Source organism: Takifugu flavidus, chromosome 9 (genome assembly GCF_003711565.1).
Source record: "Takifugu flavidus isolate HTHZ2018 chromosome 9, ASM371156v2, whole genome shotgun sequence".
Classification (NCBI taxonomy): Eukaryota; Metazoa; Chordata; class Actinopteri; order Tetraodontiformes; family Tetraodontidae; genus Takifugu; species Takifugu flavidus.
Window position 1 is genome coordinate 4455534 of NC_079528.1, and position 121896 is coordinate 4577429.

At 47.1% G+C, this 121896-nt stretch overlaps 1 protein-coding gene across 3 annotated transcripts; it reads right to left on the minus strand.

Annotated features, from left to right (window-relative positions):
• Window positions 1–43590: 43590 nt before the first annotated feature.
• On the minus strand, window positions 43591–118541 carry LOC130530796 (protein diaphanous homolog 2-like). Of its 3 annotated transcripts, none has more exons than XM_057042270.1 (7): window positions 118532–118541; window positions 115502–115626; window positions 92402–92566; window positions 85473–85608; window positions 73024–73116; window positions 72716–72766; window positions 43591–45070 (listed from the first exon to the last, which is right to left on the minus strand). In XM_057042270.1, exons 2-7 carry the CDS (start codon window positions 115589–115591, stop codon window positions 45006–45008), a joined length of 600 nt encoding a protein of 199 aa, XP_056898250.1. In that variant the 5' UTR covers window positions 115592–115626; window positions 118532–118541; the 3' UTR covers window positions 43591–45005. The 3 variants fall into 3 exon arrangements, with proteins under 3 accessions (XP_056898250.1, XP_056898249.1, XP_056898251.1); XM_057042269.1 differs by having other exon boundaries at window positions 72701–72766; XM_057042271.1 differs by lacking the exon at window positions 72716–72766.
• Window positions 118542–121896: the final 3355 nt, after the last annotated feature.

Sequence of the window (121896 nt, forward strand, 5' to 3'; positions counted from 1 at the left end):
CAATGAATTAGTGTATTTCACACCTCAAAAGTCAGGTGGCTTTACAGCTACTCTTTTATTTCATGGCTGCTTATGTTCCCAGTTTCCCATCAATTAGGGCCACAGCATATCCTTGTTTCCCTTTGATTTGACAGGCTCACAGATATGAAAACGCAGTGACAGATGTAGATGGAAACAAGGGGGAAAACCAGATAAGACGGAACATTGAAATCAAGGGAAAAACTGGAGAAGTGTGGAAAAGAAGTAGATATTGACGGAGTGACATGAGTTGTTTTTGTGAGTGTCAGCACTAAAGGCGTCTTCAGGAGCTCAGGGATGCTTCTACATTCTACCAAACAATGATAATTGCTTAGTTTGAGTAATTTTCTTTTGGAACAAAGCTCAGCTGCTTCAGCTCAACCTTAAGTAAACAACACACCTTGGGAATAGCTGCTCAACCGTCTCTGGAATCTCATCTGTTAACATCTTTTTCTCTGCCTGATGTAAACAATTGGCCTGATAGTGTCATTTTGGCTTAATCTCACACATCTGAACAAGTACAAAAGCATAAAAATAGTCGGCCAATCTTTGTGTCCTACAAAGATCAGTTTTTACACAACTGCTGGCCACCAGATCACACGTCCGCTGATTTCCATATGGTGCAGTTTGCGTGGGAATCATGCGTGCTGGGAGGTCAGTGGCTGCGATGTAGCAACAACACATGATGTAGCATCAATTAGGGAGAATAATGGATGCCTTGAGACTGGCCACACTGGTTTGACTGGATATCTGAAGATAGGACCTTGTGGATTCCCATCTCTGGACAGTGGACGTGCTAAAAGGTTACAGTTAATAACAACTAGATAAATGAAACACAGGTTTCTCTAAACTAGCCTATAAATATCTGTATCGGTAACCAGAACCTCACATCCATCACGTATATCCATCCTTGTAACAAGGTTTTGAACTTATTTTTAGCATTTCATCCTCCTTCCCAGGTAATTCTCTGGAGTTTGACGGGCTTTTTATAGGCACGGAGCCTAAATTTGCACAAAACTCAGAAAGATTGAGAGCGCCGTTGCGTTCCCGACGCCTCTGACGGAGGAGCACGAGCATTAATCTTAGCAGATCACTAACAGCGATCGTTGAGTGGGAAAAGACTGTGCAAACTTAGTCGTCCTTCCAGCGATTATCCTAAAATCCAGTCAGACTCCATCTGGTGTCTCCATACTCTATCCTCCCCCATTCATGACAAACAGAATTCCACATCTGTTAGCACATCTGCTTTCATTATGTGGATCTTTGAATAACCCCCAGTAGGTCTGAAGGGACGGCCTTTCCTGAACAATGTGCCCCCCCCACCACCACCACCACCAAAAAAACCCAAAAACAACATTGTCACAGATAATAATTCACTGACTTTCATTAAATTTGTTAGTTATATTTTTACATCTTTATTAAGACTCTGTGCAACTCCTTCTTGTTTTAGTATTCTAATAAAAACATCAACACAGATAATAATTCACTGACTTTCTTTAAAATTAAAAACTGAAGTCCATCCAACAGTTTGACAAATATTGTATATTTTATCATGTAATTGGTAGAAGTTCAGGAGAATTTCCTCAAAGGGCAGGACTCCACTTTTATTTCAGCTTCTTTAGCATGTAATTAAATCAGGAGAATCTCAATGAGATGCAAAAAAACACAAAAAACAGCTTAAAAAAAAGCCATATTTGAATACCAGATCTTGTTATTGAAAATACAGAATAAAGTCTTTAGCACATCAGAAAATGTGGAGGCTTTCCATTCAAATCTGCTCCCAACATCTAACTGACTTTCCTCATATTCGCTCCATCATCCTTTAAGACGTCTCCCTGTCAGGGGGACAGTGTCATTTCATGGCTGAGTATTTGGCTGTTATTTAGCAATAAAGGTGCATATTTTTTTAAATATTGGTTCAAACCAGAGCCATGAGATTGTGGAGGTGGTGTTTGATTTCATTTAACCTTACATTTATTGAGATTTAAAGGGACACCAGGCCTGTAAGTGAGTGGGTTGATCTTACAGTTTTAGCACCGACCCCCCCCCCAGAACCTGTCTGGTACCGTAAAAACCAGGGAAATGGAGCGGAGGAGCTGGAGGACGCGCTGCGGCTCTGGGATTTGATGGCCTCCCTTTTCCCGTCGCACTGTTGGGATATTAAAAACCTTCAGCTGTTATATATAAAGATGAGCTGCCGCCACTACCTCTGCCACCCGTCCTATTCCCATTCTGTCCCTTCTGATTAGCTAAAATACATGATTGAATCCTCCAGTGGGGTCACATCAATCATTCAGCAACGTGGCCGTTTACACGTCTCTCCCAATTTCTGCAAATTCGCTGAATGATTTTCTTCATTTAATATGAATGTATTCATATGAGGATAACTAGGATGATATTGAATTGACCACATGCCCACAAGCTGGGAGAAGTCATTTTTTAGGGTCCAATCACCTGCAGGCCTGTGATTGGCCAGTGCTCGTAGGTTGGCGTGCACGACTACATGATTAAGTGGCAGCAACGTGATTCGAATGATTTCGTGCAGGATTCCACTCAATGCTTGGATTTTATTCCTGTGCTGCTTTGAGCCTGTTTGTACGTTCGCTGATGGAAGAACACAAACCCTGTTTAAACAAGGGCGGTCAAAATGAACACGCTAATCCAGATGGCTTCATTTGTGTGATACACTGGACAAAAATATTTGATGTGGTTGATGCACACTTCAAACACAAATGTCTGTGTGTATCAACTTTTTTTTTTTTAACACAGCTGATAATGAATGTGAATTACTGTAATGGTGAATAACTGAAATGAATCCACATGAATCGGCCCCGTGATGACTCCGATTAAACATTTGAATGTTTTGCTAACCCTAGTTTACACATAGCCAGCAAAATAAGTGGGTGTTAATGGGTTTTCCCACAGACTGAACTTGTATAAAACATCTGCTCAGTTACATTTAACTGTCAGTAGTGGAACTGCGGAGTTCTGAAAACTATATTTATCATTAAAAGATTAAATTGAATGAGTAACGGAAGCCATTATCTAACGCAGGGCCACAGGATGCACTTACCCAGGACACTGCAAAGATTACAGCCCATAATATACTCTGACTCACCCAAAATATCCCAAATCAGGAAGTTGCCGTTGCCACAGCAACAACACTGTTGATGTCAGAATTTACCATTATTATTTAAATGAGTCAACGTGTTGCTTCTACAGATTTCCTGTTATGTTTTATTATTTTACACATTTATGTTTAATACATGAATGGAGATTTTAGATCGGACCCACTTGTTCTGACGACAAAATAACCAAATTGGACACATTCAGCGTTTATACAGTAAATCTGCCACAAAGATGCATTCAGTTTTTCATGGAAAATGGCCACAATTGAGCATTTCCAGCCCATATTAAGGACAACGATGTTGGAGCAAATGGAGGCAGATCACCTCTGCTTAAATGGCATCATATGAAACAAACAAGTCAAACGTCTGACCCTCCGGCGGCGCCTGCTTTAAATTACCGTTGGCATTCAGAACACAGGTATTTAGGTCATGCCCTCCCCAGTGTTTAAGTGCTTTAAGGTACGACTAATTACTGGAGCGACTTCTGTCGCTGGGCCACGACCAGGCATCCGTCTCATCTAATGAATTTTATGTCCTCACCCTTTCTGCCTCCTCCATTTCTATCTAGGAGAGACGGCGATTACCCGCGAGGGCCGTGTCCTTAAAAGAGACGCTAAAGTAAAACATTGGCGGAGGATCCTGGACTCCACCGTTCCCAGTCGCCTCCGTTATCCCCCCGTGGAGGGAAGCATCTTTTCCAGGATCGCTCTCGGCCATATTTGACAGCTAATTAAGAGCGTGATGTGTGCTGCTCGCCTCTGTTGTTATGGCGGAAAAAATTAAAGTTGAAAGCTGAGATTATGTTTCTATTAGTGCGGTTTCAGCGCCGCCGCCGCCGCCGCCGTCCTGCTTTGTTCCCCGAAAGGAAGAAAGATTACGTGACAAACATTTGTCACGGCGTTCCCGCCACCCGGTCGGCGTCTCGATGACGCGCGGCGCACTTTCACGTTATTGTGCTTTTCAAAGCGAGGACGGCGGTGAAATATTAAGACAATATTCACAGACGCCTCCACTCTGGAGAATATTAACGTGGAAGCAGAATCACATACAAAAGAAAGCAGGTTACAAATGAAACCCCACCTGGCTTCATTCGCAATACTCTGCTTTTCCATTAAAAGAAGCTGGATTTCGGTTTTTGGGCTTTTTTTTCCTGGCGTGCGGCGCTTTGTTGTATATTCGTTATTCACAACACATCAGTGAAACACTATATTGCAGAGATGCGGCTCCTCCTTCCTGGTGTCATTTTTATCTGCGTATTGTTTTTTCATCACATTAGAGAATAAAAAAAAGCAGCGTTGATCCAGGTTCATGAGACGGTGGTCGTGAGGCGATTACAAATAGACTGCGGGGAATTTTCGAATCCTTCTTCCACTACATATATGACTGACGGCGTCATAAAAATAGAAGTCTCATCGACCTCCAGAGCCTCTCGAGCTAAAGGGAATGATGAAACTTAATCAAAGCGTCAATGAGCTGATGTTGATTGATGGTTTTCTCCTCCGTTCCCAGTGAACTCACAACCATCCCCGGTTTCCTTTTAAACAGCGCTTTCAAAGGCCTGCTGCCACGTACAGCAACACGCTTTACGTTATAAAATACATATTTAAATAGATTTCTATTTTTGTGGTCATTAATCAGAAGTCACGGTTCCACTGACCTCTCAGACCGTCTGTGTTCATGAACGTTGTAACTCAGGAGTTATTAGAGAGAGTTCCTTTAAATTTAGCACAACGTTCCACTCGGAGTCAAGGATGAGCTGGTTAGATGGTGCTAATTGACCAAAGGTGAAGGTCACCATGATGGATTTAATAAGTTTTTAATCATGACTCAAATAGCTCGTTAGTCTTATGCTAATTCTGGCCAGATAACGCAACAGTCTACGGGGACGAAAGTAATGAATTTTTTTTTAGATTTTAAAAAAGTCAAAGGTGAGCCTCGCTGCCATTATCATGTTCTGTTCACTCTTATTACTTTCCAATGCTCTTATTTCATGATCATCACATTTCTGGATGAAATCCCCGGAGGCCTGAATCAAAGCTGTTGTTGGGATCCTTTTCCAGAACCCTCTGGGTTCGGCTTTCTCTAAGATGAAACATTTGAAAGTCACTTTCACTCCAAATGTTGTCTGAGAGTTGGCAGCGCTCCGGCTCGACAGGTTGTTCCCCCGCTGTCCCGGTGGCCGCTCGGCACCGCTCCGGCCCGGCCTGGCCTGGCCTGGCCTGGCGGGGAGAGTTTGTGGGGTTTGTGTGTGTTCATAGACATGTTTCCTCATGGGGGCCTGCCAGGCTGGGAGATGCTTCCGGTCTACCGCTGGAGGTGCTGTCCCATTGTCGACCCTGGCCTCGGTGGTTAGGGGGCTCTGTGCTTTGGTGTGGAGCCTCCGGTCTGTCCGGGTCGGGGTGGTCTTTGTGGCGGTACCACCTGTGGTCACGGACCGTGACCTCCCTCGGCCTGGTGGGCCTCCAAAGGTGGCGTCTCCTTCGCCTCAGGTCTCGGTGCCCAGCCATGTCTCAGCTTGCCTCAGCTTGTTTATGTGTGTGGGTGTGTGTGTAAGTGTGTTGTATGCATGTGTGTGTCTCTGTCCTTTTCTTGATTCTGTTGTTCTCTTTGCTGTTTTTATCCTTTGTGAGGTACTTTGTGCTACCTAGCGTATGAAAAGTGCCATATAAATAGAATAAGAAGAAATAAGAAGAAGAAATAATAATGGCTCAAAAGATCAATATATTGTCTCTATTGACGGGTGAGCGTTGTTTCACTGTAATATGAGAGTCGGCACCAACATTAGAAACCAAACCCAACGGTGAAACTGGAACCACGTCATTTATGACTGGAGGAAGTGGAAACAACAGAGTTCATAGATAAGACACGGCTGCTCTCCTCAGCACTGCAGCACCTTCCCACCCAAAATGGGGGTAAAATAAAATGGTTCTCACCACTTGACGTCGTCTCCCTGACACTTGGCGTGCTCGTGCCAGATGGCGTGCTCGTCACGCGTGAGCGACTGTTGACACACCGTCATGGATGTAAACAGGAGCATCATGTTTTATCAGGTTCAACGCTGGAGCTGAGGCCGGCGAGTTGAAGGTAACGGCCAAATAAAAGGATTTGCTCTTCATTCTAAAGTCCTGTTTTTATAAAATGCTCTTATTCTGTAACATGGAGTCACGACCCCCTGCTGGGAAGGTCCAGAGATCAGGACTTGCCCCCGTCAAGAGTCTTCAGAAGATTAATTTTCCCCTCTAAAAATTGAGATGAGAGTAAATCTGAAGATGATTAATTCCAGAGGGATTAAGGAAGTCAGCACTTTTCTCATTTCCTTCATTTCTCCTTTGTCTCAAGCAAATATTTCTTAGAAAAACTGTCTGTTAACCTTGTCCAGGTTGTGGAAAATGAAGCTCCATAGACTCCCTGCGACCTCTCCGATAATTTACCCTCAGAAGTCATTTCGGTGTTTATGGGATTCACCTTCAAAATTCAATGTGGCATGCAGGTAAAAAAAAAAAAAATCCACTCTGCTGCAGGTAGACGTGGAACGGAGGAGAAAAACAGATATATAACAGAGCTTCTCTTCACGGTGCTGCCGTGCACACAGGTGTGACCTCCACCGACCTCCACCACGTCCTTCACATGCGTCAAAGTTGGATTCGGCGGGTGGAAGAGAGCATCTGGCGAATGACTGAATGGTAAAGTGTGCTGCATACAGCAGGCTAGCAGGCAGCTAAATGAGCATTGTCTTATTTACATTTCGGCAGGTAGCCGCGTGGCTCCGACTGCCAGCAGGTTTTGATAGTGTGCAGGCCTAATGGTGGTTGACCAGGGCAGATGTACGATGTTCCACTCATCTAAGCAGTTTTCTGTACAATCCCAACAGTCACGTTGTTCAACAAGTGTACATCAATATCTTAAAACTAGCATTGTATGGTATATTATGCTAAGAACCTCCCAGCTAGCTGGAGTGTTTTGTCCTGATAGTGTTTCTTGTTTGTTTTTGTATCATTTAACGGCCATTCAGAAGGCAGAAATAAAACATATGCATAAGTTTTGCTTTGAGAACACAATGGAAGTAACTCGACACATCGACTAAGCAAGTTTGAAATCAGATGAGTCGTGACAAGTGGAAGTAGATGAGCAGCAGGTTGCTTTAGAGATGTAAAAATATCTATACGAGATCATCAAAGCGCACATCGGAGTGCAGAAACGATTATAGCAGCATCGTGGCTGCTGAAAATACCCGTTACAGCCCTGAACATTTAAGACCAGGATGAAAAGCTCGTGGATGCTGGTCTGATTAGCTGGACCTGATCACAGCAAATAAGATTTTATCAAAGACATCAAATTAACACAATGGCGAGTTTCTTATTTATTTACTCCGCTATTTAATAAAAATCTGAAAAATTTCCTTTGCTTTGATTGTTTAAGACATTAATTGCACTACCTGCTTCTAAGATCGCTTCATTTATCTCTGTGGTTGTTTCGATGGTTTTTGGATCAATATGTGAATTTTGCCCTGAGTGTATGCGTATTTTTAAAGACTTATCACATTGAATTACAGCACAGTTTTAGAAACATTTATTTCCTTCTTGAGGAATTACAATTATAAAAAGCTCGCCACAGGAAATGTGTTTTCCAACGTCGTTACAGATCTGACAGCTGGATTGGACTGTCGGTAACTATCTCTCGCCGTATTTTAAAAAACATCCTAAATAAATCATGATAATCATGTAAAAGACGGAAAAACGACCCTGGATTGTGTGTTGAAACTGGTCCAGCACAGTTTTCTCACAGCTGATGGTGATTCTTGCCTTGCTTGGCTCTTTCTTCAAACCTTCTATTTACAGCTCACACCCCCTCTGAGCTATTGTACCAGTGCCACTGTGCTAATCAATCACACACCACGCTGTGCGCAACATAGTGGATTTGTGTGTGCGTGCGCTCACGTCGGTGAAGGCATGTGCAGCTGAAACTGCTGCGATGATTATAAGTCCTTACACATCAACTTTATTTCAAAATTGTCCTTGACAAGAAAATCTGTTGTTAGCGACGATAACGCGCTGGCCATTATTTTAGGCTAGAGCGATCTGCCAGAATGCGGGATTATTCCAAGCTCGGGGGGAGCAGCAGCGTGCAGACGCATACAGTAGCTGAGTGTTATTATGTTGCCAGACATGTTTCCAAGGAAGAAAATAGCACGTTATAGCTACAGGATAAGAGAAATTCTCTTTTGCAGTCGGCGTTTAGAAGGAATTTTCATTAAAATACTAACGACGGGTTCCTCAGATTCATCGTGGAATTCTTCAGGTCGTTTTAAATAGGACTGTATTTTCTATGTCTTTATTCTTAATTGTCTTTGGTTTTAAATCAAAAGCAGCGAGGTCAGATATGCAGCTAATTAATTCCATCGCTAGAGCTAATTTTATGCTAGCATTTGGCCTTCATCGTGCAAAAACAGGTTTTTCGCTGTATGAGATATTGCGGTTGTACACTTTATATTTCCGTCCGTATTTTCCACCCTCGGCAAACATTTGTTCCCAGAAACGTATTGTAATTGAAGTCCTTCCCGCTCCGCAATGGCTTTGGAAGCACATATGATCAAAAGAATTCTTTCTGGTAAAACATTACTGTAAACACAGACGTGATGGACAAAGATCGCTGCCGATTCATCTGCACCTAAACAGACACCTACATCAGACACCTTCAAAGGACACGGCCAAGGCAGCCGGAACAGCCGTGAAGTTGGGAATGTGGGAATTGTGAGGAAATAGGAGTGAAATGTTTCCTAAGAAGCTTAAATATCGAGTTGAAAGTTCGCGTTTTACGAGACGCTCAGTGAATTAGTTGTTCCAGATTATTCCTGTAGTTGATTAATGCCACAACTCTTCCTCCGGACTCTCTTGTTGAACTCTCAATGAGGAATGGCAGGTGACCTCCTCACCATTGCAGCCTTGATCTTCTTCTCTTCTGACATGCACGAGATGATAAATGACGCGTGTGCAGCCCTGACCCCGGAGGTCACTTCCATTCACTCTGCTGTCAGGTTGTGTTTAAGTTCCAAAACTACCACAAACTACCACATACAGGTAGAGAAAAACGGAGCTCTTCATCTCCCCCTTGATGGTTGGAGGAGGGAGGAAACTAAGAGCTGCAGGTTCTTTCATGTTTTACTGGCAACCTAATTGACGGTTGACCCGTCTTTTCACAAATGAAGTTATGAGGTCAAAACGAGGGCTTATTTAATTACTTTTACCTATTGGGAGACTCCTCCATCCTTCACCGCAGCACAAACCTGCTCATAGTTCACCATGAAACCAATCGGAGAAGAAAACTCCGTAGTTAAACGCTCCGAAGGAATCCACGCTGACGGACAGTTTCACAAACAAATGAAAATTATAAATATTATAAATCATCTTTGGTCACTCAGTTACACAGAAGAAAGATAAGTTTGAAGATGTTTAGACCTGTTTAGACATCTGACCCTGTAGATCATCAGGTTTTTAGGTGTTGGTCCTCAGAAGGCCTCAAGGATGCTGCATTTAAGGGATCTATTGATTACCAGATCACCACAGGGCCCGTGAGCGTTTGGGGGTTTGGTACCATCCTCAAAGACACCTTTGCAGCGCTCCCCTCACTGCCAGATTCAAGAACTTCTCACCCCGTGTTCCTAAAGTTACTGTTGTCCTCTGTCACGAATACTTGGCTCAAGGTAGCCATGACATACAAATGGGGAGACCAACGATGAGGATTTTCAACCCAACATAACATTTATTAAAGAACCCAGTGGAATATAAAACAGAAAAGTCCAAATAGTCACAAAGAGGGAAACTCCAAACTCCTGCGGCCGTGACAAGCTCCGGGCTCATCTGACGAACTCCACTGCAGCACACCAGATAGGACGAGAGGGGGGGCCCTCCTCGACGCTCTCCAGACAGGTTTTATACCTGGTCCCGTCAGGCAGCCAGTCGCAGCAGATGGGCCACAGGTGAGCAGGTGAACATGCTGGGTCGACTGGAAACGCTTGGCACTCCCCCTGCAGGTCAGCCAGGGAATTGCTCTTCCAGCCAGCCCCGACAACAGTGAGGCACGACAGAGCCGTCACACCTCCCCCCAAAAGACAGAGGCCCACATCCATGGGACTCTGGGAAAACAGGAAAACTCAAAACAGTAGACTGCACAGGACCAAAAATCCATAATAGAGAGATGAAGGCCGCACAGCCATAACACACGCACTACCAGACAGCACATCCACACACATCAAAACATTCATACGTTCAAACGTAGCACGCACGCGTCAAACAGTACCGTGACCCTGGAGATGTTGTACCCCAGAACAGACCAGACCCAACCCAAGTCACCACAGACTGCCATCCAGCAATTCCGGCGCCTGGAAAGCAATTTAAGGAGAGACAGACTGACAGACAGGGAGGGGAGAGATCACATTAAGGGTCACACGGAGCCCGGGACAAGGCATCCGCCATAACATTATCGACACCCCGTACGTGCTTAATTTCAATATTATACGGCTGCAAAAACAGAGCCCAACGCATCAGGCGTTGGTTGGCATTCTGAAGTGAGCTCAAAAAAGTAAGAGGGTTGTGGTCCGAATAAACAACTACCGGAGCACCTCCACCCACATAAACATCGAAATGCTTTAAAGCCCAAATGAGCGCAATAGCCTCTTTTTCAATAACCGAATAATTGATCTGGTGCTTGTTGAATTTGCGCGAAAAGAAACAAACCGGACGTTCAATCGTTTGCTCATCCTTTTGCATGAGCACTGCACCCGCCCCCACCTGGCTCGCGTCTACCTGCAGTTGGAAAGGCTCACCAAGTCTAGGCGCAGCCAGAACAGGTGCAGAGCTCAATAGCAGTTTCGCGTTGTCGAAAGCACGCTGGCAACCCTCAGACCAGTGAAATTTACTATTGCCTTTAAGCAAATCCGTAAGAGGAGAGACGACAGTGGAAAAATTTACGCAAAAATTCCTGTAGTACCCCACCATACCCAGAAAACGCATCAACTCTCTTCTCTTGCCACATCAACATGCGTTTGTTTCTCCGTTTTTTTCCATGTTCGAAATCTCTGACGGTAATGCTCTGGTATCAGCTCATACGCCTTTAGTACCGCTGCTTTTACGCACTGGTAGGACAGCTTCTCAGATGGAGACAACGCCACGAATGCCTCCTGCCCTTTACCTACCAGGACCTTTTGGAGCAGCAGCACTTGATCAGTATCAGTCCAGCCTCGATCAGCGAGAACATGTTCGAAAAGAGAAAAAAAACACATCAGGGTCACGCTCGTTGAAATTAGGAAGGAACTTGACCATCTGAAACAGGCTATGCCGCTCCCTGCTTCTTTCCTGACATTTTAAACGTTCGTACTCTAGTAATCTTTCGCTTTCTCTTGCTTGTAACTCCAATTTCTGTTTTCGCATTTGCTGTTCGTGTTCCAAAATCATCTGCTCTCTCTGCAGTAACATCAGCTCTTTGCGTTGCTCAAATGTTAAATCGGAGCCATCCCACAGAGTCATCTTAGGAGCTACAGCCTCCTGTTGGGTTGTCTCCTGCAAAATTTGTCTCTCCATTAAAGCTTGTAAAATAAATTCACACAGCTCCTCCTTCTTAGAACTTTTGGGAATAGACAAATCAATACCATAATGGTTTACTACGTCAAACATTTGGTTTCTCGTAAGCGCTCTCAATAACCTTTCTGATGGAGCAGAAATAAAAGTATCATAGTCATTCATTGTTTAGCCTATGTATACGTTCACAAAACTACTGAAACAAAGAATTCAACCACAGGCTATCAATAAGAGATTACAGATGCGCTACGGAGAGATCCCCGTATCTAACCCGTCCCCCTCTAAACTCAACCCTAGTCTTCGCACTCAGCCCCAGAGCAGAAATTTTTAAACACGCGCACCAATGGAATCAGGCCTCCTAGACTGCGGGAAACCTTAAACCACGATTGTGTCTTCCACCCAGGCCGCAGTGCAAAAACAACAAACTAAAATAACAAACAGCGCAAAAGCGCACTACAGCCTACCACAGGGAACTCTCCAGTGAGATCGCTACTTTTTAAACCACTCGCAATCTCAACCTAGTCAGCTTTCAAATCAAGAGCTTTCACTTGCTTTTTATACCCCCTCAACTAAGGATTTTTGCCAATAATCTCAAAATCGGTCTTCCCCAAAACAAAGCAGCTGATAACTTATCAGCTACCCAAGCGTATTACGCACGCTGTACTCAATGATCGGGTACTCCCCACTTTACCTTCAAAGCGTACCCACCAACATGCACGAACCACGATCCAACTTCACAGCTTCGGACGAGCCCCCATATGTCACGAATACTTGGCTCAAGGTAGCCATGACATACAAATGGGGAGACCAACGATGAGGATTTTCAACCCAACATAACATTTATTAAAGAACCCAGTGGAATATAAAACAGAAAAGTCCAAATAGTCACAAAGAGGAAAACTCCAAACTCCTGCGGCCGTGACAAGCTCCGGGCTCATCTGACGAACTCCACTGCAGCACACCAGATAGGACGAGAGGGGGCCCTCCTCGACGCTCTCCAGACAGGTTTTATACCTGGTCCCGTCAGGCAGCCAATCGCAGCAGATGGGCCAGGTGAGCAGGTGAACATGCTGGGTCGACTGGAAACGCTTGGCACTCCCCCTGCAGGTCAGCCAGGGAATTGCTCTTCCAGCCAGCCCCGACAACAGTGAGGCACGACAGAGCCGTCACACCTCACAGTGAGTTTTTATAGCGTAAACTGTTGCGCAATGTCACATTTTTTCCATTTCAGACCTTTACTGATCTCTTTTAGAGCAGATCCCGGGCTGGCTCCCAGTTATCCAAGTGACCTGTTGATTCTGAATCAGCGAGCAGCAGCCAGAGATCCACTGCATGTGGTTGATCCAAAACCAAGGTTGGAGACCTTGAAGGTTGAAGACCTTGAAGGTTGGAGATCTTGAAGGGTGGAGATCTTGAAGGGTGGAGATCTTGAAGGTTGGAGACCTTGAAGGTTGAAGACCTTGAAGGTTGGAGATCTTGAAGGGTGGAGATCTTGAAGGTTGAAGACCTTGAAGGTTGGAGATCTTGAAGAGTGGAGATCTTGAAGGTTGAAGACCTTGAAGGTTGGAGATCTTGAAGGTTGAAGACCTTGAAGGTTGGAGATCTTGAAGGGTCGAGATCTTGAAGGTTGAAGATCTTGAAGGTTGGAAATCTTGAAAGTTGAAGACCATCTGTGGTCAGAAACAGCCTCAGCCCCTATAAGACCCTTCAGCTTTAATCAACTTTTTGGTTTAATTCCCTTGTTCCTTGTACGAGTGCTATTAAATCTGCCAAGCATGTGCTTGCTCTGTCTTTTTGTTATCAGAACATCATCTTTAGGTCATGAAGGCCAATATCTCCTCCAGCACATCAGTCCTTAAACGGAGCTGCGTTGCATCATTGGAAGGCAGCCATGTCCATGCTACTCACATCCCAGCGACACATAAAACCCTTCTCATTCTCCCCTCCAGGCACGAGATGATAAATGACGCGTGTGCAGCCCTGACCCCGGAGGTCACTTCCATTCACTCTGCTGTCAGGTTGTGTTTAAGTTCCAAAACTACCACAAACTACCACATACAGGTAGAGAAAAACGGAGCTCTTCATCTCCCCCATGATGGTTGGAGGAGGGAGGAAACTAAGAGCTGCAGGTTCTTTCATGTGTTACTGGCAACCTAATTGACGGTTGACCCGTCTTTTCACAAATGAAGTTATGAGGTCAAAACGAGGGCTTATTTAATTACTTTTACCTATTGGGAGACTCCTCCATCCTTCACCACAGCACAAACCTGCTCATAGTTCACCATGAAACCAATCGGAGAAGAAAACTCCGTAGTTAAACGCTCCGAAGGAATCCACGCTGACAGGGCTGATGGACAGTTTCACAAACAAATGAAAATTATAAATATTATAAATCATCTTTGGTCACTCAGTTACACAGAAGAAAGATACGTTTGAAGATGTTTAGACCTGTTTAGACATCTGACCCTGTAGATCATCAGGTTTTTAGGTGTTGGTCCTCAGAAGGCCTCAAGGATGCTGCATTTAAGGGATCTATTGATTACCAGATCACCACAGGGCCCGTGAGCATTTGGGGGTTTGGTACCATCCTCAAAGACACCTTTGCAGCGCTCCCCTCACTGCCAGATCCAAGAACTTCTCACCCCGTGAGTTACTGTTGTCCTCACAGTGAGTTTTTATAGCGTAAACTGTTGCGCAATGTCACATTTTTTCCATTTCAGACCTTTACTGATCTCTTTTAGAGCAGATCCCGGGCTGGCTCCCAGTTATCCAAGTGACCTGTTGATTCTGAATCAGCGAGCAGCAGCCAGAGATCCACTGCTTGTGGTTGATCCAAAACCAAGGTTGGAGACCTTGAAGGTTGGAGATCTTGAAGGTTGGAGATCTTGAAGGTTGAAGACCTTGAAGGTTGGAGATCTTGAAGGGTGGAGATCTTGAAGGGTGGAGATCTTGAAGGTTGAAGACTTGAAGGTTGGAGATCTTGAAGGGTGGAGATCGTGAAGGTTGAAGACCTTGAAGGTTGGAGATCTTGAAGGTTGAAGACCTTGAAGGTTGGAGATCTTGAAGGGTGGAGATCTTGAAGGTTGAAGACCTTGAAGGTTGGAGATCTTGAAGGTTGAAGACCTTGAAGGTTGGAGATCTTGATAGTTGGAGATCTTAAAGGGTGGAGATCTTGAAGGTTGGAGATCTTGAAAGTTGAAGACCATCTGTGGTCAGAAACAGCCTCAGCCCCTATAAGACCCTTCAGCTTTAATCAACTTTTTGGTTTAATTCCCTTGTTCCTTGTACGAGTGCTATTAAATCTGCCAAGCATGTGCTTGCTCTGTCTTTTTGTTATCAGAACATCATCTTTAGGTCATGAAGGCCAATATCTCCTCCAGCACATCAGTCCTTAAACGGAGCTGCGTTGCATCATTGGAAGGCAGCCATGTCCATGCTACTCACATCCCAGCGACACATAAAACAGAGATAGAGAGCAGACTGAATGTAGGGGTTCCTTCTCATTCTCCCCAGGCAGATGAACCCTACTTCTGGCCAAATCTTATTGCGGCATATTTGTAAAGCCATTTTTTTGAAGTTAGCCGCTCGTGATCAAATTGAAGTAAAACGCGATTTGTGACGGGCCGGACAAAAGCAAGACAAAAGACGTGCCAAAGAAAATTAAGCCTGTACAGTCACATAAATAAATCCTCCTGTGTCGGAGGCAGTAAAGTGCTCTGGCAGAGAGTTTTGGTTGGTGGAGGTCTGGAGAAGATTATTTTTGCCGAGCGGAGTGACAGCTAGCTTATGAGCACATTTAGCTGGTTAAGCCACTTGCGGAAGAGATGATACGATACCTGAGGTGGCAAGAGGGGGAGCATCGAGCGAGTCTGTCTCCCAACACATCTGATAGCGAGTGTGCTGTTGCATGAATAATCCCGGGAAAAATAATCCTGAAACACCCAAAAACGTTGTCAAGGTCATCAAAGCTGCGCTAGCTGGATACGCCTTTGTGAGTAAGGGATAGATAATAGATGTGCAGTTGTAACTTATGTCTGGAGGTTTTTAAACTTGTCTACGTGCACTAATGTGCGTTTATTTGTCTTCTTAGATTCCAGGTTACTAGTGCGAGAACTGCAGCAAATATTCAGTCACTCTTGGCACTAGCTCCCCAAACTCATGGTTTACGTTCTAAAGCGCGTCGGAAGGCTCAATCAGTACCTGAGAATCACACACGTTAAAGATGTCAAACTTTTGTCCCTGTTTTGACCCATTTTGTCTACGCCTGAGTCATGACAGCGTAGAAAAGAGCGGTATGGATTAAAATCCATCCCCTGTTATTAGGATGGTGATAGGTGGCGTTAAAATGGTGAAAGGTAATTAAAAACTAAGAGTAATTAAAACAAACAAAATTTCAATCAGCCAACCCTGGCTTAAAAAGTGAGGCACCGCTGGAATCCTGCCGGGAGTTTCAACAAACTCCACCTTTAGGTCGTTGTTTTGTGTCCTGCACATTGAGCCCAACTGCTGCCACTCATCAGCATCCAGCCACCAAGATCATCAGGCTTTAGCCACCGACCGACCACGTTGTTGTCTGAGCTTGGCCTCGGCAGCACAGGCAGCTACTGCTACTGCTGCTACTACTGCTACTGCTGCTACTGCTGCTACTACTACTGCTGCTACTGCTGCTACTGCTGCTACTGCTGCTACTACTGCTGCTACTGCTACTACTACTGCTGCTACTGCTGCTACTGCTGCGACTACTGCTACTGCTGCTGCTGCTACTGCTACTACTACTACTGCTGCTACTGCTGCTACTGCTGCTACTACTGCTACTGCTGCTGCTGCTACTGCTACTACTACTGCTGCTACTACTGCTACTGCTGCGACTACTGCTACTGCTGCTACTACTACTGCTGCTACTGCTGCTGCTACTACTGCTGCTACTGCTACTGCTGCTACTGCTACTGCTGCTACTGGAGTTCACACAAGAGCAATGGAAATAAAGCTGCCTGAGCCCTGCCTGATCAGAAAGAAGTGGAGCAGGGAGCGCAATACTGCTACTACTACTGCTACTACTACTGCTGCTACTGCTGCTACTACTGCTGCTGCTACTGCTACTACTACTGCTACTGCTGCTGCTACTACTGCTGCTACTACTGCTACTGCTGCTACTATGCTGCTACTACTGCTGCTACACTACTGCTACTACTGCTACTACTACTACTGCTACTACTGCTGCTACACTGCTGCTACTACTACTGCTACTGCTGCTACTACTACTGCTACTACTGCTGCTGCTGCTACTACTGCTACTACTGTTGCTACTACTGCTGCTACTGCTGCTACTACTACTGCTACTACAGCTGCTACTGCTACTACTGCTACTACTGCTACTGCTACTACTACTGCTCCTACTACTACTGCTGCTACTGCTACTACTGCTGCTACTGCTACTACTGCTGCTGCTGCTGCTATTACTGCTGCTACACTGCTGCTACTACTACTACTGCTACTACTGCTGCTACTACTGCTACTCCTGCTACTACTGCTGCTACTACTGCTACTGCTGCTACTACTACTGCTACTACTGCTACTACTGCTACTACTGCTACTACTACTGCTACTACTGCTGCTACTGCTACTACTGCTGCTACTGCTACTACTGCTGCTGCTGCTGCTACTACTGCTGCTACACTGCTGCTACTACTGCTACTACTACTACTGCTACTACTGCTGCTACTACTGCTACTACTGCTGCTACTACTGCTACTGATGCTACTACTACTGCTACTACTGCTACTACTGCTACTACTGCTACTACTACTGCTACTACTGCTGCTACTGCTACTACTGCTGCTACTGCTACTACTGCTGCTGCTGCTGCTATTACTGCTGCTACACTGCTGCTACTACTGCTACTACTACTACTGCTACTACTACTGCTGCTACTACTGCTACTCTGGTGCTACTACTGCTACTGATGCTACTACTACTGCTACTACTGCTGCTGCTGCTACTGCTGCTACTACTGCTGCTACTACTGCTGCTACTACTGCTGCTACAACTGCTACTACTACTGCTACTACTGCTGCTACTGCTACTACTGCTACTGCTGCTACTACTACTGCTACTACTGCTGCTGCTGCTACTGCTGCTACTACTGCTGCTGCTGCTGCTATTACTGTTGCTGCTGCTGCTACTGCTGCTGCTGCTGCTACTGCTGCTGCTACTATTGCTGCTACTACTGCTGCTGCTGCTACTGCTGCTACTACTAAAATAATAATAATAACAATAATAATGATACTGGTGTAGATCATGAAACCAGTACATCCCCAGCAACAGTGTGGTGTCGCTGGATCTTACAAAAGGTATCAAAATATTTCTCTGATAACTTTATTGTCCTTCCCACTGTTTTACACTTTTCAGATAATACACAGATAATACAGGTATAAAAAGTGCTTTTATCTATAATATGTGCTTTGTTTCACTGCTGGACCGTATAAATCCATCATCCACTATTACAACCAAGTTCCCTTTTCCAGAGGCTTGTAAAATGTTTGATCATTGTAAATCAACCGACCTGATGAACTCCCCCAAATGAATAATTGATTGGTTCTTAATAGTGGTTTAATTCCTTTAAAGCCAGATATCTCAGCCAGAAATGCAGCCTGGGTCTCGGCGAACTACGATTGGAAGGAGACAAGCACAAGGTGGTAATTCTGGTTCCCTATTGCAGCCGTTAGTTAAATGAGGCCAGCGCAATCAACCCTGACAGATTTGGAGCATGTTACAAGCCCTGTTTGTCACACGCTGTACCTGCCACTCAGCTAGCAAGTGAAGAAAAAAAGGAAAAGAGAAAAAAAAGTCATTTACCGTTTGAATATCTTTAGGTAACCAGAAAGAAAATAATTTTAGGGCCCCCTGAGGCATGTCTTGATTTTGCTGAAAGGTACAGCTCAGTCAAGAAGGCATTTCTATAGCTGTGGCCATTTTCCCTTTCAGATTGTATTTTCCTGGGTGTTGTGGGGAGTCTTTCTCTGGTTTTACATCACTTTATTTTGGAAATTGAAGATGATAATAAAGCTAGAAAAGGTTCCTTAAAAAACATGTCTGCTCAGTCAACAACATACAAAAACCTTGAGTGCTCCTTTAATAATTCTGCCTCCTTACATAATAAAAATAGGTCAATCATGTCTGAAAGGCAAAAAATGGAGACTTTCTGACTGCTGCTGATTGCCTAATTTCTACCGTAGCATAGCTGAGAATTTCAGAGCATAGGTGCCCAAAACGTGGCTGTAATTTGTCCATCCGTTAACCGTTATATCAAAAATATTATTGCCTTAAAGAATTATGGGAGTATTTTGTGTTTAGGATCTTTACCTCCTTTCTTAAGGGTATAAAAACACACGGAATCACCTGTAACAGGATTAGCTGAGGGCAGCAGCGTCTTCCACCCGGTACTGCCCAACATGGGTGCCAAAGCCCCAGATGGCCTTCCGTGTTATTTGGGCCAGATCATGTAAAGTCCCCTGCCCGGTCACCAAGAACACGCCATACCACCATCTTGTTTGTTATCTTTCACGTCTCTGCAGGTAATTATGCATATCCACATCACAGATTTGTTCCTGCTTCCTCTTTCTGCCCTCAATGTTGTTGATGTCGGGAGTTTTAGCAGTAGGGAAAAACTGTCAGTTGTATTTTGACAGGTACTCATGTTGCCAATGGAGCTCCATCACCCCCCTCTGAAATGATTATTGGTGAGTGTTCCACCTGCATTTGCCCCTAAAAATTGACATGTGGGAAATGAAAACTTGTTTCCTCCCAGACTGCAAGTACAGATTTAGCGTGTTTTAATAATCATATTCATTTTATGAAACTCTAATCTAGTGGGCATAGAGGCTGGCAAGATCGTATTTAATGTTTACTCTAACAGCAAAGCAGTGAAACAAAGCGTAGGTTAAGTGTTCTTTAGAGCTATAATAAAATATATACATGGCAACAAATATTGGCGACTTTATGTAGAGTGAAGTATATATATAAATATAGCTAAAGAAAAAATAAAATCTTTGTTTACTTGTTGAATTTTTCCAAATGTTTTTCTGGTTCACCACATTAAAACAACATCCTGAAAATGAATAACACCCCCTGTTTATTAGTACTTCATTTTTTACCTTCATATCTGGACTACAGTAAAGTCCCTACCTTCAAACTTCTGGGGTAGAGCTAACTTCTTATGCAAAACAAAGGTTTGATCATGCACAGGCAGGAGACATGTCCTGCAGCCAGATATCGATCTCAGGTGGAGCATAAATGATTGCGATTATAACACCTTGAAGCCAACACTCAGTCTTTGCTTATCGGTGCAGAAGGAATTGGAAACACGGGAGCGTCCTGCTGTTGCTTATCCCCTCCCAGCATGCTCGCTGCACAGATCAGATGAGGAAGACACAGGTGGAGACCTGGAACAGTGTCATCATCAATACTCCAACAGAACCCAAACAGCCTGTCTCAGACGCCAGGAGCTGAATTTACCCGGGAAGGGTGACGCCTGCCAAATGGCTTTTTGCTCCTCTTGATTCCATGGTCCTCTCTCATAACCATATCAGAGAGCCTTCCACAGGCGGAGGCAAGGCTAATATTGAACAGGCAGGCTGGGCAAATAAGGGCAGGATGTTCTGAGCCACCTGTGGACCAGCTGGAGACGAGATGACCATAAGATGGAAGAAGTCCTCAGAGATCCAGCTTGAAAGGCCGAATAAATGAAAACAACGGAGGCGGCGGACCCGCTGCCACGCAGGAAACGACTCAGACGCTCTTCAATGTTCCTGCCGCAGAGCTTCAAGGCGTCTGTGGCTCTGTGTGTTCATTGTTCAGGATCAATCTGAATCACAAGCAGATTGAACTGAGGTGTTTTATCTTAAGTATCTGACATTTCATGTTAAGAGTCTAACCCTGCCGTGTTTCATGTTGAAGCTGCAACAGACAAACGGTGGGGAGAGGAATCGCTGCTGCAGCCAGTATGGTAATGATACCTATTGATGTCTAGTTGAAAGGATAGTGAACTGAAGGAGGAGAGTATTACAGGAAACTGCTACATTTAAAGGTTTGATAATACCCAGATCCCTTCTGTAAAGCATTTGTAACTTTGTAACATATTAGACGTCTGATAGATTTGGTAAGAGTGCTATTGAGGTAATTATTCATTACAATTAACACCAGTGGCCATTTCCTCCCAGAATTAAAAGGGTGGGCGTCAAAATGACTTCAATAATGTTTTTTAAAGGATTTAATCACTGGTAATGCATTCACAACAGATCTCTATATCCAATTATCTGCTCGGTGCTGACATCGGCTCAGCCTGTGCTCCACATTAGCGCTGATCACTATTAATCTAATCAATTATAGAATCATTTGACAAGCCAAAGGCTACGCAAATCTTATACCCACAGAGTTGCGTAGGACATGGGATGCATTGTAATGAGGCTCCTTGATGATATCCCTGAGCTAAGGCTGGGCGTGCTGTAAAACGGACGGAAGTTCTGAAATGTCTAGAATTCGATGGGAGAAAAGCACCATGGCATTCTCGCCAATTATGTTCTGAGTAGAAGGACTCGTTCCCCCAGGAGATGACTTTCCTCCGCTGTGATGTGCGCACTCAGAAGCATCATTTCCTTGGCGATGTAAGCTAGGCTATTATTTCACTCTTCTCCCATTCCGCAGTTGATTAACCTATAGCTAAAGAACTCCCCAGACAGTTGATCTAATAGAGAGGACACACCTCTCTGCCCCCCCTCCAATAACTAAAGAGTAAAGATAATTAGACCCCAGTTAACACGATGAGATGCAAATCCTTGTTTCCATGGTAAATTCCAATAAAAATGTGCTCCCCGACAGGAAATCTTGGGAATACTCAGGGTGTACCCTCTAGGGTCATCCAGATTCACTCATTTGGCTGATACTGGCTGACATTTCCAGAGGAAGGCAGCTGTAATCCTCGTGGTTATTGCATATCAATAACAGCAGCTCTAATAGAAACCTTCATTTAACTTGTGGGGCACTGGGGAAAGTTGGTACTTCTAACAAGGAGGGGAAAGTAGAAAGGAGTGTAACAATACCATTGCATAATGGATTACCCTGGAATCGCAGGTGGAATATCAAGTAGGGAGTCAAGTACAGCAGACCACCTGAGCTCTGAGTTGTTGGGGGGGGCTTCAGACTCTATGTGTGGATTCATCGTATAACAATACTGTTGGAAACAGCCTCACACAGTCCGAGGAAAAAAGAAAGCTTTAAATCTCACATGAAATGCAGCAAAATTACTATCTAAGAACCGCTCGATGCAGTGGAAAAACTAATTAGGCGGTGTCACAACGTTGATAATCTCAGCGACCGCAGCCAAGATGTTCACATAAATACGCAGATGTTGAATGGGTGGAGGATGTCAGAGTGAAAAGTTGCCACGGCCGCTGCCAAGATACACAGCTCTCGGAAACAGACACAGGTACACACACCCGGCACGGCCACCGCTCCTGGCACGCGCCGAACTGGACTTGGCACTCCAGCCTGCGAGCAGATGTTAATCCAGGACAGATAATTACATCAGTGAGCGAGCAGACATTTTTCCACTTAATTTCTGTCTTTTAAAAGTGCCACCGCTCCCCAGAGGGTCTCTGCTGGACGTGGAGCAAGTCTGGAAGGGGGGCAAGAAATGGGGGTCTTGAGTTTGACCATAATGTTGGCGATGCCTTCAAGGATGTGTTCGTGAAATTTGGGGTGTGATTTCTTGATTCCTTCCTGCAACTATCTCTGTATTATTAACAATTTCCACCCTTTTAAAGTGAAATACTCATTGGACTTGAATTTACCTCATCTCCTTCGTGCAGCACGACCTGTCACGTCTCCTAAATGAGACTCATCCATGTCTAATTATGTCTAATTGGCTTCAAGTCATACAGCCTCTCTTTTAACCGGGCTTCATCGTGTGATAGCAAACAACATTAATGGCTTTGAGTCTTCATGACTGTCTATCTAGGAACTAGGTTATACGTGAAAAGGACAATTTATCAGTAGGTTTTGGTGTCATTTAGCAACGCGGATGTACAGAATGGGAGAGTGGAGCTATGGGACAATGGTCCTCCCCTGCAGAGGCAACAGTCAATCTCACATTGTTCGTTAGCATGTTCTGGAGCGTTGCTTAATGAGCTGAGCTTGTAAACAGCATTGTGAGATGCTGCCTGACTGATGGGTGGCAGCAGATTTACTGCGTTTCACCAGAACCTCAAAAGGAAGCAAGGGCATCATAGAAAACATATTTCCTTTGCTCACTTCTTTCAAACAAAGGCGGCACTTTGATGCCTCAATACTGAATAAAACCCAGGGAGTTTTCTGGGAATAATGACTTCAGGGGTGTTACGGTTGTGTGTGTGTGTGTGTGTGTTTTGTAGACAAGTATAGAGGAAGGACACAGAACTGCATTAGGGAAATTTACAGTCCATAAGACATTAGATAATTCATTGTGTGGAACCGTGCGATAAATAAAAAGGGAAAGCTTGGGTAAACAGTCGACAGCGGCGATGAGTGTCACACTTGAAAAAGACCTTCCAAAGGTCCTTTTTTTTTGCCTTTGACAAACGAGCGCAGGCATCAGTAACTCCTCCTCACCTGCCACCTGTCGGGAAGTGCCCATTTTTCACAGTTGCGACCCACAGCCGGGCTCCTCCACTCATCCCCCCTGCACGTTATGGGCTTAAACTGTCAACCTTCATCATGTAACGCATCCTGCTCTGCTTTATTTGTCTTATTTTGGATGAGATTTATATTGGACACTGAATGTAGAGGTGGTATGGGGGCAGTAACGAGGGCGGTAATCCTGAAAAGCTTTTTCTTATCGATCCCGAGCAGAACTTAGCTAAATGTCCTTGGGAACTGCAGCAGGTAATCTATTGGTTTATTAAACTGTGACGGGGCGCCTGTGACTCCTGAGCCAAAACTGTAATTCCTTCAAGAATGTTTGTTGCTCCAAAGCATCCAGTGATCCATCGGAATTCTTCCACAGCGCGCTCTGACCCGACCTTTCCTATCACTGTGCTTCTATTATGAAGGGGAGAAATGATGGAGACACCAAGGGTTCTGAACACATTCCACTGGCTATTGCTCCACTAGAATTAAAGGCAACATTATTCTCCTCAGTCTGAGCACATTAATCTGTTCAAAAGGTGGATTATAATTTTTTTTAAAAGCACTGGACTAAACTTATTCAAACTTTAGGACAGCACAGACATAGGCATTGTTTAAAGATAGTGTTGTCTCCTTGGAATAATAAAAAGAGAAATTTTACACACTGAAAGGTTTGACTATTTTTAAGGCCACCTGCAGTGGGATTATAACATTTTCAAACACAAGAAAAACCATGTAAGAAGATAAAGTCATGAGGGCAAAACACATGATAAGAATGAACGACCTGTGAAGCTGCAGCAGCTTATTCCTTCACCTTCCTGTGAAGAAACATAAGTCCAACCTCAGGAGGAGCTGGAGTTCAGCCAGGCAAATGTGCCACAGATTCAGTTTATAGATCACAGGTGGCAGGTGAGCGAGGATGATCACACATCCCACGGCAAACTCGCAGGGTCTCGTCGGGAACGTGGATACGGGGCTTGATGGGAACTCAGAGAGCGCCTGACAGCCGGAGACGAGCTCGTTCAGACCGCCAGGGGGAAGGAAATGTTGTTTTTGCGTCATCCTGGACGTGGCTCGAACGAGGATATCAAAATCTGTGACAGCAAAAAAAGCTTGTCGATAGGGAACCTCCTCAGGTGGCGAGGACTCTGGGGTGCCTGGGAATGTGTGACTGGGAAACCACGGTAACGCAGGTTAACAGACAGCTTGACCAAAAAGGCCCGCATTTAATGGCTGTCTCTCATTCCTCGAAGCGTGTTTATGCTTTTCTCCCTCAAATACCTGAAGAAGCAGGTGTGGAGGCAGATACTTCATAAGTGCCATTAAGTGAGTGATGCAGAGGAAACTGATATTCGGAACACGAAGGCGCCTCTCGCGCTGGGATAACAACAATCAGCAAAGCGCGTGATTCCAGACAGCGAGAACACAGGTGCACCTCCTGATACACTATCCCTGCAACATGAATGAGCAACAGAAAAAATGTCATCCTCTCCCTGTTTGTCCTAAAAAATAGCTTTATGGCACCTGATAAGGACACCATGTAAATGAGGCCCGAGGCTCCATAATACAATGAGGAAGTCTGTCATATCCAAGACTTAAATGCAAATCAAGCATTATCGCTCAGCGCAGTCCCTCGCCAGGAGAGTGATGCCTTTGTGCTGCCATCGAGGAGCCCAAGGTTTTTGTCGGGGGGGGGAATAAATAAAATAAAAGGGAAAGAGGCTTTTGGCAGAAAACTGCTTTCACCAAAGAAAAGGACGTGTCAATCCTGCGGACAATACCTGTTTCTCCCCCATAATTGCGGGTCTCATTAAACAGCCATGCCCCACTCTCATGTCACTGCAGTGTTTACCTGTGTGTTTGCGTGTGTGTGTGTGTGTGTGCGTGTGTGTCAGCATCACACATGTAAGACGACAAGTGACAACCCGCATTAATGCCCCGTTCTCCTCTAATCAGCTTGCCAAGATGTGTGTGGACATAATAAACACAGTCCACAGGCAGAGGGAGGGGAACCCAACAACCACTCAGGAGTGTGGTTCTGGCAGACAGATGCTTTTATTTATCCACTAACAGAAGCATTTAGGTGCGTTTATAGGTGCACCGTGGGCAGAGCCAAGCACCAGAATGGGGACATCTAACATTGTAACGGCTTCGTTTAATTATTTTATTTTTTTCATTTCAAAACTTCCTGCAAGGCAAGAAATCTATTGTATAATACAGTATACTACAGTATACTACAGTATAATACAGTATAATACAGTATAATACAGTATACAACAGTATACTACAGTATACTACAGTATAATACAGTATGATACAGTATACTACAGTATAATACAGTATACTACAGTATAATACAGTATAATACAGTATAATACAGTGTAATACAGGATTTTGTTGGTTTTTCGCTCTCAGCGATTTGTGGAAATAATCAAGACTTTGATGACGTCATTGTGAATAAACGTCCACTGAAATATCTGCAGTGAGGTCATCAGGTTCATTCTCTTCTCTTCTTGACTAAACTCCTTGAACAAAGACGCAGTCGAGCAGATGTGTGAACATCTGTGTTACACACACTGCTCCTCAGAACATTTAGCCTTTTGTTCCGTTCATGTGAGCTTTCGTGCTCTTGCCAGCTCTGTTTGTGCTGCTCTGCGCTAATTCATGTGGAAAGTGTGACTTCCGCTAACTTCCATCTGTCTGGCAGGTTTATCGCTTCATCATTTTAATGTATTTAGCAGTTTTAAGTTTGTCCACAATCAACAGGAAATGAAAATCAGGAGTGGACCCGTCTCATGTGCTCTCACTAGAGAGCAGGGACGTGGACGGCTCTGTAGAAAGCTTTGAGAATCCAGTCTTCAAAAACACCTGAGCTTCGCTGAAACCACATGAAGCTGACGGTGGATCCATCGTGCACCTTCCAAAGCTGCTATTGATGAATGTCTGTGGGGTGTCATTGCTGTGTGGATGGGACGGTAGGAGTTTTAAATAGAAACTTATTATGAGTTCGCGTCCCACGCAAATGTGCATTGTTCTGAATCTTGGTCGGGTCACATTCATCCTTTTGGCATCTGATAAAAGACAGCAACATTTCTCATAAAGTCCCCCCGTGTAATAATAGGGCCCATTGGCGTTATGTTAGTGTACTCCATTTTTCACTCTGTCCTTTATCCTCATATGCATGTGCTGTAATATACTGGCGGAGGCCATTCACAGCTAATGAATGGCTGTAATTGAGAGGCTGCAGTAATACACAATTGAAGTCTTTCATGGGTTTTATGGATCTGAGGCTAATTAATGAAAAATAGAAGCTTCATTGTCTCCCATCAAATCCAGTTTTTAATTCAGTGGGGTCCAAATCATCATGACAGAACATTTTAATCATTCTACGTCCAGAGGACACCGCCGGTCCCTAATTGATGGCTGCATTGCACTTAAAATCCCCCTCAAAAAAGTTGGCATAAACCAAGATTCACCAAAAGGGGAGGGAATGTGGTCCTGACATGACATGACCCATTTTTAAATAACAGAGAAAGACAGAAAATAGGACCAGTTAAATGAAAAAGGAATGAATGGATAAATGTGCGCTGATTAAAACTGTTAAAACCAATGATGGACCAGTTCACAATGCATTCCACCCCAGTGGCTACTGGACCGTTCCAGTGGCTTAAAGAAAATCTATATGAGTAGCGAACCGGAGAAAGGAGCCCGCAAACTGGTAATTGTTGTAACGTAACTATAGAAAATGGGGAAATAATCCACATCTATCCTCAGAGAACTGTATTATACAATAGATTTCTATTCTCATAAGAAGCATAAAAAGATAACTCTTCCTTCTGCCTTTATTTTAGGGGTTCATCCAAACCAGTCAGGTTATTTATACATCCCAGTAAAGCTAGCTTGATCTGTGCTCGCTGTGGTGGGGCCTCCTGCTCGGGCTCTCTCCTGGTTTGGTGCTGAGGGTGAACATCCCCGCCTGCCCATGCTCCGCCGCTCTGTCGCCCCCCCTGGCCGGACCCCTGTCAGATTCCTGAGGGGAGGCAGATGGGTCCGGCTTTTTATGTACTAATCAAGGAGGAATTTGCTCCCTCACAGACACGTCACCTCTGACCCAGGTGTCTAGTCACATTCATTATTCATCCTCAGCGAGGTGAACCGCCGTAAAGGCTTCAGAGCAGGGTGGAAGATGAGCAGGCGGGGGCCGGGGGGGGGGGCTGAAGGGCGCTTGTCGTCTCTTTCAGCTGCCAGCTTCATTCCAGCATTCAATTGTCTCTCTGTTTCCACATGAAGACGGCAGACCTCATGTAACATTTCATCAAATCAATTGCGGTGGGTGTCATGGCGTTATTGCCTTTCCTCACACACTTCCTGTGTCCTTCATTTCTGTCCTGGCTGGTGGCAGCGAGGAACAAGCCATCTGGACAGCACCAGTAGCAGAACGGCCGAGTTTCGAGGAGGCAGGAGAGCAAATCTGGCTCCTTTGAGGTCAGATGGAAGCTATTTAGAATTCTGGAATATTCCGCCACCACAATTCTTGCATTATGACCTATGTTTTTAAAGGTTAAGATAAATGAACATGATTTTCTTGTTTCAGTAAACACACGGCAGAGCGTTCTGTTCTTGTTCAAAGAAGGATGAAGGATGTTTCATGCAACACGTCTCACAGGCGGTCTTCATCTGGAGACCTCGTTTGCCAAATCTGCTGAAATTTGCTGTTGAATATCTGCACCGGCACATTTCTGCCTCTCCGTCGTGACCACACGCACTCCCCATGACATACACATACATGTCAAGAACAAGAACAAATCTGGACTACAAGGAAATAAAGGTGCCATTTTGTTCTTGTAGCACTGGAAAGGAGAACAAATGTCTGATCAGCAATCACAGAACCTATTATTACAGAGCAGAATGAACACAAGAAATCACAAGAAACAGTTCTCTCTTGTTCCTGGTGTAGCAGGAAGGATCTGACTGTAGCTGAGCTCACGTGGATTAAAACAGCCTGGATTACATTTACCTGAATCCATATAAAAGTAGCATCAAAACTGATGTTTGATGTTTTCCATTCTGAACATTTATTTCAATTAAGTTTTTATCTTGAACTCATCGTTTCTATGGTTCCGCTGAGATGAGGACTACAGAACAGGAATGTTACAGTAGTTACATTAGCCAGAACACTGAAAACCATTTTCATAAGGCTCTTGATTCGTTAATGCCATGGCAACATACATTCAGGAGATATACATTCCTGCCTTGCAAAACGAGAAGGAAAAAACCCTCGACACCATAAACCATAAAGCAATAGCTGTTAGCAGGATACTAAACTGCTAGAACGTAATAAGGTCAGCAAGTACCAGAAAAATATGACCACACTTCTCAAAGGCTAATTCCATATTACATTCATGTTAGCACACTAATCATTTTAGCTTCAGCCATCAAGCCTAGTTAGATCATTAAGAAGCTATTTTCATTTTGCCTGAGAGTCCATTAGTTGCACGAGTAACGTTAGACTCCAAATTGATGTGCACAAATTGCATCTGGACTGAATTTGGAACAATAAGAAGTGGAGAAAATGACATGCAAATGCACCATTAGATGTAAAAACACGCTGGCAGTTACAGCCGCGATGGTTTAAACACATCACGCAGTAGCAGCCGCCATGGCCGCCTCGGCCGGGCACTCCGGTTGCTCTCCTTATTGATGTCTTTGCTGTGGCTTGAGGGTACCCTCGCGCCTTCGCATTTTAATGGATGGAAATAGCGGCGCGCACGCTCCGGCGAGCATCGCAGGAAGTGACTTTCAGACACCTTATACAAGGTGGGAATATCAGTGGGGAGCGGGCCGTAATGGTGGTGTTGTGGTTCATTTGAGTGCTGTGCAGTGTGCGAGAAAACATGATCTTTCTGAGTGGCCAGGGATTTGTGCACAGCAGGGTCACCGGGGAGGAGTTGCCCCATAAATTACTGCTAATTACACGCTTCTATCGAGCTGATATCCAGGCTGTTCCAGCCCGCAGTTCCACAAAGACACAGGGGGGATTTCACTCCTCCCTACTTAAAGATCAGCATCTATAGGAAGCTCAGAGACACTTAGCAGCGTCTGTAGAAGCTCATGGATGGAGATGCAGACAGGAGCATTAACAGGTTATGTGATCGCAGCCACTAGATTTTAACACCTCCGTTTCGGATGAAAATATTTTTCACCGTAATCTGGAACTGCTGCTCTATTTAAAGCGTTTATTACTGGCTGTTGCATAAAAATCAATTCACGTCTTACCCACAAGCCTCCCGTTAATGTAAGTGGAACAAGCGGCACGGTGAACATTTTCTCCCAATTCCCATTTTACAGAAAAAGAGAGGGTGGTTTAAAGTGTGTTTTGTAACTTCAAATTTAATTAACTTCAAATAAAAATGTCTTTTGTGTTTGCTCAAAATTTCACAATACAACCCAGAGAAGGATGTCGTTGTTTCCCGGGAGACAAGTGACTGACAGTTGTGTGTAGGCTAATCGAGTGCTTCTCTCAGAAAATGACCGAATTTGAAAGTAAAATAGAATTACAGAGTAAAACGTTTTGACTGTCTGGCATCCAGACGTGCCCAGCGTGGTCCAGGGACCAGCGCCACCACCAGGTCAGTGAGAGGGCTCAACAGGCTGGTGAACTGGGCTGCAGCTAGTGAGCGTTTGTGCCAGCTGCTGGGCTGCTGAAGGGGAGTGTGGCGTCCAATCTTCTCCGGGAGGGCGGCGGGCGGAGGCCACATTAACACCTGTGAGAGTGGAAAACTGCAGCTTTGGCAAAGCTTCTCAGCCCCGTCCTCCGTCTCCTGCAGCAGCCTTACGGGGGCTTTTCTTCACACACATTAGAGCACCGTGATCAGAACTCAGCATCATTCTGTAATCACATGATTAGATCCTGAAGCGTGCCCTCTCTCGCTAGCATTAGCTTGCCCCATTAACTCTTCGCCACAGTTAAACACTGTCTCTGCGATCTGGAGTGCTCAACGTTGGTCGGCTTTTACCAGATGTATATGTCCTCCTGCTTTTGTATATTTTTTCCATCAAGGCCTTGATTCCCTTCATGTTGTCTCACATTACTGACAAATCTGACAAATAGTAGCAATATAGGCAGTGCAGCCTTAAAGTGTCTTTTATCCCAGAATTGAAATAACAGCATGCATGGAAATGGAGATCATTACCAAGTCGTACGTCCAGCGAAACATATGGCTCTTCTTCTGGCTGATGTTAATGATTGGCTTCTTGAGCCATGGGGGCTTCGTCACTGTAGCTGCTGCCATGGAAATAAGATCTACCTCAGGCTAAATGTTGTTAATAGAATTCCCACACATGCGTATCTAAGATGCTGTGACACCTTTACGTCCTCCATCATATAGAAACCATCCCATTGCTGTTTCTTTTTTCCCTCAACAACATAATGAAATGAAAACAAACCAGTGTGATCCATAAATCCAGCTTTTTCTTTTGGCAGCGGCGCAGCTTGTGGACTTCCTCCGATGTGAAATTTATGTTGCTCCCAGTCCTACAGGTTGACGTGTGGATAACTGATGCTTCCGTGGGGCTGACAGCTCTCCAAATGGATGACATTGGGAAACAACAGTTGGCGAGAAGGTGTAGCGGTTTACTGGAGGAGGAAGGAAGAAGGTCACCGGAGAATGGCGAGGACGTATCAGAGGACGAGCTGAACGGGAAGGGACACCTTTCACCACACCCCAATTAATACGGCTGCAGGGAGGAGCGGGAAGTAAAAATGAGCGCTGGAATCGTTTACTGGGAGTGACAGAGGACAGCAGCCAGGTAAATGCTGAATTCTGCCCCGCGTCTGTGGGATTAAGGGGTGACGTGAATTCCTTGTTGGTAATTCTTCAAGACAAATAGCAGGGCTCCCTGGACACAGCCTCCTCCAAGGCAGCCGCATCCTGCACTAATTAGCAAGGGAGGTGTGAAGGAGAAATCATTATTTTATCCACGCTGTGTCCTACATACCTCCTTTTCTCATCCGCACACCACATCACTCTGCCCCCCCTTCGTCCATCCACTCGTTACAATCTGCAACATCGTGCGTTCTATTAGCGTGTGTACTTGTGTGCGTCTGAGAATACGCAGGACATCAAAATGGAGGGCGAGTGGGGGGGCCGCAGGTAAGAGCTTAAAAGCCGAGATGGGGAGAAAAGAAGACAGAAGAAAGCTGATGGTGGTGCAGGTGCTGGGGGAGGGATGAGTAGTCTCCAGCTAACCTCTCTACAAACAGGATGGAGGGAGGGGTCCATCCAGGCTGCAGACTTTAGAATGCGACTTATGATCAGATCAGCCCTGATTGATGGTTCCAGCCTGCAGGACCTCCAGAACACCTCTGCACCCTTCAGGGGGCCACTGTAGAAATGCTCCCCCCTCCCCCTCCTCCCCAGCGTGGAGCTCAGCTGGACTCCTGCTCCCAGCAGTATGATTCATAAGCACCGGAGCTGTCATCTGACCCGGGCCGGCCTGCAGTCCAAACCATCAGGCAGCACTCAAAACAGTTGCTCTCTCCACAATTAATGAGCTGGAAAAGCAACAACCGGCGCCGCCACCTCCCAGCTTCCCTCTCAGTCCTTCAGAAGAGTGCCCGATAAGATCTTGTTAGTGCAGATCAACAAGTCGGAGGTAAAATCTCCTGGTCCCCCCCCCCCCGTGTGCTGTGATGTTGTTTATATGTTGACACAAACTGCCACAGGCTCACGTTAGAGCACATCATTAGACTCCTCAGATTTGGGGCTCGATGCTACGAGTAAAGTGGTGCACTTAGAAGATCCACGCCGCCGTCTCTTCAAGAGCATCCTGAATATTTAAACACGACTCAAATTTACTTACAAGCTTTTAAAAAGTGCAATGTTTATTTCATGGGGACAGAGCGCATAAAAGCCACGAGAAACGAGCCCTGTTGCATCTCACCCCGTTTTGGAAACACATTAGCCTTTAGCAATGTTTGTGCCCCAAGTCACCGTAAAGAAAAAGCAAACAAATAGTTTGTGTGTGTGTGTGTGTGTGTGTGAGAGAGAGAGAGACAGTAGATTTATTGCAGTGTGAAAGAGAGGAGGAAATGGAGAGCCACTTCAGAGTGTCACCGTGTCACTCAGTTCCAACAGGAGCAGCCTGGAAATGAAATGACAAATGGAAATCTGATGTTCATCGGCACTTCCTGAGAGCAACAAGGCGACTTATGACACCTCACCCAGCCTTCCCCCACCCATGAATACAGCACATATTCATTAAAATCTCTCTAATGGCGTCCAGGGGGACGCGGGGACGTGCACACGGACGGAGACGTTTCACAGGCCCACAGGCGAAGCAGAGCATAGCCCAGAGAAATATTAAATCCGAGCTACACAGAGTCACAAAGAGGTGGAGAGACTGTGTACGAGGACAGCACACACACACACACACACACACACAGAGTATGTCTTCATCATGAGTGGAATAGGAATGATGCCCCACTGGGGTCTATTAGTGAGGCTTTACATAGAATGGTAGCCTTCCCGATGTGTGGCAACAAAATAAAGCAAGCAGCTTTCCAGGCAGGGGGATTGAGGTTGTTACAGCAAATATACCTCCTGTTCCGTCCAGCGGGCTGAAGAGGAGGGACGGCCACGTCCCAGATCCGGGTTGCAGAAAGCAGCTACAGTCATTTTGAGACGGCGTTTCAAGATGCCGTCTATGGGGGAGCAACGGTCCCAGCTGGATAATGACTCCCGCTCCCCGGAGTTCACAAATCACAGTTTGAGACAAATGTGCACCGTTTCTTGTTTTTTTTTCCTTCCCTAAAAAGCATATTTGAGTTCACCGTCAGCTCAGCTGCTCAGACTACAGGCCGCTGCAGCGTCTCTGCTCATTTAACAGCCAATTAGATTTCAGGCAACAGAGGAGAAAATCATTGTCTTTATTGGACTTGGAGCAAAATGAACCATGCAACAGTCCTTTTACATGTGCACCCCCCCCCCCCGCCTCAACCTCTGGCGTGTTCACACTTGCGTAAAGATCTGGTAGCGGGGGCTTGGCACCAGTAGGTTGCTGGTTCCAATGCTCCCCTGCCCACGGCTTCAGTGTGGCAATGACGTGACACCAGAAGGGGGCGTGGCTTACATCACTTCATGGGTCATAACTCACCCTTCTCCACCTGTTAGCCCTCCCCCTGCGCCACTTACTTTCCTATATTGGGGGTTTTGACATGGACAAGGACACCTTTCCATGTCCGCCTTTTATTTAGTGGTAGGAAATATTGTTTACGGATTCTCAGCAACGCTTTGACTGACACACAAGGACACGTCGGGACAGAGTCCGTCTGAGAACAATGACCTACTCTTCATGAAGGGAATCTTTCTGACTCATTAAATGTGCATCGGGTAGGTGCTATTTCCAGTTATTAGGTTAATTGTCAGGTCGTTTAGCTTGGACAGACGATGACGGAGCATCCACGCCACGGCGCGTCTTCATCTCCGTCAAAGATCACTGCCAGGCATCAATTTCCGAACACTTCCCTACGTCCAGCACGCACGGGCCAATTTAAGCCTGTGACAAAGTAAAGGAGCTCAGTCGTAAATTACGAGACGTGACGTCTTATACATCACTGCCACAGGAGTCATCCATCACGAGGAGGTCTGTGGGAGTTATTCCTCTTCTCCAGCTTCCACTGAGGTGAGAGTAAAGCATGACAGCTTGGTTGAATGCTAACCTTAGGCTAACCTGAGCCTTACAATCGACCCCTTCCTGAATAACTACAGACAGGAAGTGGAGCTATAACTCACTGTTGTGTCTGAGAGCTTGCAGACCATGAATATACTTACGGGTATCAACATTTATTGTTTACATTTACAGATGTGGCCACCTGCTGCCAATGGGAACTGTTTTGTTTAGCCTGACGCTAATGTAGCTGCAACTCATGCAGGGGACAAATGGGCATGATTTAAACGTACAGTTATTTCCTGTCGAGCCCTCAATCAGCTTGACACAATTTAATCTTCATTCCTTTGCTCAACATTTAGTTTAAAGAACCGAAGCGGCCGCGTTAGCATGAACCTGCACGCGTCCTCCACATTTCTCACACCAACCGATGACCCCTCGCTTTGGTGACTGTAGCCTCCACTGAGGGGTTGCAACACGTTTTTATATGCCAATAAACAAATTAGACAGAGAAAACGCTGGTAAGGGAAATATTCTGTAATCCCTTTTCTGACCAAGCAGAAAAATCAACCCGCTCATTTGGGTGAAAACAGAGGTCGCCTCCTTCTCTGTCACGGTCTGGACGCTTCTCGCCAGCGCTTTTTCCTCTCTGCTGCTACGTACTCTCGTCCCTGAAGTCATAATGTTGGTTCTCCGGGGAGCTTCTGTAAAGCAATTACCATGTCCTGCTGCCAGAACGCCCCCCGGAGCTCCGATGGAGCACCCGTGGTTATCGCCGCGGTGAAGGGTTAGGCTAGAGACGGGCGAGTGCCAGGTATCACATCAGACTGATATGATAGCTGGTATCGTATCAGAGCGATACCGATACCTGGTATCGTATCAGACCTATACCGATACCTGGTATCGCATCAGACTGATACCGATACCTGGTATCGTATCAGACCTATACCGATACTTGGTATCGCATCAGACTGATACCGATACCTGGTATTGCATCAGACCGATATGATACCTGGTATCGTATCAGACCGATACCTGGTATCGTACCAGACCTATACCGATACCTGGTATCAGGCCCATGATCTCAGTCAGTTTGGAGCAACTATTGTCATCCTTTAGCAAGAGTGCACAAGTGTATGCAGTAAATAAAGACGTTAAATAACTGCACGTTTTGCTCCCTTACGGGATCGTTATCGAACCAGGTATCGTTTACGTAGATGCTCTTTGGTCAGATTCTTCGACGCCACAATCTCCACATCGGAATCCGAGTGTGGCCGCCGCTCAAGTCACCAGCGCACGTTTATCAGTGCAAATGGAAATTCACACATTCGCCTGCACGAAATGATCAGCACCAATAAAATTCAAGTTATTGTAGTTATCTATAAAAACTCGGCACAAATGTGAGTGACGGACGCGCATCCGATTATTCAGTGAAGACATTTGTGCTGTAACGACATCGTTATTAAATAAAATCCTTTTTACTTGACCCACATTTGCCTCTAATCCTCCTCGGAAACACACAGGTCAGGTAAAACACTCTAGTTTACCTGTTTAGCAGCCACATTTGCCTCTTTAAGAAGCTGTTGTAGAGCTGATCTGTTGGAATCTGGAATCAGAAGATCAAAGAATGACATGAAACATCAAAGCCAAACACGGGCAGGAATAACAAGGTGAGTAATTACACATTCCGAGCTCCTGCTCCGGTCAGGTGCGACTCCCCGGAGGAAGAAGAACATATTCTCTGTCTCGCACCTTGGTCAAAAGTATGAAATGTTCCCTCAAAACGTAAAAGGCTGAAGCAAACTTTATTTCTCTGCCGCTGTTACCACAGGTGTGACTCTCCACGCTCCCTTAAACCAGCACATTGCCCCTCAGAAAAATATAAAAGGGCGGAAGTGAGAGGTCTGCTCGGTGCTGCTCAGGTGAACAGCTGGACGGTGGAATATTTGGTGAGCGTGGAGTGTGAGGCGCAGCTGCCTTTTAAGAGGAAGAGCCCCCCCGGAGCCTCGGGGAGGTCACAGCCTGCTAGGCCATGAAGCGGCGCTCCGTAGGAGCCGTGTGTGCCGGCAGAAGGCCTGGGCTGTTGTGTGCAGATGTTCCCTCCCGCTCTGCTGGCTGCTGGAGAACACACACACACACACACACACACACACACACACACACACACACACACACACACACACACACACACACACACACACGGCACAAACCCTGGCGCAACGGCCACTCACAGCTACACACCCTCTGCACACGCGTCCCCTCTCGGCGTCCTGTCGCGCCAGCGCGACACTTTATTGCGTCCTCTGTAGCAGCGCGCGCTGCTCATGAGCACTGAGGCAGCGCAGCTGGAAACAATAAAGTTTAGAACCCTCCAAGGTCTGAGGAGCCGGACCAGGAGGCAGGAAGAGAAGAAGGTGTCCCGAAGTGTTCTTCACTTTCTGACTGGATCAGGCTGAAACACGCACACACACACACACACACACACACACACACACACACACACACACACGTCTTATTCAGCATGCCTCAAATGCTGCATCACCTTTAGATTGCGCTCAGCAAACAACAACAACGGCCGTCCTTTAATTCCAGAGTTCCACGACCTCATCGACTCCCCGATACCCCTGCGGTGGGGGGATGGGGATGGTTTGGTGGGGGGGGGGGGCGGTCTCAGCCAGCGTTCCCAAAGATCCTCGCCGAATAATTGATCAAGTCTTTTATGAGAGATGGGTTTCCGCTGGAACATGTGGATGGGGGCAGATGGCGTCAGCGTGCTGACAGTGATGAACAGGGAGGGCGACAGCGTGAGTGGCAGGCCTCAGCGAGGGGGCGGGGTCGCGCACGGCGAGCTCACGCACGCCGTCTGGGCACTGCGACAAACCCTCACGCGGACAGGCACATCTGGATACACGGGTCTGCTGGGTCCGCCGTGACAGCCCCAATCAGCCACTTGATATTCAACGTGCTCGTTTTCCCGTCGAAGTGAGGAGGGCGATAAAGCGAGGAGAGGGGTCTTTGACGAGGAATCAAATATTCATCAATCCAACTGCAGGCTGAGATTCCCCATCAAAATCACCCGGAATATGGAGAGGGATCAATCACGGTGAGTTATGACGGCTTTAAATATTCATTCAAATGACGTTTCCCTCAACAATGTGTGACTGGTCGCACCTCTGTGAACAACAGATCAGTCTTAGCTTAGCCGTTAGCATCGATTCCACACATTGCTGATAGATTTCATGTGCTAGCATGCTGTGTTAGCCTGTGATGGCAATGGCCCCATGACTGAGGTGATGGGTTCAAGCCTCACCACAGTTGCTTGTGATCTTTAAACCTTGGAACAAAATAACTGTAATGAAGGGATTTTTATTGAAATTCCTAGAAAAAGCTGAAAATGGTGGATGACGGGATTTTGGTTATGTTCCAGATTCCAGGGGGATTTTGGAAGATCAAAGAAGCTTTGATCATAAAGCAAAAATGTTATGTAACCTTGTGTCACTACTGCCTATAGACAGTATGTATATATGTATATATAGAGAGAGACATGAACGGGCACGAGGTGGTTTTAAGCCGCACGGTGGAGGTCGGCGCCCTGCGAGCGCTTTGCTTCTAGTTTTTCACGTGTTCGCGGTGTTGTCATCATTTATGTACCACAAACTGGCCAAAGGCTATATTGTCTGCAGTGTAAATTAAATATTGATAAAGCTCCAGCGTTCACCCCAGATTTCATTGTGTTAACAAATATGTTTTCTTTGCAAAACAATTTGGATTTAATAATTCATCAAAAGTGCGAGCGGCCATTATCATTCAGCGTCGGCCCTGCTGGTGTCAGGGATCGTGTCCTCCTGCTGACACAACATGCAGTCTGCCGCCTTGTTTTACATTATCGAAGGCTAATTCTGCAAGGTGGGATTTGACACGGGTTCAGGGAGCGTCCCGTGACCCCCGCTGACCTGAGACCGCCCGTCTGCCAGGGAGGAGCTGTGGCGGGACGACCACGCTAACGCCCACGTCACTTCTAACCAGGTAAAAAAGAGTCCTGATTAACGCGCATATATACTAATGTGTGTATTTCATTATTGCTCTTCTGCTAAGCTAGCACAGTTAGCATATCTAGTTCAATTGTGCTTCATGGTGGTGGACATCTGAACCAGAATCAACTTCTCTCTCATTTTCGTTGACGTTTAATTCAGAATCAAGCACTTTTTTGTCTACGGACTAAATGTAGCAGTGCTACAAACACCCAGATGCTACCACGACTCTTAGCTGCCCGTACATTTTGCGCTAGCTTCAGGGATTTGTGTGCATTCTGGACCTGAGGAGACGTGGTGGCTGATGTCTGTGACAGGAAAAAGAAGGATTTACAAACAGCCAGCAGCCGACCCCGGTCGGCTGTTCTAACCAGCCTCCATTAATACGGCAGCAGAATGAATGCTTCAGCGCCTCGGCAGCCCGGGGGACAACTCCACTTTGGACAAGAACAAAGCATGAAAGGGAGAAGGCTTCGGGAAGAGAGGAGAGGAAAGAGAAGAGTCACCGAGAAGTTTCGTCACGTGACTACAGAGCAGAAGGACCCCCTGTGAAGGTCAAAGTGGGGCTTTTTCTGTCTCCAAAAACCAGCGCTGCCTTTCAGCTCGGAGTCCTGGAGCGCGCTTTGGGGGCAGCTCGGGAATCGTGGCGCAACTGTCCGTTACGAGCCAGCAGCTGCTGAGGGCAGGACGGTTTTTATGCCTCCTGGCCGCCTGCCTGATGCCAGCCCCTCCGCCGTGATGGCCTTCACGTCCTGCCACTAAACAAAGATTACACGGGGACGTGCGTGGAGAGCCGCCTGCTATTCACCTCCATCGGAGAACCCTCAACTCCTGGTTGCCTCCGGCGCCACAATCCAACCCGAGGGATAATTCCTGGTCCATGGAGCCGCTGATGAATGGGGTTCCTCTGCGAGCCCACGCTTCCCAGCGGCACCAGTGCACGAGGCGCTGCTCCAGCAGCTCTATTTGCCTAAGCTCTAGCAAACCCGCTGATTACCCCCAGACCCGCCCGGCACGTGCACGTGCACGGTCTGGGGATTCACAGCCGAGCGAGGGGGGGAGAGCGGCGCTCGCACACCTGACAAACACGGCCGTTATCAGAAGGATCTCACCGTCGTTTGTCGCTTCCTCACTTTTACAACCGCCGGTGCCAGAACGAAATGACCCACCGCCGGTGAATAATAAGGAAGTTTATGGAACGTGACGAATGCGGCGGCGCGCTACATGAAATACCAATGAGGCAGGCGCTCTGGCGTAGCAAATGCTACATCGTTAATACCGACAGTCACCTTGTGCTGCTCCGTCTGCTCCCTCAGAAGGACACAGGCAGCAGGAAGTATGAGCGCAGCCTGACGTTGGCGTCGGGATGCAATGAAGGAGGTAAACGGAGGTAGCGCACCGTCGCCAAGGAGCTGGAGACCAGCAGCGGCGCGCGTGGGCGGCGGCAGAGTCACCTGTGTGCAGTTGGGATGTTTGCTATCTGGTCACGGCGAGGTCGGCGCTGGCGTGCACATGACTCATGCAGGTCGCTGCCGAGAGCGAGAGGAAGTCAGCTTTGGCAGGAATGCTAATCATAAAAGCTAACCAGGTGTAACGAAGGCTCGTGGTTTGTGAGCACGAAGTCACCTCTGGATCATTTCAACGTTCACCGTGAAGTCAGGTGATTCGCCAGGGGGATCGTGACCTTTTTACGGTTTCTTCCCCCATCGGTGTGTCCAGACGGTAGCGTCTACGCCTTTGCTAGCTGAGATGCTAAGCGTGCTGTATCATTAAAACCAGATGGTTCCCACGTGGGGAGGAACCTCTAAAGTTCTCCTGGGTTCCTCCGCTGCCATTCCAGCTATAGTTGTCGTGTAGAAAAGATGTTTTTCTGGTAACATTCCAGACTTAATCATGCAAAAATGCCTTCAGGGTTCTTGGTTTAAGACTTCCTGTAATATAGACTTCAGCTTGCAGTGTTAAAAAAAATTCCAATAAAACGCGACAGTTTGTCCAATTTCATTCTGCATATGTTAACAGACAAAGTTATTAAACGGCATCAATCAGAAGGTTAAGAAAAAAAAGAGAATCCCCGAGGATCCCCGGCAGCTTCCAATGTTCCACAGGTGTTGGAAAAGTCGGGAATCAAATTCCGAAACTGGTTAAATCTGGTCACTTGACCCACCGAGATGAGGGAAGCTCTACTTTTTCTGGCGGACGTATCCTCCACCGTTGCTGGTGTTTGGAACGAGCGAGGGAACGAGCTCGTGGCCGTCTGTTCCGCGGCTCTCCTGACCTGGTTCGTCCCGCGTTCGTCTCCAGGTTTCCCGCTAATCCTGCCTTCGCGCTCCTTCATATCGGAGCGACAGACGTCTCTCCTGAGTTCAGTCATGCGTTTGAAGGCTGCTGGAGGACGATGAAAAGCCCGTTTTGCTTCAAACCCTCGGTTGCTAAATGAGTTGCCAGGGCATTATTAATAATCCTGGGATGCAGGATATTCAGGAAAGGGGGAGAAAGAACCCAGCGTGATGCCTGAATGGAGCGGCCTCCATATTTTATAGTGTTTCTGTGCGCGTGCGTGTGTTTATGTGCTGGCGTGTAAGTTAGCATTCATGGGGTCAACCCTTTTATCCTCATCTTTCTGGAGAGTGTGTGAGTGTTTGTGCGCTCCAGCGTCTCCGCAGGGACTATTTCAGCGGAGGCCAAAGAACACAGAAACTTTGAAAGAGCTTTTTATGTACTTTTGAGTGAAATGGTCTTAAGAAAGGCTTTTCATAGTTAAAGAAAAAAACCTTCTCATTCAGGCTTCCACATCCAGAAGGGCACTTACCCAATTACCGACCTCCCTTCCTCCATCCCCACATCCATCAGCCCCCCCCCCTAACTCTGGGGCCCGTGTTGTGAGTGCAGGCGCCGCCTCGGGCGGGGGGGGGGGCAGCTCAGTGGTCCTGGATGTGGGACACGTCAGCCAGCCTTCGCTGACTCAGCCTTTTCTACTTTGTGGCTAAATTGCAGGACTTGAAACAACGACGCGGCTACGCTAACGACGGATGAAGGTGTTTGTCCACGCGGCCCGACAGGAAGAGCTCTGATTTGGTTAAGGTGTGTGTGTGTGTGTGTGTGTCAAGGCCTTCAGGGCGAGACCTCACGCACGTCTGACGGATAAAAGTCTCTTCACTCCGCTGCTGTTTGACATTTCAGAGCTCAGGAAAACTTTCCGCTCTCCTCCCGCCTTCGCCGCCGCCCCCCCCCCGGCTCATAGACACGCTGGCCTGGACGTGAGCCCGTCTCCTCCGGTCCGTCTGACAGGCAAAATGGAGGCGCAGACAAAGACAGAGCCTAACTCACTGATCTGAATCAAATGGCAGGATGGGGGGGTGTGATGGGTGGGGGGGGTGATGGGTGCCACGGAGGGAGCGGCACACACGGGCGGGATGGTGAAGGCAGGCATGAGGGGCTTGATGTGGATTTTTTCTGACAGGTTGACGTCTCCTCTGAGCTGACCCTCTTCCTGCTGGGAGATGCAGCTCCTGGATGCGTGTGTGTGTGTGTGTGTGTGTGTGTGTGTGTGTGTGTGGGGGGGGTGATCAAGGCGCGCCGATCACGGCAGCGATAATCAATCGTAAGGGCGAAAACGCCGGCGTCATCCTGCCAGCAGCCCGAATCGAGTGGAGCCGGGATCTGAATTCTGCTGCTGGAGTTGAGCTGACTCTCCATCGCTCAGTGTCAGGTGGGATTATGGGATAGAGCAGGAATACCATCGCTTAGCGACAGCGGAGACACATCGGCTGCCTGCCGCCTTTTAAAATTGCATGTGTTAGGAAGGAGAAAAGTCCGGAGTGACGCTGCACGTTCCACTCACTTGTTGGGCGCGCACGTGTAGTGCACGTGCACAAAACGGTGCGAGACGGCACGCCAACTGTTGCGTTTGAGAAAAATTCCACGCCGGAAGCAGAATTTCCAAATTCCTTTGCTCATCTGTTACCCAGGGAACTAAAATCTTCTTCATTCCAGAACGTTTGTTCACAACGTTCCTGGTGGAGAACGTTGCTCCGTCCGGTTCTGGATCCGGCTTCACCCAGAGAAATCTGAGGCAATGGCAGCCAAGTACTGGGCCGGGGGCGGGTCACCACATCAACCTTTATGTTCTGATGTTCTGCTGCGCACGAGGAGCCGAACACGGCACACGCTAAAGAACCTGAGCGAAGTTGGGCCTGTTGGAAAAGTGAGTAGACAATTGGTCAGTCACCACGGCAACGGAGAGCTAAAAGAACACAGGGAAAAAATGATGAATGAGTGGAAAAAATTGTATTTCCTTTTCTGTGAGGAAAATGATTTCCAGCATTTGGGCGACATGTAAGTGCTCTAAATAATAACAGGAACATTTGAGATTATTTTCCAGAGCAAATCTGGTTTTATATTTCTATAACAAACAGAAATTGTTACAGTTTCTTAACATTATTGTACAAGACTGATGGATAAAGAAAACAATAGCATTAGCACTAGCACTAGCATTAGCCGCGTACAGCCGATCAAACCTGCTGCCACATCGCCCGGGTCCAAATATGTGGTTTTTACGGCGCCAAGACGTCCCATCCGTCATGTTCTAGAGCAGTAATAGCGTAATAAAGCAGTAATTACACAATTGATCACACAGAGAGCTGGTGACTTTCAGAGCTGAGTTTATATAACAAAGTGGTTATTACTTAGTATCATATTCATTACATGTTTTATGGAAGGGCAGTGTTCATAACCATGTCGTTTCATCATGGATACAAATAAACTCACGACGTTACAAATATAAATGTTTCTGGAGGCGATAAGACAGAACTCGTGACAACAGCGTAGGCAGGGACTCGCCGGCTAAACTCTGCGCTCGGACAGCGTCTGTCAACACTTGTCAACGCGTTATTTGTTGATTCAGCTGCCAGCAAACTTCCCGAAAAACCAAACTAACACAATCAATTGTTCAAACGAGCGAAGCGGGAATGTGGCAGCTGAAAACGTTTAGCCAAAACGGACTTGCAAACATTTCATGCCGCTGTGCCGTCCCAGCAAGAGTGCTAACTGTGACGCGTCAGCACTTAGCAGCGACCGCTAGCTCGGTAACCCTTCCCTGCCTCCACTTCCTGGTAGCTATAACGAACGCAGCGACGGTTTGTTGGTCACGAGACAAAAACAGACAAAAGAGCTTCGCAGCTAAACGACAGAATGGTCTCTGACCTGAGACGCTCCAGCTACTTCCTATAAAAACACACCAATTCGACGTTCCTAAACGATGGAATGTGGAGGACATTTAACAATCACGTCACGCACACGTGCACGCGTTTTCACTCCCAGCACGTGAGGCCGTAAAACCGACGCGATAGCTGCTCTTATTTTTGTTGCTTCATAGAGGAAACAAAGCTTCATCCTTTGACGAGCGTCTGGGAAAATGACGTCATTGGAGAAGTTTTTTTTCCGAAGTTTAACTCAAAACATTGTTTTGAAGCCATTTTATCGATGAAACCGGTCGATTTAAACATTTCGCACAGGCTAACACTTTAGCGCTAATCCATGATGGCTAATCACCAAACACGTTTGAATGTTGGATGAAAGGCTAACGTAAAAACTCTAACTTTCAATGATCCAAATGGTTGGATCCATATTCATAATTACTGAAATAAAACTTTAAAACACATCTTGACAAACTTTCTCTGACTTGCACGAGACATGAGCCCAGTTTAAAGGACAAATATGCTAATTTCATCTCGTCTCATGGTGAGAAAAGCCGTTGGCACATGCGCAAAACAAGTCAAAATATTAAACAGGGTTCAATTTTCAGCTGATTTTCACATGCAAAGATTAAAAAAAAATCATCTCTCCATTTCTTTTTAGGGGGGCCTGAAAAGCATTGAAACAATTAGGGCAATTGAAGGAATCAGTGATTTAAGATGTTTTCTGTTTGGCCATCGCCATGACGACATCAAATCCTGCTGGTGGGGTTTGTGAGCAGCAGCACCTCTGTGAAGGATGGAACATTTCGCTTCTTGTTTGCGCAACAATGCTGGCGCAACTGTTTAGCATTAGCTTCCATTAGCAACGACGGTTGCTACCGAGATCGTCACGATTACGCATGTAACGAGAGTTTTAATCTCTGTCAGCATTTCCTCCACACAGCAAATTACAAACAAAGGTTAATATCAAAACTTTGAATAAACCCCCCCCGGAGAAAACCGTTGAAAACGAAAGAGCGGCGGCGGCGGCGTCTCCTCCTGGCAGCCGCGTGCATTCAGAAATCCGTCAGTCTCTCGTTTCAGCTGCAGAAACAACCTCGCCGACCCCGCGGCTTCCCAGAAATATTACACAACTAAAACAAACACATGTTGCCATGATGGAGATTAGGGTTTGAGTCAGGCTGTGAAACGTGGGCGGAGACGGCGGCCGCTGGCGGGGCTCCGCAGGAAGGAAGTGAAAACGCTTCATGTGGAGTCTCGATGTCGGCCGGAGGGTCAAAAACGGAGGGAAAACGTCTGCAGCAGCCGCCGATTCTCCTCCCAAATGTCAGCAGGTTGCGGGATTGAGTGTTGAAACGCCGTCTGTCTGAAGGACAGGTGCCCTTTGGTTAAGCGTTGTGGGCGGGGCCTGTTTCCAAGATGGACCGGTCCTTCCCGTCCGCGTCGGGTCAGAACCACCAGTTAATGGATTTGTCTCACGGGGGAAAAAAATCAATTCAAACACTCCGTTTTTCTTATTTTGTAGCACAGGAACATTTAGCATGATGAGAAAGTTCGAAATAAATAGGTATGACGTCGTGCGTGCGTGCGTGTGTGTGTGTGTGAGTGTGTGTGTGTGTGTGCTCCACAGTGGGGGGTTGCTCCGTCATCCCTCCTCCCCTCAGACGTCCTCCGGGTCTCCGCCTCGCAGGCCTCTTTGGCACTTGTCGAGCGTCCTGTGGTAGGCGCGCCGGATCACCGAGCCGGGTGGTTTGGGTTGTGGCGCGAGCGCGACCTTTCCAGGACGGCGCGGCGGTTGTCTGCTCGGATCGAAAGACACAACAAAGATGGAGAAGCGGAGTTAGACGGGGAGGAGCGAGCGGGAACGATGGGAAGCAAAGCCGGGGTGATTGGGAGCCGAGCAGCAGGGGATGATGGGAAAAGGAGACTCTGCTGGAGGTCACATGCCCGTCTGCTGTCATGGTAACGCCATCCCATGTTCCACTCAAAGCCCTTCAACTCCTCTTCAGTCAGATGCGACGTGCATGTGCAGTGTGGTCACATGACTCCGTCCTCCGTCCCGGATATGAACCCAGTTCCCTCACGTGTTCCGGGAGCAACTGTCGGATCCAGTGGAGCAGCAGATCAAAGCTCCCTTCAAAGTTCAAAGAGTAACAACAAAGGGAGCAACGATGATGATAAAAGGAAGAAACCAGAAGTGGCTCCTGTCTTCCTGATCACTCTTTCATTAAATTTAGGGTCTGAAGTCAACCCCCCCCCCCCATCCGTGCTGTTTAATCAGGACACACTTGGGTTTTCGGGGGGGCTCAACTGTGGATGTGAACGCATCTTCATCATCATCATCATCATCATCAAAGAAACGTGAAGTAGCAGCTCGAACACATGATCCCTCCTCGCCAGTTTCTGGACCTGCAGCCCCCCCCCCCCCCCCACCAAAACTGAAGAATAAACTGAAGAGAATATTTGTTTGTACTTTAGTAAAACCGTCTTGGTCTAAGCTCGTTATTTTTCTTAGCAATTTGATCTCAAATTTCACAGCACAAAGTCCAGATGTCACATGACCTAATTGAGGAATTTGATTGGTTGGTCTCGTCCTCCGAGGGCTGTGATTGGTGGATCGATCTGACGAGTGTATCGGGCTCGTTGGATTCTGATCAACCCCCACCCCCACCCCCACCCCACACTTCAATCATCACAGTTTAAAGGGAGAAGAGGAGAACTAACTAGCAGGCTGCTAACTGGAGCGCAGGGGGAGCCCCGAGACTGAGGGGACGGATCTTCACTTCAGGAAAAACGACTCCTTTCTACTCGCCACTGGCTTTGATGGCTTCTTTACCTGCTTCTCCCAGAGGCTGCGTCTTTTTCCGGGTTCCAGTAGGCGTGACACAGAGGAGCACAGGAACAGAAGAAGAAATTGACAAAAGAGGAGCGAGTTATCCGTGTTACAGCTGGGGAGATGTCGGCATATCAGGACTTAATTAAACGCTGGTTGGGAACGTTCCTCAGAATGTTACGGAATGCACGGAGGACTCCAGCGACAGTGGGCAGATGGAGGGAGGGGCAACAGATATGTCTACCACACGCACGCTCCGTTGCGTATAGCATTGATGTCGCCAGGATCTCTGCCATGGGGGGGGCGCTGGATTACTGAACAGCTGGAGCCGAGGCCTATGAGCCGGGCGGAGTCGAGGCCGACCTTCTGCGTGCCGTCTGCAGTCAGATGTCATCCCTCGTCAGGACAGAGGAGCCCCCCCCCCCCAAAGAGATTAAATATGCTAATGAGCTTTGCGTTAGCGTTGTCTTTGGATAATTACGCGCGATTACATCAGGAGGAGACTTTGACGCACAGGCGGGGGAGTCGTCACCCGTCTATCAACCGCCGTCAGCAGGAGACGCTCCGAAGGGGCTCAGACAAACAGTGGGGGCTCACGTGCATGTCAGCCACGTGCACGCTCGTCAGGAAAAGCAGAACAATTATCTTTTTATGAACAGACAAACCTATGAGAAGGATACAGGAAACAAAATGGGAGAGTCTTGTGATTGGAACAACCCATTTCCAACCTGTAACAAGCCCCGCCCACCCCAGACAGGGACTCACAGGCCCCGCCCACTTTGCACAGTCACTCTAAACACTACACGAGTGTCGGTTTTTGCCACGACGACTGTGAGACACCTCTTGACATCAGATCATCGGCAGATCGACGCGCTCGCCTTCTCCCTCGCGGCCATTTTCACCCACGGATTTCCTTCACGTCCTGCGTGGGCGTGGCCTAATTCCCACCGGCTGCAGCGTTCCCAGTTTTGTAGTCTTCCCAGTTCGAATGCTGCCTTGGACGTCAGCTCCGGGCGGTTTTCCCTGTGTTTTCAGGCTGCAGCCAGCGTCTGTCCCGCGTGTTTACGACTGCAGGCCGTTTCCTGACAGGTTGTATACAGGACGGCGAGAGCGAGCTGATTCCACGCCGTGTTGAGATAAACGGTAACCAGGAGCGCCTGGCGCGGAGCAGCGTGGTCATAACACATGCGATTGGTTCTGACAGCACGGGGATGTGGTTAATCTCTCCGTGGCTCTATCAGCACTCTATCAGAGGCCTGTGATGAGCACGCTCTGACCCACATACCGAATACAACCGCTTCCATTTAGCTTTAAGACCCCCTTTGGCTAAAAACGGGCTGCGTAAATAATAATATTTTTTTTTAAAAGGGTGGATTTTCTTCAAGCTGCGCCGTCTCGGAGAGCTCAAACACATAAACATCCTGTGTGTAACGCAGCAACTGGGATATTGGATGATGGTCGAGTGTTTAGAGTGATGATTATTGTGGAGAAGAAGAGTTTGTCTGCCTGCCCCCCCCCCCTCCTCTCTATTCATTTACAGGTATGACCTCCGGCCCCGCTGACCCGCTGTATAAATAGTGTATTTGTGTGTGTTTCTGTGCCCGTCCCTTCCTCTCCTCTCATCTCCCCCTCCCTCTCCCTCTCCTTCCTTCTCCCTCCTCCCCTCTCCTCCCTTCTCCTCCTCTCCTCTCCTCTCCTCTCCTCCCCCCATCCTTCTCCCTCTCCTCTTCTCCTTTCCTTTTCCTTCTCCTCTCTCCTCCTTCTCCTCTCCTCTCCTCTTCCCCTCCCTCTCCTCTCCTCTCCCCCTCCTTCTCCCTCTCCTCTTCTCTCCCCCTCCTTCTCCCTCCTCCCTCTCCTCCTTCTCCTCTCCTCTCCTCACCTCTCCCTCTCTCCTCCTCTCCTCTAACCCCTCTCCTCTCCTCTCCTCGCCTCCCCTCTCCTTCCTTTCCTCTCCTTCTCCTCTCCTCTCCTCCCCTCTCCCCCCTCCCTCTCCTCTCCTCCCCTCTCCCCTCCCTCCCTCTCCCTCTCCTCTCCTCTCTCCTTCCTCCCCTCTCCTCTCCCTCTCCTCTCATTTCCTCTCCTCTCCTTCTCCCTCTTCTCTCTCTCCTTCTCCCTCTCCTCTTCTCTCTGTCTCTCCTTCTCCCTCTCCTCCGCCTCTCCTCTCCTCCCCTCTCCTTCTACTTCTCACTCTCATCCCCTCTCATCCCCTCTCCTCCCCTCTCCTCCCCTCCCCTCCCCCTCCCTTCCCCTCCCCGCTCTCTCCTCTCCCCTCCCCTCCCCCTCACCCTCCGTCCTCTCACTCCTCAGTCCTCCCCTCTCCTCTCCTCTCTTCTCCTCCCTCGTCCTCTCCTCTCCTCTCTTCCTCCTCCTCTCCTCTCCTCTCCTCTCCTCTCCTCCCTCTCCTCTCCTCTCCTCTCCTCTCGCTCTCCTCTCCTCTCTCTTTACCCTTTTTCCTTGCCACTGTTGCTTGTCTGGGGTCAGGCCCTGGGATTCTGGAAAGCGCCTTGAAACAATTTTGATTGTAAAAGACCTATATAAATAAAGATTGATTTGATTTGAAGAAGAAGAAAATGAGTCGTTTGTTGCTGTTTTTTCGGGTCTCTGCTGGGAACAAACCTGCAGGAAACATCATGTTTGCCTTTGTCAGACTGATTTACGGGAACCTGAACTTCGGGTTTCTCTGTTAAACCGGAGAGGATGATGAGGAGGATCTCAGCTGGACTTTATTTCTCCGTCACGGAACAATGCCCCTTGGCATTCTGGGATGCAGCAGAGACTAACGCAGCCGAATGAACAGTTATAAGGAAACGCTTTCTGCGATCGATCCGGGCCCGGGGCAAAACTCCCATTTATGATTGTCCTCGCAGCGGTGGTGTTTCAGAAGGCAGGCTTCAACTCATCTAAGCCATGAAAAAACAAATCTCCTCCAGTCTCTGAGGCTGCTGCATGTAGTCGGACTCTGAAGAAGAGAAATCTGAGGCTGCAGCTCCCGTCTCTTCAGCTCCAGATCTGATCACTTGGTAAACAGCGCCGACGCTCGTTTACTCTAGAACTTTAGGTTCTTCACCAACTTCATGGGAAATGAAGCATGACTCAGCATGTAGCACCTGAGTTCTGAGACTCTTTGGTCTTGATCACACAACCTCACCAGTTGCCATGTTGGCGACAGGCAGCAGCTTCGCCTGGAATGAACCAGGTCCAAGCTCACATTTGACTTAAAAATCTGCCTTTAAGTAACCAAAGCTTCAAATATTAGCTCGTGTGTTCGCCCCAAACATCGTCAGCAGCTAGCTGTTTTAGCAGGGAGTGCTTCAGACGGGTTAGGAAAGACCAAAGCTTCGAATCGGGGCTTCACCGGCGCCGCCGCAGGGCGACCACGAGGCGTTCAGGACGCGCGGGGAGCACAGATGGGGCGTGTAACGGAGGCCTGTTTCTCTCAGGCTCAGGCCAGGAGAGAGAGTCATCCATCAGGCTAAACCGCTCTGCTGCCTCACAGGGCTGGAGGAGGGGCCAGTCGCTGACCCTCTAACACTGATTGGCCCTCAGTGGGGGTCCGGACCCCCTGACTGCACAGACATCAGTGCCTGGCTTGCTCCACTGAGGATCTGAACCACATCAAGCCAGAGCAGTGACCTGCTTCTCTTTGGATTCTGTGGAGTCTTTCTAGTTCACCCAGAATAGGATGCAGAAAAACTTGTTTCAAAAAGAGGGAAACTGTGACAGAATATAAAAGATTCGTAATTAATCTCGACTTCAGAGGACCGGAGCCTGATCAGAGGCATCAGGTCAGAGACAGTCGGCCGCGAAATGAGCGCCGCTACCTGCAGAAGCCAAAGCGCGCCGGAATGATTGGCAGCCGAGTGAGCAAACAGAGAGATAGTTAGACAAATGGAAGCTAAGATATAGTTTGACAGACAGATGGGAGCGTAAATGGATGGTTTGGCAGCATGATAAGGTAAATAGGCTGATGGATCACCAAACAAATGTGGGAGGAGGAAGGAGGAGAATAGCAGAGGAGAATAGTCTGCGAGTGCACGACAGGAGATGGAAGATAGCCTGATAAACACAGATGGATTGTGTTGATATACAGGGAGGTGGGGCCAGATCAATAGATTGTTTTATTCCATTTGTTTGGCGAAGTGGAGATTCAAAGCCGCCATATCAGGAGGATCTGTTAGTGGTGGCGGGCGTGACGGTTACAGATGGCCGGATACTGACACGTCTCAATCTCAGCCGGGCGTCACTGAAGTGTCAGCACCGCCTGGATTTTGGAGCCGGGTCTCTAAACACGAACCCGAGCCGTCACGTGTTCACCCCGAGCGGGGCTGCGGAGAGAAGGGGAAAACAAAATGGACGCCCTGACATCCCGGCGCCTCATTACCGCCGCCTGCGTTTATCATGTCACAACGGAAGCCGAGGGTGCGTGAAGCTTAGAGTCAAGGGCTCTTCTGCTTAGGAAGGTGGCTCTTTCTCCGAGGCAGCTTGAGGGACGCGGGGGTGCACCGCCGCAGCCCTGATGAGTGTTGCAGGGCTGGTAATGGACAGGAAGGACCCGGATGGCGTGCCCTTTGGAGGTGCAGCATCTCTCACTGTCTGACAGCCAGCAGAGCCCCGCTTCCACAATGGCACCTTCACAGATGACACGCAAACACACCTAACAGGTGCGTGAGGCTCCCACACGCCCACGCAAACGCACACATTCTGGCGGCACGCAGTCACGGACTCACACTAATCCGTTTATGATGTGGAGATAATGCCTGACAGGCGGAGTATCAGCAGCCTGCTGACAGTATTAACACTTATCAAATAAGCCAGGCTATAAAAACACCTGGTTTGCACTCCAAGATGGGGGTTGTGGAGACAAACAAGTCCTCGTGCTGCGTGAAGGAGGCAGCGCGTCTCCTTCACTGTAAACACCAAATATAGCCGCAGCTCCATCTCTAGGAATACTTCTGGATTTCTGTCAAAGAAGCATAAAAAGTAACCTCAAGAGTTTCTTTAATGCAGCCGCACAAGAAAAGAGCAAGTCCTTCGAAATTTGGGTGAGTCTGCATTTAGGTCACCCAGAGGGCACTTAATCACTTTTTTTCCCTCCTCTGGGGCACTTTATTACGTTTGGTTCACTGGAAGGGGCATCTGGGAGTGCAGATAATGAAATGACCCACAGGAGAGGAATCTATTTTACTCGGAGCCTTTCTGCTTTTAAACCAATTTCACAATTCATCAGTTCATAAAAACATCTGTATCTGATTGTGTGAGGCGGAGCGGTCGTCTCGAACTAGAACTGGGTGTCGAGGACAGAGATTCTGAGCAGGTATATTCTGGGATTTGGGGTTTAACGCTGCGCATCCCACATGAATAAACAATTAGCATAGAACTAACGTGCAGATTCATACGCGCAGCAGCTAGCATTAGCATTCTGAAGCCGATGGCCGAGGTCCACAAAGAATTGTGGAAAGAGAAGAAAATCCAGCAAGAATCCGAGCTGCCGTCCGATCTCAACCCCCCCCCCCCAGAGCCCGAAGGCTGACTCAGGTTAATAAAACATGCTGCTGTATGTTACTTATTTATTAATCTGCTGTTTGATGTGTCCCAGCGTGCCGTGAGAGTGGCGCCGGAGATCACAGAGGGCCTCGCCATCACCGTCAGGCCGTGTGAAGACGCTCCTCTCTGTTCACGCCGGAAGGTGCAGGGAGAGACGGGAATGGGGGGGCTGCTTTCTGCAGTGACTTTTCCCTCCCTCTTTAGATATGAATCATTCATACTTAGACGCTCGCTCGTGTACACAAAACACCACAAGTATAGCTGCCATGCTACACTTTGCTACCTTCATGTTTTGGCTGGAGCGGCGCCCGTTCAGCTGTCAGTGCACGTTTTTCAGGAGGAGAGCAAGATGCAACAGAGGCTCCACAAATAATCCTCACAGCAAAGGGAAGGAGGTTTGTCCCACTTTAATGTCTGTTTTAAATTAAAAGCCGCTTCAAGAGAACGAGGAAGACTCAACCAGAGCAGGTCCACGCGCGTGACGACGGCGTCTTCCTGTGTTCACGTGGGCCGGTGTCTTTTTTTTTTTGCAGGGCCACGCCACAAACCCACCAACCAGACGTCTTCAGGATGGATCCAGTGTGGATGAAAAATGCATCCCTCCTCTTCACTTATTCAACAAGGAGGAAGATATTTCTGCAGAGACGCCCTCTGGAGACGTGGCGCTCACATGCCAGGCGGCCCGTCACCACGGTACCCACAAGGTTTTCAATAAAACAAGCAAACAACACAATTCCAACACCTATAAATAAGTGATCGTTCCTGAATAAAGTGGTGTACACGGAGCCCCTCGCTGAAGCCACTCATCACTATTTAATGGTGAGCTGTAGTGGCCGAGGAGATTCCGCTCCTTCTATCTTCATCCTTCAGTGGAATGAGTTAAAACCGGAGCAGCAGATAAGCCGTTATCACCGCCATCGATGCAGCTTCACCTGGTTCAGCACAAGTTAAGGTGATGTATGATTTATATAAACAAAGATATGCCCACACTTTGTTTTCTCTCCCAGTTTTAACCCCCCCGTTCTGGTGGTTCGCAGCAGTTAGAGCTGTTGGAGTGGTGGCTTGCCAGATGCTCGGGCGTCTGTCTCCGTGATGCTATTGTTAGCTAGTTTTTGATAAGATTTACATGGCAGGAAAGCCATCAAATACGATATTCTCCAGAGAATATGAAAGGGATCAGGCTGAATCCACACACCTGCTTCGTGGCACCGTGCCAAATCTCTTTCCATCCAGACCAACGAGCCGCCGCCCGCCCGTCCGCACCCACACAATCAGGAGAACAAACTTAGAGCCAAAATCTGGGAGTTACACAGCAGCTTGAGTCTGATTTAGCTGGGGGGATTTTTTTTTTTTTTTCTGGGGCTCAAAGGCTCAAAATTACCATACTTACACACACATTCACACACATAAGCATCATACCCGTGTTTATGTTTTCTTTTACAACAGGAGACAACACTGTCAAGGAAATACATCCCAGAGGAACCATCGCTGGTCTGACAGCGATGGGAACAAAGCTGCGTCTTTACTTTCAACAACTTTCAACTGAAATCTGACGTCGAACGTCTCGCCAACGTGGCTCAAAAGTTGCCTCAAATGTTTGCCTGTGACACCCCCCCACCCCACACACACACACACACACACACACACACACACACACACACACACACACACGGCACACCAGGCCTCTCCTGACTGGAAACAAACAGAACTGGGTCACTTCTGCTGGTGGCACTTTCGGCTCTGGCTCACGCGGCTCCTCGGTTACCCAGAATCCCTTGGCGTCGGTGTCCGATCCAGGGCCCGTGGCGATGCACCTGTGTCCGCACATCTTCACTGGGATCAATTAGCATTAAAGTTTCAGGGCTGCGCTCCAGCGGCGTGGACGCGGTGTGCACCGGAGGGGAGCAGCCAGAGAACAGCCACGCCAGCCGTTACTCCAGACACTTCGCCGTCACTGACCGACTAGAACATCATACATGTCACGTGACGAAGGACACGGGAAGGTGACCGCCGCGGCTTCGTTCCCCTCTTTTATTCTCTATATTTCCATTATTACATCAGCTTTTAAAGCCCACAAACATTGCACCCACGCGCTGTTTATTGTGCGCGTACTCTCTGAGCTACTGTATGTTCCTTCACCATAAACATGTCCTAGCTAGCCCCGCAGCGCTAGGCACCGTCTACTAATCACCGAGCAGGTGCCAGCGTTTATTTTGAAGGTTCTCTACCATCCTGGGGCTCCTGCCATGAGGATCCCCCCCCCACCACCGCAGCGCGTCTGTGGGTGTGTTTGTTTGTGCCACAGAGGGAAAAAAAGAGCACCGAGGGCAGCTGTACCTGCGCTGCCTGGTGGTTGTCTCTTGACAGCGCCCTTCACATCATGGCGTCTCCCCGGATGTCTGATCTGACAGAAGTGACCTCGGTGCCACACATGCCTGCACAAACACGCACCGGCCCGGACAGACAGGACCGCAGACTACAGCTGACTGTCTGGAATATCAGGGGACACAACGCTGATTCAGTCAAAAAAAAAAAAAAAGAAGCCCACACGATACATTTAAGGTGACCACGGACTGCACCGCACACACACCTCCCCCCGGGCGCGCAGATGCTCAACATCCCTGAAATGCATTTACTGCCATGTTTGTGACTCACGGTTAAATATTTGGTGCGTCACACGTGGAGGCGCTGTGACGGGAGCGGGGCCAGGCGCTTGGAGTTGGAGTAAAGATTTAAAATGTCACGCGTTTGTTGTTTACATTGCTGCTATTTCTGGAGAATTAGCGGCTAATCGGAGCCACCGTCACGTGTGTCCAGACAGAGGGCAGTAATTGATGGGATTCGGTGGGGGGGTCTAGCATTTTCTTCCCATAATAAACAGTTTATGACACTTATGGCTTTTTGTGGAATTCAACAGAACGGTTATTGTTTGTGGCCTCTATTTTTCCTAAACTCTTTAATCAGAACTGTAGCAGCTCAAACTGATTAGCCTTATCTTTCTCCCAATAAACACAGCGCCATTACAACTAAATGCATTTCCTCGTCGGCCCCCTCGCCATCGACATACATTACCGGCCTCACAGGCGTAATTGAAATTAAGTTAGTTGACCTTTGGGGTGCCGACGGGAGCCTGCTTGTACCACTGGCCTCTTACGATATTTCATTTGCCAGATCCTCATAAATCAGCCTGTTGAACTAGGCAGCAATGACGGTCTCGACCTTTCTGGTGACATTTCCAAATGGCCGTATCCTCTACCTAGGATCATGGCTCCATGAAACGCACCCAACCATAGTATATGAAGATGAGATCGAGTCCACTAGGCCAAGAGAACGGAAGCAAACAACCCGGAGGCGCTGGAAAATGGCACCGGGGGCTGTTGCTGAAAGAGCTGTTCTACATGCAGCATAAGAGATTCTCTCAGAACCCCCCCCCCCACCCTTCCATTATGAGTCTGTGAAGAATGCTTTTGTGTTTGCCAAAACGCAGTCGAGCAAATTTACAATACGCACTCGCGAGCTGTGAAGACGCTCCGATTTGCTGAAGCCGCCATCTAAAGAGACGGCTTATCTTCCAGGCCAGGTGGGTTTACATGTTCTTCACTGTACTCTTTGAACAAGATCCTCATTGTATGCAAATCTGAAGTGGCAGCGGAGGAAAGTAGCTTTTCCCTTCTGTATCAGGGAGTGTACTATGTACAGACTGTATGTGTGTGTCTGTGGATGTGTGTGTGTGTGTGTGTGAGAGAGAGAGAGAGAAGTAAAGGTCCACTTGTGACAAGCCTTGTGGGAATAGGAACATCTGGTGGACCGGCTGCTCCTCTGGTTAACATGCTCCTCCTCGGTGGCCTCCTATGACACACAAAGTGTCGCACACACCGGCAACAACTGGAAAGCCACATTAATGGTCTGACCGGTACATTATTCAATGACCCATTGTCAGAAATCCAGGATGAAACGTGGCGGCTAAAGTATAGCAGCGCTAGCAGAGGAGCCGGTGTGTTGTATGTATGTGAATATTGACGCGGGTCCCCCACCACGGCTGCTAGAAACATGTTCCACCGTGTTTCCACAGTAGCCCAAACCCATCAGCACTCATCACTTTAGCATGATAAAATCTCCTGGAAAAATCAATTTTGTTCCTCCGCAGACGCCGTAGATTCATGAAGGCAGCCGAGTATTCAGCTCCTCCAGTCTACAACTTGTTCCACAAAAGGTTCATCCTTTTAACCCCAAACGACCTCCTGGTAATGTCGTGTTAATAACATTCTGTCATGTCAACCGACTCGACTCGTAAATACAAACAGGGGGCCCCTCCTTCCCAGAGTGATGTGAAAGAGCAGCTACGTCCAATTTGCACCAGATGCTCTTCGGAGCTCAGTCGAGGCTGCATCACTGCTGGAGGAAAAAGTCACATTATTGGCAAGGTGAACCCTCTCCGCTCCCAGCAGACCCCCGCACCAACGGCAACACTCGGGATTCTGGGGAAATTCTCTCTCTCGCAGCCTCAATTAACACTTCCTGCTTGGTGGATGCGTCTGACGGAGCAGGCTGAGGTTGAGTGTGTGGTCAGGTAACAGGAGAGCGCGTCGCTGCTGTTACAGGACTGGAGGAGCTACTGCTCAAAGTGGCAGGCAGCAGCCTCGCCGGAATGATTGCACCTTGCTTCCGGGCATGACATCTGGCCCCCCCAGGCGAGATTTTGGACTAATAACTCTGACCTCCCGTCAGCTAGTCCATGTAGAACATCTCCAAGACACACACATGTCCCACAAATGTCTTGTTTATGTCACAAGAGAGCCCAAACACACACACCTTATCTCCAGCCTTTCTGCAGGTCTCGCAGGAGTATCGGAGGCAGAGGGGGTCGGTGTGTTTGAGGAAGCAGACAGCAGTTCCTGCGTGACCCTGCCAGCCCCCCCGGTCTCCTGCCAGAGCCTCAGTGCCTGTCCTTCACCAATCTATGTAATGGCTGCGCTAATGGCGGCAAAGCAGCCGGCTCCTCAGACAGCAGTCATTCAGACGCTGCAGTCATCACACGCCGATAACGCGCTCCTGAAATCAGCCGGCCTCTGGAAGAGCACGGGATTAGAAAACGAAAGGTGTGCTCCAGCACTTTCGGCTCAGATGAGACGTAAGAAAAAGAAATCCTTGAAGCAGAAATATCACTCCAAAGTTATTTGAAGTATTTACTTTTTCAGCCCTTTCTCACAGCTGGGAAAGGTAGTGCATTGATTTTTCCTTTCAGAAAACTAATACTGGAGAAAGGGACATAAATAAAAGCCAGAAAACTAGAGAGCGTTATAGAGATGGGGGTTGGGGGGTGGGGGTGGAAGGCATCGAGGGAGGGAATAAATTGCCACACATGAAAAGGCTCAGTGTTATTGGGAAACAGTGGTAAATAGCAGCAAGCATGTGTGAAGCGGTGGCTGGGAGATGCATCGACTTGCCCAATATTGAACAATACCAGTAGCATGTAGCCTGTAGCTAATCACCCCCCCCCGATCCATTTCAATGGATCTTACCAAGCTTTTCCAGTGTTTATCAATCTTGTTTGTGCGTGGTTGCAATTTAGTGTGTGAAGCTGCGCTAGAGTCTGTAAAAGACCAAGCAGCACGGTCCAGGAGGAGAGATTCACACGTGCATCTTCAGCATCAGCAACAGGACGCAGCTGAGAAGTAAAGTCAACCAATAATCACAGTCCACAAAGGAGAATCAGCTCCATTTTACATCCTAGATATGACATCTACTACAGCCAGGATCGCCACGAGTCGCTTTACAGACACCCTCCAACAGGAAGAACCCTTGAGCAGGACAGGGCTTGAGTGGGGGGGGGGGGGGGGGGGGGGGCAGTGGTAGGGGCATTTAAGGTAAATAAAGATGAGCCACAACAGGGACATTTTCCTAGACTCTTCCCTGACCAGGAATCATCCCAGGCCGTGGCCGTGAGAGCACTGAATGCTAACCGCTATGTTTCAGTGCTGATGCTGTGGTTACAGCTTCAAAAAATAAAAATAAAAACCTTTTGTTTCTCACATTTTGTCGTCGCTCCTCATTCATGTTCATCTTCATCTGAGGGTAAAAGTCACCCCCATTGAGCCTGTTGGGCCTTGATTCCACTGTTATACCTGACAATGACCTCAAAGACCCACGAGGGCCGAGCTGATTGGAGTCGATGAGTTGTGAAAAAAGCAGATCATGATATCTAAAAAATAAATCCCGTCTCCACAAGGAAACTGGCGAACATCTGCACTGATTAAAAATATAACCATGGATGCATCAGGCTGAGCTGGTAAGACACATGCTGAGCTGAAGCAAAGTCCTCCAACAAGCTGCGGCTAATTTGACTGTGATGGATTTTGACAGAAAATAAACTTTTAATGAAGAGCCGTGCGGTGGGAGAAATTATCCATTGCCCTATAGAGCTGGCATAAAATGTTCATAAATGACAATGATGTTGGCACCGACTGGAAGAGGAGGAGAGCTGAGGGAACGCGCTGACATTCCCACTGTCACAGAGTCAGGAGAGGGAGGGAGGGAGGGAGGGAGGGAGTGGGGGAGGGGGGCTGTTGTGATGTGCATGAGTGAGGGAGACAGTGAACGACAGGGAGAGGGAGTTTAAAAGGCACGGCGTCTGTTGCCTGGCAGTACGGACGGACGGAGAGTGGGAAGTGTGCAACAGCGGAGCGTGACAAGTGCAGCAGAACAAACCGGCGGTGACTCACGGGCTCCTTCATTCACGGCTGTGATCAGATCGAGCAGGACAGCCCACCATATGGGATGGCACAGCTTATTCATCCAGTCGCCCGGGCTACATACATGGCTGCAGGAGGAGCGGGGACCGCACGTGTGTGTGTGTGTGTGTGTGTGTGTGTGTGTGTGGTGTGTGTGTGTGTGTGTGTGTGTGTGTGTGTGTGTGTGTGTGTGTGGGTGTGCCAAAGTCTCAAAAGTGACAATAAACAGGAGAGCGAGGACAACGAGGCTTATTCTAGCTACGTAATGAAGCTAAAGCCCAACAAACAAGCAAACAAGGATGCTGCAGAGTTAAATATCGTCAGAACATGGACACGGCAGAGTTATATTAGTGGGCATCCACGAATAAAGTAAAAGTTCAAAGAAGAAAAGTGTCATTAATTGATTTTTGTTACATGAAATACGAGCTGTCTGCCCTTCACCTACATCTGGAGCTTACCTCCTCTGTCGGGGGTCAACAAACGTCTGATCTGTGCTAACGAAGGTGTACCGACGCCATCGGGAAGGCAGCATTGAGGCGATCTCAACGTCACTAATTAGTTTTCATCAAAGGACTTTAAGACAAATGATGAAATGAAGCTTTCCGAGCACAAACCTTGTGTTTTTCAGGCCTCTGGTAAATGCAGATTACAGCTAAGCTCTGAGGTGACGGGCCTGGCGAATCGAGTCCCAACACACCAAGCACAGGAATGGAAACCAGACAGATATTTTTGTGGAGCAAAGAACGTTTCTACCCGGTTGGCAAGAGGCATCATAAAGCCTTTTATAAGGTAGCTAAACTACACTGCGCTTCGGTGGAAGCAGAACCAATTTGCTTAACTTCACAACATGCAGAAGCCGGCTGAATAAAGCATGTGTCTCACGCAGTGGCTGGCAGAGATATTGTTATCCACTTTGTTCTTCTGCCACCTCGCGAGCGTTTTGCCAGGCAGATAGCAATCATCGTTGGGTAATTTGAGGGATTAGAGTGGGGGTGTGTGTAATCGTATGTTTCAGGTGTAGTCACAGGAAGGCTATCCAAGGTTTGACACCTTCAAAGGGAAAAACCTTCTCAGAAACGTTCTTAGAAATCCTCAAAAATGTCCTATTTGTTAAAGGACATGAGCAGAAAGCTGAGATGACCTCAAATATCCATCAACCTTTCTCAGCTGCACTCGGACAAGTTATAGTGCCTTTGTAGGCTAGCAAATTGAAGCTAACGTTAGCCTCCAAAGGGACAGCTTCAGCAGAATAATGAGTTAATAACAAGGTGGCGAAGGTATTAACTATTACTGTCAGAAAGCAGCAGCTGTCCTTGATAACACGATCGATCAAAATGTCATTGAAGACTTTAAACTGATCTGTGGGCTGCTTTCAAAGCTCTATTTAAACTTGGGCAGTGATGAATCAACTCAGACTCTCGCTGCTCACTTAACTGAACTTCAGAATCCATAACGATGCGATTTTCACTGAATAAGGGACAATTTAGAGTCGTCAATCAGCCTCGTGCGCATGTTTCAGGACACCAGTCCTGGGAGGACATGCAAACCCAGAACCTTTCTCCTCTGAGGCGACTGCTACCTGCCTCACACATCAGCGATATTTCACATATTCCTCCGTTTGAGGGGGCAGAAGATGTAAATGTGTGTGGTGTAGCTCGCCCCAGACCCCACAGAAGGTCAACATTCCTAATTAAGGTCTTTAAAAGGAGACTATGGGAGTCAGACGTCGGTAAAGAACCATATGAAACATCCCGAGAGGACAGTGACGGAGTCAGTGAGTCTTATTCACTGCAGATCCGTCTGCCCTCTTGTTCCTCGTGCCCTCTGCCACAGGCGATCTTCTATTCTTAGATGCTCTATTCCAAATGTTCTACTTTTCACTATTTTGTCCTGATATTGCAGGTTACTTGGCAGCAATTCAATCTGGCAGGTGCGGCAGCGCACTGGGAGAGCGGTATATTTATTGAAGAATGAATTTAATGCCACGTTGTAGCCTGTCATTGTTGTGCAGCCGTCTGAAGAAACGAACTCTTCTGCACCCAGGAGCAACAGTTTTTTTCCCTTTAACGCAACAATGACGCGGCCGTTAACAGACGTTGGAGCGTTATAAGAAATTCCAAATGCCAGCGTGTGTCCTGGGATTATACTCCAGGGAGAGGTGGTGGTCCTCATTCATGCCAGCTGTGTGCACGGCTGGTTACTTTAGGAGGAACATTTGATCTCAGAACGTGCTGATATGTGACATAGACAGGAATATGAGCCGCACGCAGCCATCGGGGCATTTCCATTTCTTCCACAGTGTTTGACCGCTGCCTGAAGGCTTCTGCGCCCCACATTGAGCCTGTTGCCCCCGTCTGGAACAACAATGTTTGATGAGGTTTGACAGTCGTAAAAGACTGTTCGCATAAGGGGGGAAAATGGTCACATTCTAACTCCAGATAATAGATGTTGCCATTCTCAGCCAATAATAGTGTCTATAATGAAATCAGTGGGGTAGAAAAGAGGCCCTCTTTCATTTCCTTATTCAGGGCCCTGCTTTTTGTACATCCCATTATTCATCAAGTCTTGGCTGCTGATAACTCCCCCATTTGCATCTGAATCGGGAATGCCTCATAACCTCCCCCACCCCTCCGAAAGCACCCCTCCATGCTAATGAAGTGACCTAAAAAGAGGAAGTACTGTATTTGTTATTTGTGAGTTACTCTGACCGACTCCGAGTTCAGCTCCGCCTCCGTGCGTGTAGTTTGCATCTTCTGACGTCTGCGCGTTCTTTGACGGGATCGTACGGAAGTTTTCGATATTCCATCGCGGCCAAAACAGGACAAATTTGCAGCGGTTTTCCTCTGTCATCGGGCCCTACTTCCACAACAGTCAGGGCAACAGCGCCTCATTGGAAGCAGTGACCAGTGCCGGTCAGCGCGGCTCAAACCCGCCGTTCAGACCTATTTAGAAGCTCGGCTGTGAGGCGGGAACACGCCGTGCGATATTCGTAATCAATCACGGCCTGCGGGGAAAGACAGGCTGCACTGGCTCAAAATAATAATAATAGAAAAAGATGCTATCCAGAAAGTAGGGATGTGCTGAGGGATGAGATCCTCAGAGGAAAGTGGAGGAGTAGAGGGCCTCAGTAGATGGACAGATTAATGGAGTGTCCCTGTATGTGCCAGCCATCCTCCGGCTGGGTGCAGGGTTCAGCCAGACACCTGAATATGTTGGGTTGATTCACACCACTACATTAAAGTAACAAAGACAGAAACGTCTCCCTACACGGCAGCACAAACAATGCTAAGTGCCAGAGGGCAAACGGATAGAAGGAGGAAGTGGGGGTCTTTTGGGCTGTATGAGTTTAGGTCTCCGCCATTAAATAAGCTGGCACTGCAGAGGTGAGCTGCACTGACAATGATGTATGAGACAAACACTCTCCATCGGTGTTATGAATCGTTGGCGCTAACGTGGACAAAGCGAGGCACACGCAGACAATCCAGAGGCATTCGTCCAGCCAATTCCACCCTCCTCTCCTCCAGACAAATTCAATTTTCATCCTGGACATATGTAAGCTGATTAAAACAGCCAACAAAGACTGGAGAAATATGTCACTTCCTTCAGGACTGGACACTATTGAGCGCTGCTGCGGCGATGGGATGTCTTCGCCGTCGCTCTCTGTCTGTGCTCTCGGCTCTCGTGACATTTCTGCGTCCTTCCCGGTGCTGCTGTGCATCCGTTTCCTTTCATTTCCCCTCACACAACCTTTTCCTGTCCCCATAACTGAGGTTTTATGAGTTCTCCCTCAGTATTTATAGTTCACTTTTGATGCATGTGACTGCAACTGTTAGCATGAGCGCGCATTACGACGCTATGCAGGTCATGTGACCATCAGAAACAACATGTATAATAAGATTTAAAAGAAAAAAACCCTGTAGCTGTAAAATGATGAATGTCTTGTACTTGTGGCTGGGGCGCAGCCTTGAATACAAAGTGTTTCAGGCAGGGACGCTCGTGCCCGCCTACCGCCAGGGCGACGCCGCGTCTGTTTAGCCACCGCAAAACAAAGTCATATCACGGAATGATGTGTGAAGAACACATCTGAATTATGGAGGAAGGTTAATTATGGATGGAGGGAGGGCAGGCGCAATGCCCCAGACACTTTTCCGGAACACATGGCGGGGCGCGTGGCGGCGGACCCGCCACAAACTCCCCGGCAAGTAACAGTCAGACGCTAATTAACTCGTCAGCACAGGCGATAGTTGGTGTTTGGCACGTGGGGAAGTATTCCACCTGATTTCTGCTGCTCTTTGAACAAGAGCTCAATCTGGGTTGACAAGAAAAAGGAAGAAAATGATTATATAAAACGAAATTACTGCCACCGATCAGGCTCACAGGGACACGTGGCAAACGACCGTCACGACGTCACAAAGGAAAACCACGAGAGGATGGAACGATGAACCGAAGCTGCCGTTCTGGAGGAAATACATACTTCTTTAACTCAACACGCACATTTTGGCAGACGACATGCATATATTTGACAGCTTTAATATCTGTGCTTCTCATAGATCTGAAGTGTAATTTGTCTGAGGCAGTGGAGTGTGGGCGCTCTGCACCTGGAGCTCTGAGGAGCTCTGAGGAGCTCTGAGGAGCTGTCAAACACAGACAAAAGCGCCACAATAAAACAGGGAGGACAAGGAGCTTGGTCCGATGGTGGGTGGGGTCGGACGGGCGACTTCACGGGGAGCAGAAGGATCAGAGTGGAACTAATAGGAGGTGTTCCTCCATTGCCTGGGAAAAAAATAGGATGACTATCTAGATGAGGGGGCTTGTTTCGGGGGGCTTTAACCTCTAAAGATTCTGTTAGAGGAGGATTAGTCAAATGACCCCACGGCTTTGTGCCAGTGGTGGCAGCTCAACCTGTGTGGCTGCTGCTACTGGCTGCAGATTTACTGGCTGCAGATTCCAGCAGGACGGCATCCAGGCCTCCTCAGAAGTTCTATTTTATCAGCATTCTGTTTCATTACAGTCTTTGCAGGCTTCCTGCTTGAAGCTCCATGTTTCTGTCCATCAAAGACGCCTTTACTTTTTTTTTTTTTTGACAGTGAGATCGCCGCTAAATTGCACCAGTGTCCCAGATTATTCCGGGAATGTCTGCCGACAAATCTGACAGCCGGGATCAGTGCGGATCCACTCCTGACTGTACAAGTGGCTAATAAAAGCACAGAAGTTAATCCTTTGTATTTGTTTCCAGTGTGAAGCAGATAAAAGCGGGGCTGATTCTGACACCGTCAGCTCCAGAGAGGCGAGCGCCGCGGCAGCCGCCGCCGCCGCCTGATGGCTGCCTGTTGCAGCTTCCAGAGGGCAGGAGGACGTTCACATGGCCCATTCATCAAGCTCCACTGAAACATTCAAAGCGCTGCTTCTAAAGGGCCAAACTTTTGTTCCCTGACAAAAGCCCTGACCAGAGGTTCTCCTATAGAGAAGAGCGCCGCTTAAAATCAGATTACTTCCAGCCAGATCCTCCTTTCTCCACCTGCCAGTTAACTATGTCAGCGCCATTGTGTCTTCCCTTTAAAAGCTCTCCATTTTGGGCATAATGGATGCTGGATGCATATTACTGCTTTGACTGCCGTTTGCTTGTAGAAGAAAGTTGCACTCTCTACCCCCACTCACCCTCCATCTTTTTTTTTTTTTTATGAAAAATCTGGGCCACATGCCCCAGAGGAACTCAAAGTGCTTTAATTCATTCGCACCTTTTCTCTCTGGCTGCCATCTCTGAGGCTTCGCTCTATGCCCAGAAGTGATTTGCTCAGGCTGGACCATCAAAGCAATTATGGTAGCGGCCCGCTTCTCTATTATAAGACGAGATGACTGACAACAGAGGGGCGGTGTGGGGGTAGAAGGGCACTGGGCTTCAATTTATTTGATCTGAAAACATTGTATTCATGGGCAACCACCGGTGCAACAAAACACAAAAAACTGGTTCGATCATCTCCTTGAGATTTCTTTGGACTAATATTATCTTTTCCACTCTTCTGTACAAGATTTTTTTCAATTACCTCCTCACCTTGTAGAGTGTTTGTGGGCTGGAGCTGCGCGATTTAGGGGAAGAATACGAGCCGCGCAACAGAAAATGGACGTGTATGACGGGCAGCGCCACGTAGCAATTAATGTAATGGACATGAGAGCGCTCCCGATTCCGGGACTAATGAGAACGTCTTGGATTACAGAGCAAAGGCACACGGCCGCCAAGGCTGCTATCATTACTGGACTGTAGGAAGATGGCTCGCCACAAAAGGCGATACGCCATAAATGGATAATGCAGAAAGAGCAGAACACGGCGCCACGGAGCTGACGCTCCGTCCAAGAGTAATAATTCTGCCTGGAGTGTAGGGTCATTGGGATGGATGGAGACAGGATGTGAGTAAAAATAAAGCATTTAAAGAAAACAGGGCATTAGGCTGAGGGGGTGGGAGTGAGGAATGGGCCAATGTGAGCCTCATAAGAAAGAAATTGGAGTAATACAAGAGTGAAGAGGCAGAGGTGGAACACATGATGGAAAAGAGGAGAGGGAGCCGACCACGGGGGGAGGTGGGGGGGACAAAGATGAAGCAATATGGAATATTGACTAATCAGTCTTCCTACCTTTTTTTTCACAAGCTGTCAACTTGGCCATCAAGCCATCAAGACCTTGCGCCGGGTCCCATCTCATTGACTGATTTCCCTGTTCAATAATTCAAGGTTTATAAGCAGGAATCGTCTATTCAGCGAGCAGCACATCAAGTACGGTAATGCGGGGGAGGGTGGGGGTGTTGGGGGCTTCCTCAGCCACACACTCTGTCATAAAACTTTTTACAATTGGCAAAAGGAAAATCAATTTTTCAGACAGGCTGTTGCCACCACCGTAAACATATTAATGGTGGTAGCAGGAGAGAAGAAGGAGCCTTACCGTGTAAGAGACTTTAATAATGCAGCTCATAAAAGATTTTACATGCTCTCTCGCTAATCATAATGTATCATGGCTGACTATTTACAAGGCTGTGATGCTATATTTAGACCGCGGTGCATTTAGGCTCGTCTGTGCTGCAGAAGTGAAGAAGCCAGGATGTGTTGGAATCTGAGCAAACTAACGACGGAGAGATGCTCTGACCCCCCCCCTCACACACACACACACACATACGGTGGGCAATCGTAAAGAATAAAAAGTCTCATCTGCCCTAATCCACCCCGGGGCAACGGTGACCTGAGCCACAGGAAAGAACTCATCAAGAGGACAGGGGAAAAAAATGTTGAAGTCATCCAGTGGGCAGCATCATCCTTTACTCAGCCGCCGATGCCTTCGGGGGGGGAGAAGATGTAACAAACTCGGCGGCCTCCACAGGCTTTGCACTAATGCGCGACCCCTGCGCTGTCTGGCCAGGCCCTCGTCCCACCGCCACGGGACTTCATGGAGACCGGGATCCATTTACATACAGCCCACGTATACGGTGCAGGAACAACATGAAGAAGGAGCGTCTGTTCAAGTCAGACATGATCACGCACACAAAGCCAAACCACAAACGGCTCAACTTCTCCTTCTGCTGGCTTAATCCTATTCCACTGGAGGCAGAGGGGCTGAACTGTGGCAAAGTGGCTATTTTTAAACTTGACATATTAGTCATCTCTGAGGAGAGTACCAATGTCACAAAGTTGACGAGCATCAGGCTGTTGTCTCACTGTTGCGCCTGCAGAGAAGAAGCTGCTGGGTTGGACCTCTGCCTCCATGACAGTGCAGACGATGGTCACCTGATCCAAAGGTGGGAGTTTGCCTGATTTACGGGGTCCTAATCCCAATCCCAAAATGAAAACATATTCTCAGTGTCAAATCAGGAAATAAGCTCTTAATAAGATGTTTTCCCACCTAAACCTCAAGGTCACAGTGAATGTCAAACTGTAATCCTTCACCAGATTGTGGAATTCTTCATTCCAGCCCAGTCCGAGCGAATCAAAGGTCCTCTGGCAGACCTCCGGCAAAAGATATTGGCTCACAAAGTTAATGACCTCAAATTGTACACTTGGGTAAGTGGGTAATTAAAGGCTGCTCCCTGAGCAGCTTACACCAGCAAATATGTCATTTTTTAAATAAACAACAATTACACTTACGCTGATGACTCCGTAATTGCATCATGTTACGCAACGCGTCTTAAAAAGATGATATAAAGACCAACAAAAACAAACAGATTCACTCCGGAATAGAAGGTTTGAAACTGGGAACGCTCGGCATTAAGTAGAGACTGCGTTGAAAACCCTTCTGGGTATTGGGTCGACTACAACAGCAGAACACTGAGCGCACTTAATGTGGCTCCGAGTGCTGCAGGAGCTGGGGAAAACTCACGGACGGGGGAGTAATCTGACCCCACTCAAATCCTTCCATCAAGCACTAACCAAATAGGAGTCAAAAGAACAAATGGAGAAAGAGATAAAAGGGTGAAAAGAGAGTGAGAGAGAGAGAGAAGAGAGAGAGAGAGAGAGATGCAGCTAAACCACTGGGATTACTGCTAAAATGCTAAATGGACCATATCACTTTTCCATTACCAGAGAGAAATAGCTATTCCAACTGCTGGAATCTAAATAAAACGGCTGGACTCGCTCTTCTGCTCGCTCGCGTGTAAATGTTGCACCCGAACTTCCTATACAAACAAAGATGCACCATCGCATCCTCCGGCCCATCAATAAATAAAGCAGACACAAATAAACAGATAAATAAATAAAAGGGAGGAGTCGCGCAAATGGGAATCAGTCACCATTAGTGATGGAGCCACGTCAGGCACGATCACGCTCGACTGGAGGAGGAGCGCCTGAGTGCAGGGTGGTGTATTCCTGCTGATTACCCTGCTCGCGTGTGTGTGTGTGTGTGTGTGTGTGTGTGTGAGGAGACAGATGAATTATTTTTCCTTCATTTGAGACTCAAAGTCTCTCTGCTGTATTTAACTCTTTATCACTCTCAATATTAATGTGTGTCGTCGTTGGAGAACCCCCCCCCCCCCAAAAAAAAAACCCCACAGTTTTGCAGCCCACAATCTGCTACTGAGGCAGAAACAGGGGCCAAGTTTACAGCATCTAAATTTGAAAATGAGAGTATAAGATGCAGTGTGGAAACAGCACAAATGACTGTTAACCCTCGTAATCAATCCATGCGGTCTGCATGTCTGGATCCCTCAAACACGGTTTCAGTTTTAGGACCTCGACTGAGTCTTTTCTTAGAGCTGAATAAAAAATAAATGTTGACTGTATTAAATGATTCATATCGGATGGATGACTGTTGTTGTCGCTCTGACTTGCTGTCAGGCCCGCAGGATCTCATAATTCTACATTATATATGTGAATATAAACAATTATGCTGCAGAGAAGGAATCTCGTGGTCTGGCGAGTCAGGAGCCGCCTCACGCACGTGTCAGGTCACGTCAGGTAGGTGTCTGATAAAGCGTTGACATGAAAGCGTAACATGAACGTAACTGGCGTGCTATTCACGTGGATTCACCGTTCACGTTTACAAAAACATGGGATGATAACGTCAGACCCCATTAACGAGAACATAATGAAGTAATCGGCACGTTTGCACAAAGGCTCCTCTGCGTTGACGACAGGTATGACTTCAGGTGATGATAGCGCCGTTTCAGCTGTCATTCCTTCAACTCACGCTTCACATGAGAGAAACACCTCGAATCACCGAGTAATTCAATTAAACATCAGGAACCTGTGAATTCTTTAATGTTTGCAGCATCGCCTCCACTTGGACGGGATGTGTTACCTTCACGTCAGGTTTCTTTAAAGCCCTAATTACAGCTGAGAGTGAATATAACAGCAGAGGAAGCCCAGAAGCGTCCGATTTCTGGCCCCGCCTCTTACGGTCACACATCACCACACAGGATGGCGCCCTATTCCACCACATTATTTGTTCTCTAGCTCATCAAGCGTTGCCTAATGAGTGATAAATACGGCTTAATCAGACTGACACAAGTTCCCCGTCCATCCCGTTGATTCGTATTATATGAGGGTAATTTTTCAGGGAGTGGGCCGGTCGGCCTGCCCCCCCCCGCCTGCCATCCAAAGACATTCCGTTGGCTTAGAGCTCTGCGAGTTTATAGCTCTATTAGGAATACATCAAACAATGAATGATATCAATCTTTTTTTGTGGGAATGTGCCCTGGGTAAAAGTAAGATGAAACCTTCCATTACGAGGCCTCCAAAGCATATTTGCCCTGCAAAATTGATCCAGTATTGACAATTTACACTTAGTGTGACCTTTCATAACTGCCCACATACTTGAAAGCCAATATTGTTTGGAGAGTGAGCAAGAAAAGAATGCACCTCCTGCAAACGCTCCGGAATATTACTGAATATGATCAGCCGGGAGACGTTCCTGCAGCCCGGCCGTTCGCTGAGGAGCCGCTAGGAGGGAAGGCTGAGTTCTCTTTACGCGAATAAGCTGCGTGCCAGGAAAGACAATATTGGAGGCTGGTGTAGCGAGCGCTGGGCTTCAACTTTATTAAAGAAAAAGAATATAAAAAGTAAGTGTTACTACCACAAAGCTGCCCTGCACATAACTCAGATGGGGTTGTAAAAGGCCATATCGATATAAAAGGGGGCACCGGCCTTGTACTCAAACAGGTTTAGGGGGGAAATACTGTCCATGTCAGGGGTGAGAGAACCTGGCTGCCCACTCAGAGAGGCCCTTGATTTGGAAAACCATCCAGTTAGTCAGCCAGAGTGCTGACGTCACATGATCTGCCATGCCGTGTGCAAACGTCACACACTAACTACCCCCCGAGGTGGGACTCGAACCCACGCTCTGGGAGAAACAGCCTTATCTTTGAAAAGCAGGTGATAGATTTTAACAGCGCCCTGCTCCCATCTGCTCATTTGATATCATAACATCTACTAAGCCAACCGAGCTCAAGCGCCCGCGCCCCGTGGGTGTCTACGCCCCAAATCGTGTTTGCCCCCCGCCCCCCAAAATGGCCTGTGGCATCGCCCCGATGAATAACATCTATCAACTGAAGTGGAGGCAAACAACTTTAGCCCTGAATTCAGAAACACCCCACAGCAATGGTCTGTCTGTGACAGGGACTGTCCGTGTGTCTGTCCGTGTGTGTGTGTGTGTGTGTGTGTGAGAGAGAGAGAGAGAGAGAGAGAGAGAGAGAGCGAGCGAGCGAGCGAGCAACTGCCACTGAGCTTGAGAAAGAACCAGAAAGATAAGACAAAGGGTGCAACATATGTGTGAGCAAATTAATTCCCTGGGGAATTACGATCACTATCATTTTGTGTAATGTAATTTAAGAAACAAATGGCTGATTTTGCACCGATCGGAGGAGGAAATATCTGCCAGGTTGAACATATTGTGGCTGTCTTCGTCATGCCGCTGCGGATAACAAACAGAATTAATAAGTGCTTTATTATTTATAATTCCTGACACTGATGAGGGTTTGGGGGTCCGGCTGAACGAGGGGTGCTTCTCCATCTCTCGTAACGCTCCCCCTAAAGAAGGACGCGCCCTTTGGTGTCTTCATTTTGGCTCAGATTTGCCCGCTTAAAATTTCATGAGTGAAAATAGGTGATTTAATCTTCATTAAACTTACAGGGGGCCTTACTCTGCCGGACCTGCTGAATTAACTGCAAGGCTTCGGGGGATAAGATGGTTGGCCTGAAATTTCCTAACGCTGACAGGCATTATATCACCGCATCTCTGGTCTTTAACGGGAATGAGATGATGCCTCCCTGCTCAATGTCAAATAAGTCCTTAAGAGGCTTACTGTGGAGAACACAGGATGGAACTTTTGATGGACTGACCTGTGAAGGTGAAGCAGCACAGAGAACAGAGAACACCGTCTGCTTTGGGATTTTAATGACGGCGAAAAGGGAGTAAATAAATAAGATCGGCTTCACTTTGAAATATGATTGATGTGTCTTTTGGGAAAGCCCCCCCCCAAAAAACCTCAGCTGTGTAGAGGATCTACTGAGTCTGTGGCTTTCATGCCTGACCAGAAATCGATGATCTGGGATGTATGAGAGAGTCCGACGCTCTACCCTACTGTCACAGACCCAGGTAATGAAACAGAATGTGGAAAAGGAGCACAGCCGACTCACTTCTTTATGTACCTTTTTCCTGACTGGAACCTGGAAATTAAAATGTGGATTCTGTCAATCCATCCACTTCCTGTGCGCAAAATGAGGAATGGCTGCCGTGACGGCACAACACCAATATGGCCTCCTGGGTTAGTTTTTCAATCTTCCACAAAGTGAAGAAAAGGAAATGGAAAACGCTTGTGGAGCAGGGTGTAATTGTGACTGGCAGCGTCCGGAATCACATTCAGCCTCTGCCGGAGTGTAGTCAGATAAAAAAAAACAGGCGTGAACGAGCCCCTCTGACGTAAGCAGAGGCCCTCGCTGCCACATGCCGCTCGTTCCTGGATTGGCAGGAGGTTAATGAAGCTTTAAAGTGTGAGATTACAGCAGACATGATGAGCAGGAGTGAATAAAACGGGCTCAGTGTGATCCGGCCTCCTCCCGCGGTCAGACTATACAGGTACTATAGCCACTTCATCGCTAACAAGTGTTAGCATCATTCTTCAGTCTCTGACTAGAACAATGGCAGTTCCCCCATGAAGAAGTATGTAATAGTGTTTTAGCGAGTCTGCTGACACGAAACTGTCCAGGGAAAAGAACCACTTCCTTTTTGGGAAAAAAATAAATAAAAAAGACTGGGTCCTGTTGCTTTACAGCAGCTTCCGTAAAGCCTTTTCCCTCTCTTCACCTCAAAGTAGAAAATCCAGGCAGCGGTTTAGCCAACCACAGCACAGCCTTCGAATCAATAAACAGGCAAACGTCAGCGGCGGAGTTCATTCCGGGAGGATAGTATGCAGGGAAAAAGAAGTGTGGAGAAGGGTCGGATGCACACGCAGGAGACAAGCGTCACCGGGAGCAGCGGTAATCTCAGCCGTCACACCAGAAGGAGAAGCGCCGAGCAGAGATCAGGTTCAATCTAAAGCTTATTTGCAAGCCAATAGACATCAACAGCGCTTCAGCCCGAGATCCTCTGACACATCATACAGAGCAGGGATTGCAAACCGTTTTCAGGCTCCGCGGGTGCACTGGACCCCAACAGACATGGTGACAGGTAAAGCCAAACACAGGCACTCTGTTGTACCTGTGGAACAGTGGAACCAACCGCCCGCTTCATTTCCTGCACTGAAACGGCCACAAATTCAATGAAAGGAGAGTTTTGTTCCACTGAGGAGAGACGTTCAGGTGGGAGAAATCCAAACACAAAGCAACAGAAAACTGGTCAACATCCCAAAGCCCCATAACAGCAGGGACACTGGGTGCTGGGAATGGTCCAGGACCAGAACCAGGCACTGGGTTCTAAGATATTTAGGGGAAAAACTGAATCCTCCATGGATGCCAAAACTGATTAAAAGGCAGAATACTTTACACACCTGCTCATGTGCCAACTACTACAAACCTCTGATCTGGACGTACTGGTCGGAGGTATTCTGAGACCGTGACCTAACAAACCTCTCTAATAATGGATCGTGCAGAACCATCAGATGTTTCTTCATTCAACAAGTAAACAGTAGAAAAACATAATGAGACAATTTTCAGTCAAGCAAACACAAAAAGAGAAAGATTTCTGTTGTGATTCACTGACAAACTCACTGACAAACAGAAAACAGGCCAAAGCTGTCAGTGGAGCTCAGTGGGACACATCCTAAACATTCCCACAAGACAGGAAGTGACATCATGCTGTGAAAGTTAAACCAAGAGGAAGTGTGAGGCGACAAGAGCTGCTCTGCATTATGCTGAGTGGATCAATGTGTTACGCAGCAGCATCGGTCCATTTAGCATGAACACATTTAGCACCAGCCGTAGCAACATCTAATTACTTTGTTTTCATTTCTAAAAAAGATGGCACTTATTGACAAATCTACTTCTTTTGGTTGGTACCCATTTTATAGCCAATGCTGCTCTCATTTGTTACGTAGACCCAGTTTAGCTGTGTATTCTGCTGCTTCTGTACGAATCTAAAATTCCAGTTAGGTTAATTATCCAAACAGTTTTAGACATATTTCTGAATATGCTACTTTTACAAAATGATGCTTCACTCAAGCAGATTTCTAGTCAGAAGGAAGACCTGTTAAATCCATTTCAGTTTTAGTCATATTTCATTTACCAAGCGATTATAGCAACTCTGCATGTTGTAGACCAGCTCAGTTTTGGGGGCTTTGACAAGACAAATGAGTGATGTTGCAGCCAGCAGGAGTGCAGCACAAGAGCGTCAGGCCCTGACAGACACGCACCTAAAGTTCTGTTACCATAGTGAGCACCCGGCCACCGAGAGGCTGGACTGGAAGGACTCTGATCACCTGCAGTGATGATGGCGATAAAACAACAGAGGAAGAAAAGAGACAACAGAAACAGGTCATCAGAACCGATCCCACACAGGTGGCAGGAGCCTTCGCCAAACCCAAACAGAGTATGGAAATAAAGCTCAGTGAGGCAGACAGGATGCTGTGGAGATTCAGAAATGAGTCAGTGGCTCACCATATTATGGGATCTAGGAGCTGCAGTCACATAAACACTGATGTCACATGTTTAATCGCGAGGCTTTGTAAGACGTTACCGTTGCGTGGGTTCCGCTTCCGGCGGTCACGGAAGGCTGCTCCAGACTGTAGAGCTTCCATCAGACTGTCCATCACACCAGTTTCATCTCCCTCTGTAAGAGAAATAGAGGCGACATGTTACTGGGCAGCACCATCAGATCCCTGTAGACACACACACACACACACATACAGGCATACACTTGGTTCCAAGCCAGCCTTTACTGTATCGCTACAGGTGAAAGAAAACCCTGAGTCTGATTGAGATGTTAACAAGTCTTTTGTGCGAGTGTGTGGCTGCTGTCGTTTAGGCGCCTGTTCTCGTTACCAGCTTAAAAAAACTAAACTGGGGAGAAGGAAAACAAACCGAGAGCGCTAACACAAGCAGAGGAGCCAGAGGATGAAAGCATCTACTGATGCTCATTGACAGATTTTTTTTCTTCCTGCGACTAACACAGGGGAGCTAAGTGCTCTTTACAAAGATTTAGTGTGGAGTCGCTCAATAACTGGCCGCTCTATCATGGTTTAGTCAATGGCGCTGGACCGGCGTTTGAAAAAAATAAATAAAAAATGACCCCCTGCCAGTCTTTCCAGAGTCCAAAGGAACCAGGAGACAACAGACCTGGAGTCAGCGGAGACGAGCCCAGAGGTAAACGTAACCAACCTTGAGCACATGTGGAATAATGGAAACATGAGTTCCAAAATAAGTTCTATATGTGGGTCATCTGTCTTTTCGCTCGGATGCTAATGAGTCAGAAGGGCACCCCTTTAATCATCCCAGACTGAAACAGACATTATTTTAAATGAAGATCATTAGAGTGACTTATTGTGGAGAAGGGGACTCGGCCATCAATTCTTACACTTGCTCGTCTCCAAAGTTAATCGTTACTTCCTGAGGAGCTCGCGTCTGTGATTACAGCGCTAACGTTAAATATTCAAAAATACGCCGAGACGGCTGCCACATTCAGAGCCCTTCAGGACTGAGCCGGAGATACTTAATTTAACGAGAACATCCTGCTCCAGCAACAGCCCGATCCGACCTGCACATCATTCATGCAAGTAAAATCAGGCTAAAAATAGAAACAAGTCGCATGTTATTTTATTTAAAAACATCAACAACTGGTGCTAATTTTGCTCTCTAGCTCATTACTTCTCTTTCTTCCTCGAGTCTTTCCCAAGGGCTACTTTGAAATCAAAGTATCTGTTCTGGCTGTGTGCTGTGCTTAAAAGCAATCCCGATTAAATCAAGCTTAATTAGACCAGCTTTATCAGAACAAAACCAAAGCTGTGCCAAGTAGTGCTTATCTCAAATTGCAGCACTACACCTCAGATAACAAGCTCGTTGGTTTAATAGAGGGGGCACTGCTCCGGGCCCAAAGTACAATATGGTAACAACTGGCAGCCACTGTAACTGTATCAACTCCCGTGATCTTTGACTACACTTTCACTGTCGGCGGCGTAGCAAGGACACGTCGCACTGAGGGTTAACTGACAGCGAGCGTATATCCGCAGCCACCTTGGCGCCAGAAACTTTCTGACACTTCCTTCTTCGCTGAATTCTTGGTGGAGACCGAGACATCACAGGGGGCACCTGACACTATGATCAATTTGTCCTACTTCTCGCTCAACTGTAGCACAATTCATCATTGGTAATGGCCGGGAGCCGCAGTTTCAGGGGGAGGACTGCAGACAGAGAGACCCAAAATGACTAAAATGGGAAACATACTCCCCAGTCACCCCAGAGTGCTCAATTAAAGGTGTCCTCTCGGGCCACGGCTCGGCTTTCAGGTTGAGGATTTCTCACATTGAATGAATTTGAATTAGTGTTACGTCTCATTAAACCACTGTGGGTATTTGCATATGTTGAACAAGGCTGCAGTCCTACGCGAGACTTCGGTAGATGCCTGTTATTTGACAACCTTTTCCCCAGTAATCCCAGAGCAAACCGTCTACTTTACCGACAACAGTGTTGCCTGTTTCAGAAGACTTTTGCGGCTCCTTCCTCCAGTTCATCGCATTTTGAGCTGTTAAACCTGGAGCAAATATTCATCCACTTCTCATTAGCACTGGTGGTAGATTGCATTCTGCGGAATTACGGAAAACCGAACTGTTTATGCCGGAAGATCTTTCTGGAGAGGAAAGATCCTCTCTGCTCACAGCAAACTTCCTTCTTAAATGGGTTAAAATAGGTTAAGATGAAGGGCATCAACAACATCTTCCAGCAGTGAAACAGCTTGATGGATGCCTGAACAGAACCCCCCCATACGATCACATGGTTCCGTCTGATCCAGTCCAATCAATCTACACCCTTTTCTCCAAAGGATCAGGCAGAACAGACTGTTGGGCTGGAATGGACCTTTTAAAATATTCAGTTTGCAAAAGATAAAAAGTGCTGTGATCATTGATTAATAGACTGCTCCAAAATACCAGAACATTCACGCTCACTGTCTATTTGAATGTGTTTCCAACAGCGCCGCTCAGTTCAGTTCACTGTGGTCCGGTACAGTTTGGAATGGTTTTTCTGGCCTGTGGTGTTTAGCTTTTATTTCTAGTCAGCGAATATTGATTCTGAGTCGAAAAATTAAGCACAATCGGAAAAAAAAAATCCCCGAATCTTTTACCGACATGTTGAAAAATTCACTACAGGGATGAAATCACCTAAAAAGTCTCCGCCTCGGGCCACGACTCAGACAGGTGTAATGGAGGAAAACAGAAGTTGGGAAAAGAAGAGTGAATAAGCACAGATGCTGTCAGGGTGGAGGGAGGAAAGGTGTAAAGTAAAGACTGAGGAGGAAGAGGAGTGAAGCGCGAGAGGGGGAAGAACCCGAGGCAGCCTGGGACTGAAGTGGAGAGTGTTTTTGTGGATGTGTTAGTGAGTGTGTTGAAGTGGGTTATTGAGAGGGACTAGTGGAGTGAAGCGAGACCGGAGTCGTAAAACACCTTCCTGCCAACTTGACGGCCTGATCCCTGTGACACTTAATTATGTCTAAAACCTCCTCTGCAGCATGCAAGTGCAGACGCGGCGACCTCAAAAAGCTGCCTCCCTGTTCCGCAGAAAACAAAATTGTGTTGCAGGCTTATTTCTGCGGCAGCGGCGCCCCCACTAAACGAATCTAAATTTCCAGGGCCGATTTGTCAGCGGAGGAGTGTTTAATGTGACGGACTAAACCGGCAAGGCTGGAATATTAAAGGATGGCGGATGGAGGGGAAGCGTCAGCGGGATGATCTATACTCATCACCGCTTCAGATCGGTTAAAGCCACATCGGCCTCCGCGCAAACTCTTCAGTTAAGGACCCAAGAACGGCGACAACCCATTCGCTCTTTCACCCGGCGGGCGGAATATGAACGTACCAGGGCGGCGAATTAAAAGCGCAGCTGCTGTGTGGAAATCATGACAAAGCTTTTCACTCAATCACCCGGGCAGGAAACGTATGTATGCATCCAATTAAACAGGCCTTTCTCCCGCTCCCCCTTCTTTAACACCAAAGGCAATGCATTCTCATAATTACACAGCAGTGCCCACAAAGCCTGCTCATAAATTCAATTTGCTATCTGTCATCTCCTGCATGTTGTGCTTGGGAGGGGGAGCAAGAAAGAAGAAAAAAAAAACCCAGTGCAGATCAATTAAGAACTCAATTTCTGATGGCTCACATGCGGTCTTTGTGATTCATGAGAGAAACGGAGACAAATAATGTGATTTTTAGAATAAAAAAAGCTTCTGTCTGGAACATTTGGGCTCTAACATAATGGAAAATAATGATATTCTATACGCCTTGAGTGAAACCGGTAGAAGCGGTGGCATGTTAATTGAAAAGATAAATAACGGCATTAGAACACAAAATAATGACATTTATCATTGTCTCATATTTAAATAAATCACAGCTCCATTTCCGCAGAGTTTATAAAAGCGGAGTAAGTAAAGTGCTGGCTATGAGAATCATCGGGGAGAGCGGAGAAGTCTATTACCCCCAACTCACTATCCCTCCAGTAGCCAATCAGAGTCTAATTTGCTCTGTAATGAGATCTAATGAGAGCTTGCAGACCTCGCGTTTGATGCATCAGAACAGAACACAGCCTCGGCCCCACAACCCTCACTGACTCCCCCACAAAAGATGAGAACCACGGGGAAGAAGGAGCCTTTCTTTTTTATTGATTGCTTTTGAACACATCTTCGCCCATCTGTTTCCCCACAGAGAATGGCCCTTGCAATTAACCCCGACCATTAGCGGCGAGGCCGCCGCGTGAGTGTTGGGGGTGCTGCTGCGGCCTCGCCGCCAGGTGGGACTGCAACAACAACACTTTCCTTGGCTGCAACCTGCTATCTCCTCTGATTTGCACCTGAGCTTGTGCTGCTCTCACATCTGAATTCAGGCCCAGGCGCCTCCCAAACACCTGCACTGGTCAACAGTCGCTGTCCACTTCCTGCGAACCCAGGAGGACGGGGAGTGTCACCACCTCAGGTACTATAGGCAACACCGCCACCAGGACAGCTGCCATGCATTCCTCTCTGTCCCCAACTCCCACAAGTCCAACCATCCCATCCTGGCAGAGAAGATTGTAGAAATGACCCAAGAAACTTTTGCTGGATTCTTTAATTTTCTGTGTGTGGTTGTAGGGGGGGAGGGGAAGTGTGGGGGGGCTGCAATGGAGGGATAAGTTGGCTAATAAAAAAGATGGATCGGACTCCTGATTCATCTGAATTGTTTTACTCTAACAAGTTGATGACCAAACCCACTCATGTCCTCGCAAACTTAATTAGGGACGCTCCCACAAGCTTCCATTTCCAGAGCGACGCCGAGTAACTCCAGCTTCGAGTCCCTGCGTGGCGCCAGGGTCAGGAGGCACCGGGGGGGTAAGAGAAGCTTCTTTTTTTTTTTTAAGATGCAGAGGGTTGGTGGGAGGCAGGAGCCGCATTGTGTTTGACATGCATGGAATACAGGCGCAGAGTGGGGGTGAGGCCGGCCTGGTCACTGCACGCCTGATCCTGTACGGCCCAAAGAAACAAACATGTCCTGACTGCAAGAGGCTGGGGGACACGCGGAGAAGTTGGATGTCGACAAGGGAGGGATGAAAGTGGATTAGCCGCCGTGGCGATTTGCATTCTGTGGTGGAACGAAAGCCCCTGCGATGCCCTGAATAGCTGGATGCATGAATAAGTAAACAAACAAAAACAAAAATAAACCCTCCATCTGGATGGATGCTGCCAGGCCCCAAGTGAGGAAAAGCTAGGGAGGGGAGGCTGGAAGATGGGCAAGTGGGGGGTGGAGCTTATAAAGTAGCAGCCACCGCAGTCTGCTTCCTGTGATATAATTTGCCCAGTTACCATATTGTTATCACCATCTATCCATGGGTTCCGGCCAGCGTGCCAGGAAACACCGCCAACGCACGAGGGAGGATTCAAACGCAGCGCTGACAGATGTTAAGTTGACACACTTTCTCTGAGCCAATCGGGGCAAAATGTCAGAGTGCCAGCAGCCACGGGAGCCTGTCCTCGCAGCAGATTATACCGCCACTGCGGCTTTTTTCAGCGGCAGAGGGGGGGTGGGGGAGGTGGTGGGAATGCTAGCTTGGGAAAATATCTATTTTAACTGTATCCTCGCGCTTGCTGATGGTGCCTGCTCTCTGCTGTCACTTTAAATTGGTCTTAATAGAAAATGACATTTCAGCTGGCCATGTCAACATTAGTTAGATCCTGCGCAGGAGCTGGTCTGTCTCGCTCAGTCTTCCCTCCTCATCTCACATATTCCATTTGGAATGTTGTCTGATCTGTACTGTGCAAATATATCAGAGCGGCTGTGACAACATCTACTATAAAACGCTCCCAGGTACAAATTTTGTCGTGTTTGTAGCTCCTTTAAATGCCTCTTTAGGATGGCGGCGTGTTTGCGTAGGTACAGAGACAAGAAAAGAACCCGTAATCCCGATGAAAATCGTCGTAGTCTTTGTTGAAGCTTTCACTTCCCATTTGACTTTTCTCAGGTTGGATCCTCAGAAGGGAATTTTGAATCTGCGTTCGTTGTTTTTTTTAACGTGACGCCGCTGAAAAAGCTTTGCAGAAATGAAGAAAAGCGCGTCTTTGTTCGGGATTTGTGACGACTGTATCCGAGCCGGCTTGTATTAAAACACCTTCATGGCGGGAGGCAGCGAGAACAAAGCCAAACCTCCCCTAAAGAAACTGCTGAGAGCTTGTGGTGCCTGGAGTTCAGGGACGGCTCCGCGTTGTCCAGGAGACCGCCTTTAAACACGGCAGAGCAGGACTGTTAAGATGGATCGCCGCGCCGCTGACACCACCAGGTGCAAACAAACGCGTGGACGTTCCTGCGGTCGGCTCAGCTACAATCTCCCAGAACTGACTTAACTGCTGTTCTGATGAATGAATACAGATGGGCCTTGAACCGTGGCTGCCGCAGCAGCATGGGGGTGTGGCTCCTTCTGTGTGGCACCCAGCAGATGCACTTAAATGAAGAGGTGAAGAGGTTTCGGGGGCGTTCTGAGGTCACCCTTTGGGTCTGGGTTCTGTCCGTGGCCGCTGCAGTAAAGAATACGCCTTTTATTTCTAAATGGTGGCGTTCCTGGGGGAGACGGTGCCCAACAGATCCGACAATCTGATTTGTAGTGAAAGTAATCTGGTCTGATTGACTGTAAAGCAACTGCTGAGTTCCAGGTCTGGGGAAGGGAGGGGGGGGGGAATCAGATACTCGAACCACCCAAAAATTAATGTGATTCAGCCGTGCCTGAGCTGATTCCACGGAGGAGAGGAGAGGAGGGGAATTCAGAGAGGCGATGGAAGAGAGGAAAGAACTCGGTGGGAAGCGTATAATGAACACAGTGGCGGGGGCCATCGAGGGAAAAAGACAGAGAGATCAGGAGGAGGTGGAAATATCTGGTGCATGTCTCACTTCCTTGATTGCAACCGTCAATAAATTAGGTTAAGTTAGCAGATAAAAGTGATTAAAAGGATGCAGCAAAGTAAGTTATTGTTCTCTGTCTTCCTATTAATACACACGATGCTATTGCAAAAATGTCTAAAGCTTGACAGTTTAATTCATAAGGAGGAAATATATTCAGGATGAATGAGTCCCAAGTGTTTTTCTGATTTCTATGAACTACATTATGATGCAGCATTTATTTTTCTCCTGCTGACATTTATTTATGGAATTACACTGGGAATGTTTTAATGGGGGTGACGGGTGGGTGCGAGTTCTGCCTCACCTTTACTTAAAACATTTCATGTTAAAATCAATCAGACGTGTTTATTCTCCAAATGAAATCGGTTTCTGGGGGCTCCTGCTCCTGCTGCATCCTCCTAAAGGCCTCAGCAGGGAAGCAGTCAGCCGTACCCTCCGCGCCGCCGTCGCCTTGAGGCAGATTCCGATCTCGACTGGAGATACAGCATAATCTAACACGCTGTTATTTATTAGAATGGGTGTATGACAGCAGATAATCCTGTTGCCCTTGTTCTTGTCTTTCAAGGTAATGACGGAATTCACCAATCCGTGCCCGGGAGTTGTATAGCGTGCCTTTCACTTCCTGCGGTCGACAGCACGGGGGGAAAAAAGCAATCTGCTCTCGGTTTAGCATCATAGTGCCTGGCATCCTTATGCAGATATACGGAGGAATATTTCCTTTTTGGAATTATAAAGAGATTTTAGACTGCAAAATCAGGTTCTGCTCCACGAGTCACCACTGTATTGTAGAAAAAGGCGTCCTTGCATGTTACAGTCGACAGCGTTCAAATTCCACGGCCACGCTGAAGAATAGTGAGAAGCTTCTTTTATCTACACCAGCTCTGACCTTCACCTGTCTGCACACCGTCTCTCCTGGAAATGCTGTTTGCAATGTTGGCTGCTGTGCAGAGACACTATGCAAAGTCGCGGCGGGGGGGGGGGGTAACCTGCCCGCCTCGCCGCCTTCCTGTCAGCCCTCGTCTGTGATCACGTCGCTGGCACGGCGGCGACACAGGTACGCGCCGGTCCACCGGCAGCTGTCAGCATCTCCAGGAGCCATCAATCCACATCTCCGCCCCTGTCAGTCCTGACACAGGCCTGCAAGCCACGTCCCCACATCTAGCTGCACAATTTAATGGAGGACGCCAATACTGGACACTCCAGTTTTAGAGAAAGAAAGAAAAAAGACTCTCCTTCCAGAAAGAAAAATAAATCGGAAAAGGGTGTTTTACCCACAGACTGACCACGTATTCACCGAAATCCTAATGCAGGCTACACCGGCGACCATTGTACTTGTCTGTATTTACTGGGAGGGACTGTGTTGTTTTTTTTAGAGCAGCGGGGTTTTATTTATGTAAACACACAAAAGTTCTTCGTCAAAGTGTGAAAGGTTGACAAGGAGGATGCATAAATAGAAGCTGCAGGCCCATCATTGTCAAGATGCCAACTGCTCTCTGCAGAGAATCATAGAGACACAGAGACCTCATTCTAGCAGCATAGCATGCTGGGCTGAAGTCTGCGTGTGTGTGCGTGTGTGTGTGTGTGTGTGTGTGTGTGTGGTGTGTGTGTGTGTGTGTGTGTGTGTGTGTGTGTGTGTGTATCACAGCATGTGCAGGAGAAAGGAACAAGCTCAGTGGAAAATCTGGCACCACTATTGCAATGTAGATGTAAATGTCGTGAATGTGACCTCTGGTTGAGTAATAAAGAATGTTCATTACATGAGATGCTAAACCTCAATAACAGGGGATGGGGGGGGTCTAATGCAGCTCCTGCTTCGGGGACTGAACCGTCACGTGATTGGCCGAATGCTGATTCACATGTGACGTAATAGAAACGGAATGTTGACAGCGTCCAAGGAATTCTCACTCTTCACACTCGTAGGTGTTCCCTGGGAATCCAGAATGATTAAAGCTCTTAAATTAGCATTAGCATTCTAGTCATCGAAACATTTATAGGATCTAGTGTTGAAGGATAACTGGCAGTTGGTGCACCAATAAAACCAAAGCTATGCAGCTGAGAACACGACCAGCATGCTGCTGAAATTCATATTGCTCGGGCTGATGATAAAACCCCTTTTGGTGGGTTCACACGGTGAAGGAGATTGTTGCACAACTTGGCGCTCCCGGTCACACCCTGGAGACAGAAAGGCACTGTTCTGAGAGCAGCTGACCGTATTTCATCACTATCTCTGAGGAGAAACGGCTGGATGAAATCAAATGTTCACATAAGTTTCCACTTTTTTGCTTTGTTTATTCTTACGTGCCCGGTGCCAAAGCTCGTTGGGCTCAACGCCGCCTATGTGCTCGTAGGCTGTGTTCAAGGCTTAGTGAACTTGACTGGGGTCCACAGTTGACACGTGGGTGCAGACACATGCCCCAGACGGGGGCGATGACCCTGGTGGCAGGCGAGTAGGTGGCCAGAGGGGCCTGCTACTCTTCAAAGATGCCTTCCAGAAACAGAGTCCAGATGCTCGTCCGTGCCGCTCGTGACTTTGAATAAGCAAAAAACTGCCCCGCTGCCACGAAGCATCCGCCTTGTTTGAGACGGAGGCATTCGTTTGGATTAACTCTCCGGCTATTTGTAGGGGAGTAAAGCAACTGGGCAAATAGTGAACATCTGGACAGTTGAAGAGAATATGAAAATCCACTTAGAGCAAATTAAAACAAATGGGGTGACTGGCTAATGCTTTCCAAAGCAATTTCCTACACTAGGATTTCTAATACTTCACAAGGAAAACACATTTAGCTCTGCTCCTGTTTCACCTATCAATCATGCAGAGCCGTGCACGGCCGCGAACTTCAGCCTGAAATCTCCTGTTTTATCAAATGAGAGACTTGATTTTTTTAATCAATTTACTAAAACCATTAGTCTGCCCCCCCTCACGGTCGCTAAATGAATTAAATCTTAATCAAATATGCATTTCATTGTTAATCATATGCGAGAGGATTAGGCTGCAATCTGTTAAATGAAAAAATAAAATAAATCTATCCTTCCTTAAATCCAGTCATGTGATCCACCGCTCAGGGGTTGTGTTTAAAATGATCTGTAAAAGTAAATATGTCCAACAATCTGTCATTCCAGCGAATTAATGTGGAAAAGCCTCCGGACGTGTTCAATTGCTGGTGGGATGAACGGGAGCGCCCGTGTGTGCGGCGCGGCCTTGTCTTCATCAACCTTCGCAGAAAACACGTCTGATGCTCGGCATGAAATATTGATGGGAAAAGTCTCCTCAAATAACTGACTCCTCAAAATATCTGAAGTGCACCGAGGATTCTAGACCGGAGTGCGGGAGCAGCTCCCTCCAGCTCGGCTGTCGACGGGAAAACGCAGAGGCTCGGAATGGAGGCGTCCCCACTGGAGAAAGCAGGATGCAGCCACCTCCAACCTGCTGGTGGCTCCATTCTCCCTCCGTCCGCAGGTATTTGATCACCCTTCCTCTGATTACACGTCTTGGTTCGGGGCTTTGATAAAAACTGTGTTGTCACTGCAGGTAAGAACCTTGACGACCGGGTTCGGCGCGTCTCAAATTTCAGAGTGCGGATTTCGCAAATGCCAAGGTCACCGCGATGGTGACGGTCAAATGGGCTGGACGCCGGCGTGGAGGACAATCCCCGCTATCTCAGAGGCTGCAGGCTGTGTTGCCCGTGTCATCCTCATGTTTTATTCATGCAGACCATATTATGGCAGCCAGAAAGCCAGATCAAAATCTCTCCTGGCAGAAATATTTAATCCCATACCTACTTCCTTCACTCCTCCAACTGCTTAGCTGAGGATGGAAGGAGGAGGCAGACGCCCTCCGTCAGCTCAGCTGCGTTATTAAAAGAGAAACTTTGAAAGAGGTCGCTGCTCAGGGGCGAGGGAACACAGCAGCGGCAGCATACATCAATTATCTCGCAGAGTTTGCGGCATGTGGACTGTCTTTTCCCGATGTGGCTGAGCTATAGAGCGCTCCTTGGCTGCTAGTGACATTTAGAAGCTGGTGAATTGTGGAAATCCCGGTCTGACACTCTGAAAAAAACCGGACAAAAGATCACACTGACTGCTCGCAGAGCTCTTCCAGGCTTCACATTCCTTCACAGTGTCGTTGGCATAACGAGACACAGGCGCTCGACACTCCCGCTTTAATTTTTCATGTCTAAGATTTCAACTCGCAATAATTGATGTGCGGTTAACAGCCGTTCCTCTAGGACACGGAGATCATTTCCTGATATATGTGGAAAAACAGCACATCCTCCCCCTCAACTTAAGAAAATATGACGTTTTTCCCACATAGGCTGCATTTAGCATCCTTTAGCATGCTTGAGCTATGTTTTACGGCCTATGCTAACACATCAATAATGCATCTGCACCTCAAGCTAGCCTTTCTACAAAGTGCAGTTCAATTTAAGGTTATAGATGAGTTAGTGGATCAAATATTTCTCATCCAGCATCAAGATCCTGCCGGCTCATATTACAGCCACCATGTGTATTATAATGTGGGGCTTTAATCTGAAATACTCCCCCCGCAGATGCACACGTCAGGAACCAACAGGAATCTTCCATTTTAACCAAAGACATCATTTTGTGAGAGTGGCATGACTTTCCAGAACATACCTGAAGTAGGTTAGCATTCTGCTCGGCAGAGAAAGACAGCAAATGGGTTTTTGATGGAGGCTGCCTGCACCCCTGCTGAGCAAACTGCACCAGCATTCAACCTTCTGTACAATGAGCACTATAAAGACAGTGATTTCACCAAAAAAGAACCACGCGCATGCGTGGACTGTTGCGTGGAAACAGTAAACGCAACGATAAAAGAAGAGATAAAAACAAAATGCCGTGTTAAAATGGCGTCCCTCGTTTGCTTCTTGGTATTTCACCACACACTATGATTCAGACATTCACCAACTGCTGTTGTTTACCCCAGATCACATGGAGGGATGCATCCTACCCCGGCATTAGAGGCAGGTACCCTGGACACACAGGCCTGACAGGCACACGCGAAACAGCAAAGATGTTCCCAACCAGGTCGATCAGGAATGCAGAGGGAACATGACTAACAGCCCAAGAGCTGGCCACCAACGCCCCCGCTTCCCAGTGCAGTTGAGCATTCAGTGGATGTGACAGGAACAGAACAGAGGTCCCACTCCCAACCATGTAACACCCAGAGGGTCCTCTGTCACTGCCACTGTGTCAGGTACCGCAGGACGCCATCAGGCCGCTCCTGACAGGTCGGAGCCGATTTAATGGGGAGCGGGGAGAAGGTGCACGGGCAGGTGTGCTCCTCACAACCCTCCTGCTGGAGAGCCTGTTTGTCTGCAAGGACGCGCCTCCGTTTCAAACACGAGCTAAAAACAGCCTCGTCTGTCTGCTGCGGAGCAGCACTGGCTCGGTTAAGTACGACTCCCTCCACTCCAACACATCAACCCCGTCGCTTTAGAGCTCAAATCTGTAGAAACCACAACTGCAGGAGAGCGCCCGCCCGCCCGCCCTCCCACCATGCCTCCCCCCCGTTTCTGTCTCTTTGGTGGCAGAAGAAGTGGCATACCTTTGTTCATGTCAATCAGCTGCTTCTTCTTCTGCTGGCGCTCCTGCTTCTCCCGCTCTGCTTTCTCCTTCGCCAGCTTGGCTCTCTTGATCTTCTCCTCCATCTCCCTCTTCTTGTGGTTCTCCTTCACTGCTTCCTGATGAGGCACACAGGCGGATAAAAATCAGAATCCCGCTCACGGAGCCACCCCTCTTTTAGCGTCTGTCACTACTGTATTGCGGCTCATCATTAGCACATTGTTATTCTGGGAAGGGTCTGATAGTTGCAGATAAGCTGCTGGAATCAACAAAACTCATTAGCACTGCTGTACAATATTTGTGTGCAGGGCCGCCACTGGGAACTTGCCAATCGGGCCTCCAAAAAGGTCCAGTTGGTGGCAACTTTTCCACCAATTTATAGGAAAAAGCGTTTAAATATTAACTGCTGTACCAATTGATATACAAGAAAAACAAAAACAACTACAGCCTAAACGCTATTAACATGTTGTTCTCAATCTAGATGCATCCTTCTGTGGTTTTTTCCATTTTTTAATGAAGGAAGAATAATTAAGCGGCGAGACTTTTAGACGACAGATCTTAGAATAAAATTGCTCGACTGAGACATTGAATGTAAAATGGTTGATTTGTGGAAATGAAAATAAAAAACATGGTAAAATGTGCAAAAGCATAGAAATATAGAAAAGCCTTCAGGAAGCAGTGGAGCAGATCCAGACCCAGAGATGGGAGGATGGATGGAAGGAGGGATGGATGGAGGGATGGAAGGAGGGATGGAAGGAGGGATGGATAGATAGATAGATAGATAGATAGATAGATAGATAGATAGATAGATAGATAGATAGATAGATAGATAGATAGATAGATAGATAGATAGATAGACGCAGACGTGTGACCTTTGGAGACCAAAAAAATAAAGAGAGATGCTCTCATGTGGGGCTGTTGGGCCCTCGCCTGAGAGGCCGCCGTGCTGCAGCGACTTCTGCTCCTTTAATATGCATGCTACCTGAGTGCCCCCCCACGCCCCCCTCCCCCCAAAGTCCTCATTTTCACCCTGAGGTCCTGATGTGCAGCAGATGGAGGGGGGGGGGGGGGTTACAAGGGTTCGGAGGAAGAGACAAGGAAAAGAGCAGCTCACGGTGCCAGTCAATACCAGAGCTCTGCCACGTGGGCACGGGCCTGTTGTCACCGTCTCCACCCAGGATGATGATGATGATGATGATGATGATGATGATGATGATGATGGACGCAGGCGTGTTTTGCTTTGTCACCGCTGACAATTCAATGAACACTCAGAAATCAACCTGCTTTGATCTCCCTGCCGAGGTCGGTTAGACGGCCACGCCAACTCTGCCACCGTGCCGAATTAGAGAGGACGAAAGCGGCGGCGTGCACGACTGAGCGGCGTGAAGAACATTGACTTCTGGTCCTTTTGATGGTGAAGAGCTCTACGTGGCTGCGAACGCATCAGCCGGAGGATAAATTATGCAGATTGCAACTCAACTGCTGGCAAAACTTATTTTAAACAAACAGTCCTGGCTGCAAACATGGTTACGCAACAATTATGTGCTCTAATCAAACGCCACTAATTACCATAGCAACACATATGTAGTCAGAGATCCCTGTTTTACCTAAAGTCTTCCTTCTGTTGTCCTCATACTCCACCTGGTTGTATCGGGTCTCCTTTTTATTCTCGAAAATTGTGGGCAACAGAGGAAGAACTAACGATATTTTTAAGATGGAGCACTTCTAATCAGTGGAGAGCGTCAGAGCTTTGTCGTTGATGCAAATGAGAGCAATCTGGAGACCCTTTGATCCTTTTATTGAGGTTAATAATGTGGAAAATGTACAATATAGTTGGCAAGCGCTGCTTCGACCAGCAGACACTAGAATGTTTCAGCTGCAGTCAGAACTCAGTGACTAGATAAACAGACAGTTAAAAAAAGGGGTTTAAAAAGTAAATTTGACTTGTTTTCACTATATGGCAAAGAACAAAACCCCTTAAAAACCCAAGGAATTTGGATTTGAATATAAAACTTTTATTTCATGTCAAATATAATGTAAAATATAAAATGTAACAACAGAATAAACTTAACAATTCCATTTTAAATGGAAAACTTCTATACATAGCTTACTTAATGAAATGAATAACAATTTAGGCTGAATAAATTAGGGAACCTAAATTAAAGACTCACAATTGTGTTGTCATAATACTGCGATACGTGTGTGTGTGTGTGTGTGTGTGCGTCCTCGCTCAAACTGCACAAACATCCAACAGGATATGGAACAACCCGATGGTGGACAGGGAGACAGCAGAACCACCCACAGTCCTGTGACGCATGGTCGGGTGCACCTCAGGCAAGGTTCTGCTGAGGGTCTCCAGCGAGCTCACCTGGACCTTAATGAGTCGACATGAGTTCCTATTAAAGTCCAAAAAAACGGGGCGCTGGAGCTGAAAAAAGGCAGGACTGAGCCTTACTCTGCACATGGACGAGGGCTCTAATCTGCCTCTGCATCGATCGTGGCAACACAACCTCAACCCCAACCCCAACAACAAGGCAGGGCAAATGTTTAGGATAGCAGCACATAAGTGAAAAGAAGGTCAAAACGCAGGCGAGGGAGATGATCTAATAAGACAGGCTGCAGCAGAAGTGTGGAAGAACCTGGAACGACCTCCCTCAGTTTCTCCTCTGATGATCTCACACGACAGATCATCCTCAACAGGCTCAGCTGTACCTGCCTGTAAATAAAACATTCCAAGCCTGCGGTCCACGGGCCACGTCTGTGACTGGCTCGGCGCCCTCGTCCCCTCCGGTGTGAAGAGGAAACCGTGGTGCAGGTGCTACATACATATTTCTCAGGGAGTTATGCAAATTTCAAGCCTTCTCGGGGAGACAAAACAACAGGAGCGTTTTTGCATGAAAGCGCCGTAATACCAGGTGGACCTGGTACAAGACTACAGCGGCAGAACATCTCCGCTCCGGGCGCGCGGAGCATGAGACAAAACTCATCACCGCTGTTGTGTTGACGACGGCGAATGTGATAAATAATCTCCTATCTGTACCTGGCTGGAGAACTAAATGCTTTCTCACCCGCAGGTACAATTTAGCAACAAAGGCCAGGCTGCATTTCCCCTCTCCAAGTCTGTCCTCTCAATAATTCATGAAATCTGTTCCCAGTTCTTCTCCGACCCTGCACACAGCACAACGCAGCGCCGCAGCATCCCTCTCCTTCCACGCATACATGTTTGCTGGTCTGGCCAGATTGTTTCCACGTGGTCGGCTGCACCAGCGGCCTCGAAGGGGGCGTCGCCGCTTCCTCCCATTTCAACGTTACCGGGGCTGCAGAAGGCATCACACCTGTTTATGAGCCATCATCAATAGATACGCCCTGGTGGTAAAGGGCTGAAAACGGGGTTCAAGACAATAATGAGACTTTTACATGGCCAAAAAACTAGTGTAATTAGATAAATATATCATCAGGTTTTCAGGAAAACCATAATTCAGGGTTGTCATCTGTTCTCAACTGACTCATCGGTATAAACTGGATTATAAATTACATGATTCGTTTATCAGAATGATTTCAGATTACATCAGCAGGTATTGAGGTACCGTACGACTCGTTCTTAGCGTTCGACGCCCCTGATGGGGAAGTTAACACACCTGCACAGATGTAACAGACCAGAATCGACCAGCTTCACCGGTACACATGCGCCAACACACAGATGTCTTAATCTGATGTCTCGTAAACTGCGGTTATTTGAAATCACATCACAATAATGTCTTTACCTGATCACTTGAATAGTCTCCAAAAATCGTACGACATGTAGTCACGCGAATCGAATCTTACGCTTCTAAAACGTCACGTGACTCCGTGTGAAAACACACTTGCGTGAGCCAAAGTGCTTCTGCGTGTGTACACACACAGACTGTGTCACGACAATCGGATTTATGAGAATTGCTGCCAGATAGTGGTTAAATCAGCCCATTGGGGACATGGATGGTCTCAAGAAAGCACCCACAAATCACCATCATCATCCTCATCATCCTCATCATCATCATCATCATCATCATCAACCCGGCCTGGGTCTTTTGGACTCAGAAAGTCACTCAATTAGCAGGGAGTGCTGCTCATCCCATCCCATCTGCTGTGCTTTGATAACTCATTAATGGGAGGAAAAAGAAAAAAAGCCCTCATCCCTCGTGCTCCTGGTCAGGATTACACATGCACACCCCACGATTGCATTTCACTCACACTCGATTTCAGAATGCGGCAGCCGCAATAAATTAACAAATTGGGCTCCTCGAATGCTGACTCCATGTGCTGAAATAAAAATTCACTGGCCAGAGGGAATAAAAAGGGAAAGAGGGAGGGCGGAAGTGGAGGAGAGGAGGAATGAAACAGAAGGAAAATGGAGTTAATGGATTCTCTTATCAGTTACATTCAGTTCTGTGAGGACTGTCTGTCGGAGCTTTACTGAAACGCCGTCGGTCGGTCGGATGCATTAAGCTCTTGCTTTTTAGTAAAAGCAATTTGGGGCGGCTGTTGCGATGGAATTCTTTAATACTGCGGACGCTTTGTGCTGTGAATGCATTACACGGGCTGGAGCAACAGAGCGAGGTTAGCGAAGACGCTTCGTCTGCGACAAACAACTCAGCGTTTGGAATCTGAAGTCAGAGCGGTGGGCAGATCAAGACGTTCACTGCGAGGCTCTCCTCTGGAATCATCAGCCGCTCAGCCCTCGTGACGTTTATTAGGTCTGCCATGTGGACCAAATCAGCGGCGGCTAATGCGGGCCGACTTTGTCAGAGATAAATAACTCGCGGTTATCTGCTGGCAAATCCTCCCCTGACAAGAAAAGCTGAGGAGGAGGCCGTGAAGGATGGCGGGCCCTGGTTCTAAAGGAGAAAAGAGGACCGGAGCGGAAACAGCCGCTGATTCCTTGTGCTCTGCAAGGAGGCGGGATTAGCGTTGCTGTCAGCAAACGTTACAGCCAAAAATCTATAAATAATATCTGAAGAATGTTGTGATTAAAGGACTGTTTTTATATGAATACATTAACTCATAACCAGCCCCACATTTCAACCCGTCCACAACACTTTATACCACTCACTTCGCCTCTCTTATTCATAGCAGGAGTGTTTAAATCGCTGATAAAATATTCACGCGCAGCTATTTGCTTGAGAGAATAATTTAGTTTCTTGGGTGGATGCTTCTTTTAGAGATATGCAACTATGGAATCCTTGAGGGACTTTTGTGTTGCGCGCTGGCGCACTTTGATCAGCGGGAATGAAAGGCCGGATCTGGACGGTTGGGAGGAGGAAGAGGGGTTAATGGCTGGCGTTAACGGAGAGCAGAGATGGTGACCACTGAGCATCCGTTGAACATTTAGCCTTCATTGCTCAGCTTTAGCATGAATAATGATCATGCGATTTATTAAGCTCTCCTAAAAACACATATTTCCTTTACAGTAAACAGGAGGTTTAGCATTTTCCTTACAGCCCAAACCAGACGCAAGTCCTTCACTCTGAATCCCTGCTTTTCTTCCACTATACAAACAAAACAACACTTCTCGTTAACATAATTACAGTCAAAAAATTAAAAATTCAACTATAACTTTAGTTTTGGCTCAGGAAAATTCTGCTTTTTTCTCTCTCTACTTTAGGAATTGAAATCTTTCCCTTCTCTCTCAACTCATTACCTCCAGCAAAACCCAGCAGTGCCCTATGATACCACACACACACACACACACACACACACATGCGCTAATGAAGCTATGCTGAAAAGGTTAAGAAGCTTGGCTGTGCTGCTTTTATCAGCGAGACGCCAATATTTAACATTTCCTGTTCTGGAGCATCTGTGCTTTCTGATTTATATATTCTAATCTGTTTCATAACTTTTACTTCTTCAGGCCTTTTGTGAAATAAATTAAGGACCTGTTAGAATAAATAAATTAAGGAGCTGTTAGAATAAGATAAAGTTTGATATACTAGAGAGCAACGTGGCGTGTGTTTGTGTTTGCAGGAGGACTCGTCCGACAATAAGAAGGTTCTGGGTTCCAAACCCTGCAGGGGTTCCCTTAAGGGCAAAACCTTCAATTCCTGTCACTGGCCTGTATGACAATATGTTGGGCCTAGTCTAGGCTGCCCTCTGTGTCTCAGAGGGTTAAATTCCCTCAATTATTACTGTCCCACTGAATAATTGATCAGCAAAGTACGGCCTCTTGAGCAGGTTCGCAGCTTGTCGTACGTATAATGAAGCTGGGAGGGACCCAGAGGTGCCAGGCCTCAGACCCGCAGCATCACTTTTGTGCTTTCAAAATGTTTTCATAGCTATTTTTGCAGCCAGGAGATAGTAGCTAAATATAACTTTTTAACTATGGCTAACAGAATGTTGTCCTACTCATCGGCCAAGATGCTGCTAATAAAAATAAATAAATAAAAAATAATAATTGGTTCCAAATATGAAGTTTCTATATTCACAGTATTTTTTTTTAAATTGTTTTTCAAAAAAAGATGACATATGGAGGATTTCACAAAGCAGATGGCCCATTCTAGCATGTCCGTGCTGACCAAAGTGGTGAGGAGAAGCTGTGAACTCTCACAAAGCAAAAGTTTCTGTCAGCTGCTGACTGATTCGCTGTGTTCGCTTTGGAAAAGTAGGCAAAAATTAGAAGGCAAAGGCAGAAAATCCCTGCGTGTGGGGCCCGTGGCGTCAGTAACGGCTGTGATTGTAACACTGTCATTCTCAAGCATGTTTTCACCCTCGTCCTGGACCTTCTGCCTCACTCGCTAACACACGCCGGCTGCTCGATGACACCAAATGTGTGTTAGCGAACGAATGTACGTGTAAAATAATGTAGGTGTGGGTGGCGGCTGCTGCTCGTGTAAGTGGAGCAAAACCAGGCGCTCCCTTGTGCAACCATCATGTACTCACCAGGAAGAGGACGCGGAAGTTGGCCAGATCTCCAAAGAAGTCCTCCATGCTGACCGAGTGCGGGTCAAAGGCAAAGAAATTGCCGAGGCCTTCGTAGAGCTTCTGCATGTTCTTGTGCATCATGGCCAGCTTTTCATACTGCTCCCGGGAATGCTTGCAGAAGCCGTGAGGAGAACAGAGTCAAGGAAAAAGGAGGTCGTGTGCACAGCATTTCAAACACACACACAAAGAGCATAACTTAAAGAAAGAGGATTGACAGGAAACAAACTCTTCGCCAAGGTCAGAGGAGGAGAAAACAGTGGATAAAGAGGGTCAGAGATAATCTACTGTGCCATTACAATAACCTGCACAACTGGCGTCTGAGCCAGTGGTCGGTGAGTTAATAGCTGCAGCCCTGCTGCAAAGGAAAGGGGGGGTTATAGTCGGCAGCACGCCGCAGATGGCTGCTGGGAATGCTGATTGTCATCATTGTTCTATTGTTTCTCAAACAACGGCAGGGTCAGGTTGTTTTGAACCTGACAGCTCACATCGCACCGGGTAATTTACTGAACAGGCAGAGCACTTTTCTCCCGGTGAATGGATATTGACAGCCAACATCAGTTAAGCATCCTCACAGCGGCGACTGACCCCATTCACACGGCACTCCAACACCTGGGCGCTACGGTTCGGCTCAGGGCGGAGCCACGGGGCCAAACACGAGCAGGCGCCGATGCGTGTTTAAAAATAGAAAAATAGAAATCTTCAAACGTGTGTGCGTGTGTGTGGGGGGGGGAATCATCCATCTCAAACAGGTCACAGATTAATCAGGATCAGAATTTTGAAGATCTTATCTCTATGAAATAATTCTCAGCTGCCGTGTTGGGAATTTCACTAATTGTACTAATTGTTTGCAAGATGTCAGAGGTCAACTGTTCATTTTCCAGGAGCAGGGAGAGGAAGACCTCTGTTAAATGTGCAGCGTAGGAAGACGTCGTCTGCTGCGATTAGCATCATTTCCCTCTTCACAACAGCTCTGAAGGCAGTGACGGCGCATCAAACAGGTGAATGAACATCCAGCACAGGCAACCGCTACTAAAGAAACACATCATTGACTTTTTCATGTTTTGCTCCTTGTTCGCCGCATCGTGAGTTTGAGTTTTAAGGCAATTAGCGATCGCGTGCAGTCGCCTTGGCAACGGAGAGAGGCTGCTTTGCTGCATGTGGCCTGTGACTGTCAGGGCTAAAGTGTTATAAAGACATTGTTCTGTGTCAGCGGTCTGCCATTACAGTGTGAAATCTCTTGTTCTCCTCACTGTGATCTACCATCCGAGGTCTGCTGGGCTTTCCCAGGGTAACTCTTCCATGTCTACGTGAGGAAAACACTGGCACATACCATGTGTACATGTGCGCATTTGGAGATTAAAAGCCACCGCGGTGTAGCCCAGATTATCGCTCTGCATGCTGGTGCTGCGTGGTTCGGGTTAGCAGCACGCCCACCCACAGGCCCGCCACTTCTGAACTTCCTCGTCTCCATCTGCCCGGCCCCGATTTATCCTGCCTGCTTCTGTCAGATCGCCTTCATCTTTCCTTTTGCTCACCCCCCCTCGGTCCCCGTGTGTGTGAAAACTCAGAGGCCCTCACAGACAGATGCAGCGCGAAAGTGAAGCTTCTCTCCGCAAAGATCTTCAACAACCAAAGTCTCAAAGAGCTCTGCAGCAGCAGAGTTATAGCTGCTCTATTCTAAAAATGTCATCCCAGCAACAATAAATAAAGACACGGTGAATGACAGCATGTGTTTACTGAAGCAATTCAAGCTCAGGAGCTGCAGAGTGTTGATGTTGAAGGGTAAGGTGTTGTTGAAACATGCTAATCTATCAATAACAGCCAGGACGATTCAAACCTGGATACAGCGCAGCACTGCATATCTCAGGACCTGTTCGAGCCAGGACTGCTGCCTCCAGTCAGTCATGTTAGTGAAGGGAAGCCCGGAAAAGTGCTGGTTGAGGCAGGTCTCTCTTCCCCTCTTACACACACACACACACACACACACACACGCTGGTGGCTGGTCTGCGGCTGCCTCTGCTTTGGCTCCTTGTATTTCCACATCAAAGTCGTGTCATATTGATGGAGCCTGACACACTTGATCCTGCAGCAGCCGGGACGGTGCAGGCTTCATCAAACACACATAACAGATGCAGAAGGAACAGAACACACACACACGCACACACCCTTGTACTTATACCTTTGTGAGGACTTTCCTAGGCATAATGCACCACCCAGCTCCTTACCCTCGCCACCCCATCTAAGCCCCTGATCTAAACCCAGTTCTAACCTCAACCTTGAAACTAAAAGTCTTAACCCTCAAAATGTACTTTACAACCTTAATCAGCCCTCTTCATTAGTGAGGACCAGCCAAAACGTCCTCTCTTCTCAAATATGTCCTCACTTTGGTAGTAGAATGAGGATTTTGGTGCTCAGTATGCAGCAAGTACAAGAAAACACACACACACACACACGCACGCACACACACACACACACACCACACACACACACACACACACACACAGTGTTAAAACCAGCTCCTGTGGATTTACGCCTGCTGATCTGTGGTGGTAACAGATCATTAAGGCTTATTTCCAGGGCGGGGCCACATCATATTTAGAAGACTACCAGACTGTACGAGACACCAGATCTGCACTAATGTGTAAAGTGATCAAATCAAGACAACACCGGTGGGTTTAAAGTTGCTCCATGATAAGGGCGTGTACGCGAATGTCCACTTCCAGGTTGTGGATTGCGTCTCTCTCTGTTTTATGTTTCTCCTCCTCCAGTCCAGCCCCGTCTTTTTCAAACGCATCCTCTTTATAATTCTCTTTCTACATTTCCCCTTGAAATGCACTCCATTAAATCCTCTCACTCAAACAATGGGTCCTTTTCTTCTCTCCTACTCAGAGTGAACTTTTGGCTCTCTGCTGTCTGGAATGTGCATCACTGGGGCTCTGAGCGGAGCAGGGAGCAGAGGTGACGGGTCTCAAGGTAAAGCATCACACAGCCTCTGGTCGTCCCAGCACTGTTTGTCAGTCTCTGCCCTCCTCCTACAGCTGTCCACCGAGATGCGCTACTGCCTGCACTTCCTGTTCTCTGAACCTCACCAACGCAGTGCAGGACTGCTCCGAGGCTGGATGGCTGCACTTGTGCATGCCAGAGCGAAGCGCTTGGGCTCTGCCAATGATGAGAATATTTAATCTCGCAAATCCAGTAATCAGAACTGTTTATTCATTCTTTTACACGGATTTCGCATGAAGCTAACAGCTAAATTCATGTTTCATTTCATTTGGAAAATACTCTTCTGGTCTCGCAAACCATCAGGGAAGCAGTATGTCTACCTTTAAATATCGACAGTAAACAACAACACATAAACAGGAAGGTGGAGGGTTAAAGGATTGAAGATACAGTCATGAAAGTAGAGTAAAAGTTTGGGAAAAGCAAGAAGACAAACACACGAACCATATGTGCTGATATCTTTCTTATGGAGCTTCAGCTCAGGCCGAGAAGTCACGACTTTATTCTATTCTGCTCCTAATTATTCGTGACATTTTGTTCCCAACAAAACACACATTGTTTTTCTGACTAATCGGAAATTCGCTCCCTGAAATCTCCCGTTGAATCGACCCTAATTGGCCTTGTCACTTGTTGTTGGTATTTAATCAGTCACATTCTCTGGTTGACGTGCCTCAACAAGGGCGCTGAGTGTGAGTGAGCTGCGGCTCAGGCCACTTACTTAAACGCCATCGTCATCACAATCACGTCTGAGTCAGATTTACAAGATGTGCGGAGTCAAACTCCATTTAAGAGCATAATAACATCCCAGAGATGGAGCCATTTAGGGACCAAAAAAAGGCAGCAAGTCTTCACAATGGCCTTTTGACATGGGGATAAATTACCTGGTTTGTTTACCTGTGTGCATGAGAGAGTTATTAAAGTGCAGCGGGGCCCCAAAAAGCCATCTCCTGTAACCCAGTTGCATTAATGTTTATTTAATGCTTTTTCTGCTCGCTGGCCCTCCATCCGAGGCCACACACTAAGCCTGCTTTCCTCACAATCCTGCCGTCCCTGCCTCTTTTTATCCCCACACCTACTGCCAACGGCCCCCGAGGACCAAATTACACCAAATCTGCCGAAGGACTGGAAGCGTCCAATCGTGGAGGAGGGAGGCGGGATAGAGAGATGAAGGAATAAAGTGTAGTGGCACCACACTGTGTGAAAGTTAGAAAACAGACGACACTGCAGCCGCCCGCAGCCCCGCATGAAAGCGGCGGCTCTTGTTACATCTCTAAAAACCTGTCTTGGTGGTGAATGCTGCTCTCAAAATGAGCCCTGCTATTCTTTTAATCCAGGTTGTCACAGGAATCACCAGCGAGCTCGATTTCTTTTCTCTTCGTCTGGCATGAGGTGTCGACGCTGAGTCACCCGGAAGGACTTTTTAACCCGACGCCGCGGCTCTCTGAGGGGCTTAACAGTTGTGGTCCTCTGGGCAGCGCTCCATGCTGAGCTGGAACCCCCCAGGTTCTCTTTCTCAGCCGGTAACACCATCCATGCCAGGCAAACTACTGGGTTTTTCACCGTATGTGAGCAGGACTGGCACCCACAGCCTCTTGCCCAGGTTTAACAGCTCTCACTGAGGCAGCAAAGGCCTCCGTGTGGACTCCAGCCAAGGTCTGATTCAAGGATTCAAGGTTCATTTCAAACGCTGAAAATAATTAAAGTTGTTCCGAGCGGGATGGTTTGGTGTGACAACAGCGTGGAGACTTTTGGAGTCTGTCCAGATTAATCAGCCCAACACCCCCGATGAAACTCAACAGTGTACCAAAGTGAAACTCGCAGATCCATCTTTGTCACTACCCCCCCCCCCCCCCACACACACACACACGTGCCCCCCCCCCCCCCCTTTCTTATTACCAGAGGTGCCAACTGTGTACAGTTACTCCAAGTCCCCTCCCCTTCCTTTCTGAAGTGTAATTAATGTAATACGGGAGGAGGTCAGGGAGCCGTTGTGCCGTTAAAGCTCCGCCTTCGACTGATTTTGGTGCTGAGATTTAAATGAAGGGATCTGGTTTAAAAGCATAGGAAGCCATTTTAAGTGAAGAGCAGAAAAGCACCGGCAGCCTCTTCATATATATATTACAAAAACTAGCGAGAGGCTGCATTTCCCATTCATCACACGCCGTGAATGGTATTACACTGGCGCAGGGGTCGTGACCTTCTGTCTCCCTACGCCTCTCCATCATCTCCCCTACAGACTGTACATCATTCCACTCTTAAAATTAAAAGCCAGATTTGATGTCAATTTTACTGTCAATTTATTCTGCCTCTCTGTGGCTGAAATATTAATATGTGTGGGGGAAACTTTCTGCTTCTTAAGCATTCAGGACCCAGCTGGTGTTGGAAGAGCCTAATGGGGAGGCGGGTGTAATGACTACATCTGATAAAAGGAAAGAGGATAAATTAGACATGAGTGGAGGTATGAGGGGATTAGATCCTTGGGACTGACCTGTTGAATCATGCAAAGGTTATTAAAAAAGGAGAGAAAAAGCGAGGGGGGGGGAAGAGACATTCAGAGGCACGATGGCATCTTATTTACATCGACAGTAACCTTTAATGCTTTGATGGTCTCACTTTCATGCTCGTTGAAATCAATAGCATGTCACATCAGAGCCCGAGAGTGTCGGCTTCCTGCGATATTCGCCTAGAAACACGAGCATGCAAATCCAGTGTTTACATGGTTCCCGCTTGTCCAACTGTGAAAGGTCAGGTCTCCGGATTCTGCCGACAACGATCTCATCGGTAAACACGTCGCGTCGCAGGACGCCCCTGACAAAAAAAGCTGTGCCGTTTCTTAGACGCACAAGCGGCCCATAAGATTGGAATGGTAAGATTGGAATGGTAAGATTGGAATGGTAAGATTGGAATGGTAAGATTGGAAATGTACGTGAACGTTTCAGTATTTGAGTGATTTTTGTTCTTCTTCAGCAGTAACGGAGACATGTGTGTGTTCTTGTATACACTACATAGTGTGTGTTCTTGTATACACTACATAGTGTGTGTTCTTGTATACAGTACATAGTGTGTGTTCTTGTATACACTACATAGTGTGTGTTCTTGTATACACTACGTAGTGAGGAAGGACCAGAATCTAAATCAGCAGTGAGGACATTCTGGCTGGTTCTCACAACTGCAAAGGGCTGTTTAAAGTTAAGGTTGGTGTTGAGGGTCGTGGTTTAGCTCTGATGGTTGTTGATGTGCTGTCTTTGATGATGCATTTCTACTAGTACTAGCACCACCACTACTACTACTACCACCACTACTACTACTACTACTCCTACTACTACCACCACTACTGCTACTACTCCTCCTACTACCACTACTCCTACTACTACTACCACCACTACTGCTACTATTCCTACTACTACCACCACTACTACTACTACTACTACCACCACTACTGCTACTATTCCTACTACTACCACACTACTACTACTACTACTACCACCACTACTGCTACTCTACTACTACTACCACCACTACTCCTACTACTACCACCACTACTACTACTATTCCTACTACTACCACCACTACTACTACTATTCCTACTACTACCACCACTCCTACTACTACTACTACTACCACCACCACTACTACTACTACTACTACTACTACCACCACCACTACTACTACTACTACTCCTACTACTACCACTACTCCTACTACTACCACCACTACTTCTACTCCTACTACTACCACCACTACTACTACTCCTACTACTACCACCACGACTACTACTATTCCTACTACTACCACCACCACCGATACATCACCACTACGACTACTAGCACTACTAATGATCATAATAATGCTAACAACACTGCTAATGATAATAACAACAACAATAATCTAAGGTGGCCCAGAGTTGAGAGTTTCAGATGTTATTATCAGTTTAATAGACCTGTTGGCTTCACTGCTGAGGGAGGATGAACAATGTGTGGGAGCCACACAGCAGCTGTTTCTCTCTATAGCATGAAAATGTAGCTGCAGCGGCACTTGAACTGAATAAAATAAACACAGACATACACACTCACACTCACACTCACACTCACACACACTCACACTCACACACACAGGTCAGAACTGGCAAATGAAATAGGAAAAAGAATACTGCATAAGGACTAAAACACACATTTAAGCTATTTCAAAATTCCATTTAAATGTTCTGCATCACAAACAGCAGCAGAACCGACAGCGAGGCCTAGATTAGGAACTGTTCCCCCCAGTGCTGAAATATATCTTCAACTGTTTTATCTGGGGACAGAGAGTTGCAAATCGGGCAAACTATGGTCAGTCTGGTTAACTCACACCTCCATTTAGTCAAATGTGCGTGAGAAAGGCCAAATACATAATCAGTCCAACGGACAATTTAAAACCAAAGGAGGAAACGTGAAATCAATGGCTCAATTCTCAACCTGATTATGAAAAATGATAGGCTGCATTTTAGGGAAATGGTGTATGGATTTTACCGTTTTATTAATAATCCGCAGCAAAAATGAAGTGAAACGTCACGCGGTAGAAAATATAGAGCAGGTCTAAAGAGAGAGAGAGAGAGAGGATATATTGATCAGATTCCTTCAGTAAGACCACTTGCCCAGCAGCAGCATGACAGAGTACAGCTCCATTCAATAGCCTTATCATTACCACAGCACAGACCCTTTCAGCAGGTCAGCCTGTTTGCCCCACAACCCTCTGTGTGTGTGCGTGTGTGTGTACATTTCGATTACTTAAGACGATGAATCCTATTAGACTTTCAGCACATTTCTCAGTTTAGTGAACTTTTCTTGTTTCAATATCTCTGAAAAAGGCTCTTAACCAAAGCATTTTGGAACGCAGCTGTAGTGACGGAGGGAGGGAAACGCTGCGTTTGCTGGGCGACGTGTCGCAAAAAATGCCTTTGCAAACGCAAACCGGAGGCGCGTGAAGTTAATTTGCTGGGGGGGGGGCCCAAGTTGGTATTTGAAGTCCAGTTTCTTAAAGCTGGAGGATGCGCTGTTGGGTTCACGCAGCTTTCACCAGAAACACGTCGAACACGGTGGAGAGAAATCCGGCCTGCTGGAACGGAAGCGTGAGGCTTTAACTGGGTTAGTTTAAATACAAAAGACAGCCTCCTCCTTCCAGATTACAGTCAGACATGAGTGGCAGCAGAAGCTGTCAGAGACGGAGAGCTGGAGCATTCCTCCCCACAAAGGCGAGGAAAGAATAATGGAGCTGTCTCCAGTGGCAACACAGAGGCACAGACACTATTTTTAGCAAATTAATTTAAGGCTCTAAATAATTAACTGATAATTATCTGGCAATCAAGAGTAAGATAGAGCGATCTCCCCAAGAGTTTCTTTGTCATGTGGCTCAGCAGGCAGGCAGAGGGGCTTTGTGTTACTGGGGGGTGTTGTGCTGCGTTAAAAAGAAAAATACAGAAACTAACGCTGGAAGAAAAGTGGATTTGCTGATGATTAATGCTTAATGAGTGACAGAACACTGGCAGTTTTGATGTGCACCAGTAGTGGAGGCGCAGACGTCAGCCTCGCGTTAGCTGTGGTCCCTCATTGTGGTAATAATCCATATAACGTAGATCTAATGTAAAGGAACGGGAGATACAGATGCCAGGAGTGTCTGTTGGCTAAATGTAGAGTCAGTCTTTTTAAAATAAAGGCGAATATAAACTGTCTGAACTGCACAGCATTTTTAAACTGTTCAGCAGTTTGGGATATGAGGGTTAAGGTGTGTTTAGTTTCCTGTGTGTGTTAAAGTCTATACCTGACCCTGACATCGGCCTCTGAAGGGAGAAGGAGATGGAGGAGAGCGCTGACAGACAGCTGATTTGCTGCCTCTGGCTACAGATGTGTGTGTGTCCTCTAACCTGTAAAAGTAAAAGTGTGTTCATCTCCAGTTCATATGGGTTACCTGCGAGTTTTCTCTCCTCCTTCCTGTTCTTGTTTCTGACCTCTTCTGATTCTTTTCTGAGTCTTTCCGCTATGCTGTTGTTTCCTCCGTCCTCCCGGAATTAACCAGGGACTAAAGAGGCGATCCACTGCAGTTTCTGAGAGGCGCCGAAAATGTGCTCGACACACTGCAGCTCTTTTAACGCATGCGAGTTGCTAATAGGCCGCTGAAATAGACCTGGACCATTTATCAGGGGGACAGTCTGGCACTGAGCGTCTCTTTCAGGATTCCAGATTCGGGGGGGGACAATTATCTTGATTGTGCGACATGTTTTGGTGTGGACTAAGTTTGACAGGCCTACCTCGTCACCATACTGTGCAACCTTTTCTAAAATCAATGCCGCCACAAAAGACAAGTCCCCCCCCGTGGAGCCGGGCCGGCTGCAGCCCTCCTTCCCCTTGTAGTATGTGAAGAAAAACACAGAGAAACAGTTAAATTAGAGCCTCTGGTCCGTCTCGTCTTGTGTGGTGACAACAGCGCTGTCAGGAGCGAGATAAATAAATAAATAAGTCTCCTACTGAAACAAGAGCCCCTGCATTTAAACTTCACTTTCTTCAGCCAATTATATTACCTTTCTTTTTTTTTTCCCTCACAGAGACACGCTGTTATCTGGGAAAATCTTTGTAATTTGGCGAGATCAATTGCCAACCGGTGACAAAAGGTCCTGGCGCCTGTGCGCGCATCCGAGAACGAGATCTTAACAGCGATTGTGAGGGAAAACATGCCTGCATTATCTGCGCTCTGACACGCGAATAGTTCCCCGCAGACTCGACTGCAAGGATTAAATATTGTCACTACGCGTGCGAAAAAAGAAGCGTGAGAAAGAGGAGCAGAAAAGGGCTGAACAACATGTTATTGTAGGAAAAAACGAATCAAACAGTGCATGTTCTGGATTTTTTTCGCTGCTTTTTTTCTGCACCTGCTGGCAGAGGGTCTATAATCGGAGAGGCGCTATCTTTAGGTGCTTGCTAACAGATGGTATTGACGACATCACCGGTGGCAAATTAAAACACAAACATTGTTGTGAGCTCGCCTCATCGCTGCAGTTTACAGTATTTCCTGGCGAGTGCCAGTCGAACACAGATAAATTTGACATACCGTATTGGCCCGAATATAAGACGACCCTGATTATAAGACGACCCCCTCTTTTTCAAGACTCAGTTTGAAAAAAGACTTTTTGAGCACCAAATGTAATTTTTATACAGAAAATAATTAAGTACATCTGAAACAATGATTATATCTTCGACCCACTTTTCTACAGATTGTCGCTACATTTCTCTATTTCTGTTATCTCTTCTCTTATTTTCTTCTCTTTTCTTTCTTACCTACGCTATTTTTACTTTCTTCTTCGTGCTACCGCTATTTTTATTTTTCTTCTTCGTGACAGGGGTTCGCTTTGGCCTGGGACGTTAAGTTCAGCATTCGCTTAAATATATATGGCGCCATCTAGCGTTGTGAATGGGTATAATGTCTAGACTGCGAATGTAAGACGACCCCCACTTTTTTCAGTCTTGTTTTCAACGCAAAAAACACCGTCTTATATTCGGGCCAATACGGTATTAGCTTCACAGTGGTGCATTCGGGCGGCGTTGTCCGCTCCAGTCTCTCAAGGCGCTGTGGGTAATGGCCAGCCTCATCCTCTGGAGGTGGGAGGGGAGGGCGAACGGTCTCCACCTGGGTGGTCCAACACAACCAGTGACAACTGGTCCTTACTGGTTTCCAGGTAGAAGTGGGGCTGCGTTGTTTGCATATTCCTCAGTGGTGACACTCAACACCCCAACCATCGAACGCACCGTCCCTGATGGAACTGATGAAGCATCGACGGTGAGTTACAGCGCGTTCTTAACTCGACGGGGGCTGACGCTGTTATCGAGCACACGAACAATCCATATCAGTTATTAAAATGCAAATGTGCTTACCAAGCCTGGCTTTGATGTTACACTAAAAACACACGTCGGCGAACAATGGTGGATCACGGCTAAGTAGCAACCGCTCAAACACGCGCGTCTGCGTGCGCGCACACAAAAACACACCATTCCATGTAATGAAGTGAGAGCTGGAATAAAAGTCATTTTTACTGCCAATAAAAAAAAAGCCTGTCATTATCTGCAGCCGTAACACAGGGAATTAAGCAGCACATGATGACACTGGCGCAATTCCAAAGCTGCATTTCAAAGGAAAACTCTGGATTTGAAATTAAAGACCAGTGCAGGTGAGCCACACCAGCTGCGCCAGTTTGGCAGGGGGAGCCATGTTCTACCCCGATTATGTTGAGTCAAGAAAAGAAGCAGAGATTTATCATTTACAGGAAAACATTTGAAGATTTCCTTATTTCTGTTGGAGCATGTGATGCGCTACCCGTGTCAGAGGCTGCCATTTTAAAAATCTAAACCATTCAGGGACTCGTAGTTCATCAAACAAAAGCCCAGAGATTCAACTTAACAAAGCTTTTGTCACTAAAAGTCCAAAAAACAGAGTCGGGACACACGTCGGGCCCTCAGACGCGAGCCACGGCCAGTTCTGCTGATTGGATGCGGTGACAGAAGCTGCCTGCAGCACAAATACTTATTAGGTTAGAGGGGAAAGATTCCCCCATATGGCTGCTTTTCTGTTTGCACTTGCCCCATCAGTGGCATCTGTGACCCCAGAACCAGCCACATCTTATCGCCTGATGGCAGGACTGCTAGTCTTTACTGTACATGATGCTGAATACTAAATATACAAGCAGGAGCAATCTGTGGCCGGGAGAAGGAAACCAAAACTGTCCAGAAACTGAAATATTGGCCTTTTATACCGGGTGCAATTAAATATGCCCAAAACTCACCCACTCTTTGGCAGATTTATGACCATTTCCCTTCGTTTCAATGTACAATAGTGACTGTGTGAGTTTTCCGAGCGTTTTATGGCCACTCACAATAGACTCCATAATTCCTCATGTATTTAAAGTGAAGTGGCAGTTAGATTAGCTCCAGCAGAAATCTTCTGTGTGACTGGAATGCTAAGCAGAAGTATTGGGTAGCTCCTCTGGTGTTAAATGGCCTGTCTGTGTGCCAAAATATAATAATCTCTCAGGTGGTTTCATGCAGGTTTGTGCTTAAACAGAAGTAATGAAAAAACGAAGCTACGCAGAGACAAACGCCTACAGGAATTTGCTGAATCCGTCTGCAGACACATTAGACGAGTGCAGAAAGTCAATAACCATCTATGGTTACCTGAAGACCTGGAATAACACCTATAAGAGGGGGTGTAAGATGCATTACAATGACTGCATTACTGGGATGTAAATCAGATACTCCATTTGAACGGTGGGTGATTCATACTGGACCCCGCTCTTGCTTTTGTTGTTCAGAGCCTGAGTTTTTGCTTTCATTTTCTTCAGTAATTGTGATATTAATCCTAAATAATGACACAGGGAGTTATGTGGAATGTTCAAAACTCCAGTTTCAGCTCTGAAAGCGATGAATCCTCTCCCTCGCTCGTGCCATCAAGTCCTCTCGAAGTCATAAAAAGAGGGCTGGCAACCCACTTTTGAGCTTAGTTAAACTGGGAGAATGGGATAAAGAGAAGAAAGGAGACGGTAACATGAGAGTCTGAGTACGATGGAGTAATAGATGGGTGAGGGATGGAGAAAGAGGGAAAAGAGGGGGTCTCATCTCCTGTAAATCGCATCAACACGCTGAAAGAGAACAGAACGATGAGCATTACCACTAATCTTCAATCCACACCTTGAAAAGAACTCTTTCAATTACAAGACAAGTTTCCTCCTGTGATCTGACTGGATGACAAAAGCAGTAAATGAACAGATTACAGCATATTTACTGACCTACAGGAAGCCCCAATTACACTCTGCAGTAAGTGAGCCAGTTTTCGATCTTTTGTGGATATTTAAGGCAAACACAGAAATATCTCCAGATTTAGTAGGAAACGGTGGCAGACCTCATCATTAAAAATAATCTCAGATAGGATTATCAACTCCGATCAGATGTGCATTGGGGAAAAGACGTGATGCCGCTCTGATTCAGATCAAATCTAATAAGCTTAAATGTAAGTATAGGGCTTAGTATTCATTTGTAGATAGAGAAAGCCATTCTGTACATAGTTCACCTGTAATATGATAAGAAGATATTGTTGGGGGGATTAGGTTATCTCCCAGGAGATCTATTAGTGGATAATTTCTACTGGCTCTCTGTTGAATCATTACTTCCCTGGCTCCGATGTGATCCACACAGCCTCTTCTCTCCTTTCAACTAAAAGTACCGACACAATTACCGCACACACAAGCGCGGTGGAGGTTCAAATGGAGTGCGGGAAGAAGAAAAGGCTTCTGACTGAAGCAGGTGATTTTAAAGACATCCCCGTGATAAAAAAGCCCATCGTGACATGTCATCAAGCCGCACAAATGTGCTTTACCACTGTGTTAACCTTTTACCCATCACACCACAGCTTCATTTCATTATTTCCCAGAAGAAATCCCACATCTCCCCAAGGTTAAACGGAATATTCACGTTGCCTTTATAGCTAACAGTCCATTACACCAGCAGCCCGCTTTATGTTTTCCTCCTTTTGTCAATTTTTTTTTCTTCTCGTGCTCGTCTGTCATCAAAAACCTTCATGATTAAAGTTGCGGAGCCCTGAGCTAGCCTGCCGGTCGGCTCCGGAACGAGGGATCAGATTCAGTGTGGCGCGATCACGTGACTGCAGCCCAGTGGAATAAATCCATAACCCTTTGCAGGATAATAACCATGAAACAGATGCTACATCCACTGGTAATCATATCATAATGGCTAAAGCAACAACAAATAACAGAGTCTAATCTCAATAGCTTCAGTGGAGCTGGTTACAGCAGACTGGGCTCACGTTTGCACAATGACCGCAAGGGCATTAAACACATCAGTGGATCCCAACCTTTCTGATTACATGGACCAGACAGGAGAATGCTCATTAACAGAAGTGTAAAAGTAGAGAAAATCTGGATCAAAACCAAATCTGTAGCCCTGCAGCCGACCTGCGGGCACTGGGGACTGAAGCTACGTCTATGCTGCACTAAAAGTGAGGTTTTCACAGTCCGGATGAGGCCCCGAACGTGTCCCAGGACCGTATTGGTTATCACACAACCCTGAGCTGCAACAACAAAGAAACTTGACACAGATTCCATGAATGTCATTAGGGACACACTAGAACTGGAAGCACAGTCAACACTCCCAAAAGCAGTGAGGCTCCTGAGCAGAGCCAGACAGCTGAAATTCAATCCACTTTTTGTACCTGTTAGAAATCTATTACGGGCCAATAAGGACGCTGATGGGAGAAGGTTTGAGATATTTCAGGTCAGACATGGAGGTTAATTGTGGAGTTGTCTGTCTGGTCAGTGAAGGGATCACTGCGTGAAACCAATCCCGCGGGGAGGGCATGAGCGTTAGTGCGGATGGCATTCAGGAGATTAGAGCGGGCTGATGGGAGAGGGAGCGCTAGATTGAAAACCAGAGAGAGGGGTAACGAGATAGTGAGAGACAGGGATCTATAGACCCCAAATCAACACGTTCACTAGGCCGCCGATGCTAACTGGGTTCAGAAGTATGTTTAATGTCGTTAGAAATGGTTGCGTGTTCCAAACCGACAATGAAAACAGCTCCGCTAGCATTGAAAGCATGGGGATGGAACAGATGTCAGCAGGAAACAGACAATCAGCACGACAAACTGTAATTAATGAGGATCCACTGAGCAGAGAGAGTGAAATCTCAGTGAATTCTATCAGAGTTCTGGTCGCTATGGTTTTCACTGAGCCATTAACAACAACTAGTATGACAAGAAGCATGACAGACAACAGCGCTGAGGTTAGCAGTGAGGGATTCGCTACTGTACTTTAGTTTCATCAAGGTCAGTTTAAAATGGAGCGCGTCCGCTGTCTAACGGTGGCAATAAATACTTTGGGCTGTCTGTTCGGATGTACAGTGAATAGACGCGGCGCTCCTGTGGGCGCCGCTGCACCACAGACCCATTTTACAACTTGATCTGTGACACCCCCCCCCCTTCCCAATACATACAAACGCAGATATGAGAACACACTGAGGCGCTTTGATTCTCCACCGCGCACACATGCAGCACGCGGCGTCCCTCGTCACCTTGCTCAGAGATACACCAGTTCGCCACTGTCCTTAATCATTTTAATCACCTCAATGGGGAATGCCTCATTCACAGCTATCGTTCTGTCCTGCCTAGAAGCTCCGCCATGTCTACACTTTCTCTCAGCCCCCCCCAAACCCCCCCGCCTACAGACAGATACACACACAAACACAATGACGGTCTGGTGGTGCAGTCTGCACCCTGTAATCCCCTCCACCACATTTCTAGCCACATACCCAAATGATGTTATTATTGTTGTTACATAGGTTGGAGAGAAACTTCCTGCACAAATACATTTGGTCACATTTTACTCAATTTTACCTCTAAATTTCTAAAAAACAAAACAAAAACAAACCCATAACATTTCCTAATGGACACATGGATAATGCGAAAAGGACTGGTCCAAGCATAGATCTTTGAGAAACTCCTTGACTAACCCTAATATATGAAGATCTAGGCTCCAATCACCTGTATCAAAGGCAGCACTAAGGAGCAGCACAGACATGTTCCTTCAGAAACTGGTCTGTCTGAATGTCTGAGGCTCTACAACCGCACAGCCCTGCAGGTGGCGGAGTAAGTGGGCCACCGCCACCATCTCGAGAGGTTTAACATAAAGGTAAAGTGGGAGAGAGAGCTATTAGTTCCTAACACATCTGGCAGTAGCAGGTTGAAAGCCTGGGGTATGTAAACCGTTGATAAACTAAAGTAAGCTGGTTAGCTGGCTAGCTAATTTTAGACGTAAGTTTAATAAAATTGAGTTTAAAGGCTCATTGGAGTCTTCAGATGTGGACCCAGCTACCCTGAGGTTGTTCTTGCTTTCTTCAATTGCAACTTCCGCTATACAGAGGAGTGTTTTTAGTCCCTCCAGACTAGATAATAGCCTTATATTTTGGAAGTGCCCTTTTCAACTTCCGGGCTTTCAGACTGACGGTCCCAGAGTTACAGCGAGGGACAATCAAGGGAAACTGAAAGATCTTAAAGTAAGAAAGTGCTCTGTTCTTCAGATAATCCACAGGTGAGCGAGTGGATGCTGAAGTCATCTGCAAGAGTATACCTCCATCTCTTTTGCACCAAGATGAGTGGTTTGAAATTCCCTTTCAACCATTTGTTAATAACTCTCATTTACACATCCAGACTGTAGGAGGAGGGCAATGGAGAAGTCTCTCTCCAATGGAGCATCATGACCTTGCACACAGACATTTACGAATATGACCAACAGATCAAACAAGCCCGGGGCATCATAACCCTGACTGTGGCATCCATCACAAATGCGGCCCAAGAGCATATTCAGCCCACAGACTGCATAAAAACCACAGTCAATCATTCAAATGACTCCACATATATTTCACTTTATTACCTCTCTTACAGTAATAATGTGGATTTTAATGCCCCGGTGCACAGCTCATGTGTTTAACCTACATCTGGGTTATATTTTGGTGGGAAACAGACATCGACCTTGCAACAACAGGGCGTGGCAACACCTTGTCAAGCGTGAGCTGTGATAGTAACAGATCGATGTGTCCTCCGTGTCAACACCTGTACGTACACACACATCTGGGTGCACGGGTTATTTATATGTTCCGGCTAATTCTGGTGTTAGCTTTTCTTTGGTATAATAAAGCAGCAGGCAGAGCTGCACATCCTTTGAGTCCGCGGCTGTTGCCATGGTGAAGACTCTAGCCAGAGGTGCAAATTAGAACTCTAGCCTTTTACAGAACACTTGCTGCAACTGGTGCTGCACCTGCTACAAAATGGAGTTAGAGATTTATGTGCACGTGCACACGGATGATCTATTAACGCACGAGTATGTTGATTACAAAGCATTTTAATGACTTCAGAGCCTCCTGCAGCCACCATCACCCACAGTTTCCTCACCATTACTTCTATCCATCCGTCCGTTACCTATTCAGGTGGATCAAACGTATGACAAGTCACACAGTCACACTAATTAAGGTCTATAATTAACCTCATGTGCCAGTGTTTGGTATGTGGGAGGAAACTGGAGGACCCGGGAAAACCCACTCAGGTACAGGACGAACGTGCACAGGTGTGGCCTTCAGTCAAATCCAGAGGCCTTTTTTGCTATTTAAACGTCAGAGTGTGCAGACGATATCGACGCGGCGCCCACAGAATGAGATAAAAGGCTGAGCGCTCCAGTTAAGATCCGCTGTATCAAGGAACCATCAAGGACAAAAGCCTGGGGATCAACCAAAAGTGTCCATCACAGAAAGACAATTCAAGGTCAGACGCCGGTTCAGGTGGCGGTATGTCTCAGAATCCGTGTTGATGGTGAATGAAACGTCTGAGGCCCACCAGCACTTAATGGTTTGTGTGTCAGACTGAGAAAATGTGACCGCTGCATTTTTAAAATGCTTTTTTCAGTCGCTGTCGACTGAACTCTCAGCTAAGTGCTACATTTTAAAGGGTCACTTGGTGATGTAACCTGATACTTTAACCTGGCGATGACTAAAAAGTAGAACATTTTTACCACTGTAGCTTATTCCACTGACCTTTCAAACTGTAGAATGTCAGGATTTCACTGTAGGATGTTATTAGAAAGTAGCAGCAGATTATTGATTGGTGCAGCTCAGAACTGTGTGATCATACGTGCCGATTTATTTCTCAGATTGTTAACAATTGCAACATTACTTGTTATTTTGGTTGCACTTTGCTAGCATTCGGGCTAGCTGCTTTGAAGGCCACCATTTTGCAGGCACACTATGTTTGATGCCATCTATGGTGCAGTTGCTTCCTGGCTGCACCTGCAGTTGGTTCCTTCATTTAAACAGTTACGCAGAGCAAAACAACAAACAAATTAATAGTTTTTCCTGAAGTGCTAATGTTAGCGAGAAGCTACATCCAGAGAGATGAGTAACGATGTCTGAGGCCGCTCAAAGAGCAGGTGTTTAGAATTACAAGCCTCTCAGCTCATGTCATCGGCAAAGAATATCCTGCAAAAGCTGAAATTCAACACCGTTTTGACACGTCTGTCTCGGTGCTGAGTGGCAGAGAATGCCAGCCAATCCCCATTTGAAACGCGACAAGGAAAAACAAAGCCTGTCAGAATGAGTTGGAGAGACGTCTACTGAGAGCCACATGTGGAGAGAGAGAGAGAGAGAGAGAGAGGGAGGAAAAAACCCTTCTCTCTCTACACGACTCTGTCCCTGAAACACATTTCCTGCTGCTCCCCCCACAGTGGGTGTCTCTGACGGGATACTTTCTGTTCAACATTCCCCCTCTGTGTGATTGATGAATCTCATTTTGCCAATTAATGGCAAATCCCCTGTTGACTTCCATCAGATTACCGCTTTTATCTGCTACTCTTTCTGACTGTGATTCATTTTAATTAGCCGACAATTTCCCCACATCACTTCTATTGCACCTAAAACCCCCAAATAAGCACACAGTGATATACAGCCTCAATAACATTATAAAGCCATTCATTTATTCACAGTGCACGGCTTATGTTGTTCAAGGCCGAGTCTCTGCACAGGAGTCGAGACTAATGTCGACCATATAACATATAATCAATCAGCAAACATGAGGGAACGCAATGCGCCTCATTTGCATAATGAAGACTCTAATTTCAGCATGCAACAGCAGTCAATAAGTTTATCTAATTGCTTGCGGGGCTACGAATGTGAGCAGACTACAGGGGACAGCACAATGATCTCAGACAAAATCACCGGAGGAGACGAAGGACAACCGGCGTGGAGAAAATGTAAAAATCATTCCGCAGAAGAATCGTTAGGTCTCCCGTCTTTCTCCGTGCCTGTAAATAATAAAAAATCTTGCTGCTGACACATATTAAGGGGGAAATAATAACTCCAGTCACGTTTTTCCCTCCACTTGCATTTGATAGAATCATTTGCCAACAATGGGGCTGTCATTCAACTGAGTCTAAAGGATTTCATTAAAACATCAAATGAAAGTGAAATCATGAGCCATGACACTGGAGAGTGGGGGAGGCTAAGCAGAGAAGCGTGGCTTGTGTCTACTGCAGGATTAGAGCTCAGCAACAAGTGCTCAAGGGGGGCTTTGCCTGGAACCCAGGAGCCCATGACAAATGAGGACGGCTGGGTCTCTGTCTATTACCCTGCACTAAGCCCAGGCCTTTTGGGGAAGTAATGAGGTGCAGATTGCTGCTTCTGCCACTGGGTCCATAGCCTGACTTTGTGCAGAGCAGAAATAATCAGCAGAGGCCTCGGCCAACAGGGCAATGTTACGGTGACCAGACAGGAGAATATATATGTTACACGCATCGCAACCTCCCTGATACAGTCTGTCAGCAAAGGCAGCGTTAGTAAATGTCAGCGGCTGTGCAATAATATCCAGGAAGTCCGAATCAGAATGCAAACCAGCGCCGATGCACCGGTTTATGGTGGTTCTACTTCTGCAGGTAAACGCGACCCAGACGGGGAGCTTTGGGGACCCTCTCTGGCTCTTTTACACCTTCCAAGCAGCAGTTTATGTGGCATCAGCTCACCCTCGTCAGTCACACTGCCAATTATCTGTAGAACTGTATTTCTGGATGAACATTTGGACTGTGGTGGGTTAGCAACAACCCTTGAACATGGACAGTTAGAAGAAGAAACACCGTTAGCATGACAAAAGGTTTCTCAAAGTTAAAATGAAGCATTACTGGAGGTATCAGTCTCGCTGTGAGGTAATGCACGTCCATGTCTTATTTAAGGTAATTCCAGACCTGTGATACATTTTACAGGCTGTTTGTCATCAAAGCTAATGAGGCTGCAGTCGGTAAATAACAGAAATGAAATCCTTGAATAATCACTGGCACCTATTCTCTGCCTTGTCTTTGCAGTGATGATAATTAGAATTCCAATTTTAATTTTGGCGAACATGCCCCCTCCAAAACACATAAAAATGCGTTAATCAAAACCTCGAAATCTTCCCAGTTTCAGAATGCAGCGTCTGTTTTTCACATTTTCACGGAGGTGAGAGAAACAGAACTCAGTCGAGGCCATAGTATGATTTAAATATCTCTATTTATTTATCCTGGGTGGGTAAATTATGAATTTGGGATGATTAAAAGGCTCCACAGTTAATCTGTTCTCCAGTTAATTGGCCACATAGTTACCAGTGAATTTCATTAGTGAGGGAGAACACATGATTTGGGATTGGGGGGGGGTGACAGAAGGTGGTGAATTACAGACAGTTTTCTCTCTTTTTTTAAATATTATGAGAAGCTTCTTAAAGTGCCACCAGCATCTTTTAACCCAGTTTTCTTGCACAAACAAGCAGAAATAAACATGAAGGGTTTGTAAATAATCCTAGTTATTTCTTATTCAAACACATGAAAGCGAGGACTTAATGGGGGAGGACTTCTCCAAACAGAGGTGCGACATCAAGAGGGAGGGTATAAACCTTCAGTAGAGCATCCAGCACCTCCACAAGCACCACCAGAAGATCAAGGATGGAGAACACATGGGTAGACCGGGCTGAGGCGTCACCTCCAGTGGAGCCACCCATCAAGATTCAGTCTGGCCGCTCTTTCCTCACCCACAGAGCCGCTTCACCACCATTAATATTCCAGCACGCCTGACCTCAGCCCACGGCTCTACTCCATCATATCCATAACTGTGTGTGAGCGTGTGTGAGTGCGTGTGTGAGAGATACCCATGGCCTCTTGGGTGAAATAGAGCTCTCCGGGGGCTTGTGCCTCAACTCTACAGCCTTTGTGGACCCCATTACTTCTGACAGATAGAGATCACTAAACTGCTGAACAAACACCCCATTCAGTCATTTGCATATATTACAGTAATGGAAAGAGAAAAATGTATCAATAAAACCAAATGAAGTGCTTCCACTGAGCTCTTTCCTCCTTCCTCCTGTTCCTCCTCCAGCTGTTGCCATCAAATTCTCACCTCATTTTAGGGCAGTTTTTACTTAAAAGCCAAACACGTGAGATTCACAATCAAAATTGGCCTTTCAATCCTCAAATGAAAAATAAAATAATCCGCATGCCTGTGAATATTTGTCCCATTTTCCTCTCTGCGCCCCCCCGTCTTCCTCTCCGTAACCCCCCCAGAAACAGACCGACTCATCCGTCATCACAGTGTCCAGCAGTCAAGACGCCGCAGCCTCACTTAACTTTTCCAGGGGAGCTCAAGCATCAAATGCATGACTTTTACTTGTTGTTGTTCTTCCATCGTTCACGCTCTGAGGAACCGACATTCTTTATTTTTAATCCCTTACAAAAGCAAGAAGAAAAAAAAGTCTTTTGCCTGTATTGTGCTGAGAAAATGTCACCATTTTTTTTTTACAACTTATTCATTTAATGAATGTGTAAATTGAGTTTCAGTCACGCTACTGAATTAGCTTTTTAAATATAACAGCCACGCATTAAATACGTAAGGTCTAAAGCTACTGTCAGTTCCTACAAATCCTACAAATTCCTACAGATCTTGTTTGAATTTAAATATAACACCAAAAATAACCAGACCAAAAGCAAAACAAGCACGCTATCCCTGAATAGCTCCAGACGCTGTAGCCAGGCCGCCTGACCGGCCACAAAATGTGCACGGCTGCACAAAAGTGGCAAATGCATCTATATGTGTGCACGTACGGCGCGGGTAGACGTGTCATCTTTAAACCGCAGATGTTAAAGTTAATTCACCAGACATGCTGCTGATAGAAACAAGGCCAAAGAAGTCAGGGGCACGACCCCGCTGCATCTACGGCTGGATGAAACTGGAAATAACCACTGCTCATTCTGTAGCTTTACATCCCAGCAAACACAAGAACATCATTAAAGCTTATAGCACACACACACACACACACACACACAGAGTCATGTCTGCCGGATCTGAACTCCACTGTCTCCATTTCCTGCCAAAATGGGATGGAAGGACTGGAGATGGGGGGAGACAGGAGGGAGGGAGGTCTTTAAGGTCATGGACAACCAGTTTCTCTCTGCCGTGCTCTGGGGAGGAACTCCAGACAGTGAAGGAGAACCATCCTGCACTATATCTGCACCTCTCCATTTCCTCTCACTCCAGCCTCCTGTCCCTAAAGGAGTCTGCAAATCGATACCAACGTTTGGTGGTGGTGGGGGGGGGGCGGGGGGGGGGCACTTTCTGCCGGACCTGCTGTTCCCCAGCCAGCACCGCCGGGGAGGTCTCATCTTTGGTTTATTTATTTTAATTGCACAAGTTTAACTCCCGCTTCTGACTGGGAGCAACAGTTAATGTGTTAAAGGGGACGGATGATGTGCAAAGTCAGCCCCAATAAATCGGAGACACAACCGAGTCGAATCTGGGAACGCCCGCCCGCTCCTTCGATTACCTCTGAGTAATCTGTTCCTTTCTTCGTAATGTTGAAGACAAACGAGGCCGTTATTCTTCTCAGACTGGCAAGCGGGCCTCGAGGTATCAACTGATTTCCACCATTGATCAAAGCCGCAGAAAAGGACCGTCCGTCGGAGGAAGGGCGTCAGAGAAAAGTGCGGGGACGAGGCTGATTCAATTTGGGAGCAGGGAACCTTGGATGTAAGTGAAACGCTCCGTTATCAAAACAGGAGAGGTGCCGTGAGAGGAGATAGAGGTGGCGTGCGCGCGTGAAGAGCCTTGTGGCCGGTCAGGAGATGAAATCGGGAAGGGCCGATATGTTTGTGCGAGGGGCCGGAGCCCCCATTAGAGCGCCCCCGGGGGACAGGTGGCGGCGGCAGAGCCGGGTAAAAATAGCCACAGCCGTGGTTTCCACCTCAGAACTGGAGCAGGAGAGAAGCGCGAGATCTGATCAACATGTCACAGCGAGGCAGCCGGATTCATTCCCGCGGGTCCCCCGGGCGCCACCGATCACGCCGAGTGATTTAAACTGCTCGCAACTGCCAGGCGGAACACAAGCAGCACGCCCCGCTATTGACAGAGCGATGCATGAAAACGCCGCGCTACGTTACGGCGGGCGAAGGCCCGGGCACCAACGGCGGAAGGATATCGACATCTTTTCCACAAACTTGTCCTGCTCGTCGTCCGTTTTGGGGAAGTGCTCGATGTCGTTCTCCAGCCTCTGGATCTGCCGCTCCATCTGGTCATCCAGCGCTGCTCTTCAGGATCTCCGCAACTGTGGACGGAAAGAGAGGGAGGTTCAGACTCCAGGACGCCAGAGCGCGGCCTAGAACGCAGCTGTGTGTGTGTGTGTGTGCCTCATTAATCAGTGTGTAATCACTGCGTGGCGTTAATGTGGACTCAGATCAGGACTTTCAAGCAGAGGCTTCAAAGAGCAGAGGAGGATCAGATGGGACCAGGGTGTGGAGCCGTGTTCAGGCAGCGCTAACGGCTTTAATCTTATTGACAAACACGCCACACACACTCTGTTTAATGATTCAAATAAAATGTGGGGGCTTTCTTTACAAACAGCAGAATAATGCAGTCAGGCAATAATGGAGATGCGCTGATGACCTCTGTGACCTTTCATTGCCGTTCGTGTCGTTATTGTGTGACGTATGTGGGAGGTGGACTTCAAAGCAGCGACACCTAAATGAGAAGAACCTGAGAATGGACCAACATCATTTTCAGCATGATAAAGTGCAACAGAGTTGTGCACGGCGAGCCTCAGAGTTGGGTCCAGACGATTCGGCAGCCAGGCGCTTTGATTTCCTTCAAACGCTGATTCAATTCAGGATGGGCAGCAGTGATGACAGCTCTGTTCGTGACTTCCCAATTTAAAGCCGCGCGGCGTCACGCCTGCGGGGTCATTCAGCGGTAATTAAAACGCCGAGAGCCGAGAACGCCGCCCTCACTGACGCTAACTCACTTTCCGATATTCACTTTGAAGTGCGAGTACGTTGAAACACACCAGAATCCAACTCATTAGCTGTGTACAATGAGCGAATGCTATTAGCATAGAGTTAGTTTGCATTAAAACCAGCTGCTGGGTAGTCTTGCAGATTTAACATCTGGTTAAGTTAGCTAGCTACTGTAACCCTCTCCACTTGCCGTACTTTTCCTTGCTAAGTGTTTCGTCTTCTGGAACCTAAATTTGCTGAGGCTAGCTATATCTGCGCACTAAAAGTCCGATTTGGTTTGGCTTTCACTCCAGTTTAGTCTAGTTTCAGGTGGAACAACACGCCTAGCTGGACCAACAACGTGCCACATTTATGCACCAAATGAGAGAAAACAACACATATTTATTAAAAATGAGTGTAGCCCTGACTATAATGCACCTTGATTTATTTGTTTTGCTGTTCTAAACTGAGGTGATCAGTGTCCACCTGTGTCCGCAGATATAATTTCTTAACTTTTGGGATATCAGTTTATCTGGAATATTTTGAGGAGGATGAATCAGAAGAGGCAGATGATGGAGACGGTTGTACGTCTGAAACATGTAAAGTTATTCAATCGATTGCTGTCAGCAAGACCATCCAGTATTTTTCATTAAACCCTCTCCTCGGTGAATACTCCATTCCGATGTGCTGCGAGGTGCACATCAATTATTTAGAACGGACAGATGTAGTTCTAGTCTGGAAAGATCAGCATGCACTGACGTCTGGTCAAAACATCCCGGTTTTTCTGTTGTTTTGGAAGGCTTGACGACGTCTGCATCTCAACAACAGCCCGTTTAGCTAGGCTGCATCATCTCCACCCGTGAAGAAGCAGAACAAACCCCAACATGGCTGCAAAGCACCACCCACAATCCCCAGCCCGGCCTGTTCTGACCTCTCAAACCCTGATTCTCAGATTAGCAGCCCTATTTTGGCAGTTGGGATATAACTATCCTCCGGCTAACAAGCCACAGCAGGTAACCGGACACGGCTACGCATCGCAGGTCAAAGGGCATCCACCAGAGTCAAAGGTCAACCCCCTCACAGCGAGATAGGCGATAACATCATCTGGGCTGCACACGTTCCGCGTCCCAGCGGCTGCTTGGCTGACGTTCCCGCCGCTCCGTGTTGTTTTTGTTTTGCTGTCAAAAGTTATAATAGGCTGAAGAAGAAAAATCAGACAACTGATCTCATCGCGCAACAAAGTTCAGAGAGGAACGTAGTTAGAGCAGCGCTCACATCATCCAGACCGTCGGCCTCAGACGTCTGACAGGTCACAGAGTTTGATTTCCTAAAATAAATATCATTGGCGCAACTGTTGTTGTGGTGCTTCGTTTTTGTTCTAAAAGAACTTAATAAATTGCTCTGTGCCTCAGTATTGTCTGCCAAAAGCAACTCGGGCATTTCAAATTCCCTTTCAGGAGTTATGAGCTGAATTCTAACAGCTGGAGAGTCTCCGCAGCTCCTCCGTTTGGACCGAGTTTAGCAGTGAGAGATGGATTCAGCACCAACCTGGACGCAAAGCTAAGGTGCTAAGGTGCTAAGGTGCTAAGGTCAGGAGAGCAGAAAAACAAGTTAGCGTCGACGTCGTAGACGCAGATGAAATATTCCCAGCACATAAACAGCGGCTGACTCACAACAGCAAATCATCGGCTCTAATGTGGAGTTGCCACATTCACATGCCATCATCTGGAGGAGGGGGCAGCTTTCATTCTGATCTATGGGCGAACGACACCGGTGTTTCGTGCATGACCGTCGCTGCACTGCCAAAGGTCACAGCCGAAATTGCCTGCGTTTAACATTCCTACATCGAATAAAAGCTCAGCATTTAAAGCCGAACAGCCCCGTGGAAACGGCCAGCAAGTCAGAATGAAAGTGAAGGAAAAGGCTCTTCTGTCTGACGGTCCGGAGGAGGAGAGACGGGAGGACACCTGCCTTTGATCCAGTCCCAGTTTAGCCCTCTTCTACCCCATTTTTAAAATCAATTTGTTCTGTTGTGTCAGATTTTCCAGAGTAAACGACTCAGAAGGAGGGAAATCTCCGGTTAACAGGGGTAAACCTTGAGCAGGACCAGGCCCGCATGAGTCAGTACCTGGAGGAAAAACAGCATGTGGAGAACGTGCACACGGGCATCTCAAAAACCAACAGCTGCGGTCGATCATAAAGGCCGTCCATCGTGTGACGCACACGCACGTGGGCGCACGGACACTCTGCACATGGACAAGGACGAGTGAGAGGCCACTTATGAGAAATTCATTAAAAATAAATCATTTCAGAATCAAGGTTAATGCTCAGCGTGTGCCATAAATGCTAAAAGTGTCTAATTCAGCTCAGCGAGGCCGTCTGTACGCAGTCCCGCTACATCATTAGCATCTCTAGCCTAAGCTGCTTTTTAACCCAATATTAGACACTAATCTGGTTCCTTCACTGGGTTTTATGGCCTAAAAACCCAAAAATGACCAGGTGATAGTTCACATCTCTGACCTCACACACACACACACACACACACACACACACACGGATATCTGAAGCAGGAAATCATCATGAAAGAATGATCCTGAGATAACACTGATTAAGAACAACTTTAAACTGCGTTATTAACCTTACAGTGAATGTTAATTTGGTATTTTCGGAATAAAAACATCCTGACTTGTATTTGGAGATGAAGTGGAAGTACAGCAGAGGGAAAAAAGACAAAAGCGTCAACACAACTGTCCATGTTCCCCTTTCAGCAGGAATCAAAGCGCAGCTCCAGTCGCAGGAGTGAAAGTAATAGTGTTGCTGTGACAAAGCAGCCGCATTGTTCTTTCTGATTACTTTGGATCGTGATGTTAAAAGCAGCAGGCAGAAGAAAGTGGCAAATAAGGAAATTTAATGGGCAGCTAAAACCGAGGAGGTGGAGGAAACGTGGAGTCAAGCAGCTCGTTTTGAGTTGTGAGCCTTTATAAATAAGGAAAGATGAAGTGAAATGTGTATTTATTAGACAATAAATCAATGCTCCACTTACTTATTTCATATCATTTTTGTAAATAATTACAGCCAAAGAGACAAATGATATTGTAACATCATAACAGAGATTAGAAAATGCTATTGCGGCACAATTAATGCGGCTGGGAGGGACACAAATCCACGCTATGCACAAACAATCGCAACTTCCCATCAATAATTCACTAATTGCGCCAACATAAAACAGCAAATCCTTCTTAATTTTGCTCTAGTTCCCTTTTTCATTTGCATTTTCCTTAAACCCTGCGTGTAAATATCTGTTATTCCGATTAAGGATTTGATGGGTGATTAGAGCCGAGGCCCGGACACCATAAGGTTCTAATACGCTGCCGTTAATCTGCTGCAGAAATGATTAAAGGCCCAAATTTGTGCGTCAAAGTGACGGTGAAACAGGAATATATTATATATAAATAAATGTGGGCAGGTGCAATTTGTCATTTTTGCTTTTCCTTCATATCACCACGTAAATATATTGCTCGTGGCGTCCTGGCTGTGCTGTTCTAATATTGATTATAGCATTCATTATCAGAGCGACAGCACGCAGGAGGAGAACTGGAATGTATTTACTCTGTTTAATTCCAAACAGCAGTATCTAAAACAATGTTAAAAAGGCCCCATTAGATATGCAAAGTCTAAAATGGAGTTAACAGCAGAGGTTATTTCCACAGAATTAATTGCGTTTGGCAGCCATCAGAGCTCGACAGGAAGTCTCTGCAGAAATCACAAACAAAGTCGACGGATCCACAGGAGAACATGAGACTCTGACCTGGAAGCATGACAACAACCTGGAAACTGTAAGGAAAACCAGCTGGACTTTTGAACCGGTGCCATTGGAGATAAAGGAGCAGGGAGCCCACCAGGGTGGGACTGTTTCCACACACATGCCTGGCACGGACCGGCTCCAGGACTGTCTCTGCACCCAGAAGTTTTGGGTTTTTTAATGTTAAGGTCATTTTATTTTAGATGTCAAAGGCCACAGCTTCTGATGACCCATAAGGTCAGACACACCAGCCTGGAAACCTCCTGGAAATCCTTCGGGAGACGGATGCTAAACATTTGCTAGCAGTTGGTTTTAAAGACCAACTGGGAGAACTGTGTCACGACCTGTCAGAGAAGGTAGATGGAGGTCCAGACTGACCCGCCCATGTGGCTAATAAACCACAGCATGCTAATGAGGGCCACTCAAGCTGCTCTACGTTCACGTGTGGAATAAACCTGGACGGGTCCTGGTGGTTGTGATGGAGCCAACGATGTGAACGTGAGAGCACCAGACAGAAAAGAGCAGATTCTGGGGCCTGCAGACTTTGACTTCTGCTTCTAACCTCGTTCAGCACTTCAAAGTTGCAATTGCTCACGCGCGGGCGAGGCTATTTTACCTGACCCTGCTGAGGGACATGCTTGACTTGGCATTTTCAGGATCCAAGGGACCTGAAATCTGACTGGACTGATACACAGAGTGAAAACTGCGGTTCCGCTTGGATTAAAGCAGCGGACTGAAACAAGAACGCTGTTTTTTAACCTGGCCAAGGTTAAAGAAATAAATAATAACTTTTAAAATGTGTCCCGAGACTGAGACCTGAGTCCATTTGCTCTATACATGGGGGGGGGGGGGGGGATTATAAAATGCATTATCTGATGAGCTTCAGAGTTTAAACAGATGAAGGTACGTTGATTTAATTCCCAGACATAACGCTAATAAAGCCTCCCAGGGCTCCACTTCTATGGAATAGACAAATATCGATCTTCACTGTGGAAGAAAAAAGGCAAAAAAAGAGAAATGGATGTGCACGTTTTCAGAAATGTCAACGTGTTGCTTTCAGACGGGTGCACGACTGTCTGTCTGCACCCCCAAAACAAACACACCAAAACTGGTGCAGTGCCGACATTTACGCAGAAATCCTGCTTCCATCTCCTCCCGGTGTCGTCGTTACGGGGACAAACGTGTTACCTCCCCATGTTCAGGTGTGATCCTGGCGCCGGGCCACCCGCCTGCGCGTGTGACGCACGAGTCAACACACATTTTCCACATATTAGCAAAAAACCCCTTCGCACTGCATAATAAATGTGCACGACACATACAGCCGCTGTATGTGTTGTTAATCAGACCAAATCAGCCCGAAAACACACGATGCAAACGTATTCTTGCAATATGGAGGGCTTCTAATCCCGGGTTTACCAAGAAGGATGCGAGTGTCTCTGTATCGTCGCTCTAAATATTGCGATGAATAAATCTGCAGGTATATTAAAATCTGCGCCGCTTTTCTTTGACTTGAAGCTTTAAAAGTTTGTAAAGCCGAAGTAGACACGTGGGAAAACATTTGTGAGCATATGGGGCTCGCTCCAGCGAGGCGGCTCAGGTGGATCCCGGATTAGGTGTCCCAGTTTAGAGCGTCATTAATACAGGAGTCGTAGGAAGATGCTCAGTGAAAAAGGTCAGATCAATTCCTCCAACAGCTCCATCTGTCTTCATTTAGCCGCTACCAGATGAAGACTTCACGGGACATAATATCCCGTTAGAGCCATTTGTTTAAATAACTGTGCTAACGGGCTGAATGTAAACAAG

Coding starts and splice junctions, on each gene's coding strand:
- LOC130530796 (XM_057042269.1), bottom strand. CDS start 115,591: ATGGAGCGGCAGATCCAGAGGCTGGAGAACGACATCGAGCACTTCCCC. Junction 85,609..92,401: donor ACTTCCGCGTCCTCTTCCTG/GTGAGTACATGA, acceptor GTGCCTCATCAG/GAAGCAGTGAAGGAGAACCA. Junction 45,071..72,700: donor CTATGGTAACAGAACTTTAG/GTGCGTGTCTGT, acceptor CGATCCGAGCAG/ACAACCGCCGCGCCGTCCTG.